General features: G+C 36.3%; 1 protein-coding gene across 10 annotated transcripts; it reads right to left on the minus strand.

Moving 5' to 3' along the window:
• Positions 1–20,115: 20,115 nt before the first annotated feature.
• On the minus strand, positions 20,116–85,934 carry CD47 (CD47 molecule). 10 transcript variants are annotated; one of them, XM_026700790.2, is made up of 12 exons: positions 85,399–85,820; positions 74,237–74,590; positions 54,076–54,102; positions 52,277–52,366; positions 43,582–43,683; positions 42,230–42,322; positions 41,089–41,184; positions 39,411–39,506; positions 32,873–32,904; positions 28,741–28,765; positions 28,107–28,137; positions 20,927–21,043 (listed from the first exon to the last, which is right to left on the minus strand). In XM_026700790.2, exons 1-11 carry the CDS (start codon positions 85,445–85,447, stop codon positions 28,112–28,114), a joined length of 990 nt encoding a protein of 329 aa, XP_026556575.1. In that variant the 5' UTR covers positions 85,448–85,820; the 3' UTR covers positions 20,927–21,043; positions 28,107–28,111. The 10 variants fall into 10 exon arrangements, with proteins under 10 accessions (XP_026556580.1, XP_026556581.1, XP_087793506.1 ...); XM_087937384.1 differs by lacking the exon at positions 85,399–85,820 and adding an exon at positions 85,127–85,303; XM_087937383.1 differs by lacking the exon at positions 85,399–85,820 and adding an exon at positions 85,122–85,257.
• Positions 85,935–135,366: the final 49,432 nt, after the last annotated feature.

Here is a 135,366-nt window from a genome sequence, read left to right on the forward strand (position 1 = left end):
TCCAATTAATCTCTGAGCTTAGCTTCTCTCTACAAACCCTCTTCATTTCTGGCTCATTTGAAATATTACTGAAATCTCAGCAACCTCAGCCAACATGATCAATGGTGAAGGATTCTGGGATTTGTGGTGGAAAAAAATGGAGGGGTACAAGGTCTTTATATATACTTCAACAACAAAATCCAGTGGTACATAATCATTTTTGGGAGACTGAAATTATGCCCCAAAACTGACTGGAATATATTATGGAAGGAAACTTGTTGGTTTCTGTTTATTGTGCTTTTGCAGTGCTCTTTTAGCAAAATGTGACCTGGAGATACTTGGCTGAAACAGTAAACCATTAGAAATAAATATAAGAATATTATGACCTGTTCTTTTGAGGTCATTTGGGGTCATTCCTTATTTCTCATGGATGTTAGAAGAGGAGGGAATAAGAAGTAACAGATAAAGAATACCAATTACTAGAATATGAAAGAATAGAAGGGGAATATAATTACAACAATTCTGATTTTGACCTCTCTGATACTTAGCTAATAATATCTGTAAATTCTTAGAATACCACAATTCATATAAGCAGCAAAAACCTTTCAGGTTAAAAAAAAAAGATAATTTTCATGAACATTCTTTCAGAAAAGCAACAGAAGCCACTAAGGCAGGGCTGTCAAATTCACAGCCCATAGGCTGGATGTGTCATGCACTGGCCACGCTGATGCCCAGTTTAGCGAAGAGGAAAAAAGTCATGATACGTCACATGACGATGCTGTGACATGATGATGCTGTGACAAAAGCATTTTACTAGCCTACCTCAGATTAGTCTGTAGCCACAATAGTGTTGAATGCTTTTTCAAATGCCGTTAGAAAGTATTCATTTCTTTTTTTTTTGTAAATGTTTTTATTGGTTTTTAAAGACAAACATAAACAAACAAAACATAAAAACATTAACCTTTCTTCCATGAGTATACAAGCAGTGTGGCGGTTAGTTTACAAGTTTTTTGTGCATCCATTTCATAGTCATCAATTACAGTTACATTGCATAATAATTCATATTCTCAATCAGAAATTAAGTACCCTAGTATCATTATTAATCAATCACTTGACAATTTCATTCATTCATATTTTGCAAGATAACTATAATTTACTTAGTATCATTTTGTAACAATTCATATAATCTTCCCAAATCTATCCTAAAAGTTTTTTATACATATAGTAAAAAAGAAAAAAAACCACATCTTTATATATTTATTATTTCCTAAGATTCTACATATTTCATTATTGTTTTTTATTATCTAACGATTGATAGAAAAGGTCCCAAATTTTATAAAATTGTTTATCCTCTTGCTCTCTAATTTCAAATGTCAATCTACTCATTTCAGCACATTCCAATATTTTCTTAATGATTTCCTCCTGCAATGGTATTTTCTCATTTTTCCAGTTTTTAGCAAATACAATCCTAGCCGCTGTTAATACATTTACAATCAGGTATTTCAAATCTTTACTATATGTATCAGGTAACATTCCCAATAAATATATCTCTGGTTTCAAATCTATATGTTTTTTTTGTCATTTTTTCCAACCACATGTGGATTCTGGTCCAGTATTTTCTAGCATCCGCACAAGTCCACCACATATGGTAATATGAGCCAGGTATCTGATGACATTTCCAACATTTTTCGGATTTATTCTTGAACATTCTTGCTATTCTTGTCGGGGAAAATGCCACCTGTAAAACATCTTATACAAATTTTCTTTCTATGCTGTTGACATTGTCATTTTATAATTTTGAGACCACAATTTTTGCCATTTCTCTAAATCAATCCCATATCCAAAATTCTTCCCCCAAGCAATCAGTTTCTTTAACTTGTTTAATTTCTAATAAATAACTGTACAGTTTTTTAATCAAGAAAGTATTCATTTCTTGATATAATGCTGTGAACTCAGTAATAGTAGTCAATATTAGTTAGTGATTCTCAGCTTTTCCTTTCCACTTTTTCTTTTTATAAAGTTTTATTGTTTTTTAAGACAAACATAGACAAACAAAACATAAAAACATCAAGCCATCTTCCATATATATATATATACATACAGTGTGTCGGTTGGTTTACTAATTGTTTTGTGCTTCCACTTCATAGTCTTCAATTACAATTACATTGTATATATTCTTACATACATATTGTCAATCAAATATTCCTAAATACATTAATATCATTATTAATCAATCATTTGGCTATACTATTATTCGTTCATGTTTTACAAGATAATCCATATTTTATTTAATTTGTTTTGTGACAGTTCATATTATTATCTCAGATCTATCCTACAATCATTTTGTAGATATAATAAAAAGTACATTTTTATATATTAATTATGTTCTAAAAATCTACATATTTCATTACCATGTTTTATTGTCTAACCATTGATAGAATAGGTCCCAAATTTTATAAAATTGTTTATCATCTTGTTCTCTGATTTCAAATGTCAATCTACTCATTTCAGCACATTCTAATATTTTCTTAATAATTTCCTCCTGTGATGGTATTTTCTCATTTTTCCAGTTTTTGGCAAATACAATCCTGGCTGCTGTTAATACATTTACAATCAGGTATTTCAATTCTTTGCTATATATTTCAGGTAAAATTCCCAGTAAAAATATCTCTGGTTTCAAGTCTATATGCTTTTTTGTCATTTTTCCCAACCATGTGTGGATTTTAGTCCAATATTTTTTGGCATCTGCACAAGTCCACCACATATGGTAATATGAGCCAGGTACGTGATGACATTTCCAACATTTTTCAAATTTATTCTTGAACATTCTTGCTATTCTTGTTTGGGGGAAATGCCACCTGTAAAACATCTTACACAAATTATCTTTATATGCTATTGACAATGTCATTTTATAATTTTGAGACCACAATTTTTGCCATTTCTCTAAATCAATCCCATATGCAAAATTTTTCCCCTAAGCAATCATTGTTTCTTTAACTAGTTCTTCTTCTAGTTTAATTTCTAATAGATATCCATACAATTTTTTAATCACCTTTTCATCAGTACCTGTCAAAATCTTATCTAAATCAGCCAATTTATCATAGAAACCTTCTGTTTTAGCATCTTTATCATACCTTGAATGTATTTGCGCATATGAAAACCAATTCATCTTTATCCCTTGTTCTTCTAATTTTTGCATAGATTTAAGATCACCCTTTTCATTCAATATTTCAACATATCTAACTGTTTGTTCCTTTTTGTGTATTATAGGATAAGAAAAAGCTTCAATAATTGATAGCCAGACTGGAATTTTCAAATAACATTGTCTTTTAGTCTTCTCCCAGAGACTCCCGTATATAATATCTTCTAAAGTACCCCTTTTCACTTTTTCCTAGCTTAAAATTAATTCAAATATCTTTCATTGTGCATTTATAACATTTCAGAACTTAATGGTCCTTATAATTATAAATATAATTTTTTATATTTTATAAAAATTTTATAAAAATATTTCAATCAAAATAATATTAAAAATATAATTATTTCTGTAATAGCGTTGTCAAAGTCTGGAACGCTCTACCTGATTCAGTGGTTTTAGCTGCAAATTTTCAGTTTCAGTCACAAATGGACTTTTGTGGACCTTACATTATACTTAAATGGTTAGTAGAGGGAGCATGCATAAGTGCACTAATGTGCCTATCGTCCCTGTCATTGTATTTTTATTCTTTTATTCTTGTTCTCATTTTTGTTTGACAAACTCTAATAAATCAATCAATCAATCGAAGTATTATTTTAACAATAGAATAGAACATTGCAAAACTACAATTAAGTATTTCTATTGCTTGTTCAAATGAAATATGATTTAATTTGCAATTTGTTTTCCTATCACCATTCCTTCTGGTGCCAATTCAAGACTTATGTAATATTTTTTCCAGGGCATTCTGCTATTTCATTTTTTTTAAAAGAAGTTAGTATATTCAAGGATATATGGTTAAATTCAAGAAATCTGCAGCTAGTCATTGCTAATTCTTTCAACCCTACATCTGAGCACAAAGTACTGTCAATGTCAGTGATCAGTTGCTGCTTAGATACAGGCTGCGTTGTCCTGTTTCCCCTCTTGAAAGAAATAAAAGGGAAAATGAAGAAAATTGGAGCATTGCTTCTTGTTATCTTGTGTTCTTCTATAATAGGATTCTTGACCAGTAAGAGAAAGTAGTCAGTTCCATTGGACTTACTTCAGACAATATTTGATCAATTGAGAAACATATTTCAATCACTTGAGGCTAAATTTATATCTTTCAAAAGGAAAATAATTGACACATTTGGAAAAAAAATTAAGGCAAATATCTGGATATGTAAAACAAGTTAATTACAAGAGGGGAAACTTGGAAGAGTAAAACAAGTCATTGGTACACACAATTGGAAAGAGAATTTGATAATTTGGCTCTACTGGAATTGAGAAAGAAAGAATTTTGTTTGAGATTTAGAATTATTTCAGAAAGCTCTGATGAAAGTATTAGAGAATTAATTATACAAGCTTTGATTCGTGTTTTGACTAGTGTTTTAGATTTGAAGGAAAATGATACTGAGGCAGATAATTGATAAATTACACAATAAATTCACACTATACAAGAACAAAGAATGTTCCTAGAGATGTTTTGGTGCATTTCGTGAAGACAAGAGATCGGGTTCTGCAGTACCATTTTAATGCAAGATTGAAAGTGCAGATACAGTTAATCTAAAATAAATTCTTATCAGACCTCAGCTTAGAAGGAAATACAGGTAGTTCTCGACTTGCAACCACAACTAGGATCAGAATTTCCATTGTTAAGCAAGGTGGCTGGTAAATAATTCATGTCCAATTTTATGACCTTTTTGTCACAACTGTTAAGCGAATCACTGAAGCTGTTAACTGAATCATGTAGTCATTAAGCAAACCTGGCTTTTTCCACTGACTTTGCTTGTCAAATGCCAGTTAGGGAGGTTGCAAATGGGTGATCAGATGACCTTGGGATTCTGCAACCATTGTAAATACTTGTCACTTGCCAAATGTCTGAATTTTGATCATGTGACTGTGAGAGGAAGGATACTGTGATGGTTGTAAGTGCAAAGACCAGCTGAAAGTCACTTTTACAACATCATTGTAACTTTGAATACTTGCTAAATTATTAGTTGTAAGTCAAGGACTACCATTTTTGATTGAAAAATTAAATCAGAAAGAGATTGTTTTGCTGGGATACATTAGAAGTGATGATATTTACTTTTAAACAGTAGAATTTTGTCCTTTCAAAGGGCAATTTTTTTGAAAAAATATAAAGGAGAATTGGAAGAAGAGCAAACACAGCTTTCAGTGGAGATTTCAGAATAATTACAGCAGGTGTGAAAGGACACACAAAAAGATGGCATTGAATGGAACAACTAATACTGATTTTGTAAACTCTTGGTTTGACTATAGATTATAAATATCTTATATGGAATATAAATAGAGCAAATACTCCCCCAAGAAGAAAAAAAATCCTATTACTTAAAAAAATTGAAACAAGATATAAAAATTTCGCCTACAGGAGACTCATATTAGGAAGGAAGATATAAAATATTTGATTCATAAATATTTACATGAATAATTTATTTCAGCAGGATCTTAAAAAATGAATGTTTTGTTTGGATATTAATTCTCACCTAAAGTCAAAACATTTATTGACCGATAAAATGGTAGATTAGTTGTATGAAACCTGTGAGAAAAATATTTAAACTACTCAAGGTAAGCTATCAAATGTCATCATTTTTATTTGACATATTAGGCTTATGGAGAGACTTTTCTTTTGGGACTGATCCTTGCTTATAAGAATTTATCCAGAATGAAGGATTGGATGTCAAGATGATTGAGATGGCTAAGTTGATGGCTTTAATTAAAAGACAAGAATTGTCTAAGTTTAATGCTGATTGGAAAGTCTTTATTGATTTTTTGTATGAAATTGAAAAAAAATATGGTATATGGTTTTGTTGATTAGAGAAAAATAAGTTGTAAAAAAATATAAACAATCCTGTAACTTTAAGAGATTAATTTACATTTATAATAAAAAAAATGTTAATTAACTTCTTACTTTAGTGCAGGAAAAGAAAATTGGAAGTTATTCCTTATATTTCCTTTATTTGTTTTATGTACTTTTACTGTTTTTCTCTTTTCTTCTTCCTTTTCTCTTCTTTTTTATTATAAATAGTAATTCTGGTTAGTTTTAACCTTTCATCTTAAAATTTTAATAAATGCACATAAAAGAGAAAGAGAAGAGGTGTTGTAATTTTAGAGAAGGGGGTAAATTTACAATTGTACTTCATGTACAAGTATAAAGAAGATTGGAAGCCACTTCTTTATATCTTCTTTTGTTTCTATTTTTTCTTTTTCTTCTAGCTTTTTCTTTTATTTCCACTTTTTCTTTTTCCCTTTTTAAATTTCAGTTTGTATTACTTTACTTTTGTTTTTAAAACTTTAAATAAAATTATATTGCATTGAGATATAAGTTCCAAAGTTATAATATAGACACCTTCCCTTTTAGGCATTTCAGCAATTAGGTCATCTTGGATCAATTTCAGTAGCAGCAATAAATATCCTTTGCTTAAGTGTGCTAGTTCATGAGATACCTGAATTTTCTCACCTTTATCCAGCCTCAGCCAAAATAGTATGTTTTCATAAACTCTTAATTCAATTCCTTCATAACTAAATAAAAAGTACCCTAATTACTTCTAGTAGAGTGAACTTTTAGAAGACAGAAAGACCATAAATATAAGATTCTGCATTACCTCCTTTAAAAATGGAATATAAGCCTGCTTATACCAGCCTGGAAGTTCTTGGTTCTGCTATTGTTAATGGATTCTCTGCTTTATGTTCTGCTGAACAGCACAGAATACCAAAACATCAATATACATACATTCTGACTTTGACTTGAATCTCAGGTCATTCTATTATCATCAGTACAATATTGTTGTCCTAATGGAAAAGACAAAGAAAGCAGGGTACATTGGCAGCTGAATTTCTCTAAAGAACTGATTTATTGTTACTGATGTAGCATGTGACACTGAAATATACCAGACTTTTGCTGTGATTATAACTAATAACTTCTTCATTCTTTATCCAAGGAAAGCTATGCCACTGACTCAAAAAAGAAGAAAAGTGAAAACTCAGCAGGCTTTCTTGAATACAAACAAATATCCAGTTTAACACAGAGAAATAAAACTTCATTCATTTTAGACTGAGCTTAAGGAATACATCTATTGACTGAGTTCTCTGTATTCTCTATTCTACAGAACTATTTTCTGTACAGTATTTGTTCTTAGTTGAATATCTAAAGACAGAAATCAATAGATAGAGACAGATACTATATTGTCTCATAGTAATATTGGGCGAAATTAATAGGGATTATATCCAAAACCAAAACAAATTAAAAATATGCAGCTCTTGAATATAACATCTTAAAGGTCTTACTGCTTTTGGCATTAGTTTCAAACATTTTTTTATTTTATTTAGAGAACTGCTGAAGTCCCATAGTCAGTTTGGATTTGTCCTACTAAAATCAATTACCCAAACCAAACATATGTTTACATATAGGAAATTCTTACCACCTTGATAAAACCCTTCGTTAGGATTCAGTTCCCCAAAATGTGCCCCTAATGCAGTTTTAAGACTTGAAGCAAATGTTCCAAGCATTTTATCTCAGGCTTGACTCAGGGTCAGAACTCAGAATCAGGGACTGTTACCTCTGCTGATATCAGATTACTACAAGTGTCACTGACACCAAACTTGTATGAATGAATTATATAGTCTTGGCTTTTCTAATTTAGGACAATTAACTCTTGTGGAGGAGAAATCAATGGCAAAGGAATGAATTAGGATAATTTATTATCAGAATTACTTGAATATTAATCACTTGAATATCATCTGCAAATGTTAGACTGTCACAAGTCCTCTACTCTATATTTATACATTCTAATCTTCAGGGGTCCTAGTGGTTCAAGAGAGGCTGAAACTTCAGTATCCCTTATATGATGTCTATTCTGCTCTATCCAATTACTTCCAAAGTTGAGAACCATATAGTTAAATGTTACATTCATTACTTTTAAAAAAATCTTAAATCTTCATTCAGTCTTGGTTACCAAATACCTTTGCTGAGTCATACAACTACACAAGGTATGTTCTTCAACTGTTTTATGATTTTTTAAAAAAATATAATGGGTTTGCTGTGGCCATTTTTTCTTTATTCGTAATATTGGTTAAAGAATATAATAAATACATTAAATTTTATACAAATTCACAAGTTTTTTCTAAGTAACACAATTTGACTAAAATTGATTTAGAATCTGTGAATAATATAATAGTTTTATAATAAAAGACTAAAAGAAAAAAAATCTTTTCATATATAGATTCCCTTTTAACTAGGTGGCATTTCTTGATAATGAAAGGCTAGAAAATTTGAAGACATGTGGAAAAATAGCTTGAGTATAAATGGTGAAATTATAAGTGTTTAGAAAATTTTCTTCATTTAACTTCGTCCCATTTCTAATTTTGATGGTACATAGATCATGAAAATAATTTTAATTAAAAGACACCAGATGCAAGCTTAAAATTACTGGCCGGAGCCCTTAGTTAGAATTTCATGTATAATAGCTTTGTCCAGTGGTGGGATTCAAAATTTTTTACTATCGATTCTGTGGGCGTGGCTTGGTGGGTGTGGCAGGGGAAGGGTACTGTAAAATCTCCAGTGAGAGGTGGTATTTGCTGGTTCTCTGAACTACTCAAAATTTCCACTACCAGTTCTCCAGGACTGGTCAGAACCTGCTGAATACCACCTCTGGTTTTGTCCCCAGACTGACATTGAATTGATTAGGTATATAGTAGGTGCATACTATATGTATACAATTTAGTTATGATTTATTCAACCATAAACTGCAATTGCACACATCTAGTTTTATTAAGAAGAAATCAGTGAAAGTTAAATTATTTATTATATGCTTAAGTCCTTTTATTTTCAAACTAAACTATAAATACCTATTTTTTTATGCTCGGCCTGGGCAAACAAACTATCTGAAAAGTCATGCATATGTTCCTGTTAAGGCTGGGCCTTTACATGTGTACGCCCAATTATTATTAGATACACTTTAGGCTTTCCTTCCCTGGCAGGCAGAGCAGAAAAATATGAAAGTTTAGTTTAGCCATAACATATACAAAAATTTAACATCCAGTTCTCATGAACCAGACTGAATTAGACAACACTCCTTTTTTATTATTTACACACACACACACATTTTTTCCAGTTTGGGTTGTTTTTAGCATCCCTTATTAAAGTTCCTTTTGAGCTTTAGTTATTATAGCTGATTAAACCCATTTTTCATTTCCTGTACATATCCTTATGTTCTATTTTATAAATAACAGTTTCCAAACTGCTTTCCATTCTTCATTTCTGAGTGTATGAAGACGTATCTTTGGTATCCTACTTAAAAATACTGCCAACAGTACTACACATCTTATTCCTGAGAATTTCTATCCATGGGATTCTCTCTAGTGTTTCTCTATGCTTGTTGGAATGACCTTTTTTGAAATCTAGTGTGCATACACATCAATTCTTTAATTTCTCTTTCGGTAGTATTTTGAATTCCAAAATTACAGGGTTACTCCTTCTAAAGCTTCTTCTACTTTGTCCTCTTGAATCAGCTCTTCTCTACTATTTAGATCAAATGTAGGAAAACCAATCCTTCCTCTTTCACCTTTCTGAAAATGAAACAGTAAGGCCATTACAGAACTTTAGGAAAGTTGGCTGAATTGGTCTGAGGAGTTGAAGTCCCACATTATCACCATATTTCTCCACTCTGCATTTATAATTTGATTGATGGGAAACCTATCCATCTCATGATTAGGTTGGCTACCTCTAGCACATTAAATTGGTCTACCTCTGGTGACTAACAGACCCAAATGGGATCCAGAGGGAGCTGGAAGATTTTTTTAAAAGAATCTGCTGCATGGTCCAATAGAGGCTTTGGTTGTTGTTTGGAATGCAGATGAGGCTTGGATTGGATTGCACCTTGCATCCTCACCCTTCCCATGGACCCCCTCATTCCCTGTGTTTTATGGAAGAACTGAAGGAAATGAAATGGGAGATGTCTAGAGTGTTGCTTAGGTTGATGAAGGATAAACTCAACCAAAAATAAATATGAACTATTAGGACCTACTTGTGGTGGTAAGAATGGCAAAGTGACATTATCTCTCCATCCTTATTGCATCCAGCCAGCCATTCAATGGCCGTGTTTCAAACCCTTCTAGGCAGGGGGACCTTCTAGATTGAGCAACATAGCTGTGCAACATATGAATGTTCAAATTCATTTCCAGTTAGATGACAGGCTTGATTCAGGTTCTGTGTAGTTGCCTGAGGCAGTCTTACTCTGTTATCTGGGAATGGTTTGAGCCTGTTGGGCCTGAGGAAGTGGATAGGTTTTTATGATTGTGAGATCAGCCCCCTGCCCATTAGATCCAGGCCTGTCCTGGTTGGCTGAGACTTTGTGCATGTATGTGTCTCTGTAACATATAGTTGGCCTTTAATTCCCCTCTTCTTAAGGAGGCGTTGGTTCACTCTTCCTCAAGAAGCCATTTCTGGATCTCACCATACTGAGCAATTTTTATCTAGACCCAACCCTTTTAGGGATGGTTGTGGAGAAAGTAATTGCACAAGCTATTTCAATGGACTCTGGGTTATGTGGATGAGTTTCAGTTGGTATTGAGGCTTGGACATCGGACAGAAATGGCACTGGTCTAGCATCACTCCTGGCTCTGGCTGATTTCTTCTAAATATATGTTTCAAACACATTCATCCTAGCACATCACATTTTGTGCAGCACATCTCAACTTGGAAATACACACACCATTATCCAAAAATCCAACGTGATTTCTTTGGTATGATCTGTGTAGTCAATTGTTTATTTCCAGTACTGTTTTTCTTTCAACAGAAAGGGATAAAAAAAAAAATCACTTGTGATCCAGCATCTTCACCCTTCTTCCCATCACTTCACATCCCCTTGCAGTTTTTTTAAGGTTAAGTGTTCTTGTTTTCTTGTTCATGTAAAAAAGTATTTTTGATGATTTTGGAATGCCAAGACTGGTGCATTATTTTCAATGCCATGTTAAAATGTTTCTGTTTGCAGTAAAATTTTAAGAATTTGAAAATGAAAATGAATGTATAATCATCCTTGATTTTAGTTGCTTTGGAATATAATTTTTTAATGGTGATTGTGTGAGATTTCATTTTATAGATGTTCTGTTTTGTAGTTTTCATCTGGACTATTACGGGACAACTTGAAGAACATATATACAAATTGTAATGCAAAATAATCCTATGCGCTTTCTGTGAACATGAAGAATACCAAAGTAATCCTTTTTGATTCCTTGAAAGCTAAAACTAGTCAGTAATCAAAGATCGGCACAACACTGTTCGTAAATCTTGACAAAGTTCCTTTTTGTGGCTTCAAGCACTTCCTCTGATTAAGTAGTTTCATTGTATTACAAAAGGATTTGTCTATTCACAATATGAATATTTTGTTTTTTGTTTTGGATTTTTTAAAAAACCACCACAGACATTTGATGAGAAGGAACTCCTCCTTTCCAGCATGTAGATTTTCCAATTTAATATGGTTAATAGAAAAATTAAAAATGAAATCAGCCAAACAGAGAAGGGAGATGATAGCATAAAGGTCCTGGACACAACATGACAAAGTTATACAGACTGTTGTACAAATAAGTTATCACATCCTTAGTGACTGATGGTTTTTTTTTATGTCCATTTGCTTACATAATTCTACATTTAAAAGCTGATGTAAAAGATTTACTGTTTACTGTTTTAGAGTGTTTTTAAAATAATTAATGCATGAGAAACTTAGCATTATAAAGATCTGCATTAAACGGCTCAATCTGACAAGCATCACATCAAATAAATTTATTCCTTTCATAAACTCCACATTGGACATATAAGTAAAACCAATTTTTAAAAATAAAAAAGTTTCATAACATGAGTTGAAACATTAATATACATGGCATTAGAAAGCTTTCAATGACTTAAAACACATAATAGCATTCGCCTCATGATGTGGCAAACAGATTATCGTAGTTCACATTTGGAATAATTCATTTTCATGATCTCTGTAATGCCAAGGAATTTACTTCTTATGCATGATTTGAAATAAATTCAAACAGGTAATGTTATACAATATTTTACAATAGTACTAAATTATTTTAGTTTTAAACAAGGAATTAATCATCACATTAATGACTATGTATTTTAAAAATTTTGAATTAAAAAATATGGATGCCAACTTTTAAGAAGTTTTTGTTTTAATTGCTATACTGAGTAGTTAATCCAGATGAGGTAGGAGATACATGGTATGGTAGGAAATACAATAGCTTTAACTATTTAGGTTTTATACGCTCTGCCATCTTTTTCATCTTCCATTTGTAGTACAAGGATGAAAGGAGAAATGCTGAATATATTAAGAAAATATCCAACTAAATTAAAATAAAGCAGACACTATACCTTTCTTGTATGAAACATAATTTATTGATAAGGGGGAAAAGTAGCAAGAGTGTTCTGAAAACCTATAAGGAAGTAGAGCAAATTTACACGAAACATTAAAACAAATAGAAGTAGATTCACTATACTGAATTGGATTTACATAGGGAGGTAATGGAAAACTAAGTGCAGGTAGTCCTCACAATCACAACTGAGCCCAGAATTTATGTTGCTAAGTGAGAAATTTGTTAAGCGAGTTTTGCTCCTTTTTATGACTTTTCTTGCTACATTTGTTAAGTGAATCACTGCAGTTGTTAAGTTAGTAACACAGTTATTAAGTAAATCTGGCTCCCCTGTTGACTTTGTCGGAAGGTCGCAAAAGGTGAATCACAGTGACCCTGGGACACTGCAACCATCATAAATATGAGCCAGTTGTCAAGTATCTGAATAGAAATCACATGATCAGAGGGATGCTGCAACGGTCATAAGGGTGAAAATGGTCTTAAGTCACTTTTTTCAGTGCCATTGTAATTTTGAATGGTCACTAAATGAACTGTTGTAAGCCGAGGATTACCTGTACTCAGTAAAATAGAATGTTTATTGTTTGTAATGAATTTATGGTAGGTGAATTCTTAGTGAGGGCGAGAGACAGAGGGCTAGAAAAAGCCTTTTTATGCACCATGTAGTAGAATGAATGTATTACAGAACACTCTGAAGTGCGTGTAGACTAGAGATACCCAGTTCCCTGAATCCTCTTGCATAAAAAGCCTTTGCAAAATCACATAAATCATGAGTTTATGAATTTGCAGTCTAATCTGGAATGTTTGGCAACCTGTAGTAAAAATGAGAACACTACATATTTCAAACCATACGTTTGGATGACCACAGGCTATAAGAAATGGAGGGGAGGGAAGGATGATTTATCAAAACTGTTATAGGTTGATTTCTAGCTTTATGAATATTAAAGGACTACATTCAACAGTATAGAAGTTGGGACTTATGCAAATAATATTCACCTTGGCCCTTGCATTTAAAAGTATTTTAAAGAAGAGGAAAAGAGAAAAAGATACGTGGACCACAATACTGATCAGCAAAGAACATAAAGAATTACAATATATACAGCAGATTACTAACAGCAAGTAGATCAATGGGACTTTTGTGACCATCTGAATTTGTTGAAAATGAACTTTCTATTTAGGAATAAAAACTAATTTCTATTTTTTAAAAAAACAGAATGTTATACTAAGAGTATTTGTTCACTTAAGACCACATCCACTCAAATTTATACTATATAGGCATAAATAAAGCTTATACAAATTGTTCCTTTTAATATATTTCTTTGTGTATTTATCATAAAAAATCTCAAAATAGTCATGCAAAAAGTAAGTACACCCTATTTATTTATTTTTAACTTTTTCAACAGATTTCCATATACATTTTCACTTCAACAATATTGATAAAGGGGATATCCTACAACAAATATCAAACCTCATTTACATTTTGTAGTTCAATGCATAAGTTAAATCAATATAAATTCAAATTTTACATGTAGAGAAAGTAAGAGCTCCCTTACATTTAGTACTGCCTCAAATATTTAAAGTTAAAAATGGCAAATGATTAGAAAATAATTGGAGAGGACTGGGAGGAGGCTCTCCTATTTAAACCCCAGAGATTCTGTTTGAGTTGCTCTTCATTACTGAAGTATATGGTGTCATCACATTTATAACATAAAGAAGGTTATAGATGCTTATGTGTCTGGAAAGGGATTTTAAAAGATCACCAAACAATTTTACTGTCCAGAAGATCTGTAGGTGGAACAGCTTTTAAATAACTGCTATATAATTTAGTATATAAACTATTATATTTAGAATTATACTTAATTTATTAAAAGGATTAAATAAGATTAGAAAATTAAGAGGGTTACAGACTATCAGATTATAAACAATAATGATATTTAGTTTTACACTGTTGTACAAATACATACATATATATATAAAAGGTGTGCATAAAATTAAGGAGAGACATTATTAAGTATATAAGACCTTGTAGTGATAAACTGAAGGGATTAGAATAAGATAAATAACTGTCAACTAAGCCAGACCAGGCTGTTTCCACAAGTTCAGCCAGAAACAGAATTCAAGATGCTGAAAGAAGTTTCGAAGAACCCCAGAATTTCATTGTATGACATAGAGCAGGGGTCCCCAACCACAAGTCCCTGGGCCAGTCATTTTTTACTGGGCCGCAAAGCTTGGGCGCTGTGAGGGGGAGAGAGGGAGAAAAGAGCGCTACGGTATGCCCAGCACTAGTCTCCCTTTTCCTCTCCTTCTCCTTCTCCCCTGTCAACCATGCACATGGATGCACGCAGATAAAGCTGTTGCTGCTGCTGCTGCACCATGACCCGGAGGAACAGATTGAGCACAGGCGCTGAAGGAGCGCCACGGTGTCCGTTACCAGAGCGCAAGGAAGCAGCAGCAGCTGCTGCGGCGGCGGCTGCTGAACCTCCAATTTCCCGGGGAAGGTCATTCCCTGACCAGTCGCGCTTCCCGGCCCACGCTTGCACCCCTTGCCCCCCCCATCGCCCACTTCCTTGCAGGCGGAGGCGAGAAGCTACAAGGAATTCGGGCGTGCTTTCTAGCTGGCTGTGCCAAGTCTTTTTTTTTTTTTTTTTTGCCCGAGGCTGGAAAGAAGAAGGGCAATGGGTCACTGAGGAAGGTGAGAGAGACTGAGAAGGGAGAGAGAAGCCCAGCTAAAGCAGCTCCGCACTGCTTTAGGGACTAGTAGTAGAAGGCGGCAGTTGGCGGCACTTGCCACCAGGCAATGCTTCCGGGTTTTCGGTTGGAAAGCGGCGTTTGGGTGCTCGCGCCTTAGTTTCATTGAAGAGGGGGGCGGCTTCGAACGAAGAGCTGTCTCGATGGCAGTGGAGTCTCGCGTTACTCAGGTACCGGTCCGTGGAAGAATAATCGTGAAACCGGACCCTGGTTCAAAAAAGGTTAGGGGCCACTGACATAGAGGTACCTCTTGGTGTGATTGATGTCAAAGTACATGAGTGTACTATTATTTATTAAATTTGTTTGCTGACTATTGCACTATGAGGCTTACAAGGTTAAAAAGAATAAAACTATACAAAAACAAGTATATAGCAAAGAATAAAATACTATAAAAATAAAAATTAAAAGACAGGGAGGAAAGTAGTAGTATAAGCAAGGGGGGAGGTGGGATATTTTGTTCATCTATCAACCACCCCCAGTATGAAGTTCCCATATTGGAGCCCCAGGTGAACTGGCAGAACCATATCTTCAAGCACTTATGGAAAGACAGGACAGTGAAAGCTGAACTCACTATGGGCCACACAATGTTCCAAAGGGCAGAAGTGACAGCAGCATGCGGTATGATTGAGGGCCTATGATCTGTATTATTTTTGTGGACATCCATAGGGTGTGCATGCCTTATCCCTTGGGTTGCCAGAAATATCTTGAATTGATTGCCGGTGACCTGGGGACCATTATCTGACACAACCGCATCTGGCAACCTGTGTGTTGCAAATAATTTTCTCAATACTCTGATGACCATTTATGTCATGGTCGATGTCATGATGTTGACCTTTAACCATTTGGAATAGGCATCTACTATGATAAGGAAGGTGTGTCCCTGACATGGTCCTGCAAAGTCGATATGAATTCGGGACCAAGGTATCTTTGGACTTTCCCACTCATGTATGGGTGCAATGCGTGGAGCTGGCCGGGATTCTTGGCAGGGTGTGCACGTTGTGACCCATATCTCTATTTCCTTATCCATTTCCAGCCACCACACATAACTTCTAGCCAATGCTTTCATCTTGATTATCCCTGGGTGTCCCTCATGTAATATTTCTAGAATGTCCTTCAGTAACATTTTAAGGATTATTACTCTATCACCCCACAACAGGCACCCCTTCAGTCCCAACAGTTCAAGTTGTCATGTTTTGGTCTTCTACTGTAGCCTCCAGCAATCCCTTCCATACCCAGTTTAAAATTTGCATCAGCGTCTTTTGCGGTAGCTCTCACAATCTCTGCTGCAGTGACTAATCCACTCGTGAGGGTTTCTATGGGAAGTGTGGATGTCACCGGTGCTGGGTCCTCCACTGGCTCTAGTAATGGGCATCTGCTGAGTGCATCGGCATGGTCGATGTTTTCCTCTGGTCTGTAGCCCAGTTGGTAATTGTATGCGGCTAGGCATTCTGTCCATCTCATCAATCTCGTGGAGAGTATGTGCAGTGCGGATTGGTTTCCCGCAATGAATATTTTATGGTCTGTGATTACTTCAAAGCTTCTGCTGTATACATATTTGTTATGTCCCACCTTCCAAAATAAACAGATAAGGCTGAAAGCAGCAGTCCTCGCAAATAAAGGCAGCAAACAGGAATCTTCACTGATAACAGCTGTAGATAGCCTCCACAAGATAGTCCAAGTTAATAGTTCCAACGAAATAAATCCAAGTCCCAACAAGATATTTCAGGTTTAAATCCTCCAAGCCAAAATCTTCGGTTCTCCTTGCAAACAAACACTTTGTTCCAGACAAAGTGCAAAGTCATCTCTCTCCCTTTATAGAGCAGCAGCTAATTAGTCTAATTACTGATCTGCCCTCCTCCTGTGCTCCCGTTGGTTTCTTCTCGTAAGGAGACGCCTGCTTCTGACATCCACCCAGCAATCATCTAAATTATTATCTTCACCTGAAGTCTCCATAAGTTCCTCATTGTCAGCCGTTCCCGGCTGATAACCTGATTGAGAAGCAGAGGAGGTTGAAGGTTCAGGCCGGTCCTGCAAATCAAATGTGTCCTCCCTTGTAACATTCGTCTCCTCCTCTTCATTGAAATCACTAAAACTTGCTGATTCATACAAGTCCTCCTCGCTGGAGCTTTCATTCAAAAAACCTGTAGCTGATGCCGGAATCACAACACATATTCATGGAATCGTTTGATTCCAGCAACTGCAGCCAGTGCTTCCTTATCAAGCTGACTGTAGTTCCTTTCTGCTTTGGATAATGTTTTGGAATAAAATGCAATGGTGGCTTCCCTTCCATTCAGCATGCAATGGCTAAGGATGGCCCCTACTCCAAAAAGTGAAGCATCACATTGTTAGTCTTAGGGGTAGTTTTTCATTATATTGAACAAGCATGCTGTCTGATGTCAAAAGTGTTTTTATTTCTTTGAATGCACTTCTTTTTGTCCCCATTTCCATTCTGCTTTTTTGTCAAAGAGCTGGTTCATAGGTTCAGCAGTCATCACCTTCTGTGGCAAGAAAACGTTGTAGAAATTTAGTAACCCTAGGAATGCTTGTAGCTCTGTCTTATCATTGGGGATTGGGGCTTCCAGTACTGACTTCAGCTTGCTGTCGGTGGGGTGTATGCCAAAGCTATCAATCAAATACATAAAAAACTCAACTTTCTCAACAGCCAATTGGCATTTGTCCTTCTGTATTTTTAACCCCACTTCTTAAAACTGGCTTAATACTATTCTTAAATGACGTTGTAACTGCTCTTTGTCTCTCACTGATATGAGAACATCATAAAAATAAGGCACTACACCTTCGGTGCCCTGTAGGAGGCCCTCCATCAGGCTCTGAACAGCCATGGGGCCACGCTCCTCAAACTGTAACCATCAGCATTTGAATGCCCCCTGTGGGTGACAATAGTCTGGGCTTCTGCTGTGGCATCATCAATGGGCAACTGTTGGTATGCCTGAGCCAGATCAATCTTTGAAAAGATTTTTCCTCACCCCAGGGAGTGCAATAGGTGTTGCACAACTGGCACGGGGTATGCACTCTGCTGTAACACTTTATTGAGTGTACTTTTGTAATCAGCGCAGAGGCGCACTGACCCATCTGGTTTCGGGGTGTGTGTGACTATGGGTGTTTCCCACTTAGCATGATCCATTGGCTCCAAAATCCCATGAGCAGTAAGTTTATCCATTTGCTTGTCTATTTTGGGCTGCAGAGCAAATGGGACCCCCCTGGGTTTCATCCAGGCAGGGGCAAACTTGTGTCAGTCACTGATGCATGCTTGTTTTTCCCACTTTGAGTACGGGGCCAATGATTGGTCCCTACATCATCCCATTCAATATCTAACACTGGGGGTCCCAAAAGCTGCATCACTACATTATACACCAGATGTAGCTTCAGAATACTCTTTATGGGTAGTTCCATGTAGAGCAGGTTGTAATAGCCCAAATGTGAGATGACTAGGGCTTGAATGATTGAGCACAAGGACTCCTGATCCAGGAAAGACTGCAACTGTTGCACAACCTGAAGTTGTGCTAAGCCTCTTCTAGCTATGACTGCCACCTGCTCTTTGAGCAGGAGTCATAAGTCAAAGAGAACTGGAAAGTTGCAGAACAGATCTGTCCAGGATAGTGCCACCCCAACCAGAACTAAGGATGTCAAATCCCAGATCTTGGGGCTCCAGGCACCCAAAATAATTCAGTCTTGTCAGGGTTCAGCCGAAGCCTGTTGTCTCGCAGCCCAGACCCCAAAGTCTCCAGGCACTACAAGAGAGCAGCAATAGCATCACTTGGGTCACTAGGATTGGAGACAATCATCAGCGTACTGATGCTACCTCAACCCATGGTGACGGATGATCTCACCCAGCAACTTCATGTGAATGTTAAAAAGGAGTGGAAAGACTACTGAGCCCTGAGCCATACCCCAAGAGAGCAGTCATGGGCTGGGTCTCTTAATCCCCCGTATCACTGATTGTGACTGGCTTTGAGAAAGGAGCCAAATCAGTGCAAGATTTTGCTGTCCAGCTCCAGCCCAAAAAGATAGCATAGTGAATGATATCAAATGCTGTTGAGAAGTCAAGGAGAGCAAGGATGGTTGCACTACTATTAGAAAGAAGCAAATTAGATCTACACGTGAGATGTGCTACAGAGGAAATCATTACTGTCCAGAAAGAACATTAGGTCAGGACTAAAGTTTTCTCAAAAACACTTAGTAGGCAAAGATCAGGATTTATGGAACAATGTGCTCTGGATACATACAAGACAAAGATAGTTATTTGGTCATCATAACAAAAGACACATGTGGTGAGAACCAAAGATAGCTTTTCCACCAGAAGATCCTAATAACAAACTATAAAGGATGTTTGAGGCTGCAGGCAGGACCTGGGCAGCTCATCATCACAAAATCCACTATGAATTCTTCATTTTAACAGAAAGTATTTGAGAATAATGTAATACTATCTTGCAGAAGATTGAAAGTCAAGCAGAAAGAAAGGAAGGAAAGGGGAGAGGGGGGGGGAGGATGGAGGGGGGAGAGAAAGAATGAACACTGGAATGGCCAAGTCAAAGTATAGATCTAAATGCCACTGAGATGCTATCACGTGATTTAAAATTTGAAACAGCCCAAACATTGCACAGATGAAAAAAATCTGCAAAAAGTAGTGGGGAAAAAATTCTCCCAGGCAATGTCAGGCACTAGTAAATGATTGAAAAAAGGTTAACTTGAGGTTGTTTCTGGCAAAGGGTCACTACCAGATATTAGAGCCACAGATGTACTTAATCTTTTTCAGAGAAGAAAATGGCATGTCTATTAATTTTCTAGTGAACTAATTGATTGCAAAGTCATTTTTCTTTTCAAAGTTCATTTAAGACACCTTTATATATTATTTAAATTAAGAAAAAATATTGATATTTCTATATATATCTTAGCAAAAACTTTACATGGGGTGTACTTACTTTTTTCACATGACAGTATAGATTGGGAATGCAGTTGTTTTTAGAGAATGGTGAATAAAAATTCAAGAAAGAAAACCATACAATCTATCATGCAGTACAAATATTTGTATAAGTGGCCCCCTAGAAATCTCTTCTGTGACCTTGAGATACTTTCAAACATCCCAGTGCTGGCTTAGCTAAACATTTTTTTTTTAAGTGAGAATTGGAGTTCAGCAATTTTTAAGGTGTGGGCGAGAGGATCGGCAAATACATACATACATAGTTCTGGAAGGAAAGGAGAACCTTTGAGCAATCCCCGTTTCAGACTTTTCAGCACTGCAGCTTTTTCTAAAATATAAGGATTGCTATTCCATATAAGTGGTTGCTGCTTAATGATACCAAACCCGAAAGCAAAACAACAAACAAAAACCCTGGCCCAGAGGTGATGAGATCAAGATTGTGATGTCCAAAAGTAGTCCCTCGTGATGTTTGGTCTCTATGCAAAACAGCATTTTCAAGATCCTCTGAGAAGTTCAGCACTAAAGAGAAAGTGGACCGAGAGCATCATGTTTTTTGCTCTCAACCATCTGTAAGGAAGGGAAAGGGGGAAACCTCACGTGCATACACTTACTTCTCTTTTAAAATTACTACAGCTGCTGTGACTATAAAGTTACATCAGGTGAGCCATTACAGCACTTTTCCAAACATGCAAAACAACTAATTTCCTGATTTTATTTCTCTTTGAATAGTGCATCTTCAAGGCCACGGTGTATCAACAAAAGTCTCTCTCCACTTGTTTCCATGTCCATAATTGGATTCAATTACCTCATATCCAGTGCTGGAAAACAAAAAAAACAAAATTCTTATTCAAGATATGAGATTTCTTTTTTTTTTTTTTTACAACTGCATTGAGCACCTTGCTCATGAATTACTTTTATATTTCCAGAATGAAAGGAAAGGCGAAAGGACAACTGTTAACATCATCATTTCATAGGAAACTCTCTATGTAAAATTGCACAAAATTTTCAAAATGATTTTCAGTTTCCCCAGCATTTATTTAAATACATTCCTCATGTGTGACAGATAAAAACATATTGGATCATCCTGAACGATAAAAGGAACAAAGGCTCTTTGTTTACATTTAGGGAAGGTTTTTGCATCTGATGCTGAGTCACGAGGCTCCTTTTTCTACCAGATTAAATGTTTGTCAACCTCCAGGAGAGCATTCAGCAAGCTCAATAGATTATTATAGGAATTGAAAACCCACTGTGCAATGTTTGGAATACTCTACCTGACTCTGTGGTTTCTTTCCCACACCCCCAAAACTTTAACCTTAGACTGTCTACTATTGACCTCATCCCCTTAAGAGGCCTGTAGGGGGCGTGCATAAGTGCATCAATCGTGCCTACCGTCCCTGTCCTATTGTTTTTTATTTTTCTTATAAGTATCTATCTCATGTATTCAAAACTATATTTATTCTTATACCTGTATCTTGTAAGTGGTTGACAAAGCAAATAAATACTAAATACTAAAAAAAACATACTAAATATGTTATTGCATGACTGATACAGATAATCAGAGTTGGAAGGGACCTTGTACGTCATCTAGTCCAACCCTCCGCCCAAGCGGGTGACCCTACACCATTTCTGACAAATGGCAGTCCAATCTCTTCTTGAAAGTCTCAACTGATGGCGCTCCCACAACTTCCAAGGGTAAGCTGTTCCATTGGTTGATTGTTCTGTCAGAAAGTTTCTCCTTGTTTCCAGGTTAAATCTCCTTGTTCAGTTTCCATCCATTATTCCTTGTCTGGCCTACAGGAACTTTAGAAAATGGCTTGACCCCTTCCTCTCTTTGGCAGCCCCTCAAATATTGGAAGACCGCTATCATGTCTCCCCTTGTCCTTCTCTTCACCAAACTAGCCAAGCCCAGTTCCTGCAACCGTTCATTGTATGTTTTAGCCTCCAGTCCCCTAATCATCCTGGTTGCTCTTCTCTGTACTTTTTCTAGAGTCTCAACATCTTTTTTATAATGTAGTGACCAAAACTGGATGCAGTACTCTAGGTGTGGTCTTACTAAGGCTTTATACAGTGTTATTAGTACTTCCCTTGATCTTGACTGTATCCCTCTGTTAATGCAACTTAGTATTGCATTAGCTTTTTTGGTGGCTGCTACACACTGCTGGCTCATATTTAGCTGGTTGTCCACTAAGACTCCAAGATCCCTCTCAGAGTTACTGCTATTGAGCCTGGTTTCACCCAGTCTATGTGTACTTTTGTATTTTCTTGCCTAAGTGTAGGACTTTACTTTTCTCTATATTGAATTTCATTTTATTAGATATGGCCCAGTGTTCCAGTCTGTCAAGATCCATCTGGATCTTGAGCCTATCTTCTTGAGTGTTGGCTATTCCTGCCAGCTTAGTATCATCTGCAAATTTGGTAAGTTCCTCTTCTATTCCCTCATCTAAGTCGTTAATGAAGATATTGAAGAGTACTGGGCCTAAGACGGAACCTTGTGGCACCCCACTGCTTACTTCCCTCCATGTAGACTTAGACCCATTAAGGACTACTCGTTGAGTACGGTTTGCCAACCAGTTGTGAATCCATCTAGTGTTGGTGCTATCTATTCCACTTTTTTCTAGCTTACTAAGAAGTAGGTTGTGGTCTACTTTATGGAATGCCTTGCTGAAATCTAAATATATTATGTCCACAATATTTTGCTGGTCTACTAATTTAGTCACTGTGTTGAAGAATGAAATAAGATTGGTTTGGCATGATCTGTTTTTAACAAGCCCGTGACTTTACTTGTTTCTAGATGTTGGCAGATCTGTTTTTTATTATCTTTTCCAGTATCTTCCTGGGTATTGATGTCAGGGTGATTGGTCTATAGTTTCCTGGGACTGTTTTTTTTTTTCCTTTTTTGAAGATGGGAACCACATCAGCTCTTTTCCAGTCCTCTGGTAGTTCCCCGGTGCTCCAGGATTTTTGAAAGATATGGTGCAGTGGTTCTGAGATGACCTCTGCCAGCTCCTTTAAAACTCTGGGATGTAATCCATCAGGCCCCAGTGATTTGTTTTCATCAAGATCAGACAGGTGTCTGACCAGACTCTTTAGACTTACCAAATATATTTAAATTAACTATAAAATTAGATAAGGGCTGTGTTACCAAGTTTGAGTAAATAATTTTATTTGACTGAATCTAAAATAAAAATTTGCATGTGGAACAAACTGATGAAACACTCATCATTATCCCACCAATTAACTGTTTGATTGCAAGACCTAATTACCTACTAGTTAGGCCGCAGTGAAAGATTAATTAATCTTGATCCCCATGTAATAGCTTTAGTATAAAATAAAAATAAATGAAGTCTAAAGTAAATAGCAAATCAGAGTGGAATGCTGCACACACAATATGAACATTTGTTAAATTATTTTTCCTTTTAGCTGATTGATGGCAAATATGGCATTCTCTATTACTATTAAGCCAGTAAAGAAAAATACATTTTACAGATTGCGTGCTTGAGTCATTGCAGTCAGCTTCATAGCTATAAATTAGTGAAATGGATCTATGTTACACAGATCGTACATACATAAAAACCAAAGATGGATACAGTCATTTTGATTTATATATCTTTGTTTCTTAGGTCTGCATATTTCCATAGTACACAGGTTGGTCTCACAAACATGACTGTTTATGTTACTGAATTTAATAATGAAAATGGCAAGTTATACCAAGCAGAACCCACAAATTAATGTTAAAAAGTAAAAGGCTCCTATTCCATATGCAACCACACAGTCAGGCTCTTTGGCCTATGATATTCCTTCCACCCCTGTACATTCAATCCTTATTATGTGTTGGAAATCCCTGTTCTCCCAAACCCTACAAGTTTTCATACTTCTTCAAAAGTTGGAGTAAGTCTACGGACATTTACCCCTTTAAATATAGGCAGCTCAGTTTTGGCCTTGAAAGGAATAATATTCAGAGAGTTAGCGTCTTCTAACAAAAAATAATCTTATTTGCTGTAGACAGTGTTCCTCATCCTTTGCAACTTTAAGAAGATCAGACATCTTAAAGTTATTAAAGTTCAGAAACATTGCTATAAGACATCAGAGTTGATTTTCAAGTTTTAAAAATGTAATAAAAATATTGCAGAAGAGAGATTATTAATGTTTTACTTTATACATATAACTGTATTATTCTCAATAATTTTGAGGACTATGACAAGAAGTAACAATCAGCTTGCACTAAGATCAGCTAGCATGAAAAACCCTAAGAGTAAATAAACTTCACACAAATAATTATACAGTTTAAGTTTTGCCCAGTGCAGAATTTCCCCAGATAGCAACTTCACAATTTTTCTATTGATTAAAATATATTAAATTTTAGGAAATTGCAAAATCTCTGAGATTGTGATGTTCTGACTAAAATCTTTTCAATCCTTTTGGGGGGGAAACCCAAAATTTTGCAACATTTGGTATTATATTGAGATCTTAACTATTTTAAAATTACTTTATTTTATTTTGGTGCCCCTTCCAGAGGCCACTTATGGTAGCCACATCGACCATTAATGGCTTGACCACAGATAGAAGTAGCATTCTGAACCACACATTAATGTGATAGAAGCTTGGTATACTTCACATATATCTAAGAATTTACATTAAACCTAAGAACATAAATTTTCTCTGCTCAAAATGGCAGTAAACACCCCATCAAATTGAACCATTGCTTCAGATTTCCTATATATTCCAAAGTCTTGGGAAATTTTCTCTACACTAGTTTAGGAACAGACAGAAGCCATACAGCATTATTTTCATGTGGAGTTTTGAAGTTCAACAATTACATTTTTGGGAGATAATTACATCTTCTTGATATGCCAGAGGGATAACAGGGACACTTAGCGTAACAAACATATTTCTGGAGTAATTGTGACAAAAATAACACTGAACAACAAAGATTTTGCTTCCTGAACACTTTGGGCATACCTAATATTGTTGGTGGCTAATCATGAAAACGATTTCACCTATCAGATACTGTTTATAGGAATCTTCTGTTTTTGCAATTTCTTCTTATATATATTTTAAGTTTACTAATTTTCACTTGTGTTATAAAATGCTTTGTGTAATTCATGCATGTCCAGGCATACACTTGACATATTGTATAACATTGCACTACAAGAGCTATGGTGATGCAGTAATTACCATGCAGTGCTGCAGGCTAACTCTGCTGACTGCCAGGAGTTTGATACAGACCAGCTCAAGATTGAATCAGCCTTCCATTCTTCTGATATCAGTAAAATGATTGTTGGGGGCAATATGCTGACTCTGTAAACCACTTAGAGAGGGCTGTAAAGCACTGCGAAGTGGTATATAAGTCTAAGTGCTATTTCTGGATCAGGTACAGTTTGGGCATACCTAGGCATATTTAGGCTGGCTGGATGCTGCTTGGAAAGTAGGTTGCATGCACAGATGCTACTCATTTCATTGATATCAATTTCTATGTATTTTGATGTGATTGTTTCAAGACATAACATAGTCTAGGCACATGTAATTTACATAACAAGTAAGCCAGTTGATGACTTGTTATGGGACAACTAATGATAGCAGAAAAGTCTCACTCATGTTGGAACAGTTGTGATATGGTTTTACACTTGTGGCAAGTACAGCTTAAGCCTCAAAGATAGAAATAGCATTTAGACATATACCACTTTATAGTGCGTTACAGCCCTCTCTAAGCAGTTTACAGAGTCGGTATATTACAACAATTTGGGTCCTCATTTTACCCATCTCGGAAGGATGAAAGGCTGAGTCAACCTTGAGCCTGGTGGGATTTGAACTGCCAAATTGTAGGCAGCTGGCTGCAGAAGAAGTAGCTTGCAGTACTGCACTCTAATCACTGCGCCACAGAGGCCCTATGCACCACGACTGGACTTGCTAAGGAAGCATATGAATTTATTCTGGTTATGCGATTGATGATGATAAGAAAACGGAGTTCCTTACATTTGTTGTGCAAGATGTGCTGTTCATCTTAGACCTTGACTCAGACGAACTTGGAAGTCAATGTAATTTGTTATCCCAATGATATAGCCGGAACAGAATGATTACATGAAAGTCTGTTACTTCTGTCTGATTAATGTCACTGGCTCCTCTGCTAAAACTAAGAAATAAATTAAATACCTCAATCTGCCTTTAGCCATATGACCAGTGCCACATGATAACCATCTGCCAGTACTGAAGCTATCAAAGACATGAAGCTTAGACAAAATAGATGAAGATGCTGCAACGCACCAGCCAGGAAGGAACAGTAACAATTATCTGAATTTTGAAGTGTGTTGGTCTGGTGAACTCATCTCATACAAAATCAAAATTAAATGATAAAAAGCAGAACTACTGGGTTCAAAACTGCAAATCATGGTGTTTGCTATCACCAGTACAAAGCTTTCTGTTTTTCAAAGCTGCCAAGATGATTTAACAAATTTCTTGGCACAGGTTGAAACCTCATTTTTTTGTACTGACATTGATGATTTGTTCAGTTTTGGATTGTGAGTATGACCCACTAGAATGGCATCTCTTTATTGATTCATCAGTGTTAAGCCTCAAGGCTGTCTTGTTACACAATGGCAATATACACCCTTCAGTTCCTATTGGCTATGCTGCACAAATGAAAGAAACTTATGAAAACAAGGAACTGTTGTTGAAGCATATCCAGTACACCAAGTGTAACCGGAATATCTGTGGATATCTAAAATTACTCACTCTGCTGCTTGCAATGCAGCTTGGATATACCAAGTACTGTCGTTACAAAAGAATGTGCAAAAGAATCACATTACATGAAAAAGAAATGGCTACTCCAAAAGAATTTGGTTCCAAGCCAGAAAAACATGGTGTATGAACCACTTGTTGACCTGATAAATATATTTTTGCCTCCCCTTCACATAAAACTTGAAGAAAAAAAATGTGAAAGCAATGAAAAAGGAAGGCGAATGTTTTCATTATTTGAAACAGATGGTTCCATGAATAACTGATGCTAAGATTAAGGAAAACATTTTTGTTGGTTCACAGATTTCCAGTGAAAAGCAGTTCGAAGATCTGTCAGTAGCATGAGACAAAATCACCTGGAAATCATTTAAGGGTGTTGAGAATTTTCTTGGCAAATGCAGAGCACTAAACTATATTCAGTTCATTGACGCATACAAGATTGTGAAATGCAACACGTCACTGAAGATTCATTTTCTGCATTCACACTTGGACTTCTTTCCCAAAAATCTAGGTGCAATAGGTGATGAACATGGTGAAAGCTTTCATAAGAACATTGGCACAATAGAAAATCAGTATCAGGGCAACTGGAATTCATCAATTCTGGCTGACAATTGTTGGACACTACAGTGAAATGCATCAGACACTGAGTACAAGTGAAAATCAGCAGCAAAACACTTTTAGGCTGTTGAACTCATGCAGTATGTTGGAAGCATTATGCAATTAAATAAATTACAGTCAATAAATTGAATTTGATATTTCTCAAGGATACTATGATTTTGAAATCATATTTGTGTTCAGTCTGAAGGGGTCTATCATAATCATCCAAATATTTTCAGGAAGCAAAATTTTTGAAAAAAACAACAATGTGCAGTGTAATATGTGCCAAGATCCTGAAAAATAAGAACAATGGTTTGCTGTATGTTGCTACTACACATTAGAAAAGAAATAAGCCCTATGGTTGTGAAATATAGGAGCATGTCATAATGTAAAGTCTATATCATAACCAAGCTGAGAGCTATTCATGTCTTATTGGGATAAGACTATAATACTAAATCATGTGTTTCAAATTCTATTTCAGAAATATGTAGAAAAGAAAATCTTTGTCATGTTGACAAACATGTACCCAAAATACAGATAATGGCTACTCACCATCATCATTCTAACATTACTCCTTTTGCATCTTTTGAAAAAGCAAGCAAAGAGTTAGTAATTAGTCAAACAAACAAGAATAGAATAATTCAGACATGCCATAGTTCTGTGTAACATGAAAGAAATGAGAGCACCAACATTAACAAAAATACCTCTGGATAATCCAAAAACAATTAACATTCCTCTTGATTTTTATATCACCAGAAGTGCTTTCAAATCAGCTGGATCAAATAAGAAATTGGATATGCAACAGCAAAACAAAAAAAAGCAAAAAAAAGAGCACAGCATAATCCCAGAAATTCATGCACCCCATGCAAAAGGCAGGGTAACATCTACCTTTAAGAAGAAATCTGCTTTCACATTAAGAGATTGATTCTTTTGGCCAAGCAATTTATATGGTCATTATCCCATTTATCCTAAAAAATACCATCCAGTAGACATACCAAAAACTACTGTACCACAAAGCATTAGTTATCCTTGAAATGACCAGAAGATCACCAGTGATTTGATGCCATGATTCATGTTCCATTATCTTGCATACATGTCTATTTCTAAGTGGCATCAACAGTCATTCTCTGATGTCAATCAAAACACCAATATCAAATCTCCCAAACTAAACAAAATTACCACCTACCATTAAGTGATTCTTCAACAGCTTTCTGTAAAATATTTAAAATACATAAAGCTTTCAAGTCTAGTTTGGAGGTCCAAAATTTAAACAACTCTAATCGATATATATAATAAATAGTGATTCTATAAAAGAAATAAAAAGAGGCAGCAAAACATTTAGAAAGATTAGTGACAGGTTTGGTTATTTCCAGGCTATAAAAGATGATGACATGCCTGCTTCAGAAGTACTTCAGTGGCAATAGCTTCTCTTTGCAATTTAGCAGTAATGCAGAAAACAAACATTACAAAGAACAAGTAGCTGTATTCAGCAAGATCGCGTCTGCAATGACAACTATAGAACACATTTCATTTAACTGGTAGCAAACTACAAATCACAGAAATAAGTTGAAGAACCAAATCTTTCAAACATATCATCAGAACTTTAACAAAGACAGTATCAGTTATATTTTTGTCAAAATATTGGAGTACAACAGCATAACTGCTTTAATGGTGGCAACTTTCCCCCCTTAAAAGTACAGTTAAGGAAAGGGATGTGATGACCACATCAGGAATATACAAATGTTTCTTTATATTTCAATACGTTCATTATTTTTAAATGATATCACTAAAATTCCCCCAAAAAAAAAAAAAAACTTGGAACCAAAATTATCATTTTGTGAATGCTTTATTTCCCCTTTTTGGCAATTCCTCATTTTGGGGAAATAATAATTTGCTTTAATTCCCCATTTTGGCCACTATTTAAACTGTACTAAAGTTTGTCCATGTATGTTGTATGAGACTTTGGCTTAGTCACAAAGCATAGATCTCAGTGCCTAATTTCTATTTGTATTTTTTTTCAGCCTGAATCAATCCACTCACTGGCCTGTTTGTTTGTCTAGTCCAGTAAAAGTTGGTAGGTATGTGTTTTCTACTTTCCAATCTAAAGCTGAGAATGAGTGACTGGCTCAAAATCACTCAATTGGTTTGTCTGGCTAAGGGAAGACTAGAACCTGGGTTTCCCTAATCTTAATCCAGCACATTCACCACTTTTCCACACTGGCTCTCAGAGAGATAGTAGGTTATGTTGGTATGTTGATAGACAAGACTTGCACAAACACACATGTTTTACATACAGAGAGAAAAACTGAAAGTCTTTACCAGTAAATGATTGTATTTAAATGTTTCTTGTTTTCTTGATTATTGAATTATACATATAATTTAAGGACTTTCAAGAAAAGGGTACACAATAGAATAAGATATAAATGATTTAAGAAAAGAATACAGCTGGTTACCCTAGTCCAGGATGCCCACAAATACTGTATTAAAAGGATTTGTAGTGCAGATCATTTTTTCATATATTGTTAGAAAATTAGTAACAATAGATTAGAAATCAGGTTTAGGAATTATTTCAAACTTAATGAATCTAATCACAAAGATTTAGCTAATGCCATTGCAGATGCAATACATGCCATGGTTAAAGCAAGCCAGAAGAGACAGATTCACAAATAAGAAGACATGGACAGGTGTAAGAAATATGTGACCCAAATTCTGTTCTGCTACTTTAAGTTAATCTTTCCACTATGTCTGAGTACAAAACTTGAGATACCCACAGTAGTGCACTGCACATTACGCACCTGCTTTAAAGGGCTAGAAAATTCATTTGTTGCCAGACGAATAAAAAAAACAAGCCAAAGAGTGCTTGAAGTTTGTGACTGAATTACAAGTAGTCCTTGTAAACCCATGTGACCAATCCAATTTTGCATATATATATATATGGCATTCAGCTTCGTTCGGGTATTTTCCCACGTCATTGTAGTTGTGCTTTTAAAGTTGTAGCAACGTTTTGGCAGAATCTCATCTGCCATCATCAGGCTTCTGTATATATGCAGTGCATATATATGCAGTGCTCTTAAAGTGGATTTTGAAGTTGCAAACCAACTGCCAGGGTTGTTAAGCAAACACCAGAGTTGTTAAGCAAATGAATGATTTATTACAGGTTAGTTTTGGTGGAAACCAGAAGTAAATGCTGTTTTTCAGTCAATATGTAAAGCCCAGTTTATATGACTGCAGGATGCTGCAACTGGCTATAAATACAGGCTGGTTGCTAAGTGCCTGACATGCGGTCATATCAGGGATGGGATCTGACTGGTATAACTACCGGTTCTGTCTACTAGCATCGCGCGCGCATGCACAAGTCGCGCGAGTCAATTTACAACCTGCTGAGCTGCCCGGACAGCTGAGCAGCGCTGTGTGCAAGTGCACAGTGGTTGGAAAAGCCCTTGTTTCCTGCTTTTTCAACTGCAGCTGTGTCGCGCAAAGCAACTGCAATTGAAAAAGCAGGAAATAAAGGTCAGATAAGAGTTCGGGGGGGTTGGTGGGCCACAACAGCAGCAGACATAGAACCGGTTCTATGTCTGTTGCTCTTCAGAGCAACTGGTTTTGCAGAGGTGGACAGAACTGATAGAAAACCACCCCTGGGTCACATGTCCATGGGAGAGGCTAGTGGTCATCAGAACTTTGGAGTCATAAATATCTGAGGAAATTCACTGTAATGTCAAATGGTTGTTAAGTGACCAGTGTACACAGGCTCAACAATCTTCCTACTTTCCATGCATCTCAAAGGGAAAGGAGCACAATAAAGGCAGCATAGATGAGATAATAGAGATGGCATCAGTAATCATCTCAGGCAGCAGCTGCTCTTGGGAAATTTTGTATTGTAATTAATTAATTGATTTCTATAGCCACCCATTTCAATCAATGACTCTAGATGGTTTACAATTCCAAATCTTGTGATTTCATGAGGTCTTAAACAATGTTGTAATATTTCAGATGTATTTGTTTGTTTCTGGATGGCCAGTTTAGCACACGCTCTGAGGCTGTCCATAGATTTGCATTACCTATCCCTATTGTGCAGTCATGCTGTCTCCTATAAATCCTTTGTCTAGGTTGAAGTTTTCCATGTAGCAGAATATGCACATCTAAAGTTATAGTTCATAAAGATCTTGAAGTACAGAGAAAGCAAGAAGCAAGGCTTGAGAACACTATGGACATGCACACAATTATTTTTAATCACTTCATAGTAGGATACTGTCTTTCTTCAACCATCCCAGAATTTATAGGGTATTATGCAAGACAATAATTCACATATAACATATTTGCATTGCCTGTACCAGTTATCCAAAACTTAGCAAAATGTCTCTATCTCAAAAATGCAAATGTTCATCCAAATCAATATAGCAATGAATCTTTGAAATCTGTTCAGTAAATAAATGATGACGTAGAGACAGAAGAAGAAAAATAAATACAGTGAATTAACACAGAAATTGATGTAATTTGTTAAATTTTATTTTAGTCAGATGCACATTTAACTAGGCTTTTATTTTGCCCAATTTCTTTGTATTAATTTAGGTACTTTTTTGATTTGGCCACTGACATGCCACCCAAAATTGGCCTCTAGTTAGTCTGGGTGTAGTAGGGGATAACAGTAGGCAGCACTCTTTGAGAATATACATTGGTTTAGCTATTCTTTAATAACTAAGCATGAACAAGTCAACTGTGATTTCAAGGTTCAAATGTGATACGTGAGACTGTTTAATGACACACAGAGGAAAAAAGGAGAAAGAAACCAACACAAATGAATCCACTGGAGTTGGATAGCTTATAGATTCAAATAAAATTAAATGAATGCATGGATGTATTTAATATGTAAATAATATATTACATGCAGACATTAATTCAACCTAATTTTAAATATCTCATTAAATCTTCACCATATGGAATAATGCAATAATACTGATCACCCATTGAAAGAACATCCTGATTCCAGTGGATAACTGATCACGCTGCAAGTCAAGTTTGCATTTTGCAATTTCAATATGAAATAGGGTAAGAAAAGATATTGCCAGAAAGACTTCTTAGAGTAGAATGAAAAATGTGGAAACCCAGGTTCAATGAGTTCCAAGAGAGTTGGTACTGACTTGATGGCACAGTAAAGATCCTTGAAGAAAGTATAGATAGCCAGTTGAATGCAACACACATTCTTGCCATGTTTTCTGTGGGTTTTGCTTGCTACCAATCTGCAATTATGAAAGCTCAGCATTTCATTACAAATTCTCTGAGCCATGTAGACACCCCAAATACATTAATGGTAAGCTTACCCTTGGAGGCTGATGATCTTTCAAGTTGGAACCTAGGTTAAAAATATAAAACACATTTTCTGTTTAGATAACTAAAACTAATCTAATCTAATCACATTGCATGGGTGATATTATCAGTGTCCCATTAATTATTTTTCAATGCGGGTTTATTTCTATCTTTCAGTTATTACAATATGACAGCGTTCATAAGCTGAATTAAGGGGGGAAAGTAAGAAGAAAGCCACTGCAATGTTAGGGAAACTCTAAATAGTTTAATTGCCTAAGAAAGGAATGAAGACTTAACTGAAAACTAACAAACTCTCCTTTTACAATCATTTTTCTAAAACAGAGTTAATCTATCAGATATCTGACGATTCTAAAAAGGGTTTTAAATCCAGGGTTAATCTATCAGAAATCTGATGATTCCAAAAAGAGATTTAAATACTTAGCCTTTAAATGTTAACATATATTTCTCAGATAAGATTTGCTACGGATTCATTTTCTTGTATCTGGAGCATAAACACTTGGGACCCCACCTTCCAGAAGACATAGGAAAAAAATTGGACAACTGAAACAATGGATTCTTATAATGGAAGAAGTGATACTGAGGATGATCCTGGAATTACTATCTAATCTGACCACATGAAACAATTATTTCTGGTACAGACTATAGTAAATCTTTAATGTCCTTTACTTCCGATCTGCTAGGATTCTAAGCATGCAGGTAGAAAATTAATGTTGTGTTAAAATAGTCTCAACGTCCTATGATCACCCCACATTTTTTGTTCCTTTTTGATGTCAGATGCATGAAGGAGGGGGGAGGGATTTTGGAAGAAAAGATATACTTCTTTGGATATGTGAAATTTACTCATACAGTATATACTAGTTACAGATATTGTATAATGGAACTGCATATGTGAACCGGCTTTCAGGAATACACCAAACAATAATTATTGTAGACTGTCATCCTTGATTTTTTATCTCTGTTGATTGAAGTTTGTTTTCTCATACTATAGTCATTTGATTTATATTTTCCATTAGATGCAGCTATTTGTAACAAAACAACAGGATATAAATATTTTTAAATCAACCATGACTACATTCCAGCTGGCATTACATATAAGGGCAATAACTCTCTACATCAAAGCTGGCTCAAATCATTTATTATTTAATGCAGTTTTAGACTGCTTTATTTGTTATTTCAAAGCAGCCTTTTATCAGCACCTTCCTTCCTACACTAAAATCTTGCTGTTTAAATAAAAATATAATAATGGGACATCAAAATTAATTCTACTATAGACAATTTGAGGCTTCCAGTTTGGGCTTCTTTCGGCGACAGACCGAAATCCGTGATCATGCACGGTTTTGATCCATGCTGGCAGCTGGAGCGCCCTGAGCTGCCCGGATTTGGGGCTGAAGCCACCCCATAGAGGTGGTGAAGAAGGGGGAGCTGTCAGCAGGGTTGAGGAAAGCCGCATCTCTCCTCCTCAGCTGACCATTACTCCCAAAAGCAGTTGCAGCAGTGGTCAGAAATGGCCACCTCAAAGAAGAACCTGACTGGACAAGATTGTGCAGGAGGAAGTTTAAAGGAGAAAGTTTGACTGGCTGGGTTGAATGGAGAACATCTATTTAAGGTACCTGGAACCTGAATTTTAAAGACTAATACTATTCCTAAAAAACATCTTAAGTGGTGAAAGAGAAAGGGAAAGAAAACGGAACTGGCTTTTTTTCCTCTCATATTGACAGTTTTAATTGACTTGGAATTTTAAGAGGAAGAGATTCGAATAAGAAACTGATACTAATCCACTTTGACATTAATAGGCTATTTCTAGCTGAAAATCAAGTGTCTAGGGGATAAAGATTCTTGGATAATTTAAAAATTTTCTTTAAAAAAGAAAGAAAGCAGAGGAGGGAAAAAGGAAACAAGAGGGTGGAATCTGGAAAATGGAGACCACCTGGAACTTAAAAAAAATGATAGTGGAATTTCAACAAGGCTTGCAAAAGATACATTGTAGCTGAAACTTTGTTACAAGATAACAAAGCCCCTGGAAAGAGAAAGTGAGAAAAAAAAGCAAGAAACAGTTTTGGATTATTGGATGATTCCTAGAATTTTGGATGGTGGATCCTAATGAAGCAAAATAAAATCAATTGGGGATTGTTTAAAAATTTTTAAAATGGCATCACCCCTTGAAGAGTTAAAAATGAGACTTAAAGAACAAAAAGAAGAAGCAGAAGAGGGAAGAGGATCTTTTGGCTTCATATTTCAATTTTTAGAAATGGATCACAAAAGGGAGAATCAGATAGAAAAGGGAATAAAAAGGGGAGGGAGAAGAAGAGAAGGAAGAGGGAAAGGAAAAGAAGCTACATAGGACAGAAACAAGATATAAAGGTACAGGAAAAGCATACAAGAATTAAAGGTATAAAACTATTTAAAAGACACAGAGACAATGGTTAAAATTTAACTTAAGGAGAGGATTCTGCAAGGGTGCATGGGATAGCATTGTTATATTAGAAATAGAAAAAGGTTAGAAAATATGTTTAGATGATTAAAGTGATAGAAAAAATTTGTATTGATGTGTAATGAAATATTAGTTTGTAAAGAGAATTAGGCTCTCAATGATTTTTGAATTTGAATAAGAATAATAATTTTATTGACTACTGTTAATAACTATTGTTTGGTTTTTTTATTTAAAGACAGTAATAAGTAAAATATGAAATATAGATGATTAAAGTGAAAGACAACTGATACTAGTAGGTAATGTTTGTTAAAAGAAATAGAAATGTAAAAGATTGTTACAGAATTCGATTCAAAACAGGTATGTGTTATAAAATAGAGGTTAAAAAATGAATGTTATAACTGTAAAGGTGTGACTTAAATTTTTAAACAAGATTTGAAAAAAGATACAAAGGTGTTACACTCCAGTCTAGTAATTACAATTGTTTTATGATAAAAGATAATATGAAATTGTAAATAGGACAGATGAAAGTATAAAAACATTTATTAGAAAGATCTTAAAAATTAGAAAAAGATATGTAATTGAATTAAGAAAGAAATGAGATTATTTAAAATAAGGCTATAGGAAGTAAAGAAAGGGAAAAGGTATTGGAAAAATTGTGAAAATAGTTATAAGATATGGATTAGAATGTATAAGATAAATATGTATTGATTTTATGTCTGTATGGAGAAGTGATAACCCGAGGTCACACTGTTCTCAAAAAAAGGTATTTTATTTGTATTTATATTTTTTGTGAAAATTTAAATCAAACTTTTATTAAAAAAATAAATTCTACTGTAGAACAAAGGGTCACATAAAGTGAAGCTCTGGGAATATGGAAAGAATTTGTCTGCAAGATAATCAGATGTGAGCTATCAATTTGAGTTCTCTGAAGCTCCCTTAAACTGTGCCACTGAAATTCAATAGCAAAATGACAATTTTATTGGATTTTTAACTAACTGCATTTACTTTAAACTGTTTTAAACTAAAATAGAGTTTATTTATTTATTGGACATCTATGCTGTCCATCTCAATACTACAGAGACTCTAGCCAATGTACTAATTAAAATTAAAAAGTGCAAAAGGCAATTAAAAAAGTAAAAAATTAATAAAAATTAAAACCAAAATTAAACACAGCCTCGGGGAAAGAATCTTCTCTATCCTATCAGGCACCCCTCAATGTAGAGGGCCCTTATAGGGCCACAGGCCAAGCAGCAGAGCTAAGTTTTTAGGTTCTTCTGGAAGGCCAGGAGCATGGGAGCAGATCTCACCTCTGACAGGGGAATATTCCAGAGGACAATTATATAATGGATTATATCATGGGTAAAGTTATTTCATGTATGAGCAATCTTGCCCTACATCTAATTTTAAGGCTCCAGAGTACCTATAGATTACACTATAGAAATTTCCTGATAATGCTGCCAATATTATTTGGTGCAATTTTCTCATTTTGCCCCAGAAAAACGGCAAAACAGGTTTTGTATCTTAAGCCATTCAACCTTGCACATTGAGTAAGGTCTCCTTCTAGAAAAAAAAATGTTTGGATTTCTTTTGATTGTTCTTCTAGTTTAATACTAGTACTCTAAATACCACACTGTCCTTCTGGTCTCTATCCTATTCCCTCTACCCTTAGGAGGCCAATATCACTGATCATCACTGCAACAGAGACAGATCAAGTGGTTTGAACAAAAATAAAGCAAGTTGCAGTACTTCTGTCTGCTGACTGAACAAATGTATTATAATTATAATTAAGTTCTTAATGGGTAATATATAACTTATAGATTGTAGGGTTACCATTAACCCAATATAGTACACCTTTTTCTCTCTGTACTATAATAGAAATAAAATTAGGTATCTGATACACCTTTGGAAGATTGTAGCATGCAAACCAATCATTTATGATGAGATATGCCTGTCACTGAAAAACATGCGTAACAACGCAATGCACGAAAAAAAAAAAAAAGGGAAACATATACTGAAAAGGAACTCTAAATTAACACTTGAGTAGACAATTCTGGACTCAAGTATTTCTTTGTATTTGATATAACTCAGGATTAAACAGCCACTACTGAATAGTGCTTATTTGACTTTTACTTGTTTAAATAGTAATGGTCGTGCCTTTGCTTATATTTCTACCTAGCATGATCAGTTCTCTAGCCATGCAGCAAGTGAGGATTTATGCACAAAGAAAATCATCATTGTCTGAAGTAACTATTGAGAGTGAAAACTCCAGTCACAGCAGGTTCTTCATCACACATATTACAAATATTTTCTATAGGCACAAATTTAAATATTCTATGAACGGAAACAGAATGGTTGAAATTCACACACTAATCCAATACTTCAGATATGATTTGTTAAACAAGCCAGAGTGTCCCGGCCTACACAAAATACTATGAAATGATGTCATCTTATGACAAAACATAAACTAATAGAACATTATGCTCAGCACTGTATCTGAATCAATTAAAAAGAGCAAAGTAACGAAAGAGTTTATTGCATTGCATGCAACAATAATACAGCAGTCATCTTCAATTTTTTTAAGATACTGAATGTTAGACCATCGGTTAAATGTCCACAATCAGCTGATCATCTGTACTCCTCTTAATGTTGAACATACCTTTAGTTTTTACAGCTTTTAATTAATTTATGTCATAAATTAATACCATAAATGTCATAATTTTTACTCTTTCACTCTAATCTATTATAAAGTTTTCTAATTTTCCCTCTAATTGCTTGAGGCTTCAAATATTAAATCATATTCCAGTTGTGGATCATATGATATATATACCATACAACTGTTAATTCAGCTAAAGGTCTTAAGTGCTGTTGTGGTGGTGTTATTGTGTCTATAACCAACCACACAGTGCTATACTAGATTTCCCAATAGCCAAGGCTACATTTTCTAACTGCATGTTCATTAAGCAATATTTTTTTGTCAGAAGAAACTTGGCTAAATAGAACAACATATCTTAAGTGAGATTCATTCAGATAATATATCTAAGCATAGATATATGATAATTATTTAAACTGTGGGTAAAAAAAACCATGTAACCCCAGATGATTGACTGGATTTAATTGCTATATATGTGAATTGTATACAGGAGGAAAAAAGTATGGTCTGTAGACACTGATTAAAAACAATAACCTTGTAAAGATAATGTATGACGAACGTGCCACGATAGGGAAGGACACACATTGTATTAACTTTCTTCATGCAGAAACAATGCTATGATCCAAATATTTCTTTTATAAAAAAAAAGAAAAAAACTGATTGATCAAGAATTTCTAAAAAAAATCAATAATTTTCTGAAAATACTTATATCTCATATAAGCTTAATTTGAAATATATATATAAATTATATTTAAATATACTTTAAGCAGCAACTATGACCAAGAGGGCTTTCACACAGATTCAACACTTTGTTGGTTGTGCCTGTACTTGACTGTTCAGACAATCGCTTGCATCTTAGTCACTTCATAAATGGGTAACTACAATGTACTCCATCCACATCAGGCTGTCTGTAAAAGCCACACAGAAGCTACAGCTGTCGCAGACTGCAAGAGCACCCACAGTGATGAGCATGCTATATTACTACCTGATGGCAGTACTCAAGTGCAGTTCCAGGTGAGTTATTATATAAAAAGTCTATTATGACATACAGACTGGATATTGATGCACTGCCTATATCTGAATGTTTCTGCCCATTCAGCGTGACTGGGCAGAGTGGGATGCCTTCAACTAAACAATGTCATCTATTAAGTGCGTTCCTAACAACACCTGCCTTCTGGAATAGCATCCCACCAGAGAGCCAGACAGCTGTCATCCTGGTGACATACAGAAAATCTTTGAAAATTTGGCTATGCATCCAAGTCTTGGGGTACAGATATAATTGAGTTGGATATTGTGTCATTACAATCTGGATGCCGATCATATGTTTCTTTTTCTTTCATAATTCATAATTGTTTTTTTTTTTAAGAAAAGTAACCTGCCGAAATCATCTGGGGTCAAACAATCTTTGTATGAAATAAATAATTAAACATTTTCTACAGAAATTACTTACCAATAATAATAATAATGTAAATTAAGCCAATTGCTGCTACAGCTCCAATAATTGCTAAGCCTACAATCAAAACAGATCCATGTTTCGGCTCACATACTGTTGAGAGAAAAAGGTGGACATTTAAGTGAGTGGTGAAAGATTATGAAAGGGGGGGTGGGGCTGGTACTTTCACCAGCTCTGAACAATATTATATAGATATTTGAGTGGTCATATACCTTATATTTTTCAGACATGATAGTAGAACATGCAAGGACATCTTGAAATTATATAAATAAATGAGGCTTGATTTTTTCATGGCTTTACTATAAAAAAGTTAGGACTAACATAATTTATTTTTATGGCACTTTATTTATAATTTATTTTTATGGCATTTTTATGTTTGTGCATGAGTCTGCTTAATCTGTATAGGGAAGTTTGTATCAGTTAAAACAGTTACATAACAAACATTTCCAGATGTAAGAAGCAACCCACAACCCAGAGGCCTGACAGGCATATCTGGAATTTTAAGAGAACTCAAACTCTTAAAAATATATGCCATGAAGGAAGCCTGACATGCATGACAAAACGTCTGTCATGGAAACATAACTGTTCCCACAGACCCTGATTCATCAGATAGCAGGATACAATAGTTCACAATAGTGAATAAAACTGTAAGCTCAAAAATGATACCATTTAAATTGTATCAGAATGCTTCACAATTTATATTATAGAGAACTTCCATATCTTGGCTTCAAAAAAGTGCAATAATCACTAGGTGGCAGCAAAGAGAGTTTTACCTATTATTTGGAATTTTACAGCTCTGATATGGTAGCCCCATATTAAGGCAGTATCTTTATTTATAACTATATTTGTTATATTTGTATCCCACCTGTCACACAGGCAACTCAAGGTGAGAAACATGAAAGCAATGCGAAAGATATAAAATACTAATCTTGGTCAAAAGAAACAAATCACCAAATGTAATATTTTTGTCCTCTTTGGAAGCTCTTTAAGCATCCATGTTTTTTCCCAGAGTTGAGTATCAACTGCAAACAACTGCTGCAGCAAATCCCAGGAAAATCTATGCTTGGCTTTAGGAGATGCTGATGGATGCTTACATGCAGGCCACTGTGCAAAGTGCCTTGTCCCTCTTGAAATTGAAGCCATGCACAACCATAGCAAGTAGCAACTAGAAGGAAGGGAAAAATGGAGTGACAGAAGGACCACACTGAAATGGGTTAAGAAGGTTAGGAAGGAAAGCAAAAGGGAGGAGTAAAATGAATAAATAGAAGGTGGGGGGGAAACCATTGGGCAAGGAAGGAAAAAAACAAAGACAGCATCACAAAGGCAAGCCCAAATTAAGCTACAGCTGAGCTAATCTTCAAAGGTATTCATTCTTTTCAGCAGTGATGCTTGCTATAATTTGCACTTTTGGTTTATTACCTTCTTTTCAAGACCATGTAAGATGATGCTGAGCTGCAAGGGCCAGCATTCTTTCCCATGCTAACTAGGACACTGGAAGTCCAGAAGCATTTGATATGGGTTGAACATATCTGAAAAGTATTGAATTTGATATAGACATATAGCTATGCTTTGTTGTGATTTTGTTTTAGTTTGAGACAGCCACAGTATAAAAGTTAAGTAACATCTTCAGGATCAAACTGTAACGCATATTACTTTGATAAAGTACATAGTTTACCTGTCACACACAAAGCAAATCCAGCCACAGCAATTACATATCCAAGTGCTTTCAGAGCTAGCAAAATAACTGCAAAAAGTGGTTGCTTCTCAAAAACTAGGGAAAGAACAATAATGTTACTGAGGAAAGAATATATTCAGAAACAAAGGAGAAACAGAACAAGTCAGGATCTTTTAAAAAGTAATTTAAACTTGTACAAACATGTCTCTGGCATGAGATAAAGTTATCAGGATGGATGGATGAAATAATCCCAGGGTAACTTGTTTTATGTGCAATTCTCAATTATATTTTCTTATGTTCAATTGTGTCTGTTTATTGAAGAGTCCCTGGACAAGTCCCTAAGTTTTCTTGGCAAGGTTTTTCAGAAGAGCCATTGCTTTCTTCCTAGAGCTGAGAGAAAGTGACTTGCCCAAGATCACTCAGGTAGTTTTGTGCCTAAAGCAAGACTACCAGACTTCCGGACTCCTGGTTTCCACCCTGATTCAATCACTACACCAAGGAAGCTCTCAGTATAATGTAGTAGAGCAGAATTTGGATACTAAAGGCCAACAAACAATGCTGGTTGGTACAAGAGTATATGGAACTCCTAGGCCACACTGACTTATGGCTCCATCTCCAAAGATTTCCATATTTAGAACAATTGGTATTGGTGCCTTCTAAGCTTTGGTGTTCTAAGCTAGTGCCTACTTGGCCAACCCTGAGACAAGTACAGCCCATAAACAGCTCATCAGTTATTGTGCACATAAACAAAGGTTTGTACATGTATCCCTAGTCAGTATTTTTAGCTCAAATTCTTCTCTCACAAAGGATAGTCAAAGATCATTTCTTCATTTGAAGAAAAGTGATACTTTGATACATCAAAGGAATCTCTAATTGATGTTTTGACATATCAATGAAAAACATCTCATTGGCAATGTCACAATTTGGTACTCTGGTACCAATTCAAAATTCTGAATCCTTTCCTCCTTCTCCCCAAATGTTGTCTAAAACTCAACGAGAATACTGTTGTTCGGTGCCAATAGTTTTCCAATAATTTTATGATTTCTTTCCCTTCTGCATTCCCACTGCACCTTCAGAGTAACATTTAACTTTTAGACTCTAAAAAGAAATATAGAGATGAAATAAATTAGAAGATTCTCACCTGATGTAAACAGGAAGTACAAAAGAGGCACTACGATGACTGCAGGGATGACTATGAGACCAATACCAGTTCTAACTGATGTTGTACATCCACCTGGAGAAGGTCAATTCTTTTAAAAAAATCAATCTTTAGCATCAAGCTATTATGTAAGAATACTATGGATATTAAAAATAACTGCATTGGAAATCACAATAAATAGACCATCAAGTTTAAGCCAAATGATATTTCTACTTTTTCCAAGTTGTCTTTTTTATTTTATTCCAATACAAATGGGCTGGAGGACCTGTGGATTTCCAGATATTGTAGAATCATCATCATTCCCCAGGATTAGCCATACTGGCTAGGAATAAAATTGCTATATCTGATGAAATAGATTGCCCTTTAGCTTTAAAATTTGCAACTAACAAAGCTACAGTTGGAAAGTAAGAGAGGGAACATATTTAAGTTGTAACTAGATATATACTTTCATCAATTCATATTTAATCCATATTTTTTTTGATGTGTGACTAATTATTAGTTCTTAGCTAGGAAGCAATAACAACATTGGAAGAGAACATGTAAAATAGCTTATTATGAGAATTTTATCCTTGGAAATAATTGTGATGATTGTATTCTATAATCAGCAGAAAATTATGAAGGCGACCTATTTAAGTGCCTCCTGAGGGGAAGAACAGCACAAGAGAAATATCATTTCCTGTTAAATGTTTACCCAATAGTAAGGGAAATTTATCCTACTAACATAGGATGAAAATATTAGTGCAAATATTTTTAAATGACAAGAATTAATACTGGATATGCTTCATCTATATGAACCATTCTATATTTTAATGAAGGATTTCTACTCTTTCTGGTCTCAATTTTGGCTGTTTATGACTGCAAATTAACTGAACAAATAACAATGCATTCAAGAGTCCTTTTATATTTGCAGTGATTTATTAAACAAGAAAAATAAAAATGCATGTTTTGTATAGTAAAGTTAAAAATCAGCAAGGATAATTAGAGGGAACCATGACCAATTATTTCATGACCTCAGAGATATCTGCTTTTATAATATTAGTAATAAATAAATATTTAATATGTAGCAAGAATAATATATACCAAGTGTATTCAAAAGATATGCTGAACATGTAAAACTAGGACAGCTACACTAATGGAAATAGGAATAGTAATTTAATCAGAGTTAGGAATAATTCACTTGGTGACATTTTGAATCTTTCATACATTAATTTGCCTGTTTTTGTATAAAAACTATTATCAGTCACATACTGGCTATTATCAAATTCAGTCTTGCTGTATGTAGCTTAAGGCCCAATTTAGCTTGATGGAGTATATTTATTTATTACAATTCTTACCTTGGGCATAAAGAATGGTACCAATCACAGCAAAAATTGATATTAATAGTCCTGTAACAGTAAAGCCAATTTTCTTTTCGAATGTCATGTCAAACTTTTGAGCTAAAAGAAAAATAATAGATGAAAACAACAATTAGAGACTAAACAAATACATGGCTTTCAAATTATGCTTTTGAACAGGAAAAACTGAATATGAATGTTGTATGTATGTAAGTATATAGAACTTTGTTTAGATTACATTCCCATATTATTCATTTGTTTAGGCCCACTGGTTTTACAATTTTACAAACTATAGAAAAAACATGAAAGCTCACACAAAAATGAACACACACTTCTATATTTTCTATTTATTTTCTTCTAAGGAAATTATTTTAATCTAGTACACATTATGCTTTGATTTAAAAATTAAGTCACTTTAGAAATGTAGCTAATCCAGAGGTGTGGGGGAGGAGGGGTCTTTCTTTTCTTGGAAATGCTCTAATAATAGCAGCTGGACAGCCATCTGATGGGGCTGCTGTGACCTGAATTTCTACACTGAGCAAGGGCTTTGGACTCAATGGCATGTAGTGTATGGCCTCTTCCAACTTTATTTTTCATCCGCTTTGCAAAATTCTGAAAAGCATGGATTTAAATTTAATCCAGGTCACATGTAGGGTTGGGAGGTGCAAATTGTGTATCTCTAGCCTTTAGAGAGGGAGGGAGGGAGGGAGGGAGAGAGAGAGAGAGAGAGAGAGAGAGAATATTCTATATGATCCCAATGTTGCTATCTTTTGGGAGAGTACTTACTCCCAAACTAAAGCTCTCACAGGTTCTTATATAACATTAATCACTGAGCAATTGCTATGTAACTATTTAATTGTTGTACATTTTATCTCTCTTTTTCCTGAGGTGGTTATCTTTTATACTATTCTTTCCACAGATCTTTTTTAATTCTTCGGCAGAAGTCTTGCCAAGTGGGCAAACCTTAGAAATTGATTAAAATCAATAAAATAAATACATTCAGTTTCCCCATTTATTATCTAAGGCATAACATTTCCAACTGAAATCATCATATAAACCAGGTAGCAGTCATGAAAAAACTTAAACAAAATACAATTAAAAGCCAACTATCTTAGAAAAATATGAGAATCATGGAAAATAGAAAGGTCTTGAACCAGCACTGAATAATGCCAATGTGGATGCTAATGAATCTTTCTGTAGTGGGAATTCCACCAATGAGGTGTCACCTCAAAAAAACAACAACCCCAGGTTCTATAGACTGTTAGAATTACATAAGATTCCAATACCACTGTACTTGTCATTAAATTGTACCCCTCTTGTCTAAATGCAGACATCCTCCATTCCTTTTTACATTCCCCTCCATCAGTGATGGACAGCTGTATCTAGGTAAGGCTTATCTACTAGGTTGGGCTTATCTACTAGGTAACACTTGCTTTAGTTCTTAGAATCCAGCAAGATGTAGTGTTTCAAAGCTTGAAAAAAAAGACATGAAGAGCCAGTCTCAATGTAGGCATCAAGCTGCTAAGTATGTTAAACTAAAAAAAAAAAACTAAACAAGTTTACAAACAATTTGTTGAGAAATTAATGCAAATCTGCAAGGAAATGTAATGATTTTGTTTATTATTTGTATGGAATGACAGCAATTGCAGTAAATATAATGAGCAGCGATGACTAATGATATAATGAAAAGATAAAAATATATAATGATTAATTTATAACCATTATGAATAATCATAATAAATCTATAGACTCATTCATGATCTGTGACTGATACAGCTGGAAAGGCTGTAACTCTTTAAGTAGTTTATAACTCTTGTACTTTAAGTAGTTTATAAGCCATTGTGCTATTCCATTAAAAGCAGGAGCTGAGATCTAGGCTGGGAGTAGAGGATCCCTTCTCCCACCTTCGTTCTAGTCCAAGCTGCAGATCCTGGGATATTATAGAAACAAGTTTATTGGTTTGACCTGGGATTTGGATCTTCCACCTAAAAGCCTTGGGAGAACTGGAATCACTACAATAAAGCTGCCAAAAATATAAAGGCATAGGTGCTTACAATTTTTAAACAGTATTTTGTTGTTGTTGCTCACTAGAGCTTTATTTTTGCTTCCTTTACTTGTCTAATTGCCTGATTTGCCTTGTTTAATTGCCTGATCTGTTTAACAGTTAAAGATTTCTCGGTCAAAATATAATATATAATAAAGTTCCTCTAGATGTATCCATGGTGGAGCTTGTTTTATCACTGGTGTTTACTTAATTTCCTGTAAACTGCTTATGGTAGATGAGTCACTTGCTCTTCGCAGGCAAGTCTGGATTTTTTTTATGTTGTCATGGTTATGGTTACAGGATCAAAGCCACAATACTTTGTACTTCCTTCAAATAAAGGCAGCTGGAATTACAAGATGCTAATATTGCAAAATTTACTTTCAACTAAATTTAGTTGGAACTGTTAATGTTAATACTTCAGACTAATTTACACTGGTTTGAATAAAACATTGTGTAAGGCAGACATACAGTAGCACAGGTTAATTTAAAATATTTACTTTCTAAAATAAACAAAGATTAAATAAAGATTTTAATTTGAAAGAAAGACATAGACAGATCAATATTGCCACTACATATCATTCCTGATTTTTTTTTGCAATGTACTTCAAATTATTTTTAAAAAAATCCTATATTTTACACTACCAAATATTGCTTACTAGAGATAACCTATCCAAACTTTAATAATTCCCTTGACTACCAGGATTTCCCCAATAGATATGCAAGTCTGCCTGTTACCAGCAAAAGCAAGGCTTTTTAAATGGACTATTCCAACTACTGGTTGGTAAGGTCATGCAGCTTCTAAACATAGGCATTTGGAAGTACCGAACCCTGTTACTAACCATTCTTATTTTTGCCAGAGACTCTTTTAACAAACTGGCGGATACATTTCTATTCTAAACACAACAGTTTTAGATATTGCATGAACCAGGAGACTCAGCATGATTTTTAATATGTAGGAGAAAATACACCTTATAAATCAATATTATCGCTGTAGCTGTTGCACAAGGCAGAAAAAACATAGTATGGTTTTTGATATATAGAAAGCACTAAAGAAGTTCTAAAGAACAACTTTTAACAAATGAAAAGCTACTAATAACAACCTATTTTTAGATGTTTTTCTTGCCTTTATAACTTCTTATAAATAACTCAAGGTGGCAAACTATCTAATACTCTTTCCTCTTCCTATTTTCTTCACATCAGCCCAGTGAGGTGAGATGGAGTGAATGACCGGCCCAGAATCATCTTTTATGTCTACGGCAGATTAGAACTCACTGCCTCCTGGTTACTAGCCTGGCATCTTAACCATGGGAACTGGTTTTTATTTAAAGAAATGTTTGAAAACATTCAGTTTTGTTTTGATTCTGTTTACATAATCGGTGTGCCATGAAGGCAGTCCAGTAGGTATTGAGTTAGCATCTTCAAGAAAGAGTACACCACAGATATAAGTCAAATATAAAGCAATTAAGATATTATACCGTTAACATCTTAATTAATAAACCTAACAATAAATAGTAAAATAATTTGCTACCACCTTGGATATGAAGATTTGTGACTCATGTTTTAAATTCCTTTAATGTCTACAAATACTACTTGACTGTATTAATGTGTAAAGATATTTTAAATGATTTTTTAAAAAGTATTATATAGTAGCTTTTTCAAGAGCTCCACTTATGAAACAAAAGCAAAACGTATCTTTTTATTTTAGATTTATGTTTTATAATATTCTTAACATACTAAATTTTGTATACTATTTTTGTGTTCCTGCTGCAGTACAATGTACCTAGTACAGTGCAAATAAAATAGTAAAATAGTAAAATAGCCAGCATGGGAAAGTTATTTATTAATTAATTTGTGTGCCATCCATCTTACCACAAAGTTTACAAATATTTCTAAATAAATTGGAGAAGAATATTACTTAATAAGTAAAATAAGAAACTTGTTATTTCTCATATATGCTACCAATTGGGTACAAATATGATTCAGTACAGAATGAGAAATATATTAAGATTGGCCATAAAATTTTCACTCAGAGAAATGATCCAACAGCTGGGATTGAAGATTAGCTTCATTTTTTTTTAATCACCAACCTGATTTAAATGATATCTTTCATTTAGATATTTGGAGTTAGTGTCAAACCATTCTACTTAATCCCTATTGATTCCATATGGATATGAATGATTACTATAATTTTTGCTATCAAATCAGATTTGACTCATAGTGGCTACATAGTGACTACGGGGTTTTTAGACAACATTTTTGGAAGTGCCATTACCATCTTTCTAAGGCTGAGAGAGAGGGTGACTGGCCAAAGTTAACCAGTTTCTAGTTTCTGTGCCTGTGACAGGACTAGAACTCTGGCTTCTCCACTCCTACGCCCCTTTAACTGCTAAACCAACCTAGCTCTCATGAATATGGTTATTCCATCTTTAATAAAAATTACCACAGGATTTAAAAATATAAATCTGTTTACAAAACAAGCAAGATTATATTAAGGGAGACATGCTTACTGAATGTTGATAAAATTATAACATAAAAATAAAAATAAAAATGTACCTAAGATAAAAATGAAAGAGATTCAAATTAAGTTCTCTTAAAGAAAGCATTATACATTAGACTGGCCCCCACTCTGACACTCTTTTGGAAGGCACTGAAGACATGGTTCTATCAGCAGGCCTAGGGAACCCAGAGCAGGATGAAGCCCATTAAATAGTTTGTATGAATGTGTGTTGTTGCCAGGGTGGGGGGGGTTATTAGTTTACTAATTTATTATTTTATTATTCTTTTTATTTCTTTCATATGGTTTTTATTTCCATGTAATTTGCCTTGAGTCGCCATGTGCAAGTAGGCGGCAATATAAATTTTCTTAAATAAATAAATAAATAAATCTTATCGGTAACTGAGAGGTCCTTCCCCGATATGATGTGGCGATGGAATGCTGTTAATTATACTTATTCTGTTCTAATAATTTTTTTGGTGAACCACCTAGATTTAGTATGTATAGACAGGCAGCTAAATAAATAAATAATCATTCAGCTTGTTTATACCATCAAATATATATCTTATGGTACAAAAAGACTGAAACACATTAATCTAATCTAATCTAAGAGAGCTCTCATATTCACCAAAACAATAGACAGAGCAGGAAAATCCTCAGATCATGAACCTTCATTTAGCTGTAAATGAACAGCTCTCCTTCAATCCCTACCAATTCAAAATAACTATGATGACTTTATGGTCATTATTTACTGGCTAAACTCTATTTCTTTCCCACAGAAAGATATTAATATGGTATTTACTTAAACTAGAGGAAAATATACAGTAAATAAAGCAAAATCCATGTTTGGATGATATCATTTTATAAGCATATCGTGAAAATATAAACTAAATGGCATAGTAACCTCGTGGAATAGATTTTTATCCAATATCAAAAAAAATTAAAAAATAAATGAATCGTCTCCTCACACTATGTTTGGAAGTTACCATATAGAGGAAAGGACTCAAAATGAAACAATTTCTCCAGTTCCCAATCTAAGGAAACAAGCCATATCATCAATGACATTAAAAGCCATTAAGATATGATGCTGAAGCAAGGGAATTACATTCCGTCCTTCCTTCTTGCCTACCTACCTGCCTGCCTACTGAAGTAGTACCTGATCAAAGTCCTACCAAACATCTTAGTTTCATGCATAAATCCTTAGAAATTTATATCATAGTAGACTTTGTAGCATCTAAGTAAGTTATATTAGCATCAGATAATAATAGTACATTGCTTTCAGAGAAACATTAGTTACTTATTAGATCTTCATGATCACACTCTTTTGTATGTTATTAGAAGCCCGAAAAATCAGGATTGTAAAAGAATAGATCCATCTGGATGCATCAAAACGGATGGATTGCAAATTTATAATAATATTGTATAAAATACTAACCTGTGCTTCGCTACGAAACTATGTGGTCGGGCTTAGTTTTTAGGGAGAAAAAAAGGGGGGAAATTCTGCCTCTGCCTATCAGCATCCATCGGTATTTGTCTGGCTAGCATCCTGTCAGTGTGTGAGAGAGTTGAGGGCTGTTTGGAACTGAGGCAGTATTTTCCGTGTGAGCAAGGAAACAGCAAGGAGCCTGGGCGAGGCTTAGCTCAACTGTTCTGTACTAAAGCTGGTTGCTGCTGTGAAACTAAAACTGAAACTGAAAATCCTCTCCTCTGCTTGTGTTTTGCATTTGGAACAGATTTCTTTTCAGGTGGGGAGGGGGAATAGAACTCCTGAGCATCAGAGCATGTTAATAATAATAATATACGAAATACTAATGCTCTGATGGTCATTTTGAAAAATCCTTTCTTAGTGAGCACCTAGAAGTCAAGAGGAACATACATGCCAAATTTCAAGTTTGTAGGCTTTACGGTTCTGGAAATTTTGCGATGATATGTGAATTATTTCACTTTTATATACATACATACATACATACATACATATATACATACATACATATTATAAAAATAACTAATTGTAAAATATAAAATTTGACCAGACTAAGGGTAAATATTGTCATATTAAAAATATGAAGCTTATTTTGAATTATATTCCAAAATATTCCATGTTTTATGGGGATTTTAAAAAGTCAGGAAAATAGATGCAATCCATATCTCTGGGTGGGATCTGGTCCAGAAGGTAGGAGCTGTGACAGAGAAGTCCCCATACTTCCTGGGTCCCACACAATAGTAACTTTTAGGAGCATCTGTGACGCAGTGGTTAGAGTGCAGTATTGCAAGCTACTTCTACAGCCAACTGCCTACAATTTGGCAGTTCAAATCCCACAGGGATTCAAGGTTGACTCAGCTTTCCATCTTTCCGAGGTGGGTAAAATGAGGACCCAAATTGTTGGGAGCAATATGCTGCCTCTGTAAACTGCTTAGAGAGGGCTGTAAAGCACTTTAAAGCGGTATATAAGTCTAAGTGCTATTGCTATTTAATAGAAGAGACTGGAGAGAAGGGATGGTAGGAGTAAGCATATTAGGCAGACAGAAACAATGGGAGACAATGGCAGTACCGAGATGGTCTACAGTTTTCTCAGGCATGGGGCATAGCAAAAAGAATTATATTAAGAAACTAACAAGACTCCTAGAGTGCACTAGGCTGTCTATAACAAATGATCAATTTAGTCTTTGAAGAACTCTACTGAGTTCTTCACTTCAGGTGGCAACCTGCTCACATAGTTCATACAGTTAGGCAATTCCTACTGAACGTAGCCTCAAGCACTTTTCATTGGTTCTGGTTCTGCCTTGTGCACAAAATAAGTCCACTCTCTTTTCAATATGACAACTTTTCAGTTCTTCAAACAGAAGTAGAACCATTCATCAGCATTATTTGGGCATGATCATTCAACCGATTGTAAGTCTTTTTAACGATAGGACCAACTTGTCCACATTTTATCATTTTATTAAGGAAAATTTCATTCAAGCCTGTTGAAGAACAAGTACTGAGGTCCAAGTACTGTCTACAGCAGTGGTCACCAACCAGTGGGCAAGGGACCACTGGTGGTAGGCGAGAAAATTTTGGTGGTCCGCAGAGACATGTCACCCCAAAGCAATTAATCCAGGCTGCACAGGAACACAAGGCTGCGCCGCCCACGTGGCCTGTGGGAACACAAGGCTTGCATTGCAAACAACATGAGGTAGTGAGGGGAGAGGGGGGAACTTGTCCCATGCGTCTCGCCTGGCCACTGGGCTGCTTCTTTCTGCTTCTTTCTTCTTCTGCTTTTGGCTGCACACAAGGAAAGCAGCAAAAGTCTTTCTTTCTCTTCCCCAAACTCCGCCAGAAATGAGTCTTTGGGACCCTGCAAGGCATCCTGCTTCAAGAGGCTGCGCCGGCAAAGACTCATTTCTGGAGAAGTTTGCTGCTTTCCTTGCATAAAGCCAAAAGTCTCTCTCTCTCTCTCCCTGAGAACAGAGCTGGAGATGGTATAAAGAATGATTGATTGGTAACAAAAAGGGGTGGGGAATTTTCCTGCAGACTTTTTTTGGGATTTTCCCAGGGTCTCTGGTCCGCAGGATTTAAAATTCTGAGTTTGGTGGTCCCTGAGGTTCAAAAGGTTGGCGACCCCTGCTCTACAGCATTCTCCTAATCTACTATGGTAATAATTCTATAAAGAAAATGGAGTTGCTCTGGCATTGCAGAAGACACATACTGGTTCCTTCTCACTGTAGCTAATCTATCAATATTCAGAAACATAATGATTTTATATTATTATTAATATAAAACTTAATTTATAGAAATAATGACATTAAAAGAAATTTATTAAATTTGTGTCATTTTATGGCCAAATGCTGAACACCTAGAGGCAAGTACAAACTGTTTTTCAGTGCAGACTGTTATAGAAGGTATTAATAAATACTCATAGATGTCACAAATGAAAGGTAGCAGATTTTAATTAATTGCAGTGTCACCTTTTATTCTGTTATTTCCGCAATCAAGAAAACATTGGTAAGCAATTACATAAACTGCTCAAAATGAAGATGCTTACACAAGTTTTTAATCATGTAAAGCACAAACTTCTTTTGCATTATTACACACACACACACACACACACACACACACACACTAACAAACTTTATTGATATCAGTATTAATAAAGAAAAAGGAATTTAGTACTTACCTACAGTAATGAACTGGCACCAGTACAAAATAACAATCAATACTATGATGGAAATGATAGAGAACCGTTCCACTGGCTGAAACCAAGGTACTATAAACAAAACAAATACAGTACAACTTCAGGAATGCGTGCACATTTATAATATATTTCACATATTTCTGTGCTGACCTTTCAGACATTTCTTTATCATTACAGCAGAAAAAGTCAAATTATTTACAGGACAATTGTTCTAGGTTTCCAGATTAAAAGCATAGTAGGATTGCATATTTCTTGATATCTTAAATAGCTTATGTTAGCAGATTCTCCATCTAACTAAGAATGTCCTATATTTAGGGGGAAAGGTTTCTTCAAATCATCCATCCTCAAAAGTGCCACTCCTCTACTAAGTGTCTGCCTATCCACAACACATAATCTAATAAACACACTTAATCTAATAAACTTGTGTTTATTACATTCAATTTACAACTTTTAGTGATTACTCACATAATGTAAGTAAGAGCAGTTACTAAAAAAAGAAGCAATATTGAAGGACTGCAGCACTTAACAATACTATGGCATCTGCAAGTGGCCTTTGAAAAATATTCTCAAAATAGGTCATAACAAAATGAAGATGAGTATCTTACAAAGCAAAGTGGACCTTTGTCCTAGCTATTGCAGACAAAAGCAAAGCTTAAGAAAACAACTCGTCATTTCTATTGCCTTAGTTCAAACCATGGAAAAACTCAAGTATTTCAGTTTTGTTTCAAGTTATCATCCTAGCACTATCATCCTGAAGTTTCTGGAAATCTGTCCCTGATGTTCTTGCACATTTTTATTTCCTTCACCTTCCTGCACAGTTAGAGACTTCTCTTCTGAGAATTAGCGTTCTACATTCTATCAACTTCAACTTTTGCATCATAGAGGCTTTGTAATTTTCCACTTGTGACCTTAAGCTGTAACTGTAACTTTGTCATGGCATTAAAAAGCACTTTCACTAAATAGTTGGATGTAAATGTAAAAACACCAGCCATTGGAGAATTGGATATATTTTTGGCTGCAAACTGTAGTCTGCACAAAGGGCTGCCTTCTTAAATTCTTATGTAAAATCTAAAAATTATTGGGGTACCCAAAAGTGTTACTTTTTTCTATCTTCCATAGCCTTAGTAAGACTGCACTCTTTATTTCAAAGGCTGTTCCGAAGACTGTAGAGATAAAACTTACTATAAGCATGCTCTAATTTTTATGTATTTGTATATTAGTTTTATACAGGTGATATGGTCAAATGACTTAATCATTAAAAACTCCATTCCACTCTGCAATTTTACCCAGGAAGGAAAAAAGGGTAGATTCTTTGGACATCCTTTCCAAACATAGTGCTACATCCTTCCACAGAACATAGCTAAATCTACTGGGCTGCTTAAGGGCTGGCAAAGTAAGCCTTACCAATTCTCTGCTGGCACAGGGATCAGGGGATACCAGGCACTTCCTGCAGGAACCAAATAGGGTTTCTGCATTTCCTCAATTGCAGATTTTGACCTAGTTAATGTGGTAGTATAAGCTATTCATACCACAAACTATGATTGGGTTTTTGAATTTTTGAATTAAAGAAGTAATATGTTAGTCAACCAATTCTGCTATGACAATATTGAGTGCATTATGATCCCATTCTTAATTTCTTTTTAGCAGCAGCTGTGAAATCTCAAGAAGAAAGGCTGATGCAGTTGCCAGGCTGACTGAAGTGGGAGGACTAATTCAGGAAAACTGCCAGAAAGAGTGAACAAGCCTTTTATGCAGCTTCATTTTCCAGATATTCTTCTTACCGCTTTCTGATGAATAATTTAGGCAGGCTGTAAGGGGGAAAAAAACAAAACAGGGACAACTCTAATTTCTATGTTTGCATATATTATGCCATGGTTAACATAAGGTACAATTCATAAGCCCACTGAGCTTCCCATCGCACTTTGTTGCTAGAAAAACATGGCCTGTCTTAGGCTCAGATAAATGTATAATCTTCAACTTATTGAACTATAGCTTGCTTTAACTTCAAATCTACCATTTTCTTTTGAAAAAAGGAAAATGATATCTGAAAATGGCTACTGTTACATTAATTGAAGCTACCTCCATTTAAATCCTTTTAGAAAGTCACTTTTTCATTTTACTTGTTTGTTGATCAAAACCTACCAGCAAATTAATCTGTGCATCATCCTGGATCAATGTATAAATTCAGGCCCAATTTTCTGCAACATTCTAAAATCATCTCAAATACTTACAGAATTGATGTTACCACAGTTTTCTTACCATCTGATTCTTTTTCTATAGTATCACATATTCCATGAAAAAGCAAGACTCTTAAATAAACTACAACAATAGATGAAAGATATGATATATTTAAGAGCAAGGAAAGTGGAAGGAGGGACCAGCTTCTGTCTATTTATTATGATATAGGAAGAAAATACCGCATAGAACCTAATGATAATTCAGAAAATTCCACATGATATTACTTCTAACTGTTTGGGGAGGGGTGTAGTTTTTTGTATTGAAGTTTTGTCCTTGAAAGCTTCCTGGAGTCACGAAGAGCAAGTTGGATGGCCATAGTTTTTTTTCCTTTTAACAACCCTAAATCCCTTGCATTGGGGTGGAGTTGGGGAAACTGAATGGAACGTTTAAATGGCTAAAAAGCCCTTCCTGATGTCTACGTGGAGCTCACAGCAGATATATTCACATTACACCCAGAGAGAAATATCTGCAGTATCTGGAATCAAACTCACAGCCTACTGATAGTGAGGTAAGAGCTTCACCTCTATGGGGTGGCCATATAAATGTTCTTAAATAAAATAAAATGCCAGCAAATAACTCTAGCATGCAAATAAGCAGGATGGAATGTGGATACCTCCAGACAAGACTTCAACTGAACTGTCAATGTATTTTCCTACTACAATATCACAAAGGTTTTTTTTGTTTGTTTGTATGTTTGAACTGAAAGTGTACTGTTTTTCAGGGACACAACTGACCAGAAAAAAACAGGACAAAGGAGGCTTTTATGCTTTTTTACTGTATAGGAGTTCTCACTTAACAGCTGCTTCAAACAATGACCCTTCATAATTATGATGGCGATGAAGAAATAACTTCACCACCAATGCCTATGAGCTTCGCAGGTCTGTAGAGGAAAGATGAGTAAGATCATAAGCACAGTTGAAGTCACATGATATCTCACTTAGTGACTGCACTGCTTAATTAACAAGTTGCCAGTCCCAACTGTGGTAGCTAAACAAAGAGTACCTGCATACAACTGAATTATTTACAGCAGGCATTTACAAAAGACATATACTATACAATATTGATGTTCACCTGGTGTCAGTTTCCTTCTACTCTACCTCGTAGAGTTTTAACCTGGAACCTCCTAATCAAGGCACAAAGTTATAGCACTAGATTGAGTTTGAGTAAACATTCCCCCTCCCAATTTTTCAGGGAACTTCATTAGATTTTCACAGGTCCCTAGGATTCCACAAAACAGAGTTTGAAAATCCCCAGCGCAGGGGAAGGAGTTGATTTTTGTATAAAACTGTAAGAAACAAGTTCATATGAAGCCTAATATTCGATTCTAGATCTGTTAGGAAGTTAGTTTTAGCTAAATTGTATCTTTAACTTTCCATGTTTTCTTCCCTTTTTAAAAAATTCTATTCTGATTTTTTTAAAGACAACTTTAAGTGGTGTTTTGAACTTATTGTATCCCAATCAGGACCAAATACATGCAAAACAGAAAATATTTGGTCCTTCCAATATTCAAGTGTTGGGATAAGGATGACAAGAAATTTGCTAATTGGAACCATGCCAAGGTGAAAACTCTGACAATATACCGTCCAGTGTGTCCCCCCCCCCAGTTGGTGTACATATGCCTATCTGATAGCTTTACTCTTTTAATCATGGCATAGCACTATGCTTTTTTAAAGGAGGACAACTGTTTAGTATGTAGAGGACAACTGCTGGAGTTACTGTTTTCTATGACACATCTTTTCATCATTCAGAAGCACAGATGGCTGGCCACGCTTCTCAGTGTGAAAGAAGCTCAATGGGAGATACTCCTTCATGGTGGTGTTTAAATCAAGTGTGGGAAGACAGAGAGACTGTACACCTTGGTCAATGGAGCAAGACATTTTCAACTCACCCTACCATCTCCTACATGTTAAATAAAAATACAACACATTAAACTGTTAACACTCAATATTTCACTGAAATGTTTTTATTTATTTAATCCTAAAATACCCATGCTGCTCCATTGCAGAGCAGCCATTTCTGCTTCAGAAACTATTTAACTTGTTTACACCAGAACTGATTTTTTTAAAAGGTTTTTTTCCCTGCAGAATACCAGGTTTTGTATTACTAAAACAAAAACTAATGCAAACAATCAGAAGACTCAATAAAGGACCTAATCTCTTGCTTCTCTCAAGATTAGCAAGTATCAGATCTAGACAGGTGGTCTCTGAGTTGAATGAATCAGGAAAACCAGAGGAATTAAAAAAAAAGAAACCCTATCCACATGAAAAAGTTATTTCTGGGATAATACTATGTTACACCACTATATGATTGCAGAAAAGCAGTTTAAGAACAGTCATCTGAGTTTGCTTTCTTGCTTTCCTTTCCCTTTTAAGCCTTTTCCCTCTTTTCTCCCTCATCTTTACATTGCAAGCCTTCAGGCAGAGAATGTCTTCTTTTCATTTTCTTTTTACTTGACTTTATGTAAGCTCTCCTGGAGCCTCTTGAGCTAAAGAAGATATAAATACTTTAAACCAGTGGTAAATGCAATCTGTGCTCTTAATCTAATTTCACATTTCTGGCCTATTGCACAGAATGCGGAGAATGTATTAGGAAAAGAGAAAGAGGGACAAAAAGCAAGATGGGAATGGTGTGTTGAGCTAAGCTTCTTAAAGTCTGTTCAGTAAACAACTATCAGTAAAATATATCTATACTGATATAATATATATACTGATATATTTTACTGATCGGTATATGGTTTATTTGTAAGCCCAGGAGGGGACTGTGAATATTGTTGTTCTTTAAACTACCAATTTTATTTTTGCGATATTACATCTCACTTGAAAGTCTTTGCAACAATAGGGTGAATTCCAGATGCCCGCCATTTTAACATTTCATGTCTTGCTTGTCTGAACCACAGACTATATACAAAGCAAGAAAGGACTTTGGGAAGAGTTAGCTTTGAAATCCCTAGATGTTTCTAAATATCTGAGGCATCCTGTGGCCAACCTCCTTCTTACCTTTTCAAATGCTGGAAGAAGAGGCCAAAGACTGAAGCAGAGACACAGTAACATGGATGAAGTTTTATAAATGGAAACTTATTTGCATTGGGCCCAGAGAGAGCACAGCTGATCTGCTCCATCAGCCCATTCACTAGCGGGAAGGCCATAAAACAAAGGTATTCTGACAACTGCCAAAGGAGAGGGCATGATGAGAGATTCCATTAGTTGGCAATAAGAGCCCCATGTTTAATAGGGGTGCCAGCTGAAGCTAAGAATCTGCACTGTTTCCATAATTGTTCAAAATCATGTACAACCTCAATCTCAGATCTAGCATCAGTATATATATTGACCCTGCAACCTTTAGCAATTTCACAAGCCCTTTCAAAAGCAAAAATGTCTGCAAATTATGCAGAACAGCCAGGCTGGCTACATCAAAGTTCTCCCCATGCTTTAAAAATTACTGGAAAGTGATTAGCTGCACCCTTTAACTCAGGCAATAAAAAAACAATAGATCCTCAGCAAAAACTCACCTTACTGAGATAAAAGCCTTTTAGAAACTTGCCTTTTCTTGTTTCATTCCCCCAGTCTTTTTTCCTTTCCTGATAAATCAAACTGTTGGGTAAACATTCAAAGAGTGTGTGTGTGTGTGTTTTATATACTGTCTGCCTTGAGTGGTAAAAGAGAATGGGTGAAAAGGAGCAGGAAGAAGGAAAGAAAAGAGTGGTTGTATAAAAGAAGCTGAATTGATTTTGGAGGTTTGATTTAACCAACTCTTCTTTGTCAATGTATTGTAGTTTTAAATTAGTAAGTTTGCCTGTTGTTTTTCAATCAGCAATGGCCTTTTTGCTTGCTAGACTATAGATTTTTTTTAGATAAATAAGTTTTTGAACCATTTTTCTCCTTTGTGCACCTTTCATTTAATAAATTAAGAATCAATATAAGCGCCTTGCAGGTATGTATTGTATAGATTCATGTTTCAATGTTTCTATCACTTGGTTGACTATTCTATTTCAGTTGTTTACACTGTATCATAAAACAAAGTTTAATGATTAATAAAGTTGATGTGACAAGAAACTTTAAACTTTAGCCTTGATAACTGGAAATTTGCATATGCTCAGCTATTATAATGGGGATTTTCTAATTGTTTTCCCCAAAAAACCCATTAAACCTTTTAAACCTGCGAAACCTTCTAAGAGGGATTTACTGAATACAATTGAATTTAATTTTGTTTTATTCTTGTGGGAAATTTATTTATTTAATTTTTTAAATTCATGCTCTCACTAAGAAAAAGCAATGGATTCTCCTAGTGGCCATAGGGAGATTTCTTTCTGACCCCACATTTATGGAGATCCTCTCTTTTTCATATGGTACTCATGAGATTCCAACAAAGAGCAAGAGAATACAAGAGACTTAATTTCAGGAAACATTTTTCAATGTGCTCTCTCTCCCTTTAAGGTGGTTTATGCTTCTGGCACAGAGAAATCTTAATATTTACTGTTTTACCTTGTAATATATTCCTTCCTTCACCAGCCTAGATGGGTAGAAAAGAGGAATACAATTTCAGGTTTGTATTTATTCATGGGATAAAATTATTTTAAAGTGGGTTTTAATGATTTTATTTGGGCTTTAAAAATAATTGAGATTTTAATAATTATTGAGAAAAACATGTTAACAACCTTTCTTTACATCAATTATAAATGCTTTCCACTCAACTGATTCTAACTCATAAGGTTTAGGCTAGGATGGGATTCTTGCTCTATTCAAAATTATATTTTATTTCATTACAAAGATCTACCCCAAATATTATGTGTGTGTATGTATGGTATTCAGCTTTGTCCGGGTATTTTCCCACATCATTACAGTTGTGTTTTTAAAGCTGTAGCGACGGTTCGGCAAAATCTCATCTGCCATCATCAGGCGAACACAATACACAGCCTGATGATGGCAGATGAGATTCTGCCAAAACGTCGCTACAACTTTAAAAGCACAACTATAATGACATGGGAAAATACCCGAACAAAGCTGAATACCATACATATAGATACCTGCAAAAACTTAATATATATATTATATATATAAAATAGTAATATATATAACCTTAACATGTAACATATAATAGTAATATATATAACTTTAACATGTATTTTCCCGGAAGTGGTATGTCTGTTCTATATGAATGTGTTTCTGCTTCCCTTTTCTTTTGCTTCCTCTATGTATGCCTATGGATAGGCAAACATGAGTTGGATTGCACATGTCCACTTCTGAGTCAAAGGGCCAGAGAGGGAGAGAAAAAAACGATTACAATGGAGAGAGTCAATTGTGGCCAACTGCCTTTAGAATGGAGAGTAAATTGCAGCCAATTGCTTTTTCCATAGAAATACATTGGACTGCTAATCATTCCCAAAGTTAATATTTAGTTGGGCTCTCCCATCACATTGCCTCTGTTTTCAGGGAGTAATCCTGCTGATAGGCAGTGACCCAAGCTCTTTAAACTTCTAACATTCGACTCTGGCTTCAGTGATTGTTTTACTTAAATCCTACTGTTAAGTTGTGCTGGAAATAGATAACAATGAATTGCTGATTTTGGAATTTATTTATTGATTTAAAAGGTTTGTTTATGGCAAACTATGATATGCAATATGGGAGGCTGGAAAAGGTAACAGTTATGTCTGTAACTACTACAAAGAAGTTTGAAAAACACTTCTTTACATTTCTTTTTCTTCTTTTTTCTTATTCAGCTTTTACCTTTCACTTTTTTTCCCTATTTTTTCTTCTATGTTTCGGTAGTTTTTTTTTAATCTTTGCAAAATATTTTAATAAAATTGCTAAAAATGTTATTTTTTAAGAACAATTCCCAAGTTAATAAGGCCTTCAACACAAAAATATTGTTCACTTCTATTTTTGATAAATAAATGCATTTCTCAGTCATACAATTGATATATAGGTATGCATTGACATGTAAATGCTTATAAATAGCATTTACCATGCATATATAGAAAGAATAAGAATCTATTTTTTCTAAAGGTGATACCAGCACAAACTGGTAGTACAAAATTAAATACATCACTATATCTGCTACATTTGCCATTATAAATTGCTTTCCTCCCAGAAATTAGAGGTTTTCTAAATCAACTCCAAGTTATCATTATTTGATAATTCTTGAAATAGAACAAATTATGACATCAAGAATACCATTATCACTTCTCTTTTATGAACCATAAAATGTACTTTGTTTCCTTTGTGAGCACATTTTAAAAAGCTAAAACTTTTCAGGAAAAAGGGTAGATGTTAAAATTTAAATCAATTTGCTTTATATATTATAGGAGTATGGTGGTTTCCATTACCACTACAAACATGTTAAAATATACACATTACTCCTTTCTAATTATCGGAATTCCTAATCTTTAACTTTAAATTGAATCATCTGTGATTAATATATATTGCATTCATTAATGCAAATGCCCACTGAACTTTTGAGTCAAAAACGTACTTGTTACTATTTGAACATATTATTTTCCGTCTGATTATTGGAGTGGCAAGAATTTAAAAGTTTCAAATTATGAAACTTAAATTAAGTGTTAGAAATTATTTTTAACAATATTTTTATTGAAATTTTAAAACACAAAGGTAAAAAATCTAATACAAATTAAAAGAAATATAAAAAAGAAAAATTACAAAGTGCAGAAAGGAAAAATGTGGAAAGATCCACATTCTCATATTTCAACCCAAAATCTCCTTATCCCATATTTTATCTTTTGTCTTTAGCAAATAATAGGGCCTGGACATATAAATTTAGCAAAAGTCCATTAAGAACTACCACAATTTTAAACAAGTAAAACAAACGAATTTCTTTCCTTTACGTAACACTCTCTCATTTTCTCTAACTATACCAAGGAAAAAAAACTGTTATCCTCATGCCTTGTCTATAAACAGATATTTTAAAACTCATCATTCAAACTTAACAAAAATTCCATTAGGAAAGGTCAGAAACAACAGCGTATTTAAAAGTATAATATTTAATCCCTTCAAATGATGTCTCAAATTAATTTCTTATCATTTTGTCTTCATATTCTCTCAATTTTAATACCAGAACATCATTTTTGCTAAAAATGTAACAAAAACTATTTTCTTCCCATTACTTATCTATAAACAAATCTTTAAAGCCTCAACATTCAGTCCTAGTCAAGAAAACTAATTAAAATTGTTAGGAAAAAAATTCTATACATTTTCACTTTGATTGAATAAGCCAACTTTGCAAACCTACATTTTTCTTTGAAAGATCTTGATGCTTAGTTCTTTTAAGAAATGTCCCAAAAGCTGATTTCCCGTCTGTCTCTCTTTAATTCTTTTCACAAGAATTCTTTTATAAGTATAACACCTCTCTTTTGTAAATTCAAAGTAAGAAACTTGTCCAAGTCACTTTCCTGAGTTAAAATCCATATATCCAAATCACTCTTCTGGCTTATTACTTGTATGTCCCTTTTAATTATTAAAACCTTGGTTTTCAATTGTCAATATCATTGTTGTATCCTATCAATTTTAAACCATATCCCAAACAGTTTGATTTTCAATATTTTCTTCTATCTCTTCTTTTAAGACCATTTTTATGATGTAGTCTAAAATAGAAAGTTCTGGGTACACTGTTGCCAAATATCCCTGAATTCATCCAGAGTTAAATTAGTTTTCTCCATTCTATATTAGTGAGTCTTCTTTGATTATAATCTTTAATTCTTTCTGGTAGCCTCTAGTAACCAGCTTTTAAAGCCTCCTCTTATCGCATTTTACTATCATCCGACACATTTTCCCAGAGAAATTTCTTAACACATTCAAAATCTTCATATATATATTTTAATAAGATTTAAATAAGATTATAGGAAGTTTTTATTTACTCTTTAAACTTACATAAAGCTTTTTTTGCTGGAGGTTGAAGGAAAAATGCCCAGGGAAATAAAACTTGCCCTTCTGAAGGTTCTTAATATCAATCTATAAAGCAATCGACAAGCCATTTCCAGTAAGGATGGTTAAGAGAGGAAGCAAGAGGAACCCAATATTTTTTAAAGGCTTGGGCTAAACTGACTCCTTGCTCCCAGAGTACAACCAGCTGGAGACAGTTTCATCAAGGAAATGTCTGTTGGGAACTCTCAAGTCCTGCCCTTTATCCTTCAAGGGTTCAAGGAGCCAACTCTTTCATTGACTCCACTTTCTGCTACCATCATTGGGTCCACTAAAAGCAAAGTTGTCTTCAGTCTGCCATTGCTTCCCTGGAAGTCATGTCAGAAAGTATTTCTTGACTTTCACTGGTATAATGTAAATTATCATCAATACATTGCTGATACTCAATTACACATCTTTATACATCTCTACCCTAAGCTGCCAGAGTTATACTGTTGGGAATTCTCTCTCAGTGTCTGGAAGCTGTGGAGGTTTGAAGGGGGAAGAGCAGGCTTAAACAACAGCAAAAGCAAATGGCTTTCAGCTCTCAAGCCCTGAGATCTGAGAAATTTTCTAGTTTCTCTCCTTAATGAGATAGCACTTCTGCAAATAGAATTGTGTGCACACCTGGGGACTTCCTGGATTTAGGCTCATGTTAAGGAACAATCAAAAAGTTTGTTGAGCAAATCCATCTTATATGTAACTTCCTTTTCTTGGATGAGGAGGTACTACTTATGTTCACTTATGCTCTGGTTACTTTCTATAGTAGAGATAAGCTTCAGTGGGAAAAACCTAGCTGCATTCATGTATGCGTGGAGAGTGGAAGCCAGCCCCCGGACCTGGCCAAATGCGAGGCAATGCAGCAGTGACACCAGCAGAGAAGTCTGAAAAAGCAGGCAACCTAAGCACCACTAATCAGCTGGTGTAAACTAATTTGCCCCCTGTGGTGCACCAAGGATAAGCACACAAGTGCTGAGCAGAATGAACTAGCTAGCACTAAAGGCTGTCAAGGATGCATTCTGTCCAGCACTTGTAGTTTCCATGGCACTGCTTGTCATGTGCTAAATAAAATAATATTTCGTCCTACCATCTCTGATCCTGGAATCTAAGTTAAAATTATTTTCACATCACCTTATATTTTATGCCCAGGGAAATAAAACTTGCCCTTCTGAAGGTTCTTAGTATCTACTCTATGCATGTTTTTAGCAGATTCCAGATATTCTATTTCTGAAAAAGTTAACATATTATTTTAAGTATATTTCTTAGTACTGGTTTTGAATGCTATATTCATATAGTATGAACTTCCTATTCACATAATATGAACTAGTTTTGCAAATTATTGCTATATTTGATAAAATTCAGATTTCTTCCCATCTGCAAGTTCACCCCTCATCACAAAATAACTTTTACATAAAATGATGAACACATTATCTAATGTCCAGAATCATTAAAATGTTACCAGATATCATTTTTATAATTACACATTCATATTTCTAAAATGCTACTATATTCAATACAAAATTAAATTGAACAAAAATAAATATACAGCATATTTTCATAAAGATGTTCACAATCATGTAATTTTACAAGGCTACATAATGTAATAATCCAAATACAACCATAGTTTGAATAAGTGAAAGAAAGTCAAGAATCTTAAGTTTTGCTCTTATCAATTTATTCATCCATAAAACTTATTTTTCTGTGTCCTGATTTTCAGATAGGCAAAAGGAGGCGACACAGCATGCATTAAAATCTCAAAAGACTTGGGGAAGCTCAAGCTTCGCAGAAATATAAAAGGCCTTTTAAAATAAAACTGGAATAAACAGCCAGCAGCTGCTGAAATACTTGCTTTATTGCTTCAAACTCCATCAAATCATATTTTTCAGTTTTAGAAAAAGTGAGAGGGGAGAGAGAGATATATAATTAAGGAATTTAAAGTTCACTTAAATATCTCTAAAAACCAAAGAAGCAGCATACTTTAAGTTGCTCCTGGCTGCAAGATAATTACCTGCTTCCTTTTCCAATGAAGGTAGAGGTAGAGGCTGGTTTGATTTAAAGTTGACTCTTAGTGACAACGTGGAACTATTCATGCATATTTTTTTGACAAATATTCTGAAGTACTGTAGTTTCTGGCTGTTTTCAATAGGATGTTTTATAATCTTAAGATTCTGTCCTAGAGCCCAAGAATTAATGGTAATCCTTCATCTAAATAATAACCAGGTTTGACCCTATTAAAATTCTGGAAATTAAGTCATCTAGGTGCTGAAACCTGCTTTAAGCCTCAAATTCCAACTAGAGTTGGTTAATTAAAAAAATAATATAATGAAAATAGACAGGAAAAATCCTGTTGGCTGTTATCTGAAAAAGAACTGGAACAGGAACTGAGAAAAGGAAGTTTTGCTTTCTTGAACCCCTTATATTGTAATCTGCAGTCACCATCCTTAAGAGAATTGTTTATCTTAGAAGTGGAGGAATATAATATTACTTCAACACAGTACCATTTGTGTTTTTATTGCTAACCTTCAGCCTATTCTCCAAAAAGACAAAGAAAACCTGATGCCTGAACCTTCTCAAGAATATATGCAGTTTATTAACCTCAAAAAGGCTTATCATTTGCCTAATACGTGGTTTTACTTTAAGGAACTTTTCAATTTTGCTTACTAGCTACAGTTCTTTGCATTATCCAAATTAATTGCAACAGGATATTTGTGGAATGGCATTATAGCTCTTGGAAAAGATATTCAGTTGACATATGTCAATATCTACAAAGATCAAAACACAGGTAGTCCTTGACATACGACCATAATTGAGTCCAAAATTTATGTTGCTAAGTGAGACATTTGTTAAGCAAATTCTGCCCCATTTTAAACCTTTCTTGCTACAGTTGTTGAATCATTGGAGTTGTTAAGTTTGTAACACGGTTGTTAAGTGAATCTGTTTTTTGCATTGGCTTTGTTCAGAAGGTCGCAAAAGGTGATCACATGAAGCCCAGGACACTGCAGCTATCATAAATATAAGTCAGTTGCCAACTATCTGAATTTTGATTATGTGACCATGGAGATGCTGCAAATGGTCATAAGTGTGAAAAATAGTCATAAATCACTTTTTTCAGTGATGTAACTTTAGAGAGTTACTAAATTAATTGTTGTAAGTCAAGGACTACCTGTCACGCAAATAGTACTCCTTGTGACATTCTATAGAAGACAAAGTTGGACTTTAAAGAACCAAAATGGGAAGAATAGTGATGTTTGGAACATTGATGTTGCAAAATAAAATCCTTAAGAATTACATAGACAGCTAGGGAAAAACAGAAATAACCATCATATAAATTAACCACTTGGGACACAAATGACCAGACTCAAATTATCCTACTTTGGACACATTATGCAAGGACTTAATTCTCTGCTGAATGCTGAGAAAGAATGGAAGAAAGAAAAAGAGGCTGACCAGCAGCAAGCTGGATAGACTCAATTACAATACTATTAGACACATCATGGGAAAACTTGAAAGACCAGATTAGGGAAAGATCATTCAGTATTGCACAATTATAATCTGAAAAACTGGCTAACATTTTATGTTTTGTACTTGTATTTCTATAATATGAAATTAACTTGTACTAAGCAAGCTTGTGGCTCTATCTAGTCCAGGGGTATCAAACTCACATTGTCACGTGATGTATCACTTTTTTTCCTTCACTAAATTGGGCATGGGCGTAGCCAGCATATGACGCATTTGGCTCACAGGCCATGAGTTTGACAAACCTGATCTAGTTGAAGTACAGTCAGAGGAACGGTAGGAGTACAGGATTTCACACAGACAGAAAATCACCAGCAGCCTTTGATCCAAATGCACTAGGAAACACCTTTCTGGTATATTATTACAAGAAACATTTGTCTTTTTACAGGTTTTCCTTCCTTGGACATGCACACAGATACATTACAAGTGCACTCAAAAATATTAGAAGTGGTTTTAAGAAACATTTAGCTGTAGGTTATTTATTTTTGGTGTTATATAGAGTTAGGATTAGATTCTAACATTAAGAATCATTTAAGGTGTTCCTTAACGCAGATTGTACCACATGTAAATTAGATAATACTCCAACATTATGCTAAAATCATATAATGACGAAGAGTCAAAAGTTATTGAAAAGATGGAAAGACTAAATGGAGCAAATGGATGATTATATAAAGAAACAAATTTATGAACAAAGAGCTTTTATTTCTTACGATTATTAATCATAATTGGTGGACTGGTTCTCTCAAAAGTTAGCCTATCCATTTTCATAACTATTCCAATGATAATTACACTATTGTGCAGAACTGCACTTGATCACATAATTAAATATCATTAGTTACCATTTCCCTTCATTCTGATCCTTCTCTACTCATTCAATATATTCTAATCTTTTAAGAAAAATACATCTCTTCATCTTTTCTTCATATAGTCATACTTATTTTTAAAACACCTGATTTTATTACTCTCAAAAATATTGATTTGCTTGGGCAATATATTGAAAATAGTGTTCAGTTTAAAACCTGCAAAATTTTTCATTCAATTCAGTTCTTCTCCTTTCGGTCTTAAGCTACACATTCATCCTGTATGTCCAATACAATACCTCCTACGGTAGTATCATTTCATTTTACCTTTATCATGAAAAAACTGAACCTCATTCATTCTTTCAATTTATGTGTATCCATCTTCTACAATAATCTCACCTTCAGGCTCAGAATAACTGAAAATATGGTGTCTGTGATGGGCTTGAACTTCAGCTCCCTAATCCTGGTTGAATATGTTTATCAGAGCTTTCTACAGAGAAGAATTTGTTTTTGCTGGGCATTTTAATTGGCTTTTCTTTGCATTTCTGAAGTGTGGCTGCAAAATTATATGGCTGAGAATTTACCCACAACGTTTTCCCCATCCAACAGATTTACTTCAACATTTACCAGAAAGTTTTCTTCCTAAGTAAATAAAGAAATAATCCTATTGACTTGTGGGGGGAAATGTTTTTTTTAATCTTATTGAAAAATGCCATGGGATAGTCTTAGCTAAAAATCAAATTTTACCTCTATTTTCAAGCCGTTGTGGCATGAAATGAAATGCCTTCACAATACCCATTGTTCAGTGAAAGTTTTCATGGTTCTTTACAGTTCCAAAGGGACTCGGGACAGCTAAAGTTTGGTAAGCCATACTTAAAGATGAAAAAGTTGAAAAACCTTATATGAGAGCACTTTGGCATCAACTATTTTTCTGTATGATTTGCTAATAATTCATTTCCAGTCAATTTTCCACTCTGATCAAATTTCCAAGGAGAGAATATCATTTCAGAACCAACCAATCTATATTTTGGGGTTAGAGTTTTTTGCCCACCACTGTTTATATTGAATGCAAGTCTTCGTTCCATTGATCTATTATTAGACATCATGACTCAGGGTGGGGAAAGTAGCATATTAAGTCTGCAAAGTCACACTTTTCAAGCAGAATGTAATGACATCCTCTGAAAGGATAGGATAAAGACAGTGCATATGCAAAAACAGTCTGCATGCCCTTCCTTTACAGCAAAAAGCTAGAAGTCCTTCCTGTGGCAACATTATTTGGCACTACAAGGAAGACAAGAAGTTTGACTCTTAACATTTCAACAGCTTCTCAAGCCCCCTTCTCCTTGCCCTCTCTCACAGCCTTAGGAACACATACAGGAGGGCTATGAAAATTATTTCTCAATTACCACCTGAGAAGTAAATTCCATTCCTGTCAGCTGGTGCTCCATTCAAAATCCAAGAAAGAAATACTTAAGACTCTTTTAATTAGAGAAAAGATATCTTTTACTGGAAATCAAGTGGTAGCAACAAAACAATTCTGAATCTGAGAAAATGGGCGCGTAAATCACATATACAAAGTAATGGCAACGTTCCCATCCCCAATAGTTCAAATGGTTCTTCCAATTAAAAGTTGTGAATATCATCATGTGGGCATCTCCAGGTGGTGATGAGGCTTCTGTCCGTTGACCTTGGCATAGTTTGATAAAGGTTTGCAGCTGCGCATAGCATAGAAGAGAAAGCTAAGCAAGGAATAGAAACCTAAGTAAGAATGTACCCCCCCGCAGTTTATACAGTTCTGATTTGTAACACCTCCAGCTCACTTCCCATAATTTCCCCCCTCCTCCTCCCGTTACTTATGACAGCCAAAAGATGCAAAGCAAAGGGAGAAAATCTTGAAGGCTGACATTCGGCCCTCCTATAAAAGAGATGTTACTCCTATAAAAGAAAAAAACATAGAAGGTAATAGTCAATATACAGGTAACATCAAAATACTCCCATTTTTAGGGTTTATCGGGATATTTAGTATGAAATGCTTTGACAAGTGTAGGAGCTCTAACATCCTTTTCATTGACCCACTCAGCTTGGGAAGAAGGAAAATGTTTGCAAGCAACCAAATATTGGAGTCGACCCCTCCGTTTCCGAGAATCCAAAATTTCTTTAACTTCAAAATGTTGTTCGCCTTCAATTAGCAATGGTACAGGAGGATCAATCTGGGTTGGTCTCAAATTGGAAGTATGTTCAGGCTTTAACAGACTAACGTGGAAAATAGGGTGGATTTGTCAAAGAGTTTTTGGTAATTTCAGTTGGACTGCCACAGGGTTTACAATTCGTTCAATTGAGAAAGGGCCAACATACTTAGGGGCAAGCTTTTTTGACTTTTGGGTGGTTTGCAAATATCTGGTGGATAAAAAGACTTTGTCGCCCACCTGATATGGTCTTTGTGGAGTTCTCTTTTTGTCTGCAAATTTCTTATGAGCTTGATGTGCATCATCTAATGCTTTACGAGTAACCGGCCAGGTAAGCTGGAGTTGTGTTATCCATTCATCTAATCACTGAATGTTAGGCTTCTCACATGGAAGTTCAAGTATGGGTACAAAGTCTTGCCCCGTTGCCACTTTAAACAGAGTAAACCCAGTGCTACTATGTATGGAATTGTTATATGCCACCTCAGCAAATGGCAATAGGTCAGCCCAATTATCTTGCTGATAATTTATGTAACATCTAAGATATTGTTCCAGTACTGCGTTAGTCCTCTCACAAGCCCCATTAGTTTATGGGTGGTGGGCGGAGCTTAATCCCTGGGCGGAGCCCAATAACTTAAGGAACTCCTTCCAAAAGTTCGAGGTGAATTGGACACCTGTCAGAGATTATGCGTTCAGGAACCCCATGTAACCTGTAGATATGTAAAATGAACAGTTTAGCCAACGTTTTTGCAGATGGGATCGTCAAACAAGGTATAACTGTGTTTCCCCCACTTTCAGGTAATTCCACTAAAAAATCCATAGAGATTTCTTTCCATGGAGCCATTGGTCTAGCCACATTTTGTAGCAAGCCTGCTGGCTTACCAGGGGGCCGTTTGGCTGAGGCACAGATAGGACAGCTAGTCACATAGGTCTCAATGTCCTTTTTCAAGGTAGGCCACCAAAATTGCCTTTTAACCAAGTGTAAGGTCTTCATAAATCCAAAATGTCCAGCAGCTTTAGAGTCAGGAGCCTGCTGTAATATTTGGTTCCTCAGTTTCTCTGGCACATATAATTTGGTTCCCACCCATGCCAATCCATCTCTAACCCTACAGTTATTTGAGTAAGCAAGGAACCAGTCATCAAGTTTTAGAGCATCTCTTAATTGTGCAGTCAAATCATTCGATAAATCCACCTCCTTCTTCTTTTGGGCTCTGGTAACCACTGGAGCTGCCAACTGTTTGGTTGGGACAATCGGCCGTATCACTTCCTGGCGAGCACTATTATATTGAGGTAATCTAGATAGAGCATCCGCCATGAAGTTCCTCCCCGAATGTACTTCAATGAAAAATTAAAGAGTTTAAAGTACTGTGCCCAGCGAATTTGTTTGGGGGACAGCTTCTGGGGCGTTTTCAAGGCCTCCAAATTTTTATGATCAGTCCACACCTCAAATGGGTGTTTTGCTCCTTCTAAGAAATGTCTCCAAGTTAACAGGGCCCAGCGAACTGCAAAAGCTTCTTTTTCCCAGACAACCCATCTCCTTTCAGTTTCAGATAATTTACGGGAAGTATATGCACATGGCTGTAAAGTCCCCATCTCATTTGCTTGCAGTAACACCGTTCCAACTGCTACGTCACTCGCATCGGCTTGGATCACAAAAGGAGCATCCATGTCCGGGTGCTTGAGTACTGGTTCAGCAGCGAACAGTCGTTTGAGCTTTTCAAAGGCAGCTTGGCTTTTGTTTCACCTCCCCTTTGGTTTTTAGGAGGTTTGTGATAAGCAGTGCTATCTTTGCAAAAGCCGGGACAAATTGTTGGTAAAAACTGGTGAATCCCAAGAAACTCTGAAGTTGTTTCCTGGTGCGTGGAGGGGCCCATTCCAACACGGCACGAACCTTCCCTGGATCCATTTCTATGCCCTCATGTGAGATGCGATAACCCAAATAGTCAATTTTCTCCTGAAGGAATTCACACTTGGACAATTTTGCATACAGCTTAGCGGCTCGGAGTTTTTCCAAAACTGACTGCACTAGTTTCACATGTTCATCACGAGTCTCTGTGTAGATAAGGATATCAAGGTAAACCAAAACCCCTTTGTATAAATGTTCATGTAACACTTGATTGATCATTTGCATGAATACTGCTGGGGCCCCCTGTAGGCCAAATGGAAGAATGTTGAATTGGAAACAACCCATCAGGCAGTTGAAAGCAGTTTTCCATTCATCCCCTTCCTTAATTCGAACCCGGTAGTACGCTTCTCTCAAGTTGAGCTTCGTAAAAAATTTCCCTTGGCCAGGTGGGTCAACATGTCCTTCATCAAGGGGAGGGGGTACACGTTTTCCATGGAAATAGCATTCAGGTTTCTATAATCAACACATAAGCAAAGGGAGCCATCTTTCTTTTCACGGAACAACACTGGGGCCGGGGTCTAGCGGGTTGGATAAAACCACATTCCAAATTCTTATCGATAAATGACTGCAGCTCTTCTAGATCCCACGGTGTCATCGAGTATAGCTTCGGTTTTGGGAGTTTCACCCCAGGTAAAATTTCAATACTACAATCTGTTGAACGATGGGGTGGAAGCTCATCCAAGGCCTTTTCACTGAATACTTTCTTTAAGTCCCAATATTCCTCTGGAATTTTCTCCTCCCCCTTCAGTTTCTCCGTACCCGTGTAGGCCAGTTCAGTGGGATTCTTGAGTTTCGGTTGAGATCGCCCCTCCCCTTCCGGGAGCTGGTCAGTACGTATGCGCAATGACCCCCTCGTCCAATCGACGTGGGGGTTCCATTTCCGGAGCCAGGGCAATCCCAGTATTAGCGGCCGTTCCATTCCAGGGGCCACAATAAAACACAAAGTCTCTCTATGCTTCCCCATTGTCATTTCTATGGGTTCCATAATGAAATGTGCAGGGCCGCCCCCAGCTACCGATCCATCCAATTGGCAAAAGGCTATGGGCGTTTTTAAGGTCTTTAGCCCATTTTCTCCACTACTTCCGAGTTGACTACGCACCTTGTGCACCCAGAGTCTAACAAGGCCAGCATTTTCCCTTTGGCTCCCGATGTGGGTACCCTTAACTTCACTGGAATGGTCATAGGGCCCATGTTTGGATTTACCAGTGAGTCATCTTCCAATTCGAATTCACTCTCTTCAGAAGAGGTTGGAGTTCCCAGCTCCTCTCCTTTCGGAGGGGCGACCTCTACAACCTCGTCCACTTCAAGCGCCATTTCACAAGGCTTCGCTAGGGTTTTTTCAGGTCTTTTTCCTCCTCCTAGCACCCCCTTTGGTTCCAGCTTGGCCCTGCAATCTGCAGCCCGGTGACCTTCCTTCCCACATTGGAAGCAAGCAGTGGTCTTGGGTTTCGCCGCCATCCCTCCCTTTTGGGTTTTTAAGGCTTCTCGAGGATGGGTGGGGGAGGACTTGCTCCAACCAGAACCCCCCCGGCGTCTGTTTTGGGTTAGATCAATTTCCACCTCTGCTACCAGCACGTACCACATCTGCAGCTCATTGGGGTCTCTTCTGGCAATGCAGCTTTGGTATACATCTTCATTTAACCCATCTTTGAATGCTTCTATCAGGGCTCCCTGGGACCAGCCTCGAATATGACACTCCAGCTCTCTAAATTCCTGGGTGTAGTCGGCCACTGATCTCCGCCCCTGATTTATGGTCTTCATCCTAATTCTGGCCTTACATTTAGCGAGTCTTCAAACCTGGCCCGCAGCGCAGTCATGAAGAGGTCATAATTCATCAGCTGAGGGGCATTATCATTATGCAAAGTCACCATCCACTTTGCAGCTGTTCCCTCCAGAGCATCTAACACATCTAACTTTGGCTGCTTCTGAGGAAAAATCCCCTCCGTATTCCTCCATATGGCTCCAGACTTGGGCTAGGAAAAATCCTAACTCCTTGGGATCCCCCCATATTTCACTTCCAATGGAGGCACCTTTGGAGTTCTCCATCTTCTGGCAATTACTTCTCCCGCTGGGGGCCCCTGGGCTGCTGCTGCCTGTTGCGCTAGCCCGGGTTGATTTATGGGGGTGGCTGCTCTGCTTCTTCTGGCTGGGGCTGCCTCCCCCTCCTCTCCCTCATACCTTTGTTCAGTTTGAGGATCTCCGATAGCTTCATTTAGAAGATGCCTGGCTTGAGTTAACAAAAAATTCTTCCTTTCCTTCTCTTGCCATGGCTCCTCTCTTCCACGCAACGGGTAGTGGTCACTCCTGGAGGAGGCTTTTCCTCAGGATCCTTCCAGCCAACTCGCAGGGACCACTTGGGTTTTACAGCTGGTTTTTCTCCAAGATTTAGTTCTGCTAACAAGTCAGCTTCCCTTGCTTCCTCTAGCAGCAGAGAATCTTGTCCTCCAGTTGCTCCCAGGTCTTCTTGGTCGCTGGCTGGACTTGACATGATGTTCAGACCCCCTCGGAAGAAAATGTATTATCTCTCTGGGTGGGCTGGTAATGGGAGATTCAGAATAATGTCAGCTGGTGCTCCATTCAAAATCCAAGAAAGAAATACTTAAGACTCTTTTAATTAGAGAAAAGATATCTTTTACTGGAAATCAAGTGGTAGCAACAAAACAATTCTGAATCTGAGAAAATGGGCGCGTAAATCACATATACAAAGTAATGGCAACGTTCCCACCCCCAATAGTTCAAATGGTTCTTCCAATTAAAAGTTGTGAATATCATCATGTGGGCATCTCCAGGTGGTGATGAGGCTTCTGTCCGTTGACCTTGGCATACTTTGATAAAGGTTTGCAGCTGCGCATAGCATAGAAGAGAAAGCTAAGCAAGGAATAGAAACCTAAGCAAGAATGTACCCCCACCCCCACCCCAGTTTATACAGTTCTGGTTTATAACACCTCCAGCTCACTTCCCATAATTTTCCCCCCTCCTCCCCGTTACTTATGACAGCCGAAGTATGCAAAGCAAAGGGAGAAAATCTTGAAGGCTGACAATTCCCCTCTGAAATTACCAAATTTGCCCTAAGTGGAAAATTTTAAATTCTTATTCACACTTCTTTATTTCTCTGTCATGGATATGGAGTGGTAGAAATTGTGAGAATTGTGAGGGGGGAATCACTTTACTCTGCCTATTTTATATAATTCTTATATTATTTGATACAAACAGGGAAAGGGATATTACGATTGATAACCCAAATTATGACCAGCTATATGAAGCCAAGCCTAACATCTGTATTCTTCTGATGATTGCATGATCTTCTCCAACATCTATATAGTTCATGGGTAGATTTTAAAAACCAAAGTTTCAACGGATTTCACAGAACATCTAAACAAGTAACTTACCTGAACTCGCTCTCAGTTCAAATCTTGTTTTTCCTTCTCTGTTTCCTTCTGTTACTTCACAAGTATAATTTCCAAGAACAGCCTGATTTGTTGATATAACAAGTGAAGCAATGCCGTAAGGTAGCATCGAGTGGTTCAGAAATTTTGCAGTTTCAAAATTATTGCCTTTGGTAATGTTACCAGAAACTCCATCATAAGTGAACAATGGGTTTCCTTGAAATTTCCATGACACAAACATTGTTACGCTGTTATTCTCTTCCAGATTAGTTACCACACAAGGGAGGACGAATTGAGGTCCATTACAGTAGTTTATTTCAAGAAATGGGACATTCTGAAATGACAGCTGGGCTGAACCTAAAAGAAAGAGAAATAAAAATATGATTGTTTGTATTTTAAGAAGGAAATGTGGCTAACGCAAGACTACATGCATTTTATCTCAGCCAAAGATGCGCCAAAAAGTTCTTTTGCTGGAAGAGGCCACTCTCAAAGCTTGAATCTTTGCTTTATTTCAGCATAGTTTTTGAGAGCTCAAAGATCCACCCACTCCCACTTTGGTGAAGGAACCAATTAGAAGGCGAAATGGTCAAACAGAAAATGAATTGCAGGTTAAGAGTTGTAAAAGGAAGGGAAGATGCTGCAAATGGACAGGAGAGTTTTCTTCCCTTTCATCTAACCCTACCTTTGAACACATCAACTACACGCCATAGGAAACATTTGCTTCCAGTTTGACTAAAGAAGCTTCCCTTTCTCTTAAGGGAAGCTTCCCTTAAACTTCCTTTTTAAGCTTTTTTTAAAGGAGGAATTTCTTGACAGTGAGAACAATTAATCAATGAAACAGCTTACCTCCCAGAATTATGGGTGTTCCATTGCTGGAGGTTTTCAAACAAAGATGGGACAACCATTTGCCTGGAATGGAATAAAGATCCCTCCCTCCAAAGTCCCTTCCAGCCCTATAAGTCGATGATTACCCCCACCCCACCCTTTTGCTTTTCTTCTCCCTTTCCTATGCTGTCTTCTCTTTCCTACCCTTTCCCATTGATAGGTATAGAACAATTAATAACCATTAGCTGACCTTTAGACAAGATAGTTACGATGATTCACTGTATGAAAAATATTTTTGAGCTTCAGAAAAGACAACAGAAGATTAATCCTGGTTTGGTTCTTAAAAAAGAACAAAGGAAAATAAATCTAGATGTATACAAATTGGATGTCCAGAGTGATAAAATGTAGCATGTTTATGTAGAGTTGTGTCTGAATAAGTCATTGTCCCCAAGGGGAGGAAATGTTAGCTCCATGCAACAGGCAGAAGATGACGGGTACCTCACTGTGACAATACTACCCAAATGTGAGAAACTGACAATTTCCAGTTAGAGGGTAGAAGACTATCAGTCCCTTGGTGGCAAAGACTTATTCAGAGGGCTGGAAAGTGACAGTTCGCAATCAGAGTACAGAACATCATTATTTCCTTGAGAGTAGAAAGCTGGTAATCAGCACTTCTTGGCACTTCTTTAAAAATTGAGTGATTGGAGGGGGGGGGAGTGCCCACATATAACCTGAGCCTAAGTTGAGCCCAAAAAACAGTTCCACTTTTTGGGGATTGTATTGGGTACAGAAATGTTACAAAATCTGAATGTTTTTAAAATATTTTTTTCTTAAAATCCTAAAGCAAAAATGTAAGGCACCTGGCATACCTGTTCTCAATCTGTTTTATTAAATAAATAAATAAAATCAGCCCATCAAATTTTAATAGTGCAGTTCTAGACCTTTGGTTACATGCAAACTACCCCTTACCCTTTCCTGATGAAGTGTCTGTAACAGAAAAAGACTATACAAATGTATTAAACATGATTTAAGAATAAATCAGATCATGTTATGCTATTATTTTATCAAACATGCTTAAGTAAATTATTTACAGGTCAGGCAATGGCAGACTAAGACATTTCTGAAGGGTAGTGACAATTCTGCAGTGGAGATCAATGTCTGGATGAGAAGCCGAGGCGAAAAGAGCCTCTCGGCATAAGGTAAAAATAAGACACCATCCACTTATGCTTCAGACAGTTTTTCCTTGGAAGCCTGAGAGATGGTCATTTGATCAAAATTCAGACACTTGGCAACTGACTGTTTATGACAGTGTCCTGGGGTCATGTGATCACCTTTCGTCAAAGCAAAGTCAATTAGGAAGCCACATTCTTTTAACAACCATGTTTCCAACTTAACAACTGCAGACATTCACTTAACAACTCTGGTAAGAAAGATCGTAAAATGGAGCAAAACTCATTTAACAAATGTCTCAGCAACAGAAATTTTGGCCTCAATTGTGGGTTGTAAGTTAAGGACTACCTATATTTGAACTTTGGGAGGCTTCATAAGATTAAGCATTCAATTACTCTATTCAGGTTCCAAATTGAGTAGATCGGTATAAAGTGGGATAGGTGTCAAATGGTTGTTATATACAGCTGCTAACAAGCTAATGTCATATTCTTCCACATGAAAAACGGGGAGAGTATTTCATAAAAGAAAAGTATTGGGAGTTTGAACAAGGAAGTGTCCTTTGAATGGAAGAGCCAAGGAAAAAGAGAACAAGAGTAATTCTGCCTAAAGACGGATTGAGTAAAATGCCCTCAGGGACAGCTAGATTTGTCAAAATAGGGACTATTCAACAGCATGACTGTCAGGCTTACAGTTAGACGCAAAAGTTTAGGCACCCCTGGTCAAACTGTATACTTCAATGAATGCTTAAATGAATAGAAGCTGACACAACCCCTACATAATACAAAATGAAGATAATTCACTCTTACAAAGCAGGATGAGGGTATAAACAATTTTCTAAAGACTTCCAGCTAGCAGTTTCAGCCGTGACAAACAGAGTTAAGAAATGGAAGTTATAATGAACTGTTGAAATCAGGACAAGGCCTGGAAGATCAAGAGAAATCTTTGCTAAAGCTACCTGAAATCTAGTAAGACCTACAAAGCAGAATCCATAGATCACTTCAACAATCTGCTGAAAAGTGTAGCGGCATTGTAGTATATGTCTGTAGATCTATACTACAACACTGCCTAGACACAATGATCTGCGTGAGAGAACCTCTCTCTTTCTCTTTCTTTCTCTCTCTCTTTCTCTCTTTTTCTTTACAGAAGTTGTTCAAAATATGCAAAAGAAAACTTCAATAAGTCTGACATGATTTGATCTGTTAAATTCAAATGGAAATGTTTGGCCGCAATCAAGTAAGTTTGAAGAAAAGACCATCTTGCCATTTAAAGAACTTCCAAGGAGAACCGCATCAACACTGGCAGGCCAAGCTACTGTATATAAATAGGAAGCAAACCCTACCCTCATTAGTACTGATGGTGTTACCTAGTTAGATAGTCTGCAAGCATACAACCGAGCTCAGAAAGCATCAAGGACTCAACAAAAGTTCTATTATGCTTTGGGGTTGTGTGACATCTAGTGTCAAAGAAATGTGCTGGTTAAAAGAAGAATACATTCATCTAGGTATCAACATATCCCTAGAAGTCCTGAAGGCAGAGAAGATACTGAAAAAGGGATGACTATTTCAACAAGATAAAAATGTGAAACATATCTCCGAATCAATTGTGAAATACGAAGGAGAGATAAAAGATTTTTGGATGCCCTTCGCAATTCTCACAGTTGAATACTATTGAAAAATCTGGAGAGAAATATCAAATGTATAGCATAATCAAATAGAAGAACATTTCTGAACTAGAAAGTTCTCCAAGGAAGAATGGGGGGAAAACCCTAAAAGTAAGAATAGAAGGATTCTTCTTTCACTACATATATTGTTTGAAATCTATTAATTGTGCCAATGAAGAGTCAGAATTTAGTAAGTGAAAAAATGTCCAGTATTCTGCACCTGCCATTTTACTCTTTCTAATCTGCAAACAACTGCACATATAGGAAGTACATATTCATATTTGCACAGAGACATCATGTTTAACCTTACACCATATAGAGGTTATGTCAGCTTCTATTAATTTAGGAATTGACTGGAATAAGCATTTCAATGAAAGATATCTAACTTTTGCATACAACTATATCTTTGGTTTGTTTGAGATGAATTGGAATGATACTTCTTTTAATTTTCTTGTTGCCTGTTTTTTTCCCCTTAATATTCATATATCTGTGTTTAGGTAGGAAGCAGATTCTTCTTTAAATATCCAGATCACCTTCCTCATCCATCCTTTTCCTAATACTTTCTTTCACTGGGATTTTTATATTGTGGTAAAGTGGTTTTATATGTTCAGTTATTGGCTAAGAGTCATAATGAGTATGCTTACTCATAATAAGTTTTAAACCATTAGTTCCAAACTGAATTGCTGGATGTACATTGTTAGTCATAAACTAACAAAAAAAATCAATTTGGCAGAATGTTGAAATTCAGTTTTTGTCTGTATTATATAGTACACAACTAAACTGTCAGCCCAACAACTGTCTTCTTTGTTAATCTTCTGCCATATTGTTCTGGATATTTTCAGTGATGAGAGACAGTTTGTGAATGTTTGTGGCCTGCAAAATTCAATATTGTATTGAATGCCTAGGGCAAGTTTGTTAGACAAACAATCCTGGAAAGAGTAACAGTGGTGCCATGTTTCTCTATTTGTACACACTCTATTAGCTGATAGAGCATTTTATTTGGCAATGATTTTGTAGATCTTTTCAGCAAATTGAGCATCAGGAACATTTTTCTGAGCTCCACAGAAATATTTTTGATTGGAGCATGAATTATTTTTGATAGAAGTATATATCCAGAAAACTAATATGTTTTATTTAACAAGAGAGGGTAAAACATGCCAAAACACCTCTAAGTAGTTCTCAACTTATGACTATAGTAACATTTAAACAATTATAATTGTAAGGAGTGATGGTTGTTAACAGGATCATCACATAACTGATTTAACCTTTTTGCGACATTCATTAAGAAAACAGCTGTTACTCAGCAAATGAGGGTGTTGTAAAACATACCCATAGTTTTCTATGGGGCATTTTTTGCCAGAAGCCAAAAATAAATTCCAGTTTCCAACAAAAACATTAAAAATCATGGTCACATGATTGCAGGATGCTGCAAAGAGCTGTAAACATGGATCAGTTAACAAATGCCCAAAATGCAGTATATGACTGCAGGGGATGGAGTGGGCAGGTCAATTTATGGAACCTCAAATCTGGATTGTAACTTTTTCAGGATCCATCATAACTTCAAAAGGTCACTAAGCAACCAGTCACAAGTTGAGGACTACCTGTGTCTCAACTGATCTGCTGATCAGTTAGACCTTTTCTAATAATAACATAGTGAAAGTGGGCTCAGTTTCAATACAGAGATGGCATAGTATATTGCTTGGGACATTGTTTGCTTTAACCAGAATATCTTTATGCATTAATAAGATTTTGATGACGTTTGCATCATATCGCAGGTCACACTACTACACAACTACAGATAGTTTTAAGGGTTTTACCATTTTTTTTCCTCCATGCTATATTAACTTGCTCTTTAGGGCTAATTTCTTAATAACCTTCTCCCAAGTACTGCTTGGGTTTTATCAAAAGTATCAGAGGAAAAATATATTTTTAATTCAATGTAGTTTTAAAAGGTAGGTAAACATGGGTATGTGATCAAGAGTGTTCATGTCACACTCATACCAAAAAATAAATTCACTTTCTAGGGATTTTATACCAGTTCTTCACTTCAAGGAATCACCAAATCAGCAGAATTTCAATTCAGACACAAAAGCTCATCAATATAATAATTAACTTTTCAAGCTACTATGTTGTAATTATGTCCTGGTACTGTACACATTTAGAATTCATGTCCCAAACTTCCTTCAGCTATGCATTTACAGCATACATTGTCATGGCCCAGAATCAGAGTCTGACTATGAAAAAGCTGTTCCAGCTGAACAAGTGGAATGGTTCCAGCTGAAGCCAGGAGACACCAAGCCAGGAATCACCTTTGGCTGTTTAAACACAGGGACCATCAGAAAAGCTGGATCAGTGGGATGATGAGGCGTGTTCTCCACTCCCTTGGACTCAGCAAGCAGAACAAAGATGCTCAATGAGACCTCTTGCCACACAAAAGAATAATTGTATGGCAATTATTCTTTAATTCTATCTTTAATTATAGCTGGCAGCAGTCTGATTTAGGAACAATCTGACCCATGTTTCTTTGTTGAAACAACTGACTGATCTATTTTGGTATCTCGTTCTTATAAAGTTCCTGAAACCTTTGGACTGGCTGATAAATGGACTCGGCTGTCGAAACCTTAGCTTGGATTTGATTTTTGGTGTGTTAAAAACAAAACCTTTCAGGCAAGCTTTCTTTCCAAAAGACCCTGTTTCAATATAAATTCCTTTACTTAGTTGTAGAGTTGTAATTGCAGGAATGTTCCAATCTCGGAATGGCAAACCTCAGCTAAAGAATGTTTCCAAGCAAATACAACTCAGGTAAACGAAGTTACTAATCTAAAGGAGGATTAGAGAGAGGAAGTAAACTTATGCTAGACTTTAACTAGAGATAATTAATTGCATGGATTACTGTGCTAAACAATAACAAAAGTTAAGCAGTAACCAAAGTTAACCAGTGATGGAGGATGTGTATAAATGTGTATAAATGCAAGACTAGACTCCAATAACGATCATCATGATTCAGTTGTTCATGATCAAACAACTCGACTGCCTCGTCATTACAACACTTAGTAGTGTTTATCTACCCAGCCTGAGTAAATTGCTATTATCACTAACCACAGTGTCTGAGAGTTTAAAACCTAAAACAGGACACGTATCCACACTGGAATCCATTCAACTAAAATACAAGAGAACCATGTCTCATGTTTTCCCCATAATGACTAATACATTTCTCCAGCTGCAGTTAAATTGTGCCTCAGTAAAGGCAGAATGAGAAATTATTGGCTGAAATGTCTACAAGCATGTTTTTAGCTCAGTTTATCCTAGCTGAGAAATTCATCTGTTCTTGAAAGAGGCAAATAATCACTGACTTGGCTAACTATGGACTCTCACCCCAACCTCTGCTTATGATAGCAGTAGAGAAAGAATGGCTGAAGTCAAGCAAAGAGTATTTGACTCAGATCTCTTAGCTGACAGAACCAGTTCCTCACATTGCTGCTACTTTACTTTCACTGGCACGCCATACGCCATTCCAAAATACCTCTTCAATGTCCTCCCTGCCTAACAAGGAAGGACATTCACCCTGGCCTCAGGATCTTTGATATCCTTCACAAATAATAGAGATACCATTTAATAATATCCCTTTTCAAAAATGCATTTGCATCTATTCACATTGCATCTTTCTTTCTAAGCTACTTCATATCATTGTTGGCAATTAGAGTTAATCACCCCATACATTAGCTGATGCTTCAAATGACTTCCCTCTGAAACTCTGCTCTTTTGACTAAGGGATCAGTCCAGGGTAATCACCACAAAGATCATTTAAATCAGCACTGTTGCAATTAGAAGGCAATAGGTTTAACATGGAGCCCAACTGTAGCTATTTGACTGACCCTTCACACTTAAAGGTAGTCCTAGACTTATGGCCATAATTGAGCCTCACAATTTTATTGTTAAGTGGGATATCTGTTGTGAATTTTGCCCCATTTACCACTTTTGCATAGTGAAACACTGCAGTTGTTAATAACCCAATTTAAGTGAATCTGGTTTCCCACTGACTTTTCTTGTCAGGAGGTCACAAGAAGTGATCATATGACCCCAGGACACAACAATTGTCATAAATATGAGCAAACTGCCAAGCAACTGAATTATTATCACATGACCATGGGGATACTGCAAAAGTTGTAACTCTGAAAAATGGTCATAAGTCACTTTTTTCAATGCTGTTGTAACTTTGAACAGTCACTAAAACAAACTTGTAAGTTGAGGACTACCTTTATGAAGTCAAGCTGGGATGAAGTATGGTATATAGGTAGTCCTCAGCTTACGATTGGTCGCTCAGTGACTTTTGAAATTATGATGGACTTCCCCAGTACTAACAACCCAGTTCTGAAGTTCCAAGGTCTGCCCCCCAAGGTCATATGACCACATCTTAGACACTTGGCAATCAGCCCACACTTACAGCTGTTTGCAGCATCCCATGATCATGTGATTGCATTTTATATTTTTGCTGAAAGTGGCATTTACTACCTTTTTTTGGCAAAACTGCCCCATAGAAAACAATTGGTTTGCTTAACAACTGTGGCATTCACTTAACCACCACCACAAAAAGGTCATTAATTAAGTCAGTTATATGACTTAATGTGTCACACTTTATGATCTCAGGACTTACAGCCATAATGGGCAGCTTTCATATATCATAGGACTTGACTTAATATATGTATAAATGACATGAGTAGCCAGAAAACATGATTTTCAAATTTGCAGGTAATAGCTTAAAGCAGGGGTGTCAAACTCAACCACTGTGGGCCGTATCAGGATTTTGTTTGCCCTTGGGGGCTGGGGTGGACATGGCTGGTTGCTGCATCCGACTGGGTAGACGGGACTGGGGTGGGCTGGGGCCAGGGTGTCACGGCCCTGCAGGACAACTCTGGGCCTATCAGGAGCCAGATCTGGGCCATCACCATGTGTTTGACACATCTGCCTTCACAGACACTAACAAGATTCAAGAACAGTTTGACAATCTGAAAAATTAGGCCCCAAAATAGCAGAATGAATATCAGTTCAACAATATTCTAAATTTGTATAGGAAAAATCAAAGGCATAGGAAAAGAATAAGAGAGATGTAATACATGGCCATGAAAAAAGATTCTGGATATCTTATTGCATAATATGAGCCAATAGTTTAATGCAGCTGCATAACTAATCAAATGTGATCCTGGCTGAACCTGCAATTCAGGAAGAACAGGCAAAACATGTCCAGAGGAAAAGTCAAAATGAAAAGAGGCTCCAGAAAAAACTAATTATATGAATTATCTAATTATCTTAATATCTACAAGAACTTGAGGAGGCATCATGCAGCACCTGGTGTTCTCCAGTTGTAGCAGACTATAATCCCACTATCATAATTAGTTTTGTTTGGGGACTTTGGAAACTGTAAAGTTACAGAATTAGTACGGGTAGTCCTTGATTTACATCCATTTGTTTAGTGACCATTCAGCACTAAGTGACTTACAACCATTTTCACCCCTATGACCATTGTTGCTTCATACCCACAGTCACGTGATCAAAATTTGGATGCTTGGCAACTGACATGCATTTATGACAGTTGCAGTGTCCTGGGGTCATGTGATCACTTTTTGCTACTTCTGACAAGCAAAGTCAATGGGAGGCCCTAGATTCACTTAAGAACTGTGTTACTAACTTAACAACTGAGGCCAGAAAGGTCATAAAATGGGGCAAAACTCACTTTACCCCTGTCTGGCTTAGCAGTGGAAATTTTGGGCTCAATTGTGGCCATAAGTCAGTGAAAACAAGGTGTGTACTACCCGTATACCCATTTCAGCAGCAAGTCCAATCCCCCTTTCAGACCAGAAACTCAAATTAAGGCAACCCAGAGAAATAGCTCACTAGGCACTGCTTGAATATATCTAGTAGAGATCACCCTACTGGTTTACTGGTTCCATAGTCAAACTAGTCTTAGTTGTGTTCAACAAATCAGACAGAAGTACCAGGCTCAGGAGATTCCTAAAATGACAATCTGGTGGTAACCTTTCATTAGGAAAAAAAGAAAAAAAGCTCATTGGCATTTTCAAATGATAGAAATTTTTTTTTTTTGAGTTTGCTTTGGGAATCTGAAACCTATTTGTCCAATAAATGAAGCCAAGTTGTCAATAAATCAATAAATCTTTGAAGATAAATGTTAAAATTATCCCAGAATGCTTCCCAATTTTAGTTATTCTCAAAAAGTTGGAAGGTGTCAAAGATAATTTATTACCTCCATTTCTACAGAAGAGCTGTGTGAAATGCACAACCCGGGCTTTCATGATCCCTGTACAACTCAACAATCTGCTTGCAACAAAATTCTTCATGAACAATCTGATTAAAAGTATGCTAGCACAATGTTGTCACTCTGTATGATTCATTTAATCTCAAAATCTGTCCATGACAAGGTTTGGGGATTACATGAGTCGCATCCTGTGTTGCTGGGAAATGTATTTCGTACATGCAATACTGCAAGCCTGAACCAGATTATTCAGTCTGCTCTCTTTCCCAGGAAGATATATGGCACTGGCCCAGGTGAAACAAAATACTGGTTAGTTTCACCCACCAGGTTACTCTGTGTAAATCGGAGAGAGTGGGAAGTTGCTCCGAAGTTTTAACGTCAAAAAGAAGAGGTGGCTTCTACACTGTCACAATCCTTTAGCTGGGTTCTCCCAAGGACAGCAGCCATGAACAGTAACTATTAACCGGAAAGCGGGGGGGGGACCCCAGAACTGTCTCGCAAACCAAACCAACCAGAAGGTGAGAAAGCGGCACCCAGAATATTCCGAAGCAGGGCGAACGCCGGAGTCACAGTCAATAACAGCCCCCCACACACACACACACACATATATACACCCGCCAGCCTGCTGCCACTTCTGCCACCACACATTCGGAGCAGCAGGACTCCTGAAGCGAAGCGTATGGGAAGCATCAGGCGTTAAAGAGGTAGCCAATCCCAGAGCTCAGCACCCTACGCCTGTCGAAATAATTGGGTTCGCTCGAAGGGGGAGGGAGGGCAGAGGACGTGTGGTGCAAGGCAGCGGTACACTCCAGCCAAACAAACCCAAAAGCCTCAGCTTCATGGCGCAGTCAGTGGATAGGACGGAAAGCTAAAGTCTCAACAATCCCGGCGAGGCGGGGGGGGGGAGGGAGGAGGCAGCTTCTCTCCCTTTCCGCTTCTATTTAAAAAAAATAAAAGAACCGTACTCTACCGTCCTTGGAGCCCGAAAAACAACCCAGCTCCCTCTGGGGGCTTCAGGCCACGGCCAAGCAGAAACGGGGATAGGAACCGCGCAGCTTACTCCAAAACCGCCGCGGAGCAAAAAGCGCGGGGTATCTGCTGGGTTGGTTGTGTGTTTTTTTTTTTTTTTGCTTACACGGAAGGAGGCGAAAGGCCGAGAGAGAAAAGCGAGGGGTACAGCAATTGGAGCGGGAATAGCGCCGCCGAGGGCGAGAACAGCAAAAGAAGACAACCGACACTCACCGGCGCCCAGAGTGCCCAGCAGCACCCACCACACGCACAACATCCACATGTCCAGGCTGGCGCAAGGGAGGGCAATCCGCTTTCTTGCCGCGACAATTCTCTCACAGACCAAGGGAAAGACCGCTGGGGGGAAGTAAGGAGATCCGGAGCTCGGACTCGGAGCCGCCCAGCCCGCAGCCTGTCAAGCTTCGACGGTTCCCTCTAGCCGCAGCAAGCGGGGCGGAGCCACACCCGGCTTTCGCTTTCGCTCTCCGCCGCAGGAGGGGAGACGAAGGCGTAGGTGGAAGAACAGCCCCCTCCGTAGCCGGCTGCCGGACTGATGCTGCGCGCTACGACTTGAGAGCAGGTGGGTTTTCTTTCGTGAAGAGCCGGCGAAGACCTCCAGGTTCTCGCCCTTTTCCAGCTTGTGCCGCCGTAAACCCAGGGAGGAGCTACGGTAGTCCTCGACAATCGCCGCACCCCTTCAGAAGACCTTGAAATCGTCCACCGAAAGTTTCCAACCTGGCGAGACGGCGTTTACGGCTGCTCCCGGCTCTTCTAGCGCACGCAGGAATTGCGCAGACTTGGAAATGAACGTTGGGCTCTTGGCGTGACAAAGGAGGAACTCTGCGTCATACTGAAGCTTGCGATCGTCAGGGAAAGCCGACGCCGCCAAAGAGAAGTCTTCGCCCATCTTATGTACTGTTCAGTATGTGCAAGTCTGAGATGGCGCAGCAGACTGGACCTGAGGCTCCGGCTAAGCCCGAAGCAAAAACTCCCAATGAAATCTTTACAGCGCTCTTCCATGAGTGTTTCCCGTCAGTCTTATAATAAGACGGCTTTATGAAGTAAGGTTTCTGGAGCCTTGAAACACGCACAGTTGCAGGAAAAGCATTAGCTATGAATAAGAGATGAGTTTCCTGGTTTCATCTGAGGTTTCTACACCGGGGGATTTAGATTGGAGTTGGGTTTTTTTTTGGTTTTGGTTTTTTTTGCTGTGTCTCCAGTTCCCCTGCTCTCGTGCTGGTGCCTATTATTTTTCATAAAGTATAAATGCATCATGCTTTAGGAACACTTGAAGTTAAACCCACATAATCATTATAGGAGCTGGCGTTTTAAATTCAACTATAAATCACACTAGATAGCGTCTCAAGTAAATTAATTTAGAATAACTGAGATAAATATGGCCTTTCTACAGCCTTTTCAATATGCTGCTATATAATAAATACCATGCTGTCAACATATTAGGACTTACACTCAGACATGTGGGGAGAATTGGCCATCTTTCAGACAATCATTCTTGATGTTTCCTTCATCAAGAGCAAATGTTAGTGGCAATGTTAATAATAAGCCAAAGGGGTTTTTCAGCAACTGCACGTTGAAATCATAGCATATAAATAAAGACAAATTAAGTAATCCAGTTTCAACAGAATCTAGGGGTAATCTTATCTTCTTTTTAACCCAGAATTTCTAAAATATCTTTTTTGTTTGAAGAACACCAAGTAATACATTGGAAATCATTTCTTCTCTAAATGCTCCTGACCGGAATATTTTTGGTTGGCTTTGGAGAAATTCAGGATTAATAAGCAAGATCGCAGAGATGTACCAAATTGTATCTTTGTTTAAACAATGACTGATAGGTGCATATTGTTATAAAAATATCCCAATAAAGAACAGGAAACAGCAATACAAAAAAACAATTCTTACTTTAAAATTCAGAGATTTATTTCATGAGCAATTTGAAACATTAATAGCCATCATAATACAACTTATATCAATAACTCATTGCAATGAGGTCCAATGACATAGCTGAGTCCGGCAAGGAGTAGCCATGGCCAGTGGCCCTGAACACATTCCAAGACATTGTTTTTATATTTTTCTGCATGCATTTCACTTCTCTGTTCTGTCTTACAGTCAGTCTCCACATATACCTGTGTACATCTCAAACCTCTATCCAGTGGCTAATTTCAGTTCCTTATTTGTTGCAGTTTTCAAAACTACATAATTTGCAAAATCACATTTCACAGCAATAGTTCAGCAGGATTACAGATACTTCTGGTACATTTGAAATCCTATCTAAAACTTTGGTTCATGTCTCTTTATCCTAGGGCTTGCTATCATTCAAAGGCCTTGTTGAATCTGATAAATCATGATGGTGAACCTATGGCACGCATGCCACAGGTGGCACACATAGCCATTTGCGCCAGCATGTGAGCTGCACTTACCTCACTGTGCATGCGTGTGCCTCACAGCTGATTTTCAGCTGGCTTGAGGCCTTTTTTAGCCTCCCAGAGGCTCCCAGTATTATAGGAAGTGATGAAACGGGCCTATTATTTGGCCTGCAAAGCCTGCAGAGGCTTTTTTCAAGCCTCTGGGAGACCGAAAAAGGCCTCAAACTGGCTGAAAATCAGCTGTGAGGTGCAGTGCAGGTAAGGGGGCAGGAGGGGATTGCACGCACATGCGCAGGGGGCATGGGGGCCATGCACATTGCTTTCTAGTTGCTGGCACGTGACTGCGTACACAATTTTTGGCACAAGAACTCCAAAAGGTTAGCCACTACTGTGATAGATCAGTAGCCTATATTTTTCTTCCCACAATATGTTTGGATATCATTTCAGTCATGACTTAGTAATAACTCCTTTTCCAAAAAAAACAACAACTTCTGAGCATTCCTGTAGGCAACTGACAGCCTATTTTTGCTTTAAACTTTTTTCCTTCTACTCTTCCTTGCAGAAGTCATCTAGCTTGGAAATATTCTTACATCTCTTTGCATAAACTTTATGTTTCACAACTCCACATAGATTCTCACACTATCCAAGTCTGGGGATTGTGAATGTCATTCCAAGACTTCATATTTCCTTCATGAAATTACTTCATGGTTAAATTGGAGATATGTTTCAGGTCATTGTTTTGCTGAAATATCCATTTTCTTCCACTTTTACATTCTCAAAAAGTAATATGAAACTAATTTGTAAATGAACTAAACCTACTTTTATGTTCAAATAATGCCATATTGCCTTGTAAATAGTTTCCTTATACTAGATGTGTTATGTCTGTGGAACTGGTTGGAGTTCCCAACCAGGTCCGCTGTTTGAGCGGGAGCACCAGCAGCTCCCATTGGTTGGCTCCGTTTGACAGCCGGCTATATAAGCCGGCTGTCGGGCAGAGCCAGCCCGTTGTCGCCCGCTGGTCTGCGAGTTAGCTAGCAGACGCGACAACCCTTTATTCATTGCAATAAAGCCTGTTAGTTGTACGCTCTGGTCTCATGCCTCTTCCTTACCATCGCTCCACAACAAGATGGATATTTTTTTACAATCGATTCATGCAATTTAGCTATTGCCTTAATCCTTATGGACTCTGGGAAGTTTGAGATATTAAAATAGTAACAAAAGTAAAATTTTCAATAATAAATTATAACAAGAAATAATAAACATTCATGCATGCATGCGTCCATTCACATACAAAAGAATAAATTGTGGCTTTATTGTCGGTTCCCAAAGACCTTCTGGAAAAGCCAGGGTTTTACTAGCTGCCAGAATGCCATAAGGATGGGGGTTGATAGTCACCTACGGAGGCAAGCTGTTCCATAGGAAGAAATCTGCCCTTGAGAACACCTGATGTTGTCATCTTCTCTTGCCTTATCTCCTAATAGATGGAAACTCTTAACAGAAGCTACTGAGCCAGCTGGTTGGATAGTTCTGAAATTATTTTAGAAAGGCAATCTCTTAGATACCTGGTCCCAGGCCATATAGGCCTTTAAAAGTAGCAACCAGCACCTTCAACTGCACTCATAAACATGCTATCAAGTAATGCAGCTCCTGAAACAGTAATATGAAAATACAGGTGCTATACTAGCTTGTGAGTATGTGGAGAGGAATGTTCTGGCCAGCTGAAGGTTCTGATTGATCTCAAGGACAGCCCCATGGAGAGCAATTTACAGTAATCTAAACCAGAGATAACAAAGACGTGAATGGCTGTGTTCAGAGCCTTGGGGTTTTTTTTATTATTATTATCTCACAAAATGCTTCTGCATCAAAGAATATACAGCATTACATGAGGCAGAGCAAGGTCAGTTGAAAATGATAGAAGTAAGGTATGTACACTGATAAGACAGAACATAATATAATTAAGGATATTATCAAATTGAGGAACCACTGTGTTCCTATCCATTAGCAATTTGCTGATTTCTAATTAAAATACAGTTTGTTAAAACACCTGACCAAAATATTGACTTAATTTTCTTCCCGAATAAGTTAGGCTGGGTAAATTTTGTGTAAATAAAGCTTCAGACAAAAATCTTTTGACTTCTTTTGTTTTGTTTTATAGTCCAAGCTTTTTTGACCAGTAGTCTATTGTAATTAAATTTACAAAGAGCAGTTTTCTCTAGCTAAGGATAATCATGCATTTGTTGAAGTTGCAGTATTTACAAAAGCGTATGTGACAAAATATTTTCTATCTATAGCTGTCATTTTTTTAATTATTGCCAAAACAAACCATTGCATTTGAAAATAAAGATAAAATAAGTACTGTTTCATTGTTTTTCTGCTTGAAGAAGGTTAAGTGGGAATATTCACGTGTTTGAGTTCTGCTGGTAGCCTGGCACATTGGCAAAAGTGGGCAATGTGTTGTGACTGAAAATTAAGTCCAGTGGGTCTTTCTGATGTATGGAAGTATACCTAACTGAGATAAATATAAATATATTCCAGCAAAGATGTGCATAAAGGAATGCATTAAAATACAATAAAACTATAGCTGTTAGTTTGTAAAAATCTTTCTAAAAGCAACAATTAATTGGTAAGGATGGAAGCAAGATTGACTCTGTTCATAGAGAATAGAATATTTTATCTACTTGAAAGGATTTCTTTGTTCTAGAAATAAAGTCTAGTTTCAGGACTGAGCCCAGCCCGATGTGTTAGAACTCATTTTCAATATAACAGGGCTAACTCATAGCATACAATGTGATGATGTAATGTGTGTGTGTGTGTTGGCCTGTGAATGAATATTCTGTTCTCTGTACCCATCTAGTAGATGCTTGAATCCTTCTGTACCTTGACCCTAGACAAAATATACTTTCTACCTGAAAAGCCATAACACAGTCAGAAATCTGCCAGTAATCAGGATTTCCTATAGCATTTCAATCCAGCTGGTTGTGGAAAAGAAATCAAATAGAAAGGGTAAAGCTTTTTTGTGTGGGGGGGGGGGAGGCAGATACAATACCCAGCTGGTTTCCTCTGCAGAGGGAGTCAAAAGGCACTCATTTATAGCCAACAGAAACTAACTGAAGTTCAGGGAATATACAAAGGGAGAAATTCTTGATTCAGTTCTCTAAATAATAACTGAATAGGCCGAAACACAGGCTGGCTTCTTTTCTGGCAATACTGGCCTTGCATTCAGGTGCACTGTGTCTGAATGTGCAATGACTGTGCAATGCTACCTCTGCGCTGCTGAGTCCAGATCGCTGCAGCTGCAGCACACCCACTCATCTTTTGGCTGCCAAGGCAGCTCTCTGAGCACACCCACTCCCGGCTGCCTAGTACACCCACACTCTGCTAGAAGCAGCCATGGCACGTACACACAACCAGTTACTGATGCTGCCTCTCAAGAGGGTGTGCTGCGTAGGAAAGCAGATGTGTAACAAACATGCTGAGTTCTCTGCAAAAGGAGGAGGGAGGGTGAAGTTGTATTGTGACAGCTACTATTGAAAGATGGTATTAGCAGCAGAATTTGTTCTGTATAATACTGAAGTTGGTTACTGATTTCCATCTGGTTGTTGCTGTGAAACTCTAAAACACAGCTCAGTCAATCCAGCAAATATAGATTTAAGTTTAAAAGGAATGTGTAATCACAGCATCTGCTAATTACACTCAGAATTTTGAAAGTGAAGAACCTATTACTAGCTTTGGACAATTGTACATACATGTCTAAAATCTCCTTTACACATAGAGCAATATCAATGTGATATTGTTGGCAAAGATAACTGGAAAAAAATAAGGAATCTCTGCACCATGGTGAATGATGGGTCATGGTAGATATACCTACATATCCAGGAATCAGCTTTTAACTCCATAGAACTAAAACATGTCAAAAGCTTTGCATATATAAGGCACCATCAAATATATCATGACAAACCTATTTCCTTTGCATGCATTATTGCAGATTATATGTTCACATATCCATAAGAATATTGGTAGTGTGCTCAGAAGTAGAAAAATTCAACACTCCACCATAAAACAACGGTTGAACGATGAAACTTGCAGAGATGACTAAACTGACTTTCTTGGTTAGAGAAAAAACAGTATCTACATTTATGGCTGATTAGAAATTCCGTATTGCATAAACTTTGCATGAAACAGGAAAAAATGCACATATGATTTGCACTTTTGATGATGGAGGAAAAAGGGCTAGCAGAAGATAGTGAGCTTTTTTATTGTCAAAGTTAATTTATAACTTTGTAGCTATATTTGCTGCAAAGGAAATTAGAAGTTTCATCTATGTTTATCTTTTCTGTAGTTTTGTCTTTTTCATTTCTTTATTTTATTTTGTATTAGATTATGCTAGTTTTCCTGTTCTGGTATATAGTTAACCGTTTATCCATTTTTTCATACCAAATTGGAACAAGCATGCAGATCTAGTAGTTTTATCCATTGCTGAATTATGAACGCTCTTTCACTACCAGTTAGTAGTGAAAGAGTCTTCACAATTCAGGAATAAGTAAACCTTGTAGATCTATCTGCATGCTTGTTCCCACCTGGTATCGGAAAATGGATAAAGAAGGTTCCCTCTATTTCTCTATTTCTCTCTCTCCCCCTCACATATACAGAGATTATTACAATCCAGAATCATCCAGTGATACTAATTTATAGAAGAATACCTCTTCACCTAACACATAATTAACATTTGAATTTTGCAACTGCAAAGTATATAGTACCCATCAGGTTGGATGGCTTCAAAAGGAAATTAGTCAAATTCAAGGAGGAAAATACTAACAACTACTAATTATGATGACTAAATACTGCTTCTGATATAGAAGACTGGATCTCAATGCTATTTATTAGGGAATATGAGTGTGAGCATGCTATTTTAACATAGTTTTGAACTTCCCACTGGTTTGGCCCCTGTGATAAAAAAATATTGGGGTAGAAAAGCTCAAGATGTAGGCCAGCAAGTCTTCTTAAATATAATTATTCAACGAAGAAAGTAAATGATATTTATAGTTCATTCAACTGTAGGTGAAGAACTGTAGATGACTGCATTTTAAACAATAACCCCGAAGGCTCAGAAACTAAGGTTATACCATAAAAAGGAAGTGAGAAGTGAAAGGTGATGGAACAGATCTATGTTATACAAGATTTTCTCTTGAGGAGGACATAAATCGATGAAAAGGTATCATACATGCTCATGAAATCAAGACATACTTTACAACATAAAAGCACCTGAGAATAGACCTTAGCAACTGACAGACAGCTGCTTGACTTAAAAAAAAAATACTGAAAGTGGCCTTAGTCACTCAGGTAGAATTGAACATTAGATTAGCAGTTTTAGTAGGTGAAGAAAAAAATTACATTTTTAAAATATTGTTCAGGTAGAAGAAAAGGGCATTAGTTATTAAGACGACAGCAAAGATACAGCAAAGATACACACAAATTCCACCCGTGCTTTCTACAATTTTGTAAACAACAAACTAAGAGACTCAAGGCCCATCCCACCCCTGAAAGGACCTAATGGTAAAGACTGCAACGATGACACTATTAAAGCCAACCTCTTTAACACATTCTTTGCCTCAGTATTTGTAAACAGCAATGGATCAAGCCCAGTACTTCCTAGTCGAACCACAGACAACTACAATGATCTAATACATATCGATTTTACAGAAGACATTGTTGAAAAAGCACTGCTCAATCCCTTTCTATTGGACCAAATGGAATATGTGCCAACTTCTTAAAAAAGCTATCCACTGCCATAGCCGAACCTCTAAGCACAATCTTTGAAAAATCTTTCAGGACCAGCTCCTTGCCAAAACTATGGTCACAAGCCACGGTCATCCCCATCTTCAAAAAGGGAGACCCCAGCCTAGTTGACAATTACAGACCAATCTCCTTATGCTGTGTCACCTGTAAAGTCATGGAATCAATTATTAATCAATCCATTATCCTCCACTTAGAGACAAACAACCTACTGTCTAATAAACAATTTGGTTTCAGAAAAAAACGATCCTGTAATCTGCAACTCTTACACTGCAAAAACATATGGACTACACAACTCAATCAGGGCAAAGCAATAGACACAATCTACATAGACTTCTGTAAAGCCTTTGATTCAGTGGTACACAACAAACTACTCCTAAAACTAAAATCTTATGGCATCTTTGGACACCTACATAACTGGATAGAAGCATTCCTGTCAAACAGGCAATAAATGGTCAAAATTGGGAGTGTCCTATCAAATCCTGTACCTGTCAACAGTGGTGTCCCCCAAGGCAGTGTTTTAGGACCAACTCTCTTCATACTCTACATAATTGACCTCTGTGAACATATTAAGAGCAACTGCGTTCTCTTCGCTGATTATATAAAGCTATTCAACACCACAGACAATACTACTACCCTCCAAAAAGACCTTGACTATGTATCAGAATGGTCAATCAAATGGCAACTTCAAATCTCAACAAATAAATGCTCTGTCTTACATATTGGCAAAAAAATCAGAAAATAAAATACAGGCTGAATAGTCAAGACCTTGTTGATAATCCAAACCCTGTCAAGGATCTTGGAGTACTCATCTCTAATGATCTAAGTGCTAGAGTCCACTGTAACTACATAGCCAAAAAGGCATTAAGAGTTGTTAATCTAATCTTGCATAGCTTCTTCTCTGGTAATATCACACTACTAACTAGAGCATACAAAACTTTTGCTAGACCTATTCTTGAATACAGGTCATCAGTCTGGAACCCATATCGTGTATCTGATATGAACACAATTGAAAAAGTCCAGAAATATTTCACAAGAAGAGTTCTCCGCTTCTCTACTCATTGCAGAATACCTTATGCCACCAGACTTGAAACTCTAGACCTAGAAAACCTTGAACTACGCTGCCTCCGGTCCGATCTAAATATAGTATATAAAATCATACATTGCAATGTCCTACCTGCAAATGAATATTTCAGCTTCAATCATAACAATAGAAGAGCACACAATAGATACAAACTCAAGGTTAACCAAACCAAACTTGACTGCAGAAAATACGACTTCGGCAACAGAGTGGTCAATGTTTGGAATACTCTACCTGACACTATGGTTTCTTCCCCAAACCCCAAAAACTTTAACCTTAGACTGTCTACTATTGACCTCACCACCTTCCTAAGAGGCCTGTAGGAGGCGTGCATAAGCACACCAATCGTGCCTACCGTCCCTGTCCTATTGTTTCTTTTTATTTTTCTTATAAGTATCTATCTCATGTATTCAAAACTATGTTTATTCTTATACCCGTTTCTTGTAAGCGATTGACAAATCAAATAAATACTAAAAAAGACCTGCTGGATCAGGTCACCACACCATAGGTTCAGAGACCAGTTGATTAAGAGTTATTGATGTACTTTTCTTTTTAAGGTCATCTTGCCTGGATGAAGGGGAGAATTCACACTTTTTGGCAGTAGGCTTCATCAATCAGAAAGCATTATATGATTTATATTCTCATTTCTTAATTTATTGCCAGCTTCACTGGATGACTGTAATCTGGTGATTACTTTTTTTCCAGGTAAGCATTGTTTCCTAAAATTCACATTCCTATTATGGTTATTTTTGGTTCTTTTGTACATAGTTTTGTTCCTTAGTAATTTCTCTCTGTCTTCCACTCTGCAATAATTTAAAGGCACATCCCTGTGTTTAGCCTGAAATTTCAAAGGAACAAAAATAGTTTGTTGTAGGAAAGTGTGATTTCAAAAATCTAAGGAATCAGAAGCCAAGCTCCAGCAAATTATAACAGTCTGCAATTGTTTTAATTGGGTTGTAGTCTGCTGAAAGAAAATGAGAGAAATAAATGTTCTATTGCTCTTGTCTTCTGCCAGTTTGCCTGCTTTGCAAATGCCTTACTGAAGAAGTGAGTCAAAAGACAGCTGCATTTTAGTGTTTTTTTCAGTTATTACTTCCCTGTGTAGCTTCTGTCAAAAAGAAAATAAATATCTCACAATTTTAAACATTGCACTTCTTCCAATATCTTTCATGCTATTTCTGAACCACTTGTTTTTGAAACAGTTAGCTAAGTGTGTCACACAGAAGAGGTGAATAGCGTAATAAACAGTTTTGTATTCACACAATGTGAAGGCATTCTACAACAATTTAAGTACTAAAGAACACTTATAGTTTAGAACAGTCAATCTTACCAACAGGATGACCCTCTTATATCTAGTATGTTGTATGTGATTGTCCATCTTCAGATCCCAGTTTTACAGAAAGATGCTGCACAGATAGCACCACTGAAGACTAGAGACATTCTGACATTCTAGATATAGAGCCTATATGAAACAGATGGAAGGATCAGGCTTGTGAAGGATGCATGTGAATTCATGTTTGCCTAGCTACAGCTAAGGGAAGATTTGCTGATTCAAATCTCTTTATTTTTCTCTTGATGAATGTTGGCATCCCTAACCACAAAATGTCCTCCAGCTGTTTTCTTCTCTGTGCAACATTTTGTAGTCATGCATGCAATTGTAAATGACTGCATGGATGAGTTTCTTAGTATACAGAGCTCCTAAGTATTCCATATACAACAAGAGGCATGCAGCTGCTTGTGAGATGTGTGTGTGAGAGAAAGAGAGAAAGTTTTGCCATAATTTGTTTACCACTCCACCTTTTTTTGTCATGTTAACGTATGCATAATGTTAAAGAAGTATTTTAGATTGTATTTCCATGCTGTCTCTCTCTCTCTCTCTCATAGTGAGCAAAGACATTCTCAGCTGGAAGAAGCATTTCAAATACTAGTAACATTTCTCTGCCATAGAGGTCATTGTAAAGCAAAACAACTTCCCCTTTATTTCCATTCAAAAATATCAGCACTCCAATAGTACTGCCCCTGCCCTGGGAAGCTTCTCCATCTGTAAAGAGGAGAGAAATCTTATCAGCCTGACAGGCCAAATGGGCCTTGAACAATGACAAAGCCTCCTTCATGTTAGCATGAGAAAGCTCTGAACAAAAATGTGCTAGGCAAAGAAAGACAAGAAATGCCGGTACAGTAATAAAAAGCAAAGGAAAATAAAACATTAAGCTGCTGCTATAAGGCTCAAAATAATTACGAGATTTATCTTATCCTTGTTCATGCAATACTTTGTTATTTGGAATGATAGAAGATAGCCTGTGTGTGACAACTCTGTTTGATGGGAACAGTTCTAGGATTAGCAGCAATAACAACAGCTGTGTATGGCCTTTACTGCAAGCACATTGTTCTATGTTGCAGCACACACATCAGACAAAAGTTTTATCCAGAAGGTTTTCATGTAAGCTGTGTCAGGAACTGAAAGTAATATTCTTACAAATGTATTTGCCCTGATATGTTAATATGTGGCTTATTGAGCCATTTTTCCCTCAAAAATTAACCTAATTATCTAGCTTTGCACCATGTATTGAATGATAAATTAATTATACTGGCTAGGTTTTTACCACACACTGAGCCACAAACTACATTACCACATTTTAGCCTTCTGTGTTAAGCAAGTTCCCATCATAATAATGACACCAAGAACCATGTCTATGGTCCAATAAACACTTGTTGAACAGCGTGAAACCTAAAATGTATGATTTATGTGAGCCAAATAACGTTTTTTAACATTTAAATTCTATAATTCCAAACTTCCACTGCTTTAGTTTTTTTTCAAATTATTAAACAGAATGGTATACATTCAATTAAGATGTAATTAAATGATTATATTTCATTCAAAGTCTTAGACAGCAGCGTCCTAGGTTCTCTGAATGTCTTATTTGATCGCCACAGCCTTTTGATATTATCTTACAAGTCAAATAGTTCTTACTGAGTAAAAGAAAAAGTACTAAGATAGTTGGTACACATTCTAACTAGGCATTAGAGTCAGTTAAATATTCCAAATATCTGGGTTCGCATAACACATTAGATTAAAATAAATTTGTAAGTTTTGATTCAGTACACTCTGTGATCTAGACCATTATCTTAAACTATGCTGTGGATTTGTTTGTTTGTATTTTGGTTAGTAATAACTGGATACATTTTGGTAACTCTTTGAATTTAATTAGTTTATTTAATTAACATATAGTTTTTGGATAGTTGTTTAAAAACCACTCCAATCCTAAAGGAATCTGAGAAGTGAACAAAGAAATGAAAATAACATTTAGAACACAGAAATGAGAAGATAGTTAAAAGAATCTTGTAATCATACTTCTTACAATATGTACCTACAATGAACTATCACATATGTAATCAGGGGTGTTATTTCAATTAGCCAACAGTCAGTTCCAGCTTCCGTTCCTTTCCAGCTTTTGTTTGCAACCAAAGTATAATATTTTGCATTAGCACCCAGGCATATGCTCATTAAACAAAGCCAGTTCATTCCTGTTCTTTTTCTTCCCCCAGCCCCAACACAGAAGAGTCACTCTAGTATTTATTCTTTTCTCTGTCCAACCCACGCAAGTATAAAGAGATTGAAAGCTCTTCAGCAGCCTAGTAAAAAGGTAATTATTCTAAAGCACACTAGATATGATCACCCATCATGAAGCCCTTCCTTCTGCAATAAACAGAAGAAGCCTAGAAGGCAGCCCTTGGATTGCCTGGCTCATGCAAAGGCTCGGTACCAGGACCCAGTGTGATCCCTCTCAGGCAGAATCGTAGCAGAAAAGAGCAGAAGACATTTAGCAACCAGTTCTTGCAAACAATCAGAATTATCTAGGTAGCATTCCCAACCCAAACAGAAGAGAAGCAACATTAATAAATTCAGTCCCAATTCTGTGCGGCCCTCAGGTTAGCTTGCCTAACTTTTGACAAATCAAAATGGATATTTTGAGCAAAGGCATTGGGAAAATGTACGGGGAATATAAATAGCATAAAAATACATGAACAGAGAGCTAGCATGCCTGAGCTGTTCTGAATCCAGCATCAAAGAACTTAAACCATTGAGCCTTCTCAGTGAGGGAATCCAAATTAAGGCATTGCTGGCAAGCAGCTGTCCAGCTTCAGCCTGAAGACATGTAGAAAAAAGAAGCTCTTCCCCTTAGTAACTGGCTGCAGACTTGAACTGTTCTTATTGTTAGAAGGCTTTTCCTAACATAATCTGCCTTCCTGTAACATAAGGCCATTATTCCACAATACTGGTGTTTGAGACAATAAAGAACAGTTCTTGGTCTTCCATGAAACATGTTTCAAGTGTTTGAAAATGCCATCGTATCGCTTTTCAGTGATCTTTTTAAAAGATCAAATAGACCCAATTTTCTGAGTGTCCTCTCATTAGTCTTGGTTTTCAATTCTCATTTTCCTTTCTTTGCATGAGCTCCAGTTTCTCATGCCGATGTTCATGTTAGAAACTTAGAGTAGGTAAATAGAAGATTGGCATGTCCAGAACAGTACTGATTATAGTGATAATGTTATTTAAAAAGCTATGTATTTATTTGATACAACTGAAAAGGGGACCACAGGATCAGGGGTGCAAACACACACAGAGAAAGTTGGGAACAACCTTCAAAGCAGATCTACAAACTTTGGAAACAAAATGGCTCCTTTCATCTTGCAAAAATAAATGCTTCATTAAGTTCTTCAACATTGATTGGCATTCCTTTGGATTTTTTTAACAGACATACTGTGAAAAAAATTCAAATGAATGCCGATCAACTGTGAAAAATGATAGATTTGGACATTCTAGATATATCTAGACATTTTACAAAACTATCAGTTCTAGCCTGGTCTGTTTAGCTAGGTAGCTTCTCATTTACTGCGATGACCCAGGGCGGAATACAAAATAAACACAGTCACAGAAAACAGGTGAAGCCCCTTTTATTACTTCACTTTGCTTCCAAGCTCCAAATATTCTTGATGGAAGACAAAAAAACTCCCACACAAACAGTTACAAGAAGAAGGAAAAAAGCAAAACAAACCAGGCAAGGGCTGGAGGACATCCACAGATAACACACACTGGGAAGGACGCCAAACTCAAGAGAGGAACCATAAACTAGACATATTTCTACGCTTCGTTTCCAGTGTTCGTCTGTACGCAAGTGCGTCCTCTTATTCAGTTGTCACAGCTGCAGCCCATGAAGAGGATCAAGGCCCTCTCCTGAGTAGACCACATCTCTCCCTTATCCTCTCCTCCCTGTGTGCCCTAGGATGGAGAGGGGATGGGCCTGGGTCTTTCTCTGACTGCTCAGCTCCTCCACAACCTCCGGAGTCAGACTTCCACTCCCTGTCGGCTGTTCCTCCTCTCCCTCAGTCTCCACCAGGGGCATGATATTTACACTATCCAATGATGAAAACAATTAACTTCCTTTCATGTATTTCCTTCTGTTAACTTCTACTTCTTTGGTGTGATTTGTTGGGTGTCTTTAGAATATATTGTGGGTATCTGGACAGCTTTCCAATTTTAATGATTAATGGGCATATGAGACAATTGGAGAGCATTTTCTGGGCACCCTAACAAAATGACTACCGTGTCAGATGTGACTAATCATCATTTTATCAGAAAAGAAATGGAGAAGCTCTCTAGTTAATCTTGGCCTTTTTTCCTAAGTAAATGGGCTTCCATACAAAATCTTAGAAGCAATTATCTCTATTTGTAAACATCAGGCCCAGGGGCATCCTTCAGAATAAATAATGCTTTTAATTAAAAACAATATCTAAAAATATTTTAAAAGTCAGGTGGAACAGTACTATTCAGTATCTCCTGCTGTCACTGATGTTTTCTTCATCACTATCAGCACACCATGAAGTATAATAATCCTGTTTTTTCCCTTCACTCTTCCTGACCTAACAACAGCAATAAATTATAAGTAGTCTTACTATAGATTAAAATTAACTGCTCTGTTGTCATTTCATATTTAAATTAGTTGTAATTTTTAAAATAAATACAAAATATTGTCTTGGCCTCATTTGCATGCTTAGTCATATTTATTTAGGCAAACACAGATTCATTATGAAATATCCTTGTACTTAGTCACTTCTCTCAAACTTTTTTTTTTGTAACTAAAAGTGCTTGTTTTTGACTTTTAAAAAAATGTTGCCTTAGTTACTTGGTTTCTTCTTTCTCTCTTCTCCCTCCTCCAGCTCTTCTTGGCATGGTGTTTAATTGATGATAATGTTTGAAAATGCTTGGCATGATTCACCCAAATAAAAGAATAACATTGAGTGTTCCTATTTTCCCCTCCTCCAGGTTAGTTTACAAAAATGATAGTTGCTTATGCCAAGCAGGAAATATCTAGATTTTAAAATTCTAAGTAGGATCAGTGAGTTAACAATAACATGAACCGTTGTTCATGTTATCCATTATTGCCACTATTCAACTAAGGTGAACCACTTTTTCAGGCAAGTTTCTACAAGTCTGTTATTTTCTGGATCAGAAACCACCACCGTAAATTAATGGTTATACAGACACAGATGTCAGCTAACTACAGTACATTTGTTTCAAAAGCATGCACATTCTACTCTATGTTTAAATAATTGATCTTATCAGCATTCTGGCACAACTTTCTACAGTTGCTAGAGATGGACTGAAATGGAAGCGAAATACCCATTATAAAGGGCTCTTTGCATAACTGCAAGTTCATGCTCTGATGCAAGAAAGGGCCATATCAATCCAAGTTAAAAACTTGTATATGGAAAAAGCAATATATATTGTCAGTGCTCAGAAGAATGCTGTTCATGTAGAAGTTCAGATTGGCTCATGCACACTATTGCAAATCACTGAATACCTTATATACTGATGACAAGAAAGCAGATCAGATAGCATTACTAAATGTACTGCATAAGTTTAATTAGCTTAGCCAATCTTTATTCAAGTGCACACAGGATATGTTTACTATCAAGAGAATCAGTTGTGATGGTAATAGCATTTGATTAATAATGAGGAAACTCTACCTTCATGGAAGCTTATTGGGTGACTGTCAGCTAGTCTCACCCTTGAAATCATATCTACATAACAAGACCAGGCTTGTTGTGGAGATAAAATGGAAAATTGTGCATTCTGCCTTGAGCTTCCTAAGATGGACTATACAAATAAGTCATGGATAATAAACATTGCATGAATTTTCTACGTCGTTGTTTATAATTCATTAACTGTGTTACTTGATTCATTAAATAAATAAAGATTCTATGGACTGAATCTGATTTCCTTCAGTGTGAAAACTATGTATTCCACCAGTCCAGTTTCACACTATATATTATATGCTATAAATAATATTAATTTAAATGTAATTGTTCAATTCCTTGTTAATTACTTTACAAGGTAATTTAACAAGACTTTCTGAAAGTCTGAATTTATTCCTAAAAGTAAGGAAATTAATAAAACTGTTTTCTATTTACTTATCATCAAAAATTGTTCTTTTTCTGAATCAAACATTTATGACTACCTAAGTATCTTCCAAAACAACAAAGCATCCCATGCCACAAGAATTAATTTTAATAGGAAGTGATTTCAGTGTATACCTTTTTCCAGTTGTTGTGTTTTAAACAATATTTTTAAAGGAAAAGAAGTATGGAATTAACAACTGGCTTTTTCTTGCTGTGTAGTCTTTTTGTCTGATGGACCAACATGTTTAGTTCATTAGATGAGCTTTTATAACATTTTGTACAAATACTGTCAGATTGTGTGATGGATGGTTATGTGGATCCAAAAGACAGAATCATTTTGATGTTTTTGTTTTATTTTTTATTTCTTATTTTTCTAAATTCAACATCAACCTGCCGGCTAGTATATCTCCACATGATTTATGTAATTAATGGACAGTACACAAACTGAGTCTTTATTGCCAATTGCTGCCTTCCCTCCAAAGCCCTGGTTGTATCCCTCACAGCCCCGTCAAAAGCTATTACAATGTTGTCAATAGGGAGGCAATTCCATACCACAGGCTTTGCTGTTTCTCTCCCATGCTGCTTCCATTTTTCTAGAACAGGGGTCTTCAAACTTGAAAGCTTTAAGACTTGTGGACTTCAACTCCCAGAATTCCTCCTTCAGTCATGTTAGCTCAGGAAATCTAGAAGTTGAAGTCCACAATCTTAAACTTGCCAAGTTTAACGACCCTTGTTCTAGAACAGGGGTCGCCAACCTTTTGGACCTCAGGGACCACCAAACTCGTAATTTTAAATCCCAGGGACCACTAACTGGTTCTGTGGGTGTGGCCTAATTTGTGGGTGTGGCTTAGTGGTCATGTGACTGGCTGGGCATGGCTTGTATGTAAATATTATAAATATTTATATAAATATTGAATTTTTTATAAAAAAAGCAACTTTTACCCCAAATCAGGCAAAACAGGCAGGCAGATTGAGTTGCTCACAGAATCACCGAATCAGAGATCTATTTATCTGCCATTGGCTAGCTCAGTCTGTCCCATAAAATTTGCTTGCAAGCAAACTCATAACATTTGCTAGCAAACAAACTCACAAACACACCATGTATGTAAATATTGAATTATTTTTTTATATAAAAAGAGCAACTTTTACCCAAAATCAGGCAAAGGAGGTAGGCAGATTGAGTTGCTCACAGAATCATTCAATGATCTATCTATCTGCCATCGGCTAGCTCAGTCTCTCAAATTTGCTTGTGTGAGTCTGCACTGAATAATAGAAACTTCAGTTCTAAGGGAGGTTCAGCTGTGCTTAAAAGCAGAGCTGAAGATCTAAAAGACTAGCTAAAAAGCAAGAAATCCAACCATTTCCTGCTTTCTAGCTAATCTAAACCTCCCGGCACAGCAGAACAGGTGATGGTTGGGGAAAAAAAAAAGGGAAAATAGCAATTTAGCAGGCAAGTTGCCAGGTAACAAGTGAGTGGGCGGGGATGGTTCCTGCACGCCATGTGGGAGGCACAGCCTTGTTTCTGCGCAGCCTGGATTAATTGCTTTAGGGGGTGCTCTGGGGTGAGATTTCTCTGCGGCCCACCAAAATTTTCTCATGACGCACCAGTAGGCCGTGACCCACCGGTTGGCGACCACTGTTCTAGAAGGTGACTTTAAAAATTCCAGACCATATTGTAGAGCAAGAGTGTCAAACTCGTGTCATCATGGTGGTGTCACCTGATGTGTCGGGACTTTTTTTCCCTTTGCTAAACTGGGTGTGGGCGCAGGCCATGAGTTTGACAGCCCTGCTGTAGAGAGTTGATAATGGGGTCACGTTATGCTCAGTTCAGATTGAAGGCACTGTCATCTCCCTGCTTCATAAAGTTCCCATCTATGCAGAGAAGCTGCCTGATCCCTGTGTAGGTGGTCTTACAGTACCTGACTTTTCCTTCTAGACATTGCTGCTGCCTCACTACTTCCCCTTACTTGGAATTGAAACAAAGAATAATTGAGCGTGTAGAACAAGTATAGAAACAACAAAATAAAGTTGTCCACATTGAAACTTGTTCCAAAGAAACAGCTAGCATTATTAAATGATGCCAGTATTGTAATATCAAATATAAGCTGCAGCAGTTCACTGCAAGAAACAACCAACTAATATAAAGCCAGGCTGCAATTATAATTGAATATCTTGCATGCAAACTCAACAAATGAGAAAAAAAACCAAACAATGCACTACCAAAATGGAAGATCAAGTTTAAAAATACAATCAGCATGCTAAGATCAAATGCAAGCAAGGTAGAAGAGTTGAAAGAAAGAAGCTGAAAAACAAGAAGATCAAAGAATACCAGATCAACAAATATTACTTAGAAACAAGGAGGATCAAAGAAGCCCTAGAAATAATAACACAGCAAAGTATAGCTACAGCCAAGAAGATCACAGATATGAACTCAAATCAGCAGAATATTCAATTTCAGTTGAAACAAAAATGTCTCTACCAATACATCCATGGAGAGACTGCAATTAACCAATCAACACCTGACAAAGAAGAAAAACAGTGCAGTTGTGGTAAAACCCAAAGAACTATAAGAATGCAGCTTGGATAGAGTAGGTAGATAACTATAAAAAAGAACCTGAAATGAAAGAACTTGTAATACAGTCAAAATGGTAGAGAAAGGGGCAAGGAAGACCAATTGTTCATGTTATACATGTAGATGTTATGGTTACCAATCATTATTCACACCAGCAATATTTGAATTGTTTAGTTCCATTCACTTGAAAATGGTCCTTTCTTTCCCTTAGTGATGGGATTTTAAATGAGGGTAGAATGAATTTAATCCATCAATGATACCATCAAGATCATTACCTGATTTTAATGTGACAGAGTCTTCTTGTATGTTGCAAATTCCAAGTGCAGCCATTTGTTCTAAGGTGTTGCACACTTCTATGCAGCCCCTTTTATAAGAAGTAAATTGTTTTCAGTAGACCTGAGTCAGATTAGTGTACACAGAATTACAATTGCCCACCTACTTAAGACTAAGATCAATTAAAATTAATGGGGGCCTAGTATGAAGTAGTTTTATATACGATAGTATCATAATCATGTGATAGATCAATGTGACTTATTTATTTATTTAGTGTATGGCAATCAATGTGACTGAGAATGTCTGTCAGCATCTACCCGAGCTCATACAGATGCATTACTAATTATTTGGCATTTGAATTGTCTATTTAAACAGTATGAGGATTGACTCACAAATTATTTGCATCTCCAGGAGGTCTTTTTAAATCAGCAGTCACTAATGTGGAAGCTCATTAGGGCCAATGATCTGTTGCCATAAAAAATAGAGTTTTTCTTGTCCTTAGTTTTCAGAGGCTATGTGGTTAGCATAAGGTGGTTGTCTCCATCTTTATCAATATGCTGTGTCTCAGGAAGGATAGACTGGCAAACAACCACTCCTTTTTAGTATCTGCTTTGCTAGAGCACATTGCTACTCAGGCAAATTTATATCTGGATTTTTGGGCATAGATTTGCTAGTACTTTTGGGTGTAATGAAATGTTGTAAGGTGTTATGAGTCCTGATAGAGCAGGCAATATAACAGGACATGAGCTGTGGTTTCAATGGCCCTTATTCACAGGTGTATAGTCTCAGCTCATATGGAACTTTTTTATATCAGCTTTCCAAAGCATTACAATGTGCATTACAATGTGCTAAAGTTAATGCCTAAGTTAATGCTTGATGAAATTTAGAAATAGTTATATTTTCCTGGTTTATAAGGGAGGCCTGTCTATTCAAGAATGCATTCTTGGGACTTGATGGCACATAATAAATCAAAACAATCAAAGTATTCATATAATATCCATTCATTTAATCAAAGGGCTGGCATTTTTCTTCTTGTTGCCACATAACATTAGAACAAGCAGAGATAGATTTGTGGAGATCAAAATTATACAATCCATATGATGTGGTTAAAGCATTTTAATTGTTCATGATTTATCAACAAACAACATTATTATTTCCAGATTTGAGATTAATAATGTTTAGAGTTCATTTGAAGTGTAGGAATTAATATTTATCAGATATTATATAATACATTGTTTAATCAGAGTTATCAGATTTTTATTAAATGAATTTTATTCAGAGATGCACATTTTGAATTATTTCGGCTGAAAGTAAAAAGATATACAGTTTTAATCTTTCGTGATTGTGAATTTACATTCATTTACCTATGAATATTTATGTATTTATTTATCATATTTAAGAAGTATCCATCTCCTTCACAGAGGGAGTTTAATAATTATATTAAATACAGTGGAAGTTGAGTGAACTTAAGGGCTCATCTAGAAATAATGTGGATGACATGCAGCAATTGTGAGATATTTAATGGGGAAAAGTCAGTGATGTCAGACTTTCCCCATTGGTTCATTTTCCAGGCGGGACAATGAACAGCCATCAGTGGCTGAAATTGTGGACAACAGCCTGTAAAAAGAACAGCAGGCACACCGGGCGGCAGTCTTTTGTTCAGAGCTAAATTAAGAAATCCTTTCCTTCTACCATTGTCCTGCCTCTTCAATCTAGCCCATATCAAACACTGGCGACGAGGATGGGATTCTAGAAGAGAACAAAGGAAACGAGGCGAAGATGAAAAATTCTAACAACAGAACGCTGCTATCACCGTGCTGATCATCAGAATGTCCACCCACGCTCAACCAAAACCTTTTGATCCAAAAAAGCATGACTGGGTGGCGTACATGGGACAATTTCAAATGTTTTTAGAAGCAAATTCACTGCAGGATGCAATAGAACAGAGGAAGAGAGCTCTATTCCTGGGATATTGTGGAAATCGCCTCTACAAAATGGCTAGAACCCTAGCTGCTCCCAAAGATGTGGAAACAATGGAATGGAAAGAATTACAGAATATGTTAGAAGAACATTATGCTCCCGCTGCATCGTCACTGGCTCACCAACTTGACTTTTACCACAGATAACAGAAACCAGGCGAGACCATAAATGATTACCTTACAAACTTACAAGATATTGCTGCCGGCTGTGAGTTTGAAAATGTGGAAATAACTTTAAGAGATAAAATTGTAGTTGCACATACCCAGTGCCAGTTGTACAACATCTATTGCATTCAATAGGAAAGGGGAAATTTTTTGCCGGATTAGACTTGGCTCAAGCCTATCAGCAGTTACCTGTGGATGAAGAAACAGCAGAAGCTCAGACCATGGTAACACACAGAGGTGCTTTCAAATGCAAAAGACTGCAATTTGGGGTCAGCGTACCCCCTGGACTATTTCAAAGCTAAATGGAACGCCTACAACAGGGCATTGTGGGGGTGGTACCTTATTTTGATGATGTCCTCGTGACAGCAGAGGACAAAAAACAACTTAAACAAAGACTAAGGCTAGTCTTGAGCAGATTTCAAGAAGCTGGCCTTAAACTCAAAAAAGAGAAATGTCACATAGCAGTACCAAGTGTTGAATTTCTGGGATATCTAATTGATGAGACAGGTATACACCCCACCAATAGTAAAATAAAAGCAATTAAGGAAGTTCCCACTCTAACAAACAAAACAGAATTACAAGCTTTCCTGGGACTTTTAAACTTTTACAGTATTTTTCTACCACAGAAAGTGACAGTTGCTGAACCACTTCACAGACTTGATAAAAATGCAGAATGGACTTGGGGGAACAGAGAAGCAACTGCATTTGAATCCATAAAAGGACTCCTAACTTCTAACAGTGTTCTAGTACAATATAATGAAACATTACCTCTTTCACTAACATGTGATGCATCTCCTTTTGGGGTAGGGGCCATTTTCAGCCATAAATTCCCAAATGGCAGAGAAGCACCCATTGCTTTCTACTCAAAAACTTTATCCAAAGCTGAACGGAATTACAGCCAGCTAGATAAGGAAGCACTGGCTGTAGTAGCAGGCATTAAGCATTTTCACGAATATCTTTATGGGAAGATATTTGAACTAGTCACAGACCACAAGCCACTCTAGGCATCATAGCAGGAAACAACCAACACCAAACATAGAATGACAAGATGGACTGTTTTCTTAGCTGCATATAATTATCGCCTTATACATCAACCGGGCAAGACCATAACTCATGCAGATGCACTCAGCCATTGCCCCCTTCCGGAACCTGTTGAAGACCCAGCTCCAGCCATATCCATACTCCTCATTGAAGACATCACCACCGGCCCTATCACAGCATCAGAGATAGCCAAACACTCAGCCAAAGACAAAACTGGCGCATATTTTAAACTGGGTGTTGAGGGGATGGCCAGAAGAAGCGCTGGAAGGTGATTTTAAACCATTTAAAATTTGGCAAAATGAACTGTCTGTAGTTAAAGGGTGTTTGTTGTGGGGGAATAGAGTTGTGATACCTGAGACGCTGAGAGAACAAGTCTTAAGAATGTTGCATGAAGGCCACCCAGGGATAGTAAGTATGAAAGCATTAGCCAGAAGTTATACTTGGTGGATGGGAATGGATAAGGAAATTGAAAAAAGGGTTGTGGGTTGCATGCCCTGTCAGGAATCTAGACCCACACCCCCTTCAGCACCAACCCTAGAATGGGAATCACCAAAAGCACCTTGGTCTAGAATACATATAGACCTGGCAGGGCCAATGCAGGGGCAAACATTTCTAATAACTGTTGATGCATATTCAAAGTGGGTGGAAGTAATGATCATTAAAACCACCACAGCAGATGCTGTGATTAAGGTATTGAGGAAAATGTTTGCCACACATGGGTTACCAGACGTTGTGGTATCGGATAATGGGCCCCAATTCACAGCAAACAATTTTGAATGTTTCCTAGCTGAACAGGGAATCCGCCACGCATTATCAGCACCTGGACATGCCCAGAATAACGGGCAGGCAGAGAGAGCCGTAAGGTCCATGAAGGAAACCTGAGCAAAAATGGGACCAGGGGATTGGCAAATGAAAATAGACACATTTTTAATGATACAGCATATCACACCTTCGGCTGCCACACACAGAAGTCCAGCAGAACTTTTAATGGGGCGGAAGTTAAGATCAGAGCTAGATAGATTACACCCACACTACAATCCAAGGACACCCGCAGATTCAACAAGTAAATGCAGATATCTGAACATAGGTCAATCGGTCTATGCTCACAACTATGCAGGGGGGCCCCCATGGGTCCCTGTACAAATAGTGCAATTCACAGGCCCCCAATCTTATAGAGTAGAACTAGAAGATGGGAAAATATGGAGCAGACACATAGACCAACTCTGGGGATGATTGGAATGGAATCTGAACAACCAGAAAACCTCAGAAACAGAACCACAACATAGAGAGGTAAGACCAACCATAACAACTACAAATACTGAAAACACAAGCCTCCCCACTCTAGGAGGGGGGACTCAAACTCAAGTACACTGCAGGATAATTTAGCTGAAGGGGGGGGAATCCAGAAAAGAAACTCAGAGCCCTCTGTTTCGTCGGAGCCAGCCCCGCCCCTGAAAAATCCTGAGGCTGGCTCTGGAGTGACAACAGACCCAACTAGTCAGGTTGCCTCTTCTGGGGGGTGGGGTGAACTGCGAAGGTCCAGTTGCACTCACAGGAGTCCCTCCTACTTACGTGATTATGTCTGTGAGTGAGAGATGATCGGATGAATGCTTCTTCCAGGAGGGGAGGGGTGTTAGATATTTAATGGGGAAAAGTGAGTGATGTCAGACTTCCCCCATTGGTTCATTTTCCAGGTGGAACAATGAACAGCCGCCAGTGGCTGAAATTGTGGACAGCAGCCTGTAAAAAGAACAGCAGGCACACCAGGCTTTTGTTCATAGCTAAATAAAGAAATCCTTTCCTTATACCGTTGTCCTGCCTCTTCAGTCTAGCCCATATCTAACAGCAATATCTCTTTTCCATTTAAAAGTCCCAGATAGACTATGGAGTTAGCTTCAAAGATACCTAAAAACATTGTCAAAACAAGTGAGTTAAGGACAAACAAACTAAAAGATGGGTGCAAAGATAGAAAAATAAAACCATCTGTCCAGAAGTATGCAATTTGTTTTAGATGCAATTTCCTTTCTTAAAAAGATAGTCCCACAAAAATATTTAATTTGTTTAATTAAGCATTTTAAAATAAACAATATTCCAAATGATGCTGATCTCTTTTAGAATTTTGTAGTTCAAACTCTTAGTAGATTTACTGCTTTAAATTAATTTTAAATCCTTATAATTATTTCTTTACATTTTACTTTACACTTGTCCCAACTCAAAGGAACACTCATCATTTGGTGTAGTTGCTACACTGTTCAGAAGATCTCTGAAGCTTGCAAATATATATATATCTATGTGTATGTGCACACACAAAACAGTGGGCTTTGGATTGAGCCCAATGTCCTTTGATTGATTTAAGATCCTGGCAGCTTTACTTGTGGTTCACCTGTAATTTTCTAGATCTTGCGGGTTTTCTTGCAAGAAGCAGCCTTCAACAGTATATGTGTCCAATCTCTGAAAGACTGCCCTCTATTAATTAAAGATGCTTGTTTCCCATATTTCATAAAATTAAATAATTCTTGTATCTGAATAGATTAAATATATATCAAATAAATATGATTATATAAGCTAACTTGCAAGGAGTTCTAAAAGCTGGCCTATATTATCATTGATATTAGGAGTAGCAGTAAGTAATTATGTTAGTACTGTCATTTGTTCCACATTGCTCTGATGATCTAATACTTGTTTCACTATCAAATCAAAAAGGAGCAGATGTACTTAAACATTTTAATATTAGTATATTAAATATTTGAATTTTGATCTCTTCAACAATTGAAGCCAGTAAAAGCAAAAGTTGTATCTATTGTAGTGGCAGAACATTGGAAGACCTTCCCCTTTTATGGCATGTATATACCCTCCCCCCCCCCCCCCCCCAATGAGGCTTTGATTATGATGAAACATTCTATCTCTTATATTTTCTTACTCTTCCCGCAGATCCCCTTGTAGAAGATATACATCTTGGCTTATTAAGTTCCTCAGGGTCATCGAAAATGTCATTTTATATGGGTATTTTTGTTCTCAGTGGATTGACCATCACTGACATACCCATAGATACCCAAAGATACCCATATTTAGGATGAGCTTGAGGAACTTAATAAGCCAAGATGTTGGTTTTAATAGCCTTTAATCTGTGCTACACTTTACAGCAAAATCACTGTTTTGTTCTTTGTTTCAATAGATTAACATTGTTCTTTATGTTAGATGTATGGAGTACTAGGTATACTTTCTTTTCTCATTTCTTCATGTTATCATCTTAAGATGCCTAACCTGTCACTCAGAACTGCTTTCAATGGAGGTAAAATAAAAGATAATCTCATACAAATCTCTTCAAATTCTTGAAGGGAAGGATTTAAATCTAAGAAATATGTAAGTAAACATGTCAGAAAGGTGACAGATTGAAGAACACTGCATTTTGCCTCTCAACTGAGTACTGAACTATGTAAGTGTGTGTGGGTGGATCAGAGACTGAATTGCTTGGAAAATGGAATGTTAAGGACAGAGGAACGGAAGACTACAGAGTGTAGTATATTGGAATGAAGCCGCTGGCATTTGTCAGTGATAAGTTTGACTGCTAAGATCCTAGTATGCAGAAATGAGAATTTGAATTACTAATTGCTGAATAATTATAAAAGTCAGTGTACTGCAAGCAATTCACAATTACATGATAAGTTGAGAACAACTTTTTTGTCATATGCACATGTTGAGTGGGACACCTTACATTCTTTCTGTTGCTGACTTGCTGACTTTATTCATCTTAGAGAGACTTTAGAATAGGAAGTCTTCTGTATACATGTGATCTCTTGGACTAATCAGGCATCTTCAAAGAGATGCCATCTTCTATTAGCAAAGCCTTAGAAAGCAGGGACTTAAACATTAAGCATGGTGTCAAGGAAACTTCATTCATACATCAAACATTAATCTATGGATGCTGGTTTTAATAAGGATCAAACAATAGTTTATATATAGAAACAGATTTAACATTCTGAAGGAGAGAAAGTTCAGAATCCAAAGTTAATGCAAAATGCTTATGGATTGTGAGAAAGAGATGAAAGTAAAATGAAGAAAATAAAAATGCCCAATATCTTCCATTGCTCTACCACCTATCATTCTTCATAGGTTCAAATCAGGTTACAGAATAATATGTTAAAAGGCAAGATGGAACGCAAATAACACAGGTAGGCCTCGATTTACAATCATTTGTTTAATGACCATTCAGTGCTTTTATGAATATTCAAAGATACAAAGTTCTATAACTTCTGACTGCTACAGCATGCCCACAGTAACGTAATCAAACTTCAGGTGCCTGGCACCTGGCCTGGATTTACAATGTTTGTAGCATCTCAAAAGTTCTGGTATTGTCACTTGAAATCTTTGAAGGAGCTTCTGACCAGCAAAGTCAGAGGGGGCGGGGGGCGGGGGGGGAAGCCAGATTTGCTTAATGACTGCAAGAATTTCTTTAGATCTATAGTGATTTGCTTAACAATCATGGCAAAAGGGTTGTAAAATGGGGCATTTCTCAATTAGCAACTGTCTTGCTTAGCAATAGAAATTTTGCGCTCAGCTGTGGTTTGCAAATTGAGGACTACCTGTAAAACCATCGTTGTTGTGGGGGGGAGAGATTGAAAGAATTGTAGTTATGTGCTCTGATAAATGCTACCCAGAGGCACTTTGGAATTGAACAGCAATTGATTTTTTAAAAATCGAAGAAAATAAAAGTGGAAAATAAAGAGCGATTATGAGGATTTCAGTTGCTGAATGAGTTCCAAGTCAGTTCTGTTTCTCAAATGTATTAGAATGGGATTGCTAGAAAAAGCTCTTGGGTGTCACACAACATGTGATATATGTTGGGTTAAACATGGGGTTGCATTACTTTATGTATTATTTTCCACTTAGTGGGTAAGGAAAAAACAGAATTTTCACAACAAGCTTTAGGATTAACAGCTTTGGGGACTTAAGTGCAGCTGTGCTTTATATTAGTTGGCTTGTTTCTTGCAGTGAGCTGCTGCTTATATTTAATATTACAGTATTGACATATTTCAATACTAGTAATAGCTATTTTTTTGTAATAAGCTTCAATGCAGGGAACTTTTCTGTTGTTTTTGTGCTGTTCTAGATGTTTAGTTATTCTTTGTTTTAATTCTTTTTATTAGAGGGCTTTGTTCTTTCTGAGGAAAGGCAAAGGAGAGGATGCCAAGTTTGGGAATGAAAATGATTCAATAACAGAATTGGAAGGGATCTTAGAGGTCTTCTAGTCCAATCCCTTGCTCATGCAGGAAACTCTGTACCATTTCAGACAAATGGTTGTCCAATCTCTTCTTAAAAACCTCCAGTGATGGAGCACTCACACCTTGTGGAAGCAAATTGTTCTACTGATTAACTGCACTTAACTGCCACAAAATTTCTCCTTAGTTCTAAGTTGGTTCTCTCCTTGGTTAGTTTCCATCCATTGCTTTTTGTTCAGCTTTTAGGTGCTTTGGAAAATAGGTGCCGCCCCCCTCTTTTCTTTGTGGCAGCCTCTTAGATATTGGTACGCTGCTATCATGTCACCCCTAGTCCTTTTCCTTAAAGTAGACATACCCAAATCTTGCCACATCCTTCATATGTCTCGGCCTCCATTCCCATAATCATCTTTGTTGCTCTTCTCTGCACTCTTTCTCTGCACTCTTTCTAGAGAGTCAACACCATTTTTATATAATGGCAATCAAAACTGGATGCAGTATTCCAAGTGTGGTCTTACCAAGGCATTATTAAATAGTATTAATATTTCACGTGATCTTGATTCTATCTCTCTGCTAATGCAGAACTTTCATCTTCCTCAGAGCACACAAGCCCCACTATCACACCAGGGTAGTGCCTAACTGGGAATTATTATTGTTATGGTTTGTCACACAGTCGGACAGATATTTAGACTGGATTTGTCATTTTTACCAACTTAGTGACTCATTCCTGAGGTTTTGGAATAGGGATGCTGTTATTTGATGGAATTAAAGGTATTGTCACAGGCTGTTCCAGGTAAATCTGCCTTTTACATTTAACTGATGGCTGTTTTGGCAATGCCAGAGGTGTTCTAGTGGTGCTCCAGTTGGTTTGGATTGCATACAAGACATCTATTATTATTTTTAAAAAACAATTTTATTGGTTTTTTAAAAACAAACAAAACAAACAGAACATAAAAACATCAGTTCTCTTCCATACATATATACAAACAGTGTGTCGGTTGGTCTATCAGTTTTTGTGCATTCATTTCGTAGTCTCAATTACAGTCACATTACATAATAACTCATATTATTAATCAAAAATTATATATCCTAGTATCACTATTAAAGAATCATTTGACTATAATTTTATTCATTCATACTTTATGAGATAACTATAATTTAGATAGTTTATTTTATAACAAATCATATAGTCATACCAAATCTATCCTAAAAACATTTTATAGATATGATATCAAATAACAAAAAAAAGAAAAAATATCTTTTTATATATTCCTTGTTATCTAACATTCTAAATATTCTGTTATTGTATTTTATCATCCAACCATTGATAGAAAAGGTCCCAAATTTTATAGAATTGTTTATCCTCTTGCTCTCTGATTTCAAATGTCAATCTACTCATCTCAGCACATTCCAATATTTTCTTAATAATTTCTTCCTGCAGTGGTATTTTCTCATTTTTCCAATGGGGAGGAGCTGGCATTGTGACGGTACGGTCTGCAATCGAGCTCCAAGATTGCAGCCAATATCTTTGCCCCTGGCCGGTCCAAACAGACCTAAACCATCCCGTAGAGAGGGTGATCCTGAAGGGCACATCCTGTGGATCCCAGGGACACCGCAAAGTCCCTGGTTGATTCAGGAGAAGTCCCTTTTGCCGGCGGCGGAGAGGCAGCCCCAAAGCTGCTGAAGTTGGGACAGCTGTGGAAAGGAAGAGGCTGAAAGAGAAAGTGTGTCGGCTGGATGAGAATCCTTTTTTTTTACTAATATTTTGAGACTTGAAAGGACACTCTAAGTATAAGAAGAAATCTGTGAGATTTTTGACAAAACTGAATAAGCGGTGGTTTTTAAAGGGAGACATCAAAGTGAGGCTTGGCTTTTTCCCCCCCTTACTTTGTTTTACTGGACTTTATTGTGACTTAGCAGTTAACTGGACTGAATTTTCCTTTATACATATATACTTTTTTTTCTTCTCCTTCTTGATTTTTTTAATTTTTTAGATTAGAGGCTCCCTTTAGTTACTTTTCTTTATATATATATATATATGTATATATTTTCTTTTCTTTTTTAACCTCAATTACGTTTCCCTGGGAGGAGGGGGAAAGTGAGAACAAAGAAACTTTGTAACACTGCCAACTAGAGGCTTGAAAATATTTTACTTGAAGTGGAGAGAACTGTGAAAGACTCCTTCTCAAGGACATTTCAACTTGATAAGATAGAGGGAAGAGTGCGGCAGAATATTATTACAGGTGTTCTTCTGGACTTCTATCAACAATCTAACACTTGAAGCTTGGCTTTGAAGTTTGTGGAGAAGAGAGTCATAATAAGAGCCTTGGATAATTAAACAAAGTACAGTGTGTTTTTTTTATTTTCTTTTAGTTGTGTTACCCCTCCTTACCAGCTTTACTGTAAACTTTTATTTTTGCAATATTTTTATTTTTGCTTTTTATTTTAAAGGGAAAGCCTCAGAATTTTTCCTTTTTCCTTTTTTTCCTTTTTTCCACTGGGATTTTTGCTTCTTCCATCTATGTTCTTGGACTATTTTGGTTTCTTTTTATTATTGAGATCTTTTAATTGGATTAAGGTGTGAAGAACCTAAAGAAATTTTTCTTTTGTTTTGTTCTTTTTTTCTTTTTCTTTTTGTATTATTATTTTTTTTAAACAAGTTTTATTGATTTTACAAACAAACAAACAAGACAAAACATCATTAAACATTAAAAACATAAAACCTCTTTCCATTGTAGATCCTTACAAGGCAGGTAACATATTGCTTTATATCACATACTTATAATTTATCCCATTTCCATATAAACACGTAAATTCCCTTTACCAAATTCCACATTGTTTCTCTTTAATCATTATTCAATCATATTTCCTTTCTGATTTATCTGCTATCCAGTCATCAACTTTATATTTCCCTCTGGCTTGTTTATAATTATTCTCATCTAGTCTTCTTCCGAGATTTTATTATTTAATTCTTAATTAAACACACACACATAAAACACAGACATAAAAAACATAAAGCTTTCTTCTAGAAAGTAACTTGGCCCCAGATTACCTCTTTTTGTATGGACTCAGTTGTATTCACGCTTTTCTTATATACCATTACCCATCTTATTTACCATTCTATATCTATTATATAACTCCTCTCCACTTTTGCCTCATCTTAATTCTGTTTTATATATTTAATCTTGCTTTTTAAAAAAAAATATTTTTATATCTTTTGTCCATTTCTCCATTTACATCTGTCTCATTTCCAATTTAAGAAAGAATAGTTTCCCCTGGAATCACTAATCGGAGTATGATGCCTTTCTATCATTCCCCTAAGTTAAAATTTAAAATAACACCTAAATCCCAATCAGATTCTGCTTAGTACATTCTACTATTTCAAAAACCAATACTGCAAAAATAAATCCATAACAATCAACACATTAATCCATTAAACTCTATATTCAAACTAATATTTTAAACATTCCCTTTAGTATTTTATTAAAACTTATTATCATTCATTATTAAACCTTTTAAAGTTATACCTTGATATTTTAGCCTTTTATTAGATCTTAAAAAGTTCTGGTTATCTACTTATAATACAAATACCACTATTACAATACTCATGTGTACTTTGCAGAATCCCCCCCTTTTTTTTAAAAAAAACCATATATTACCCATTATCCTTGAAAAAAATTTCCTTATCTCCATCTTGTCTTATATCTTTGTAACTTTTTCCCCCCTTTTCCCTTTCCTTCTTAGCCCACCTAAACTTTTTACCCCCTCCTCTCAAAACCTCTGCCTTCTTAATTTCCCCTTTCTGCATTCCTCTTTCCTTTTGCTTTCTAGCATTCTGTTGTTTTTGCATCTTCTTTTTCTCTTTCATAAATATTTTTTTATTTCTTAAGTCCTTCCTTTTCGCTCGTCTCTTTCTCCTTTCTTTCTTAGTCACACCGTTTAGTTCATTAAAAATGGCTTCTTCTTCCTCGATTTCTTCCAGCTGTTGTTTAATTTGCTGACACATGACAAGCGCCATATCTAGGAAACAAAGGGCTTCTCCCATAACATCTTTGCCTTCTTTCTTTGTTTTTAGATATTGTTTTTTTAGTTCATCAAGAGATAGAGCCATTTTAAAGTTTCTTCTTCTCTTTCTGTATCATCTTCTTAAACCAATCAGTTATTTCAAGGCTTAAAACAGTTCCCAAATGTCCCAAAGTCCCACAGTCATCAAACAGTCCAGGCAGAGTAGAAACTTCTTCTTTTTACAGTTTCTCTTCTAGGGGTGAAGTCAAATTAGGGAAAGAAAATTATCTTTATCTTCAAGGCATCTCCTCCAGCAAAGTCTTAGAGTAAAAATTTGTTTTCCCAAGCCTCTCCCTTCCCACTTATAACAAAGGAGTTTAGGTTTTACCTTCTACCAAAAGGCTGGTTTCCCTTGTCCATTTGTTAATTCCATAGGGGAGGGAGAGTAACTTCCCCTTTTCGTCACTTTTCTTCACAGCTGAAAACATCAATCGGGAACAATAGCTTCCAAGTCATTACTTTCCCAGGTGTTAAATATATCCTTAAGGTCCCAGTTCGACCAAGAAAAAACTTTCTTTAAAAAAAAAAAAAGAAAACTCCTTCTCCCTCCTGCACATTCTTTATCCAATTGCCGGCTTCTTTATGGTGGCCATAAAAAGACCACCGCTGGAACCGTCTTGAGAAAAGGGGGTTATTGCCGGCTGGGGGGGGTTGCGATGCTCCTCACCCCCGTCCGGATCCCCCCTCTCTTCAGCTGCCCCAACAGGGCAGCCTTAGCCTCCAAATCCGTCAGGATCGGAGGCACCAAGGCGGCTAGCCGTTCCTTTTTTTTATTATTATTATTGGGCTTTTTCCTTCTTATTTTTATCCTTTATTGTGGATTATAATTGATTATTTCATAATTGGATTAGGGTCCAGAAGAACCTGAATAATTTTCTTTCTTTTTCTTTTCTTTTTCTTTTTTTACCATTGGGCTTTTTACTATTGGGCTTTTTACTCTCTATTATTTTTATTTTTCATTTTGGATTATAATTGGCTACCTTACCAATTGGATTAAAGTTTAAAAGAACTTGAAGGTCTTGAATCGTTCAAAATGAGTAGGAAACTCATACCCTCTGGCGTCTCTACCTCTACTTCTGCCTCCTCACCATCTGGAGGACAATGTTTAATCCAGACAATGTTAAAGCAAGATAAAGAACAAGAAAAATTGACTTTACAGATGATTATGCAAGGAATCCAAGATCTCAAGATAAAATCAGATACTATTGAACAAAGAATAGAGAACATTGAACAAAGAACAGGGAAGGCCGATGAAAACGTTGAAAATATTCAACAAATGATGGCGAAGTATGATGAGAGATTCCAAAAAATCGAAGAAGAAGGTAAACAAAGAGAGGAGAAGATTGGAAATATTGACAGCAGACTAACAGTGGTTGAACAAGATAAAAGTGGGATGCTGAAGTGGGAGATGGATAGGTCAGAATTCTATCAGAGATTCCAAAACATAGAGGAAGAAAAAGGACAAAATTTAGCTGCGATAATGATAGAAATTCTGGCTGATGTTTTGTAAATAACAGAGGAAAAGATGATGGATAGAGTAGACAAGGTATACCAAGTTTTTACAAGATATGCGATGAGAAATAATTTACCAAGAGAAGTCCACATCAGATTTACCAAAAAATCCATCAAAACACAAATATTACAAACAGCAAGAGAGAAGACGTTGAAATACAAAGACAAGGAGATTGTGGTTTTAAAACAAATACCTAGAAGAGTGAGAGAGATGAGAAGAGAATATCGATTTTTGACTAAAATGCTACTGGAAAAGGAGGTGAATTATAGATGGCTGATTCCAGAAGGACTAATGTTTACATGGCAAGAACAGAGACACAGAATTGATTCAATTGAGAAAGCAGAACTTTTTTACGCAGAATTTTTTGGAAGGAGAGAGGAAGAGACAGAAAAAGAGGTCTCACTAATTGAATTCCAAGAGGACCAAATGGGGACTGAAAAAGAAGAAGGCGCAGTAGGTGGACAGGTGGAAATCAAAGAACAACGTGAACCAAGATCTATGAGAGCTGTCAAACCTAATTACAAAATATAATCATGGAAGAGAAAAAAATGATTACAATGAATATAAATGGACTTAATTCAGCTGTTAAAAGAAGGAAAATTTTTCATAAATTAGAGAAATTAAAATTTGATATAATTTGTTTACAAGAAGTACATATCAAAAAACAATAAGAACAATTGTTAGTACAGCCAAAATTAGGGAAAATATTCACTTCTTTGACTCAATGTAAGAAAAGAGGAGTGGTTTTATACATTAAAGAGGCTACCCCAGCAAAATTGATTTACACTGATGAAGACGGAAGACTATTAATGGTGGAAATAATGGACAAAAATATAAAAATACTCTTGATTGCAATTTATGCTCCGAATGATAAACAAGAAGAATTCTATAAAAAATTACACATGAAAATATCTGGACTGGACTATGCTAATATCATTATGATGGGAGACTTTAATGGAATTGTGGACAATAAACTGGACTATACAGCAACAACAACAAAGCAAAACAGAAAGATTCTCCCTAAATCCTTTTTTAAAATGATAGATGAATTAACTTTAAAAGATATATGGAGAGAAAGAAATGCTAAAACTAAACAATACACTTTCTATTCAAATAGACATTTATCATGGTCCAGATTAGATATGATTTGGATCTCAACAGAATTAATATCTAATATTCAAGAAATAAATATTGAAACAAGTACTTGGGCAGACCATAATCCAATGACAATTAAATGGAAAGGACAAAAAAAAAGATCGAGATGGACGCTAAATAATACTATCTTAAAGAAAAAAGATTTTATACAATGGATCGAGAAAGAACTGGCTTTTTTCTTTAGAGAAAATCAAAAAGAAAATACTTCAATTCAGAGTGTTTGGGATACAATGAAGGCATATGCCAGAGGCTTGATAATAGACTACATAAGAAAAAAGAATATCAGGAAAAGGCAAGCCACTAAAGTTTTGGAAGACCAGTATAAAAGACTTGAAAAAGAATTATAGAAAATGCCACAGAAAAAAGACATTAAACTGAAATTGGACATAATTAAACATAAAATGGGTCTAATAGAGAAAGAAGAACTGGCACAGAAAATTAGAAGTGCTAAACAGAACTATTTTGAAGATGCAAATAAACCAGGTAGATGGCTAGCATATAAATTGAGAAAGGAGAAAGAATCAAGGAAAATATCGCAGTTAATAGATGACCAAGGCCAAGTTTGCCATGGTAATAAGGAGAAAAAGGAAATTATTCGAGACTTCTATGGGCAATTATATAAGCAAGAGAATATTGATGAGGAAAAAGTCAAACAGTATTTACAGAATGCTAATCTACCTAAGATATCTAAAGACACTGAAGAAATGTTAGAAAGCAATATAACAATGATGGAATTAACTGAAGCACTTAAGAAACAAAATAATGGGAAAGCACCAGGTCCAGATGGGCTTCCGGCAGAATTCTATAAAATACTACAAGAATCATTGAGCATTCCATAGTTAGAAGTTATGAATGAAGCTATGTCAAAGAAGATGATACCTAAAACATGGTCAGAGGCTTATATTACACTTATTCCAGAAGAAGAGGCTGATCTACTGCAAATTAAGAACTAGAGACCTATTTCTTTATTAAACGCAGACTATAAAATCTTTGCTTCAATTTGAGCAGAAAGACTTAAAAAATATCTAAATAATTTCATTCATCCAGACCAAAATGGATTTCTGCCAAAGAGACAAATTAGAGACAACATGAGAGTAATCCTGGATACTTTGGAATATTATGAGGCACATTCTGAAAAGCAAATGGCTTTGATATTCCTAGATGCCCAAAAGGCATTTGATAATGTGAACTGGAGATTTATGATACTACTATTGGAACAGGTGGGTTTTGCCAGAAAATTTATTCAAGCAATAGAAGCCATATATCATAAGCAAACGGCAAAGGTAATGATAGAGGGAGAACTCACAGATTTTATTAATTAATTAATTAATTAATTAATTAAGAAAAGGCACAAGACAAGGATGCCCCCTATCACCTTTGCTATTTGTTTTGACCTTGGAAGTGTTGAATAGAAATATTAGAGATGATAAAAGCATAAAAGGAATGAAAATTAAAAAGGAAGAATTTAAATTGCAAGCCTTTGCGGATGATTTAGCCTTTATTTTGGAAGACCCTTTAGAAACAGTTCCAAAACTATTGGAAAAGATAGAGACATATGGCGAGGTGGCTGGTCTGAAAATAAATAAAGATAAAACAAAGATCTTGACAAAGAATATGTTACTAAGACAAAGAGAAGAACTGTTGAAAATTCAAGTCACGAACAAGGTCAAGTATCTGGGGATATACTTGACATCAAGATGTAGCACATTAAAAGAGAATAATTATATTAAACTTAAACAACAGATAGCCTTAGATTTGAAGAAATGGGAAAATTTACAATTGTCATTAATAGGGAGAATTTCAACAATAAGATGAATATTTTACCCAGAATCTTATATTTGTTTCAAACAATAACAATTAGGCTCGGAAAAGACTATTTTGAAGATTTAAATAAAATTGTGTTGAAGTATATATGGCAAGGTAAGAAAGCGAGAATAAAGCTAAAACTCTTACAAGATGCTAGAATTAGAGGAGGTTTTGGTCTGCCTAATTGGGAGCTGTACTATCAAGCTGCAAATTTGATGTGGGTCAAGGAATGGATAACATTAAGAAGGACCAGATTGTTGACATTAGGTCATGATTTGCTGTTGGGTTGGCATGCCTTTTTTATGGTATAAGGGAACTAAAACACAGGGTTATTTTAGAAGACATTATATATGGGAGTCTTTGTGGTTAAATTGGGAGAAGATTAAAAGACAATGTTATCTGAAAATTCCAGTTTGGTTATCAACTATTGAAGCATTTTCCTATCCTATAATTTATAAGAAGGAACAAACAGTTAGATATGGGGAAATATTGGATGAAAAGGGTGAACTTAAATCGATGCAAAATCTAGAGGAACAAGGTATAAAGATGAATTGGTTTTCATATGCGCAAATACATTCAAGGTATGATGAAGATTCTAAAACAGAGGGATTTTATGATAAACTGACTGATCTAGATAAGAATTTCTCAGGTACTGATGAAAAGGTGATTAAAAAATTATATGGTTATTTACTGGGAATTAAACTAGAGGAAGAACAAGTTAAAGAAACTATGACTGTTTGGGGGAAGAATTTTGGATATGGGATCAATTTAGAGAAATGGCAAAAATTGTGGTCGCAAAATTATAAAATGACAATGTCAATAGCTTATAAAGAAAATTTGTATAAGATGTTTTACAGGTGGCACTTTCCCCGACAAGAATAGCAAGAATGTTCAAGAATAAATCTGAAAAATGCTGGAAATGTCATCAGATACCTGGCTCATATTACCATATGTGGTGGACTTGTGAGGACACTAGAAAATATTGGACTAAAATTCACCTGTGGTTGGAAAAAATGATAAAGAAACACATAGATTTGAAACCAGAGATTTTTTTATTGGGAATCTTACCTGATACATACAGTAAAGACTTGAAATATCTGATTGTAAATGTATTAACAGCGGCTAGGATTGTATTTGCTAAGACATCTATTATTATTGATACTACCTTTGTTTTCTTTTGCCACAGTCATTCTATTTCTATTTGCAGGTCTTTCTATTTTGTGATGTTCTCCAGTTCTTTCTCTTCAAATCTGTTACTTCCAGGTACTGCCACATTCATTCTCCAGACTTTTTTTCTCTTTCTAATTGACAATTGTTAATTGTGTAGTAGATGTTTGTCTGTTTGAATTCCAAAATCCCAAAGCACTTTAGCTTTTTTGTTTTCTATGCCTTTGTCTATTTTGTAGTTCTACCAGTTTTAGCTCGTAGGCAAATGTTGTTATTTCCTTTTTCAATCCCCATAATAAAAGTATTTACTGGAAAATCTGTGTGAATATCTTTCTTTTCAAGTACTGTTGCTTTTACTCATAAACATATGTCAACTCTGAGACACAACATGGTTCTCTTCATCTTTCAATGTAGAGTTTGGTCTTAAATAATAAATAAATATATAAATATATATTCTGTCTAATACAGAAGGAGTTTAGAGTCTCTCTTGGACCACACCCAAGAATAAGTAGAAGCTGTAGAAGTAGTGTCAGCTGACAATAAAAAATAAAGTAGTCCCTTGTTTCGTATTTTAGTTTGTTATTTATAAATTCCTGAAATGTCATGCTTATGAGATAATTCAGCTCACTCAAATGCTTATTAGTTTAGAAATTGATGTAATGGTTTTATAAAGGTTATAGTTTTTATGTATTTCTTGTCAATGTTTTGGGGATAGTTATAAGTTAACTTCTAAGATAGACTTATAACAGCTGTGCACTGATTTGAAGGGAAAAAACTGTTTCAGAGTATGTGTGGATATACATGAATTATTTATTACTAGATTCTTAAATCAGATCGGCCTTTTTCCAGGATTGCATGGGAACTATGGAGGATACTCATGCAACCTGGAAAAAGATGCTGCTGCATAGGGGGTTGATGACAGCTGTTATGTGAGTATCTGGCACACCTGAAGCACCTTTTCCTTTCAAATCCCAAGATGCTTTTGCAGCCCCAATTCACATAGGATTTTCTTTAGTTAGTTTCCCCTGAACTAAAATCTCAATACTTGAAACCTAGACCAATATCACCATTTTAATTTCTGAATGATCCCAATTCCTTACCATTTAGATTGATTAATAATTGAACTTTCTCTACACTATAGACCATTTCTTCAGCATTACCATTTCTTTTCCCCAATCCTCAAAAGCAGCATGAAATCTATCCTCAATTGTCTTCACTTCTGCCAAACTCAAAATGGCTGAAAAAAAGGAGCTATAATTCTGCAGGGGAGAGAGGATGAATTCTCACCACAAGGAAAACAGATTGCTTATAAGCTCCACAAAGCAGCAACGCTTCAAGTGAAAAGATCAACTGATGTGATTTAAGAAACACTGCAGCTAAGCCAGCAATAAATCAACTTAACTTCCAGGTAAAGTCAATATTTAAGATTGGACAGACTCAGGTGTGGTGCAAACACCTTTATGGAGAGCTTCTTAGAAGTCTTCCTTGCTCTTTTTCTCTTTAGGGAAAGACTTTTAAATGATTTTACTCCTGCTAACTTCAATTATTAGTCACTTGTATCATACCACACTTGTATCATACCCACACCTCTACCACATATAATAAAAAATAAATAAATTTGTAATATGTAATAGACCAGGCTCATATAACTTGCTAGACTCTAAAATAAGCTTAACAGATATATAATTGCTGTATTAATATTCTGTACTCAAACCAATAACTATATAGTGGTTGGATATGCTAGCCTAATTTGCATAATATACTAAGAGAACAGCAACGCATTGAACTATAACTATCAATTCCACTGTAAACTCATTAAGCATGTTACATGAGGCCAGAAATAGTTCACATCAAACTGTACAATAATAGAGTAAAATTTATCAATTAACAATTGTATAATTAATTTACAATTAAACAGAATCACTACAATTGGTGAATGTAGATGATTTATGAGTTCTCTTTTTGATCAAATTATTTGTTGCTCAGGATTTATGGATCTTGTGCATCTTAACGTGAACATGGGGGTTGAATCTAATAAGGTAATCAAATTTGGAGTTACAATAAGTTGTAAATAGCTATCAATTAATTATTCAATTGGAGCAGGGGTGCCAAACTCAAGGCCCGCAGGCAGGATCCAGCCCATGGGGTGCTTAGATCTGGCCCATGGGGCTGGCCTGGAAATAGCAAAGGACTGTCCTGCAGTGCCTCTGCTAGTGAAACGGGGCTCTGTGCCTCTTCTAGTGAAAACGCCCTGTGCCCTGTTTTGGGCTTGGATGGCCTCCTGCAGCACTCTGCCAGCCAAAACGGGTGCTGCAGGAGGCTGTCCAAGAAGCATCTATCCCATCTCCCACTCCTCTCAGCCGGCCTGCAGAGGACGATTACAATGCTGATCCAGCCCTCCAAGAAATCCAGTTTGACACCCATGAATTGAACTGATCATGAGCCATCATGTTATTTTTGACTCTTAGTGACCAAATAAATAATTTTATCAATGATGACCTGTCTGTAAACTGTTTTTTCAAGTCTTTCAATTGTGTACTCACCACCAATGTCACTGAGCCAGTCCATCTTGCTACTGTTCATCCTCTTTCACCTTTCAGCACTAGAGTTTTTCCACAGAGTTGGGTTCTCACACAATGTTCAGAAGTAGGAAAATTTGAATCTGGTCATTTCAGCCTCAGGTGAGAACTCTGGATAAATATGTTCAATGGTTCATTGTTTGTTTTCTTAGCTATATGCTCAGGAGTCTTCTCTAATATCAAAAACTTGGAATTGCTTTTATCCAAAATATCTTCGTTGCCTTTGAATTTTAGTTATTTGTTACATTCTGATAGAAGGGGGTGATATCTATATATTAACTTAATACATTATATGATTCTAGATCTTTGTTATTCTTATTCATAACCATAAAACTTTATAATATGAGCACAGGCAATATTATCTTTTACAATATAGGAATGATTTTATAAGAATGATTTTATAGAATAAAATCTGAAAAAAATGAAAAGCTTAATTCGCAAGGGTATTTATTCCTACATTATATCAACTAATGCTGCGGTGGGGAGGAAAGAGACAGTACCTAAATCTATAACATTTGCAGAATTGAAGTTTCCATGCATCACAGATATAATTGCAGGCTGGTAAAGAAATCTAACTTATCTTTTCAAAGGCCTCCAAGGCCAGAGGCTCTAAGAAATATGGCTGTCTGCCAATGAAAGACCGATATGGCAGGGAAAAAGTCTTATTCTTTCTTCTCAGCAATTTTGTATTTTAAAAATCAATTTTGTCCTATGATTTGTTGAGTTAAATGTGAGAGATGCTAAGAGATTCAAAATCCTTCTCAGTTTTCCCTTTCTTAATACTACGGTAGCTCCACATTTTTCTGAAGACAATTCCAGCTCTGTGAAATGTTTATAAAATTTACATTTAAATTCGAAATCATATTTTGTAAGGTTCTATTCTAATTTGGATGGTTTGGACTGAAAATAATGCATAGCAAACCAGTGTTAGTTAAGACTTGTTTCAATAATAATGTCCATTCAACAATACATTGTTGAAAAGTCATCTTTCAGTGCTCAGTGTCTATATCACAGGAATGGGGAAAAGATAATACAGGTAGTCCCTGACTTACAACAGCTCATTTAGTGACTGTTCAAAGTTACAACAATGTTGAAAAAAGTGACTTATGAGCCATGGTGGCGTATTGGTTAGTGTGCAGTACTGCAAGCTTCTGCAGTACTTCTGCTGACTGCTGGCTGCCCGCAATTTGGAGTTCAAATCTCACCAGGCTCAAGGTTGACTCAGCTTTCCATCCTTCTGAGGTGGGTAATATGAGGATCCAGATTGTTGGGGGCAATATGCTGAATCTGTAAACCTCTTAGAGTGGGCTGTAAAGCACTATGAAGCAGTATATAAGTCTGAGTGCTATTGCTATTTTTAAACATTTATGACTGTTGCAGCATCCCCATGGTCATGTGATCAAAATTCAGAGGCTTGGCAACTGACTCATATTTTTGACGGTTGAAGAGTCCTGGGGTCATGATCCCCTTTTACGACCTTCTGACAAGCAAAGTCAATGGGGAAGCCAGATTCACTTAACAATTTTGTTACTGACTTAGCAACTGCGGTGTTTCACTTAAGAACTGTGGCAAGAAAGATCATAAAATGGGGCAAAACTCACTTAACAACAGACATTTTGGGCTCAGTTGTACTTGTAAGTCAAGCACTACCGGTACAATGCAAGTTTCTGAGTTATCCAGCAGAAAACATGTAGAAAAATTGTTCCAAATTATTGCAGAAATTGTCCTACAATTAAAATAACTGTTTCAAAAAACTAAAATTTGAAGTATGTATTATCTTTTGGCCTACTTGGTAGGCTGGCAGTTTTACTAGCATAACTCATAACCTCCTCTGAGGTAGATGTTATTTGCTAAATGTACAGCAATTAAGGCCAAGAAACATGTGTTTTATCACTGCTACATATAATAGTCAATATCATAAATAACAGCCCAATGGCAAGCATGCTATCTCAGACACATTCATTTAGTGAAGAACACATACTCTGTCTTTATAAAACAAGAAAGAGACCATCAAGTAGCAGTGTGAAAACAGGAACTTTGAACAGGGAGTATAGAAAAATGAATGAATGGTAGTGAAAGTCCTAAAGAATTACAGTCTGGAGATGGAGATGAATAGGAAATATTTTAAAAGATAGACAAACAGACTAAAAATTAATGAAACAAAAGGATAAAAATGACTGGATTTTTGAAAAGATAGAAAACCATTTATGGAAGACCAACCAAAATTTAAGTGGCAGAATAAATCTGACTTTCCATTTCCTGTCTTTTGATCCCTCCTCCAGGTGAACCTGATTAATTAAATATTAAGTAAGACACAAACTCTAAATTAACATTCCTCCCAAGCACCCTAAGTCAGAGTTTATGAAGGTGATAAAACTTATTGACCACCCATTCATATCAGCATCAGAGAGAGCCCATTGTGCTACTTCATTCCCCCATGTATCGATTATCGAAGAAAAGATGCAGTGATGATTGATGCTTTTGAAAGCTAAAAAACCCCAAATCTCTGAATCATTTTCAGCCTTGCCGAAGAGTTTTTTGAAGTATTTAATTCAATTCAGAGCTCTGATATGATTCAAAAATTTTGTTCAAAGATTGAGTCAGAAAGAATGATTCAGCACAATCTCCTTTAAATCAAATTACAGCTTCAAAGATTTGCATAGCCCTAGGAAGGGTATGCATATCTCTGTCCTTCTTTATATGATGCTGTTACATTTTGGAATAGTATGGAAATAAATAGTATATTGTATTCATTTAAGATTACATTATCTGAGATCAAAAGAGGAAAGTCATTTTGTTTGTAGGTTATTTGATGATAATATTCAACTCTTTGTAATTGCTTTTTATCAGTAATTATAACATTTGCATAATTCATAATGTAAACTCTCATGATGTTTATCTTTTTTCTAAAAACAAATGTTTTAAAGAAGAAAGAATTAAATTGATAGAAACAACAGCAATAGTGACAACAAAATGATTGCAGATAATTATGGTAAACAACCAGTTAAATCCAACATCTAAAAGCCAACTGTCTGTTCTAGCCCATAACAAAGAAGAGAGGCAGGATGGGGACCCAAATTAATTCTTATAGACCAAAGTTCAAAAATATGAAAGGCAAGTCCTGACCTTTACTCTCTCTTGTCCAAAATAAACAACATTTGGAGCAGAAGATACTCTCCTAACATACATTGCAGAGAGCCCAGAGTAAAACCTTCGGATGCAAATCCCATTTGAAGCAAATCAACATTCATGGAAATGTATCCTTGTTATTATGTGTAATTCTCTGTTATAAGCTTCTGACAATGCTTTTTGCCGCTTTCAACTCAAACAGCCTGTGGCATTAGAATGACTGATTTTACTGACTTAAACAACTCTGACCATATTTCTCTCTGGGCATCCTTTCCATTGATTGCCTGGAGGCAAAATTCAGCATCACAGGAGTGCTGTCCCAGCCAGTCTATGGGAATTGGATAGTTACTTAGGAATTATGAGCTATCCCCTTAAGGGAATGCATCATGGTAAATGTAGTTAAAGGTATCCTGGGAAATGTAATCCATATCACATGGCCACATCTGTAATACTGATTGGTCACTAATTTGATCCTCGATAGGTTGGAGGAGTTTTACTCACTTTGCCTGAATTCTCTAACTCATGGCAGCTGCTTTCTATCACTACGAGATGGGTTAGGAGATAACCATCTTTTACTACGAGGCAGATATGCAAAGGATTGGTCATTAAAGAAGAACTTTGTCACAAATGTGAGTTATGAGGATACCTGATGAACCAATAAATGTACTTTGTTATGGATGTTTCGTTGAGTTTATCTATCTGCATCTGCAAAGCTTAAAAATACACTACTGTGCAGAAGACAGAAAAACAGGATTTCTTACTAAAGCCTTGCATAAATCCTGGTTATCTTGTGTCTTGGAATCCCAAATTATACACAGCTACCATATTTTCTTTGAGGACCCTGCCATCATGCCTTAAGTAATTCCCTTACTATAATTTTAGGTTGCAGTCTTAGAAATGCTGATTTTAGAGTAATATACACTGAAGTCAGGGCCCTTCCTGCTATATAGAAATATTATTAAAGCTAAAGCTCTTGTGGTCATGACCTTTACCTGGGTAAACTATGCATCACAGAGCAACAATTTTTAAGCCAAGATACCAATGGGCTATCTTACAGAATGTGTCCAAAATCCAGGATCCATGACTATCAAGAGAAATATGTGTGTCAGGCTCTGAGCAGCTCTAAATATGCCCTGCAGCAAGTCAGCTGGCCATGTCACCTTATCTCTGCTGCTGCCAGATCTGTATTTCTGCTTGTGTGCTGGCCGATGGCTTTGGAATGACTCAGCAGAACTGAGGATGGATTCTACAACAACTGCAGAGATGGAAGAAGGATTCTGAAGCAACTGCGGGGCTGCTGGAAATGGCTCTTTTCATGTATTGATGCGGTGCCTATTGTTAAAGGGGGTTGGGGCACATATAGGTGGTAATTAAGCCTTAGGTTAAAACATAGTGAAGGTGGCACCAGGTGAGGATCAGTTAGTGAGGGTCAGAATAGGGTAGGGATGTAGACATGTTATAGAGTTAATAGCATTTAGGGATAATGGGTTAGGTGTGGCCAGAATTAGAACTGCATTTTGGTCTGGGTGTGGTGGAGTGTGTCTCATGATAATGGTAATAAAAGGAAAGGGAGCAAACTCAAACCCAACTCTAACCTTGCCTGGCTTTTAGCCTTTCTTGTCAGAGAAGAGTATTTGTTGTTTGCTGAGCTAATGAATAAACCACCATTGCACTACAAAGGAGCTGGAGCTTGTATTCATTTCAAGACAAATCTTCAGTACTCAAGGACTGCCTGAGAATGTGGTTGCTTCAGTGCTATTGACTGCTGCTGTACTGCTGCTGCAGTCACTTGATCTTCATTTTCAGTGACAGGTTCTCAGTCAGTCTTGCAATCCCTCGCTCCCTTCCCCACCCAGCAGCAAGGAATTTATTCATTATGTGGCTCTTAAAGAAACAACAAATTTAAGTTCATGAAGAAAAGCTTGTGTTATATGCCCCTTCCCTGGCACACAAGCACACATATGAATATATAACCACGAAATAAAAGCACATATGTAGTGCTCCAGCCTCCTATATCCTTACGATTTATATTGACTGTTTCCTAGTATAATTTGATTGCTTATTGTACCCTATGATTATCATTAAGTGTTGTACCTTATGATTCTTGACTCTTGACTAATGTATCTTTTCTTTTATGTATACTGAGAGTATTTGCACCAAGACAAATTCCTTGTGTGTCCAATCACACTTGGCCAATAAAGAATTCTATCTATCTATATTTCTTCACAACAACAACCCTATGAGTTAGGTTGGATTAAAAGTTATCAAGTGCAAGATGGGGTAGAAACTGGATCTTTCTGATGTCTGCCAAATATATCAGCCACTATACCTTTGTCCTTGCCTAACCTGCTTCATTTTTCAACTGCTTTCTATTATGAAACTGCCTGTAGCAATAGCTTTTTCCTCTCTATTTTGCTTCCCCCTGCATATATCTCAGGAAAAGTAAAAAATGATTTAGAAGCATTTTCAGAACTAAGTTTATTTAATCAGTATTTCATTGTTTTGAGTATGTAGCAATGAGGACAATTTTGAAATAATATTAGCATTTGAAAAATGAAAATGGTGGCTATGCAGAGACATACCAGGTCTGTAGGCAAAATTGGTAAGTAAATTTATACATTATCTATCTATCTATCTATCTATCTATCTATCATCTATCTATCTATCTCTTGGAGAAGGGCTGCAGCAAAGCATTTCTGAATTATTGCCAAAAAATGGTGTAGATGTATATACAGTAGACAATCATTTGGAGCTGAGTCTGCCTTTAAGGAAAATTCTCTTTTAAAGCCTTTTTGTTCCCTTATTAGGCTAGCAATAGTTCCCTTATTAGGCTAGCAATAGTTTTCCTTCAGTTTGTTTCTGTACATTATTCTTTTATCTCTATTGTTTGTTCACTTCTTTTTAAAAAATATTTCATTGGAAAGATTCATTGGCTATATAGCATCAGGTTAAAATCAACTCTTAATGATTACATAGATAGATGTTCTCCCTAACTTAATCCTTCATCATTTCCAATTGTGCAATTATTAACCCTGTGCCTGTGTTCTTCCTTCTTCTTCCACCCTTCCAGAATAATCGCCCTCCAAAGAGGTAGATCTTCACATAGTGTGCTCAGAGTAGGATAATTTTAGCCTGGACACTTGTACCTTGAGTTAATTTCTTTGATTATTAACTTGTTTCTTTTTATTAGATGTCCATATAACTGAAGATCACTTCCTACTTATTTCAAGAACAAGAACAATTAAATTCTGAGTTGTGTGAGGGATATGTGGAAAATGATGACATATGCATTATAGCTTTAGAATGCAAATGTTGATACATGTATCAGGCAGTTTGAAGTCTGGAAATAATTATGACAATTGCTTGATGATGTCATGCAATATATCATTTTGAATCAAGTGAGGATAATTACCAATATAGAAACAGTTCATTACTCTCCTTTTTTTGCTACTGAGAGTCAAACATTTTGGTATAATATGGACATTTTTTTTTACAATAAAGTGTATTTTACAATACACTTTTTTACATGTCCCCATCTAGACTTCTCTGGGTGAAAAAGAATGTAGTAGAAAAGGTACATAAAGAGGAAATAAAAATGATTAATGGACTAGAGCAGCTTTGTGTGAAAAAGAGCAAAATCTGCAGGGGTTTTCTTTGAATTGTTTGAAGAAAGGTAAGAAGAAACATGATAGACATATAAAAAATCATGCACAGAATGGAGAATGTCCATTTAGAGAAAAAATTCTGTCTATTGCAGTGTTAAATCTCAGTTTTGCTTTAAAACTCAGTGCAGTGAGATTCAGCACCCCAAAAAGGTTTAAAGGAAGTTGGGTATGGATAGAGGGATCTATCAGAAGTGATGATAACCACCAATTGAGACTTTTTAAAATTTGGATTGGTTAAATTTATGGAAAAAAGGCTATTAATTATCAGCTGTCTTAATAGTTATTCCTACTTTTGGAACTTTAGCACTGTACTTCAATCTTAGCTGCTAGGATGCTAGATTAGGTCAATCATCCCTTGATCCATTGTTGTGATCTTCCTGGATGCATATTACTCACCATTACAAAACAGAGAATGCTGGTCTAGATAGAGCTAAATCATTCACATTATTATATTTTTAATAATATTCATGAAGCTTAGCAAAAAAGCAAATTGTAGTAAGACTTCTTCTATTCTTTAACATCAGGATACTTGATCCAGCAGGGATATTCATGCATTTTTTGTTTTGTTTTTATGGCTACAACTCTCAGACTTTGGAGATGCATTGGGAATTTTAAGAAGACTATGTCAGAGCCTAACCTGCATTTGAAACAAATTGTATAACACAATAAGTAAACCAAAATCCACACAACCCCAATGTTAGAAACTCTCAGGACTATTGTTAGCTTTGCTACAGCAATTTAATATTATAGTGTACTGCAGCGAGATCAGTGGTCTCTAGTTCTTAATATTTAATCCACAAAACTCTTAATTACTTTAATTACTACCCAGAAAGTAGTAGTGACAGATAATCTGAACAGCATAAGAATATTCTACTGTTTATGTGTTATGCAATGCAGTTTCACTTTCTGCGTAATGTATTCCAATGTGGTTTCATTAGCATTTACATTGTTGCAGAATTTCCTTTTTGTGTATTTGGGATGCCTCAAATATATATTTTATTAGACAGGATTCCAAATTAAGCTGTTTGGTAAACTGTTAAAAAGAGGCAGGAATAAACACTGGGGAAATCTCCTGTAAGTGATAGGGATAATAACAAATGTTTAAAGAAGACTAAAGAGTTTTGTATTGATTTACAATAATCAGCAGAGAGTTAGAAATATCAAGAAATGGGGCTGCAGGGAACTATAATCCTGGGATGGTACCACAGCTCATCAGTAAAATATATAAAATATTTTACAGTCATTTTACTTATCAGTAAAATGTGAGATCATCCATTACCACAGGATGGAGTATTATCAGTATATGGATGATGCCCAGGTGTACAGTTCTGTCCTAGGTGAAGTAAGTGATGCTGTGGAAGTCCCTTCATGGTGTTTGGAAGCTGTGGAGGTCTGGACAGGGAATAGACTTCAACTGAAACCTTGTAAGATGGAAAAGGTAGGGGTTTCTTTGTATGTGGGGTTTACCATTGTTGGTCTTGATTGGGATTGCACTACTACATACAGACCCTGGTATGTAATCTGGAGGTTTTCCTAGATTCATACTCCTGCTTGAGGAGCAGATGACAGTTGTAGCTAGGAGAGCCTTTGCTAAGTTTTATGTTGTGCACCATTATATCCTTTCCTGGATCAAGAAGCCCTTTTTTTCAATTACTCATGCCCTGGTCATCTCTCATTAAAAACTACAGCAATATGTTCTATTAGTAAACAAATAAATATTTATACCCAGTCTTGGCATTTGGAAAAAAGGGGTGGTGGGGAAACCATGAGAATAGGAATAAGCAGAATAGGCCACAGGGAAATTGATGGACAAAAGTAATTTGATCCATTTTTGGTCTCAGGCAATGTGGAGGATTAAAATACTTTAAAAAGAACATTTGATGGAGCACTTTTGTAAATTTAGGATGTGATGCTTCTTAACTCATACAATTCATGCACTGATTTATATTTACATCATGATTGCTTTATGATACGTAGACAGCACAAGCATAGAAAGTGCACAGATGCAATTTAATCCAGCAAATCCAGCAGAAGTGAACCATCCTAAGGAAAAAGTAAGCTTTAAAAGTTAGGTCTAATTTTTTAAAAAAACCATCTCCAACTAACACAAATATATTGCAAGAATGACTTATTTCTTCAAATAAAGAAACTGTAAGTTTTCGTATCGTAATTTGTCCCATCTCTCATGCAGACAGGTTCTGCACATGTTCACAGATGTGTTTGCTTAGACATTCAGCATCAGCTATCAAGAGGCCATCTGATCAGCTATCAACCATTTTGTTCATCAATTGGATGATTAGCTATGGAAAGGCACAAAAGATAAGCAATATTCATACACAATTCAAAGGATACAATACAAAAGCTAAAAAGGATCAAGAACACCTTCTCACCAATAATCAACACACAGATAAGCATGATTGACACCAGGATTAACACCAGACAAACCCTCAAGCAGTAACCAACAGCCTAATCAAAGAATATCAGGGAGAGCACTATACAGCCACCACCATTGTCAGGGCAAACAACTGCATATAAGAAAATCTCACTTCCTTCTCGTACTGAAAATATTACCTAATCAGACAACAAAACATTTGCAAGCAAATAACCAAGCTCAGAGAACACCAAGAACTCCATAGTTCAACCCTGGGTTATCTAAATTCTTTTTTATTGGTAATACTCTCCAATATAGTTGCATACCTTGACTGTATTTCCCAAAGGCCTAACAAATCTCTCCATTTCTAAGCAAGGATAGAAGTAAACACTAATTCCTTTTTAGTAAGAAAGAGACTTTTCTTTCCTAATGTAACACTTAAAAGCTGTTGCCTGAAGTAGCCTATACTTTGTTTAATTGTTCAGTTGATTGTTAGTTATACACCAAAGCTCATAAGGGCTTAAATACATTTCTGCATTTCACATGCAGGTTTCATAGGATGTTCTCCATAATGACAATGGAAGATACACTTTGCTTTAAATGAAGGGTTTTTAACAGAATTAATAGAATTCTGTTTTTTATTCCTTAGAAACTCTGTACGAATAAAATCTAAATTCTCCAGAGCATGCTTGCTCTAATCTTTTTTATTATTACCTCTTCCAGCTGAATCTATGTGCATTTATTTTTATAAAGCTAAAGTGGAATGCAAATATACTATTAATGTCAT

The sequence above is a fragment of the Pseudonaja textilis genome, chromosome 7, assembly GCF_049901715.1.
Source record: "Pseudonaja textilis isolate UNSWEBS1 chromosome 7, rPseTex1.2, whole genome shotgun sequence".
Taxonomy (NCBI): domain Eukaryota; kingdom Metazoa; phylum Chordata; class Lepidosauria; order Squamata; family Elapidae; genus Pseudonaja; species Pseudonaja textilis.

What these genes read in the sequence shown, in the direction of transcription:
- CD47 (XM_026700790.2), bottom strand. Translation starts at nt 85,447, where the DNA reads ATGTGGATGTTGTGCGTGTGGTGGGTGCTGCTGGGCACTCTGGGCGCC. An exon ending in TGAACTGAGAGCGAGTTCAG is followed by an intron (nt 54,103 to 74,236) that starts GTAAGTTACTTG and finishes TCCCCCTTACAG; the next exon opens with CCTGCCTAAATTATTCATCA. An exon ending in AAGATCATCAGCCTCCAAGG is followed by an intron (nt 28,766 to 32,872) that starts GTAAGCTTACCA and finishes AATATTTTACAG; the next exon opens with AAAGCTGTTGAAGAATCACT.